General features: G+C 48.6%; 6 protein-coding genes, 1 long non-coding RNA gene and 1 pseudogene across 22 annotated transcripts; 4 read left to right on the forward strand and 4 right to left on the reverse strand.

The window, feature by feature from the left end:
• Positions 1–1032: 1032 nt before the first annotated feature.
• Trim26 (tripartite motif containing 26) lies at positions 1033–20522 on the reverse strand. 3 transcript variants are annotated; one of them, XM_021260179.2, is made up of 9 exons: positions 20376–20514; positions 13535–13698; positions 9309–9793; positions 9039–9134; positions 7774–8004; positions 4429–4451; positions 3865–3980; positions 3622–3654; positions 1033–3066 (listed from the first exon to the last, which is right to left on the reverse strand). In XM_021260179.2, the coding sequence occupies exons 2-9, from the start codon at positions 13569–13571 to the stop codon at positions 2363–2365; spliced, it is 1725 nt and encodes a 574-aa protein (XP_021115838.1). In that variant the 5' UTR covers positions 13572–13698; positions 20376–20514; the 3' UTR covers positions 1033–2362. The 3 variants fall into 3 exon arrangements, with proteins under 3 accessions (XP_021115838.1, XP_004847169.1, XP_004847170.1); XM_004847112.4 differs by lacking the exon at positions 13535–13698 and having other exon boundaries at positions 20376–20522; XM_004847113.4 differs by lacking the exons at positions 13535–13698; positions 20376–20514 and adding an exon at positions 10125–10227.
• An 11861-nt stretch (positions 20523–32383) lies between these two features.
• On the reverse strand, positions 32384–67138 carry LOC147828302 (uncharacterized). Of its 3 annotated transcripts, none has more exons than XM_087210393.1 (4): positions 66747–67138; positions 62738–62786; positions 43444–43484; positions 32384–40581 (listed from the first exon to the last, which is right to left on the reverse strand). In XM_087210393.1, the coding sequence occupies exons 1-4, from the start codon at positions 67021–67023 to the stop codon at positions 40574–40576; spliced, it is 375 nt and encodes a 124-aa protein (XP_087066519.1). In that variant the 5' UTR covers positions 67024–67138; the 3' UTR covers positions 32384–40573. The 3 variants fall into 3 exon arrangements, with proteins under 3 accessions (XP_087066519.1, XP_087066518.1, XP_087066517.1); XM_087210392.1 differs by having other exon boundaries at positions 32384–42121; XM_087210391.1 differs by having other exon boundaries at positions 32384–42286.
• Positions 67139–67170: 32 nt separating this feature from the next.
• Trim39 (tripartite motif containing 39) lies at positions 67171–82913 on the forward strand. 5 transcript variants are annotated; one of them, XR_015450975.1, is made up of 12 exons: positions 67171–67309; positions 69318–69777; positions 71056–71151; positions 75357–75587; positions 76721–76743; positions 77384–77499; positions 78217–81292; positions 81367–81467; positions 81543–81625; positions 81921–82019; positions 82488–82613; positions 82771–82913. XR_015450975.1 is itself a non-coding variant. In XM_087210384.1 (7 exons), the coding sequence occupies exons 2-7, from the start codon at positions 69325–69327 to the stop codon at positions 78223–78225; spliced, it is 954 nt and encodes a 317-aa protein (XP_087066510.1). In that variant the 5' UTR covers positions 67171–67309; positions 69318–69324; the 3' UTR covers positions 78226–78358. The 5 variants fall into 5 exon arrangements, 2 of the variants coding, with proteins under 2 accessions (XP_087066510.1, XP_021115840.1); XR_015450974.1 differs by having other exon boundaries at positions 81367–81625; XR_015450976.1 differs by lacking the exon at positions 81367–81467.
• Positions 81080–88297, forward strand: Rpp21 (ribonuclease P subunit p21). 4 transcript variants are annotated; one of them, XR_002395786.2, is made up of 7 exons: positions 81080–81292; positions 81367–81467; positions 81543–81625; positions 82488–82613; positions 85416–85585; positions 87184–87298; positions 87991–88291. XR_002395786.2 is itself a non-coding variant. In XM_087210390.1 (5 exons), exons 1-5 carry the CDS (start codon positions 81080–81082, stop codon positions 85472–85474), a joined length of 582 nt encoding a protein of 193 aa, XP_087066516.1. In that variant the 3' UTR covers positions 85475–87961. The 4 variants fall into 4 exon arrangements, 2 of the variants coding, with proteins under 2 accessions (XP_087066516.1, XP_004847160.1); XR_002395785.2 differs by having other exon boundaries at positions 85416–87298; positions 87991–88297; XM_087210390.1 differs by lacking the exon at positions 87991–88291 and having other exon boundaries at positions 85416–87961.
• A 14588-nt stretch (positions 88298–102885) lies between these two features.
• LOC101712245 (E3 ubiquitin-protein ligase ARIH2 pseudogene) lies at positions 102886–104602 on the reverse strand (annotated as a pseudogene).
• Positions 104603–109027: 4425 nt separating this feature from the next.
• On the forward strand, positions 109028–115408 carry LOC147828303 (uncharacterized). The gene is made up of 4 exons (XR_015450983.1): positions 109028–109138; positions 111069–111149; positions 111617–111867; positions 111985–115408. It is a non-coding gene; the product is annotated as an uncharacterized LOC147828303 (long non-coding RNA).
• A 2347-nt stretch (positions 115409–117755) lies between these two features.
• Gnl1 (G protein nucleolar 1) lies at positions 117756–125973 on the reverse strand. 3 transcript variants are annotated; one of them, XM_004847098.4, is made up of 12 exons: positions 125779–125973; positions 125236–125401; positions 124831–124967; positions 124577–124728; positions 124391–124462; positions 123289–123496; positions 123071–123169; positions 122628–122822; positions 119217–119470; positions 118974–119136; positions 118687–118827; positions 117756–118470 (listed from the first exon to the last, which is right to left on the reverse strand). In XM_004847098.4, the coding sequence occupies exons 1-12, from the start codon at positions 125849–125851 to the stop codon at positions 118220–118222; spliced, it is 1911 nt and encodes a 636-aa protein (XP_004847155.1). In that variant the 5' UTR covers positions 125852–125973; the 3' UTR covers positions 117756–118219. The 3 variants fall into 3 exon arrangements, with proteins under 3 accessions (XP_004847155.1, XP_004847156.1, XP_004847157.1); XM_004847099.4 differs by having other exon boundaries at positions 119217–119395; positions 125779–125939; XM_004847100.4 differs by lacking the exon at positions 122628–122822 and having other exon boundaries at positions 119217–119395; positions 125779–125939.
• Positions 125974–126099: 126 nt separating this feature from the next.
• Prr3 (proline rich 3) lies at positions 126100–132428 on the forward strand. Of its 3 annotated transcripts, none has more exons than XM_004847096.4 (4): positions 126100–126797; positions 127512–127574; positions 130758–131048; positions 131323–132428. In XM_004847096.4, the coding sequence occupies exons 1-4, from the start codon at positions 126512–126514 to the stop codon at positions 131427–131429; spliced, it is 747 nt and encodes a 248-aa protein (XP_004847153.1). In that variant the 5' UTR covers positions 126100–126511; the 3' UTR covers positions 131430–132428. The 3 variants fall into 3 exon arrangements, with proteins under 3 accessions (XP_004847153.1, XP_021115831.1, XP_012928407.1); XM_021260172.2 differs by having other exon boundaries at positions 126325–126797; positions 131306–132428; XM_013072953.3 differs by having other exon boundaries at positions 126325–126797; positions 130758–131498.
• The last annotated feature ends 6504 nt before the right edge of the window (positions 132429–138932 follow it).

Below are 138932 nucleotides of genomic sequence, written 5' to 3' on the forward strand. Positions count from 1 at the left end.
CCATATATTAAACCAGCTTTTCCACCTCCATCTCCTTAAACAATCCACCTGATCTTCACTGATGAGTGGTCCTACTTATACTACACTAATTTCCCGTGAAAATAAGAGTGGTTTTTGACTCTTCTATTCTGTTAGTCCACTTGTCTTTCCTGAACCGAGGTGCCTTGTTTTTTACTGTTGTGTCCCTGTAATCTACCTTAGCGTTGTCAAATAGTGCTACCTTCTTTGCTTCTTTCTTAAATTTACCTTAGCTATTTGTAGATCTTTATATTTCCATATAAATTTAGAATCAATTTGTTTCTTTAAAAAAGAAAAAAACCTGGAGCTCTTTTAACTTAAATTACATTGACACTGATGCAAATTTTATTGAATTTGGGAAGGATTGGGGGAAAGTGGAGAATTCTAACATTGTTATCCTTTCCATTAAAATGTCCCTCTTTATCTAGATTTATTTTATGTCTTTTGACTTTGGAATTTGAATATGGAAAATTTAAATTTTGAAAATACAGAAATTTCAAATTTTCTTTATAGAAAAATCTGGCAATATCTAATAACTATTTGGCCCAGTACTTCTCCTTTTATTTATTTTTAATTTTAAAAATTGGGGGGCCTGGGGATTTAGTTCAGTGGTTCTGCTCCCTGCCTTGCAAGGTCCCCAGTTTGATCCCTGGTACCCAAAACAAAACAAAAATGTGTACAATGAAACACACTGAAAATAGTTTGGTACACTATAGCTTCCATTACAGGATAATCAATAGTAGTATATTCATAAAATATACCACTATGCAACATTTGAAATGAATCACAGCTACATGTATCTGCATGTATAAATTTAAAAAGCATCCCATTGCACAACCAAAAAAATCAAGTTCCCCAGCTATTCCCCTTCTAGCTATCTTTCCCAAAGAGTTAGAGACATATTACAGTGACACATGCATAGCCATGTTTATAATAGCAGCACAATTCTCTGAAGTCACACTGAACTCGGATGATGTCCTAGTTGTGATTAAAAATATACATATTTGCAGATCATTCATTGAACAAGTCTTTATTGAGCACCTACTCTGTGCCCAGCACTGTGCTAGGTGCCATGGAGAATACAAGTTTTAAGAGACAGTGCCCGCCCTCCAGGAGCTTACAAAACTAGAGGCAGAAACAGGATGCAGGTGTGACCCAGGCAGCATGTGGCATGCACAATTCAGGTGACTCAGGGACAATGCGGTGGCCAACAGACCAAGGCCCACAGTGCTCGGGTACAGTCCCTCAGAGCAGGGCAGAAGAGTTCAAGCTCGGAAAGCAGGGGCCTGGGGAGCACCCGGAACACGTCAGGATGAAGCAGGACATCACTTGGGCTGAACTGCGGAGCTTGTGCTGAACTAGGGGTGCCGGCCGGGGTCCCTGAACGAAGGACTGGGCCTTGGGTGGGCTGAGCCTTCAGTTCCCCTCTGGAAGGCAAGCAGGTGAGAGGCGGACACCGCCTCCCTTCCCTCCCCCTGCCCAGCCCTGTCTGCTCCCCAAGGAAGTGAGCCTGAGGCTGAGTGCGGGCAGGACAAGCTCCACACCCTCTGAAGGAACCGGGCAGAGTCCCTGCAGCGAGGGAGCCTTGCTCTCCTGGTGTCTGCCCCGCTGTCTTCCGATGGTGGACCGCCAGCCAGGTGCCCGGGACTCTCTTAAGGACTGCCCTCCCGAGGACCAGCCCACGGGGTAACCGCTCACTGACCAGCGGCCACACGTGCTGAAGTCCTCCTGGCAAGGACACGGATGGCTCCAGGGGGTCCCCAGCTACAGAAACCAGGCTGGTGAGCCCAAGCCCCACCAGTGATTCCCAGGAGCGCTCCTGGCAGCTGAGCCCACAGCCCGAGTGGACTTTGATTCAGCGTATTTCCACTTTTTTTTTTCTTTGCATATTTCCACATTTTATGGACCTTTAATTCCAAGCTGGGACAGGAGTAGGTCTGCTTAAAACGCCAGGGAAGGTGGGCAGCAGAGAATCTGGGCAAGGGAAGCTATGGGGCTCAAGGACATCAAAATAGTCTCAGGTGCAATCCATGTCCTTCCCAAGACAGCCAGCGGGACAGGGTACAGAGCACTGGGCCAGGAGATGCTGCCTCGCCGCCGCCGCCCCCCACCCCCCCACCAGCAGAGCTGGGCCACAGGGACAAAGGGAAACCGCAGGAGGGAGGGGCGCCGGCTGGAGCAAGGCAGGCAGCGAGAATGCTGAGCGAGGTCTGGGGCCACGTGGCGGGGCAGCGGGTGGCAGTGGACAAGGGTCTGTCTGCTCCCTGCTCCACAGGCTCTGCCGGGCGCCCTTTCCCCGCCAGAGTCCTAGATTCCCAAGAAATGAAGCATCCATGGGTGGGGCTCAGGGTCTCAGCAGGAGGCGTGTTCCCGGCCACCTGAGCCACAGGAAGGGGACCAGGCGCCCTGTGAAGGCGGCAGTGAAGGTGTGGATGAGTTCCTGGGACTCTGCGTTGGTGAAAGTCACAGTGCCACCCTCGTAATCCAGGGCGATGCCCACTCTCCGGGGCCGCAGAGTAGGGAAGAGCTCCATCTCGGGGCTGCTGTTGGCCCAGATGCTGGAGGAAGAGAGGCGCAGTGCCCACACCCCGTCTTCCGGCCGCAGGGAGACCTCTCCCTTCCTCTTCACGGAGTCTCTGGCCACCCCCACCATGCAGCTTTCCAGAGCTTCCTCCTCCTCCTCCTCCTCCTCCTCCTCCCCCTCCTGCTCCTCCTCCCCCAGCGAGTCCTCATCCTCATCCGTTTCCCAGTCCTCATAGCCGTCCCTGTACCCAGGCTCCTCCTCCTCCTCCTCCTCCTCCTCCTCTTCCCCCTCTTCCTCCTCGTCCCCATCGCCCTCCCCTTCAGACCAGCCCTCCCTCTCCACCTCCACTTCCCAGTACACCTTGCCCCAGGTGAAACCCTTGCTGCCCAGCACGGCCGGTTCACAGTCGAACTGCTGAGGGCACAGGTAGGTGCTCTGGTACAGGCTGCTGTAGGCCACGCTCGTCCAGTCCTCTGACAGCTGCAGGTAGCCACTGGCGGACTGCGGGTCCAGGGTGACACTTACTGCAGGGACAAGGCAAGAGGCCAGCGTCACAGGCAGGCCAGGAAACGGCCACCAGTCCCCCCACGTGCTCGGCAGGGCTGGCACGCCACAGCCCGAGGGGCGCCGTTCACTTCCTGGTCCACAGAGCAGGGTCTCCTGGAGGCCGCAGCACGCAGCCTGGCAGCAAAGCACGGCCCACACAGCCCCTGGACGCAGGGAACCACGGCCATTTGCTCAGACAAGTTGGGGGGCAAGAAACCCCGCTGTGGACAGAACAGCTGCGCCCAGGCAGAAGGGCCCGAGCCTCGAGCAGAGGCCAGGCGAAGGCGAAGGAGTGGGAGACTGCGCAGGGCGGGGCTTCCAGTCTGCAGCTGGGAAATTCCCCTGCTGCCAGAGAAGAGCGGCTGGGGAGGGCCGGGACGTAGCTCAGTGGCTCCGCCGCCTGCCTCGCAAGTGCAAGGACCCGCGTTCGATCCCGGGTACCAAAAGAGAAGAGGACCAGGGGAGATGGGCGCTCAGCACTGCTACAGGGGAGTTTCCTCTGGAGTCAAATCGGGACGACCCCCGACACTCACCTGTCTTGTATTCCAAGTCCCTCAGCAGCTTTCCTGGGGAGAAGAGAGGACGCGATGACCTTCAAGCCCAGCAAATGGCGGCCCCTTTCATACTGGATGGCAGCATTTCCTGACAGGGCTCCATCCCCGAGACCCCAAGAAGGAAACTGACAACCACCGGGGAGCCTCTGGGAGTGGGGGCCAGGGAGCGTGACCGTGAGAAGCCGGGTGTCCTCCCGGGCCCGGTGCTGTCCCCAGCCTTACCCTGGAATTCCCTCAGGCCTCGCTGCAGAGAGAGGACTTTGTCTGAGAATTCTCCAGTCTTTCTTTTAACCATGTGAGGGATGGGTTTTCCAAGCCAGAACTTCTTCCGTGGGTACCTGAGAAGACGACGGAGACAGCAACTTGTTACGCGGCTCTTCCTGTTTTTCTCTCGATCTTTGAGACTATGACGGAGGAGGCAGGAAAGATTTGATTACCTCCCACCAAGAGGCAGAAAAACGGGCCCGCAGACACCACTGAGCCAGGCCTGAGGACCCCCAGACCCCTCACGTGAGCGCCTTTGTCTGCCCTGCCAGGTTTCTGCCCCACACCCCTGCCTCGGACAGGAAGTGGCCCCGACCTGGGGTCACACCGAGGACATGTGCGGGCCCAGCAGCCTCCAGTGCCCAAGACGTGCTCCTGCTCCCTGAAGCCACTGGGAGGAAGCAGGGGACGTGGGGACCTCTGGTACCGCACAGCACCTTGTTCATTCACACGATCATGGTCCAGGACGAGGGGAGGGGCCAGGGCCAAGGACTGGGTGCCCTGCGGAGAGGAAGCTCTTACCTGTTCACGTAGTCTCTGGTGTCCTGGAAGGAAGAGAGCACAGCATCAGCACGGACCGAATTAGGCTGCACTCACATGCACCCCACGCGGTCTGCAGGCAGGGACAGCAGCTAGCAGAGCACAGGGGCCCTTCCTCAGACAGCTGACATTCCACCTCGGCACTGGACAAAACAAGCAAGCAAGCAAATTCATCCCAACGACAGGAGCAGCTGGAGGAGGAAATGACAGGACCGGAACCTCCAAGCAGACAGCAGAGCTAAGGCTTAAAGGAGGAGAAAGTACTGGCCAGTGAGAGTGGCAGGAAGGAGTGTGAAAGGGCGTGAAGAAGGACACAGGCCTCACAAGGCTGGGTCGGATCGTACGGGGCAGGACTTTGAATTCTGCTCCATGCGCAGTAAAAAGCCACCAGAGGGCTTCAAGCAGGGAACAGACACATGGTCGTCTTTACACGCGGCCAAGGCAGTCAAGGACCCTCCAGACTCATCCTGTCCTACTTTCAAGGACAGAACCCCCAGAGTTAGCGCTGGGCACGTGGCTACCCTGGAACTACACCGCCCTGGGCTGGTCATCCAACTAAGTTCCAGCAAGTGGAGTGTGGAAGAAAGCAATGGCTATGATTTCTGGGTCTTATCAGAAAAGAAAAAAAGGAAAAGGAAGCAGAGAAGGGAAAGGGAAGGCAGAGAAGGAAAGGAAAAAGAGAAAAGAGAAAAGAACAAAGGGAAGGAAGGAAAAATGCCTTCTAGCTCTTCTTTTCTCCCCAGCTGAACTCTGGACACAGAGGTGATGAACCCAACTTTGAGCACACAGCTGAGGACAAAGCTGGTGACCAGCCAGATGGAAGTAACCCAGCTGCCTGGATGACCTCATGAAGCTCTCTAGACGCCCTCCCCCGAACTGCTGCTGAGACAGGGTCAGACTTGCTTTATGTGAGCTACCAGTCAGCAGCTAACTGAAACCCTACATGATCTGGCTGCCTTAGGAGAACCGGGAGGGAGGCCCGGCAGCTGCTGAGGACCAGGGAAGGCAAAGACAGCCGGAGCCAGGGTGGTGGCAGTGGAGGCAGGAGGGAAGCTGCGCATCCCGGGAATGTCCTAGACAGACTTAAGCAGTCACCCGAGGACAGCCACGGCTTGAACAGGAAGGGCTGCGTGCTAGCCACGTGAGGGCCACACAGGTGGAGAGGGCTCTTGTGAGATGCTGCTTAGACCCTCTTTCTAAGTCCCAAGGGAGCAGCAAACGCGGAAGAAATGACACAAACCCCTACCTGGGTACAGCTGACATTCTAGCAGAGGAAGTCACCGTAACAGATATCAAACCATGTTAGCAACAAGCGCTAGGGAGGAGAGAGCAGAGTGAAGCGGGTGGGGGGGCCGGCGGGGTTCCTGCTGAGGGTGGGATTTGGGAAACTACAGGAATCACCAAGCTGTGCCTGATAAGGCCTGTTCCTAAAGGCGCAGGAAGCCTGACTCAGGGCCTTCTCCACGCCAGAGCTTCAGCTACCTCTTGCCCCTTTGCCCAAGCCACTGCCCAGCCTGGCTGTGGGGTTTACAGACAATGTTCAATCCACTCCCACCAGCTGGGGTGGGTGGAGCAGGGCAGAGTGCACTGTGATCTGGGAGTTGCTACAACAGAGAAGAACGGAACAGGAGAGGAAGCCTCAGCAGAGGGTTCAAGGCTGCGAGCAGTGCGAGCGCAGGAGCCCTGGCAAGGGGAGGGCAGGAGGGCTGAGTCCAATCCCGCCCCCACTCTAGGACCTTTCTCACCCAGCAGCCCTGTGCGGCCGGCAATGGGGCGGAGCAGCGAGGCTGCCTGCTCTGCGGGAGGGCACCCGGGCCGGGCCGGGCCGGGCCGGGCCTGGCCGCCGTCACCCTGACCATCACCCTCAGGCAGCACTCCCACACTCGGCTCCGCTAGCAGCCCCTTTATCAAAGGTCGTTTCCTGACATTACCTTTTGATCCTCCAGCTCACCTTTGCTTCTCTCAGATTTCTGGACCCTATTTTGGGTCTTTCTTGCTGTTCTTTGACAGCCAAATATTTACAATAATTATGGAGTTAGTTGTGCAGTTGCTTTGCAGCTAAGCAAAACCCAAACAATCACACACAGCCGCCAGCGCCAGCGCCAGCGCCAGCACCAATGGCCAGCACCAATGGCCAGCACGGACGTTTCGCTCGCGTTCTGGTTTTATTGACACAGGTAAGTCCTGTCCTCTCTCCCTTCCCTCAGGCCTGTCCCACCTCCTCCCCCTGGGCAGACACGAAGGTCTCAGCCCCACCCGGGGCCCAGCCAGGTGCTTCTGCTTGGAGAAGAAAACCTGTGCCCCTAGAGGGCGTCAAAGGATGCGTCTCCCTGAAGGCAAAGGGAGCAGAGCGAGGGAGAGGCAGCAGGGCCAGACACATTTTGGACCAAATGAGAGAAAAGAACAGGAGCGGGGGCCTGCGAGTGGGACCCTCGGGCTCGGCTCGGTGCGGGCTCGGCTCTGTGGCCGCTCCAACCTCGCCATGCCCCCACACCGGACAGATCCTCCGCTCCTCCGCTCGCTCGCACGGGGACCTGTGCACGGTGGAGCGGCAGGCGCAGGCGCAGGCGCAGGTTCTCTGCACACAGTCCGCGTGCGTTGGTCCAGGCGACTCCCACCACCTCTCCTGCCCATCACTAAGCCCTGCCCTGGCCAGGGACCTGCTCTTCCCAGACAAGCCGTGCACCTGGTGAGAGAGACCATCAGCCGCTCTCCTGGTTGGTCGGGACGGAAAGCTGAGCTCCCACCCCTCCAAAGGCTGCTGAGCCTGGGTAAAGTGGCAACGCGCGCGCGGAGTTCGGGCCTGACGACTGCTCTGGCGGCACAGCCTCCTCCTCCAGGACGCAATCCAGGCACCTCCCTGCTCTGCCCAGTTGCCTGGGGACTGAGTCCGAGGCCTCAGAGAAAACCCCACCATCTCCGTCTCCCTTCACCTCGGGTCTTGGACAGTTCGGGCCACTCTCAGCCGTCACGGCCACCTTTCCTCATCCCTGGAACTACGTCCTATTCCACCACACGCGTCTGCCGTGGGCTGTCCCGGGAGGGCCAAGCCGGGAGTGATGGGGACAGAGGACAGTAATTCCCCTCCATCTCTACAGCACTTTTTAATTTTTTAAACACTTTGTATAGGCGATTTAATTTTTGAAATGACACGTTATTTCATCTTATGTTCGAGTAACCCTCGGTGAGGGTAAGAGTGCCCTGACATGCTTCAGATGACAAAACTGAGGCCCCATAGGGAGGCCTCTCACGAGGTCCCGGGACGGCCTCGAGGGCCGGGCGGTGTCGACCCTCGCCTCCCAGCTCCTCCCAAGCAAGGCCTCTCACCTGCATGAGCTCTGTGGCTGGCTGCTGGGCCTTGCCCTCCAGCTCAGAGATGAGCAGAGCCAGCCGTGCGAGCTCCCCGACGCCCCGGGTCTTGAACTTCTCCCTGCCCTCTGTGAGCAGGTGCTCCAGGGTGGCCAGCTGGTCCAGCAGGTGCTGCTCCCGCTTCTTCAGGAACTGGTGGCCCTGCTTGAATTCTGCCACGATGTCCTGCCTCTGCTCCTGCAGCTTTGTCTGAGGGGCCAGGAGGGGACAGGGAAGTGCTCTCTGGACTCAGCATTAGAGATGAAAGGGCTGGCTCTTTCAGAAATTCTATGGCTCGTGTGGTGGGAGAAGCCATCAGGTGTTCCAGGTCCACCCTCCTCGTCCCAGAGGCCCTGACTAGTGAATCAGCCCAGTTCACCTCCTCTTGAGATCAGAACCAAATGCCTGTCTGGTCAGCCAGTGTCTGTCTGAGGTAGACTAGAACGTCCAGGTGCTGGGAGGAGCCCTGTGCCCTTCCTGAGCCAACACGCCTTTTGCTCCTGGATAAAATCTCTGGGTGCTGCCTCTTCCAGGAAGCTCTACCCATTTCTTCTCGGCCTTTCGGCTCAGATCAAGAGCAGTACCTGCTCCTGTCAGGAAGCTTACTTGGTGAATGTCATCCCCGCACTAACCGATCCTGCCTTTGGTCCCTTAGGTTTATGTGTGAAACATCTATGTGCACCTGTTCGTCTCTGTCCTCGGGACTGCAGCCTGTCTCCTCAGTGAACCTGGAAGGAGTGTGTGCAGAGACGTGACCTTTCCTGCTCCATCTCCCCTCCAAGTCCAGGTAGCCATGCCATGGGGCCTGCAGGGCTCCTGGAACTCATGCTATTTACAGCATTACTCTCTCCGCAGCCAGCTCCCTCCTTTCAAATCCTCTGGCTGCCCTCCGCTCTCAGAAAACCACATCTTTCCCACTCTGAAAGGAAGCATGGAGCTGGGCCTTCCTCAGTTTCCTGGCAGAAAAGCCACAGCAGCCAGACACAGGCCCTGTGGCTGAAGTGAGTCAGAGAGGAAGGAAGTGACCCTGCTAACACACTCCCCGGCCAGCTGGGAAACAGGCCCAGAGCCTGAAGCACGCAGCCGGCTCATACACAGAGCTCTGGCTAAAGCCCAGGGTGCTGGCTGCCGGGCCAACAGCTCCCAGAGCTACTCCGGGGCACGAACGCCACCCCAGCGCCCACCGACCCCCAGCGCCCCTGCCCACACGGGTGAGCTGCTCACACCTCCTCTCGGCCACTTACCAGCGCAGCCAGGATGTCAGCTTCTCCCTTCGCCTGAAAGCCCTGAATTTTGTCTCTGTCTCTCCTTAGGGTACCCAAGTGGTTCAGCATTTTTTCCTGGGGAAGACAAGCAGCGCACAGATGCAAGCTCTGGACCAGGCAGCAGGGACGATGAAGGCCGAACCCCCAGCCAGAACTTCTGGTGGGTGCGCAGGCCTCCCTCACCGGGAGACGCCGGGCAGCACTCGAGGCGGGCAGAGGCGGGAGGCGGGAGGCGGGAGGCGGGCTTACCCTGTGCGGCTGGGCGGCCTTCTCCACCAGGACGGCCGTATGCGGCCGGTGCTCGCGAGACTCCCGGCACATCACGCACAGCAGCTTCCCGTCGTCCTCGCAGTAGTAGTGCAGCTTCTCCTGATGCCGCTCGCACAGCTGTGCATCCTGCTGCTCCCGGGCCACGTCACCCAGCTGCCTGGCCTTGTCCACCTTTAGCCTCTCAATGTTCTCCACCAGGCTGGCCAGCTGCCACACAGGCCGGATGTTCTCCTTCTTGAAAGGCTTCTTGCAGAGCGGGCAGACAGGGCGGCCCCCCGAGAGCGGGCGCACATCAGTGGTGCAGCTGCGGCAGAACACGTGGCCGCAGTCAATGGTCACGGGGTCCCGCAGGTAGTCGAGGCAGATGGAGCAGGTCACCTCTTCCTCCAGGCTCCGCAGTGGGGCTGATGTGGCCATCGTGCCTGAGTCAGCGGAGCCTCCGCTCACTGGAGGGGGTGCTCCTCCTTGGGGACCAGACATGGAGTCAAGGGTAGGCCCAGTGAAGGCGCAGGGGCAGCTGCGCACAGGGCTGCAGCTCCAGCACTCAACCGGCTGACCCACAGGGCAGCAGAGCAGAGGGGACCCTCCCAACCCAACCCAACACCCTCGAGCCCCAGATGAAACCCAAGGCACAGAGAGAGGGGCCCAGCAGTGAAAAGCAGGGCAGGCGGTCCTGCCTCAAGACTCCCCTCCCATCTGCTGGGAAGAGGCTCTGATGCACCCACTGTGACACAAGGGTCACTCGCTACTGGCTGGAGGACAGGTGTAACAAATGCATAACTTCACAATGCCTACTGTGTGCATGGAGCTCCCTCAGTTGTGCAGCGCACAAGCTGCAAACCCATCCACAGGGTCCTGACGATCAAGAGCCCCTTTGGTTTGCTCCTCTAGGTTTCAGCTGTGAAGGATGAAGACAGTGGTGGCAAACCTATGGCACGTGTGCCACAGCCAGCTGCATATTATCATAAAAAGCTCTAAAAGGTTTGCCATCACTGGACTAAGAGAACTGAGGTTCTCCGCCATAGTCCGGGAAGCACTGGGAGGTACCAGCAGTCTGAGTGCTATCTCCCTGCAGGAGTGGCACCCTCAGCTGTCCTGTGGTTTGGGCTCGGCTCACTTCCCCTAGGAACCTGGACCCCCACATAATAAACTCAGCTGTCAGCAGGTCACAGCCCGGCCATGCTGGATTCATGCTCAGCTGCGACCCAGCTGGGCTGGGCTGGCCTGGCTGTTCTGCTAACAAGGGAGGATTGCAAGTGCTGAGCTCTCCAGGGAAACAGCTGTGCAGGCTGTGCTGCAGAGGGGCAGCCCTTCCAGGGAGCACAGGTCAGTCCCAGAAAGGACTGTACTCCTGTTAACTTGTGCAGTCTGAGCCACTTCCGGGCTGAGTTACAAGGAGCAGCACATCTGACCCAAAAGCTGTGACAACAGCCAAGTCAACTCAGGGCTCTGAGCCTCAGTTTACCCACACATAAAATGGGGAGAATGATACCTACCTTCAAGGGTTCCTAAGGTGGTTACATGAATGAATTATGTTGAAAACTAAGCATAAGCCTGCTACACAGAAGGAAATCTAACAAAAACCCAGACTCGGTTCCTAAATCCAGCAAGTGTTCAAATCACAAAAAAGGTGAAATGGAAAGTGGCAGAGTAGGTGAGCAGAGCTGGTCATAGTGCCACAGGTGTGCCAGAGTCACAGTAAATGAGATCCTGGCTGGGACAGGAAGGGCACGTGCGCTGCTGCAGACCACAGAGGTAACAAGAGCAGTCGCCTGGAACATAGCCAGCAGGCCACACAGGTAGCTTCCCACAGGATAGGAAGAAGCAACTGGAACCACAGGCAAATCAATACCTCTACTGCTGTACACAACCAAAGTCCCTCCCAACCGGGTGCAGTGGCCTGCATCAGCAGCAATACTAATGGTATAAGACCTAAGGAAGAATATAATGTCCACTCCTTATAGTATATTAAGAGTGCTTTATCTGAGCTGGGTGTGATAATTACATCTGTAATCCTAGCACCTGGGAGGCTGAGGCAGGTGGATCCCCATGAATTCAAGTCTAGCCTGGGCTACAGAGAGAGTTCAAGGCTAGTCTGGAATATATAGTGAGACCCCGTCTCAAACAAAACAAAACAAAAGAAACCAAAAAGTGCTTTATCATGTGAAAGTACTACACATATGTAACAATTTATTATACCACTGGAATGATAATAAATTCCAAGCAGCAGCACACATGGATTTAAAGACATACGTGTATTTCAAGAAATGTAATGTGTATGGAAAAACATGTACCTACAAAGCTCAAATGAAAGGTGCAAATGAAGCTAAGATCAAGTCCCTAGAGTGTTTGTGAGGCAGGCAGAAATGACAGAAGTGGACTGGTCCATTTCCCTGGCTTTGCTTTTGAGGAAACAAGCCACAAGCCTCTCCTGAACCTTTTCAGTTGTAATATGATGCAAAGGGTTTGGAAAGAGGAAAAGGAAGTGGTACTGGGTGATCCTGTGGGCTCAGGAGCCCCTTTTCATACTACTTTGCTGAATGGCCTAGAAGTTTTAAAGCTGAGTTGCTTTACTGTTGGGGAACAGAAAGTTTTTTCTTTGGTGGGAATTAATTTTGCAATTTGCTGGAAGAATAAAAGGACTATGAAGAGCTTAGCTACAGTTCCCTTCCACATAAGATACACCACCTTTGAGCTGACCGTGACTTAGGCCCAGGCTCAAAAACAAAATAAAGAACAGAAGAAAAAAAAAGTCACCATTTTGCAAGTGACACAAGGATCACGCATTAAGTAAAAGGTTCAGGTGGATAGGATGTCCCTCTGGTGCCAAAGTACCACCCAGTGGGTTACTTCCCAATGCACCCTGACGAGGGGAAACCTACTTGGGCACTCTAACCAAGGGACCAAACCCGGCGTCTCTGCCTCATTCACAGAGCACAAACTGGCTATGCTTTCTGACGAGGGTCCGTATGAATTACAGCTTCACCAATGAAGTTTTCTTGCCAAAAATGTTTGACTTGAAGAAGATAATCAAACATTTAGATCTAACTTCCAGTTTACAGAAATATAAAATATGAGGGTTATCATCTTAAAGGAACGCTGTAGTTTGTTACCATAGAGAAACTGCTGATAGAAGAGTCAAATCACACAAGGAGGAAACAATAGGTAAATCCAGAATGAGGGAAATTCTACACAAAAACTGTCCTGGTTTTTTAAAAACTCAATGTCATAAAATTAAAATAAATACAAAAGATAAATTATGGCTGGATCCTGGCTTTAAAAAAAAAGCTATGAAAATTGTTTGGTGCCTATTAGGAGAAATTTTAAAAGAGTGGGTATTAGGTCACATTAAGAAATTATTTTCCTGGGACGGGGATTCAGCTCAGTGGCACCGCACCTGCCTCGCAAGCGCAAGTTCCTGAGTTTGATCCCCAGTACCAAAAAAAAAAGAAAGAAAAACAAATTGTTTTCCTAATAGTACTTAATGAGGTTATATATGAGAGAATGTCTGTATCTTTTTGGCAATGGATGATGCAGTATTTGGAGCTTTATGGCTACAATTTAATTTGAAACAGTTCAATAAAACAAAACTGTTTCCTGGGGAAAGGGACCACAGTTTTCTACCACATTTCTCAACAGGGTCTGCAACACTGAAAATGTTGCAATCCCTGCCACAAAAATCAAGTTCACAGGCTTAAACCCTTGTAGAAATCAATATGCACGAGAACAAAAGAAGAGATTCGGGGAACTGAAGACCGTATTACTTGCATAGAAGCATTTGACTCTGCTCTAAGGAGACAACAAAGCATAGCCCACTTCCATGCCCAAGCCAGCATCTGGTTAAACAGACTCCATCCGGGTTGCGGCACAGCCCGTTAAATGGAAGACAGCAAACCATGGCACTGCTGAATACACACAAACAAGACCCAAGGCACCGATCCACAGCAAGGACAATCGAGGTTCAAGTTCAGGCTCAGAACCCAATAGCCAGGTGACCAGCAACTTGGCAAGGGCATCTGCCACCCACACATCTCGCGCTACTCCCTGCTTACGATGCACATCTGAGGAAATGGGAGGCTCAGCAGGGCCAAGAAAGTTGCCCAGCAGCACAGGGTCTGAATGAAGTGCTGGTGCCACAGCCTCAGCTCGGCCTGGTCCACCCTTCTCCCTCCCTGAGCAACAGACAGCGAGGCCGAATGGCCTACCACCAGTGCCTCTGTCAGGACGCGAGCTCAGCTCCATGAGGTCATCTCCAGGGAAGGCTTTGGGAGAGTCGGTGCTGACACAGGCAGAGGGGTGTGCGCTCTGCTGACACTGACTGGACACACTCTAACCCAAAGCATTCCTGTAGGGCAGCAGCTCTTCCTCACTAGAAAGGAAACAGGAGAAACTCGACTGAGTATGCGACGTGAGCAAACCAGAAGAGCGGCTCGCTTTGCCATACCCACTTCTGTCAGATCCAATGCAAAACCGACCCTCTCCTAAAGCTCTCCCCTACCTACACGCCCCTCACCCCGATGGGTTTGTCTTTTTTTACCACTTATGGATTTGATGCAGTCTCTGATTTTCTGCACAGGTTTCCACAATAAGGGGTAAAACCATCACTCCCACCTTCACTCCTTCTGGCTCTGGGGCAGACAGAAACCTAGGTACAGCATCAGTGCCAGAAAAGTCCCGGGAGATGAAGTAGTCCACCCTCCCCCATCCCACCCCATCCCTTTTGCTCCAAGGAGAGTTCTGAACCCTGAGGAGAAACCGTTCATCCTGAATTAGTGCCTCGAACCTGAGGCCACACATCCCTGATCTGGGTGTGCAATTCTTCTGCCACTTAAGCCAACCAGGAGCTGGAGCTAGCTGCAATTCTGCGGAAGCAGGAAGATGCCCCGAGGATGAGGTCACAGTGACCTCACGGGCAGAGCCGGGGCACTCCCTACTTTCCGCTAAGTTCCACTTTCCCTGCAGTCCGCCCCTCCCCTCAAGTCAAGGGATCTCCTGAGGACCTACTCCATATTTGCCAGCAGACTGGCATGAGGTGACACTGTGCATTTCACTCCACGTGTAGATGCGGGCCACAGTTCTTGACTATGAGAATCACTGAGCTGCAAAACGCCTAGTGAGCATCCACACCTTGTGAGCAGGCATTGCACTCCGCACCTCCACCTTCCCTGGCTCAGTTCCGGGGGGGAAAGGGTTAGAGCTCTGGCCTTTTGCTTCTCAACAGCAGCCAACTTCTGACCCTGAGGGGCTACACTCCCACCATGTTCTTTTTGTTTGTTTGGTTGGTCTTCTGAGACGGGATCTCACTATATAGCTCAGGCCAGCCTTGAACTCACTATGTAGCCTGGGCTGACCTCAAACTTGCACCAATCCTCCTGCCTCAACCTCCTGAGAGCTGGGATTACAGGTGTGCACCTCCATGTTCTACGGCTTTTTCTGCCCCATGCCTAGCACTTTCTGCCGCCTCCTCCTCCTCCTCCTCCCTCCTCCTCCTCAGGCTCTTACAAGCCAGGAGAGGTACCCCGGAGACAACGAGTCCCAGGTGTTGACTCTGAGGCTGAGAGAATCGAGCGAAAGGGTCTGGGTTTGCACCCGGGCTTTTCAGCTACCAGTTTAAGGCTCCTAGGGTTATCTGAGGCTGCTTCTCAAGCATGCACCTGGGCCTCCAAACAAGAGCCCCTTTTCAGCCGAGCATGGTGATACAGGCTTCTAAACCCAGTATTTGTGAGGCTGAGGCAGGAGTTTGAGGCCAGCCTGCGCTACACAGGGAGACCCTGTCTCAAGAAACCAAAACACAAAAAAAGCCTCTTTTTCCTCTAATTCCAGATCATTTAGCTTAGGGCCATAAGCCCTTAGGAACCCTGTTTAAGGGCTCCAGGGCCCCAGATTAATAAGGCCCATTTCCTAACCTGAAATAAGTAAATTCTCCTACAAGGAAAACATTCAAGTGACACCACTAACCCCAAACCTGGAGAGGTCAGGAGTCAAGGCAAAAAGCAAGTGATGTAGATGTATAAATTAAAGGAATGGCTGTCCCTCCGCCCACCGTCAGGCCAAAGCCTGAGGCGATCCCAGTGACTGGACAGACAGTCCTTTCTGTGGGCACCTGGGGGCTTTCCTGTCTCCCATGGACCAAGCAACAATGCTCCTCTGAAGGTAAGACAGGCCATGTGCACCCCAGGGGTGGCTCTGGACATGCTCCAAGCAGTAGACATTCCCACAGGCTCAGAGGCTGGCACCAGCTGGGAGGCACATGAGACAAGGCTTTAAAGGGTCTTCCCCTGCAGGTGACCTGTCAGGCTCCCCTGCCTTGGGAAGAAACTGGGAGTTCTTTGTGTTTCTGCCTCGATAATGTCTAATGTTGAGTCACAAACCAACCTCTCTCTTGCCAGAAATAGGAAATACTCCCAAGAGTCATGTGGTGCTCTGCACCTGAGAATACAGGGAAGAGTCCTTCCGAGTCTAGCAGATGGTTTGCAGCCCAGATGACATGGAAGAATCACCCAGACCAACGGCATCAGAATCTTCACAGGTGGCCCAGGCTTCAGTATTTAACAACAGACCCCAAAGCCTCCCCAGGTGATTCTAATGTCAGGTCAGGGCTGGGAATCCCTAAATGAGCCCCCTTACTGCCAGGCTGGGGCCCAGGCAGGGTGCTCTGGCAGAGCTGTGGGAGGTGTCTCTCCTAGTCCAGGGCTCCTTCCACTGCTCTGCATGGCACTTTGGTGCCTAGAAAGTGAATCCTCGCTGAGTGCGATGGAGAGGAAGGCTCTCAAGCAGAGGGATCCAACTGCCAGCAAGGAACGGGTCAATGAGTTGAGAACTGACAACCGGCCACTGGGTGGGTGCAGCAGGCGAGAGGGATGGAGCAGACTATTTCGAGTCAGGCAGAGGGGAGTGGAGAAACACAGTGTGCAAGACTGTGGGCTACATTAAGAATTCCCCTTCACCCCAACAGCTGTAGGAAGCCGTGAGGGTAAGCAAGAGGAGCCACAATTCACTCAGCAGTCGGTACGCACAGCATGTGCTGGATGCCCAGCACGTTCCAGGTACTGAGGTTGTAAGGGGGAACAAAACTGGCAATGCCCCAGCCCTCCCGAAGCTCACAGCTAGCATCCTACTTGGAAAGTTCTTCAGAGGCTGCAGTCAGACCCAACAGCAAGCAAGGACCATGGAGCCTCAGGGTTTCTCCACTTACCTAACCCTGCTCACCTCTGCTCAGTGCTCCGGCCCCTCAGCCTCCCTCTGATTCTCTAACACACCCCACCAATACGTGCCTTTACCCCGTCTGGCTCTCCAGTTCCCCAGTTCCCTGGCTGGAGCCAACACCCTCCCTGCCTTTCCTCTGGGAGACCGAGGACCTAGGTCCGGACCTAGGTCCAGACCAGGGGCCCCAGCTCATTTCCTGCCACCCCACCTCCCACTCAACTTCGACCCACAGCCAAACTAAACCTCTCCCCAAGCCTTGGGGTGCTGGGGACACTGTGCTCTAAGCCTTGTGAAAATGCCACCCTCCCCAAGACACCAACCCTTCCCGCTTAGCAGAGGCCTTTTCAGCCGCAACCAAAAACAGCATTTTAAACGCAATATAGGTGCTCCCCAGAAGATCTGCAAGGTGCTAAATGACGCAGGAAAAAGACATTCTTTAGTTTTGGGGTTTTTTTGGTACCAGGGATCAAACTCAGGACCTTGCGCTTGAGAGGCAGGTGGCAGAAAAACTGAGCTAAATCCCCTGTCCTTTAGATAGTTTTATCTGGACATCCACTGCTGAGACTTTTCCCATATCCTCCAACTCTTCTAAAAACCCCACCTCTTACCCTGACTTTGTAGTTGTCTCTTGGCACCTTAGCCCCTGCCACTCATACCCTGACCTAAATAATCTCTTATGCTTTCTACGTTGTTTATTGGTAAATCTGCCATCTTCCATGGCATTTGTGAGCTGATTTTGTTCATTTTCTTTGGCGCTCTATGACTATGATGTCCTAGCACATGGGCACACAGACATATTCTTAGGTCCACTACAACAGGCCAAGATGTTTAGAAGGACTGTAGTAAGACACCCACCAGAAGGCTACACGCACTCATGCCCATGGCCCCACCAACACCTGCTACTGCTTTAAAATTCCTGCCCATAGGGCCAGGGATTTAGCTCAGTGGTTCCACCACCTGCCTGGATCCCTAGTACCAAAAAAAAAAGTTCCTGACGATCTGGTGGATAGGAAGTAGAATCTCGTGCGTGTGTGTGTGTGTGTGTGTGTGTGTGTGTGTAACACCAGAAAAAAAAACAAAAAAGAAAGGAAAAGAAATAGCATGAGAGGTCCAGCAATGAGCCAAAGAATCCTACAGCAGCAGAGGATCAACTGTAAGCATTGTAAATATTTATCCTTGGGGGAGGGGAGGGCCACCTCCTTCTACTCTTCCGGCTTTGAGTAACTTTACCCAATTCCTTTCTGGAGATCACAAGCTTAGGGTGGGGTTTTCGCTCCGTTCTGGGAGAAGCTCAAGAGCCAGTTAACTCACAGATTCCAACCCCCCCATCTTGCTTCAGGCAACAACAGGACTCCACTGTAGCCAATCTCTGGAAGACTTGGTTGAGGGGAACCCTTAAGGTCTCCCAGTAACCTGCAAGAGGTGAGGAAGTTACAGAGCAATCCCGCTACTCAGAGGTTTAGTCTCTCTGAGAATGAGCAACCCAGAGAGATGCATAGAAAGAAACCAGACCCTGCTGCATATTTTCAAATCCTGCGTCAGACTGTGCCTAAAGCTAGCCCTATCCTTAAACTGTCCAGTCCAAAGAGCCAATAAATGTTCTTTCTGCCCACCTGGGTTAGTGAGCTGGAGATAGTTTAATCCTTCATACCCTCAGAGAAGAAGGCATCTAAGCCAGTAGCTAGTTACTATTCTTCATCGCATTTGAGACACTCATCCCACCATATCTTTGCACCTCTGAAATGTGGTTGACAGCACAGCATAATTCAACTGGCAAAATATTTCTTTCCAGTGAAGGACACGTAAAATAAGTGATGGTGTCTGGGATTTGGTGAGAATGCTGACAGGGTTATCGCTCCAACACAAAGCCATCACCTCGTTATTCCTCCGCATCTAAACTCCCAAGTGAGGCCAAAACTGCCCAGCAAGGCACTAAGGCTCTGCATAGCCTGGCTCAAACCTACCCATGCAGCCCCAGATCCTGCCACATCTTGCCTAGTGCTCCAGCCGCTACTTTATAAGCAAGGCAACCCCTCCTTACCTCCCCTGCCCGTCAGGGCCAGCTCAGCTCAGAAGGCTTGCACAAGACTGTTCCCTCATCTGTGCGGCCCCTCCTGGGCCTCTCCCCAGTTAGCTTCAGAAGCCCTGCATACGCTGCAGTTCTACACCAGCACCGACACACAACCTTGTCACTGGGATTTTCACCTGTCTTAATACTTTTACCCATCTTTTCACTCAACAAGAGTGAGAACTGAGGTCATGCCTTCCTGATCTTTTTATCTCCAGTATCTGGCCTAAAGTAGGGGGGTCTGTAAATGTTTATGAAATTAATGTCACCCCGATTCCCGACCCCTCACCATAGTTTCCTTTCCCACTCTATAAATTTATTTCAACAATAGACTCAGAGGATTCTCCTTAGACACTACTGGTCACAAACATCACCCAGCCCTCCCCCAGCCTACACACACTTCAGGGAGAACAGGAGGCCAACATTCCACTTCTACTAAGGTGGCAAGGTCTAAATCAGCCTGAATGCCAGCCAAAATTAAGCCTTTAACAAATCCATTATCTTCCTATTTTCCATGTATTTTCTCTTCTGATCCTGGGGTGGGGCCTAAGACCAAAGTCCCCTTAAGAAACCTCAATTCCGAGGCTCTATCTGAGGTCTGCAGCCTGTCGTGGTGGCCACACCCAGTCTGAGTCCAGCCTGTACTTGCCTGGAGTGCTGACAGAGAGGACTCTGTATGCCCGCTGCGAACTGCATGCCATGAGTTCGCCACCACTGGCCCAGGGTAAGTCTTTAGGTCCTTGGGAACAGCCCCTCAAAGGGGACTGTGGGAACCAGTCTATCCGCTCTCTCACTCCCTGGCCATGAAGTGAGAGATTTTCTTTTGCCAAGTACATCCACAGGCCTAACCTCCCAAACTGTAAGGCAAAATAAACTCCTTTTCTTTATCAGTTGATTATCTCAAGTATTTGTTACTGTGACGGAAGGCTAACTCACCAGTACTCCTCCAAACTGTCAAGGTCATCAAAACAAAGTGTGAGAAAACGGCACAGCCAAGGGAAGCATAAGGAGACAACTAAAGTAATTTGGAAGAGAAACGTGCTCAGGTAAAAAGAAAATCTGAATGTACTGTAGACTTTAGCCAATAATAGTGCACTGTATCAATACTGGTTCATTAGAGGGGGAAAGGCCGAGGTATTTGGGAACTCTGAACTATCTCAATTTTCCTTTAATTCTAAAATTTCTAAAACACAGCATCTATTAAGCGATAAACTGCAATTCTGGAACCGCTGAAAAAGCCCTAGCTTTGGAAACGGTGATTTTTTGTTTGTTTGTTTAAGTCAGGGGAAAACGCCAGGGTTTTTTGACTTCAGAACACAGCTCTAAGCGGAGGCTCGCGCAGGCATCAACGACCGTCACTCCCCTCTGCGGCAGCACGCAAAGGCTGAGGTGTCAAACTCGACTCTCCTGGGAACTGAGGCGCTTTCCTACCACTTACTCCGCAATGTTAGATTTATGCACTTTTTTCTAAGGCCAAATAGGTGGCTGAACCAGTTTACTGTGACCAGAGATGGGAAGGGGAGGTGACGACCCCAGAGGGTGAGCCGGGCTGGCCGCTTCGCCGCCGCTCCGGGCCACGGGCGTCATCCGGGCTCCGAACCCCTGGGCTCGTCCCGGGCCGGACACGCGAAGCAAGCGCTACGCACGAGGCGGACGCAGGCCGAGCGGGGCGCGGCCTGGCCCGGTTCTGCCCCGGGCCGCACTCGGTCGCCCCAACCGCGGGCGCGCAGGAGTCCGCGGCTTTCCGCGCTTCTCTCGACGCCCCCACTCACCGTCCGAGCCCCGGCCCCGGATGGGCCAGGCCGCTCCTCCGGCCCCGCGCCTCGCCCGGAACCAGCGCGGCCGCGCGTCCCCGCCCCGCAATCTCCGGGCTCTTCGGTGTACTCGGACGAGATTTCTCCCGGACCAGCACCAGGATTGGCCCGTGCCGAACTCCACCGTCCAATGAAAACTTTGGTTTCGTTCACGTCACTGATCTCTAGGCAAATCCCCGGGCAGCTGCGGGGGATGGGGCAGCAGGAAACCGAAACCGAAGGAGGAGAGGCCGACCGGAGCCGGGCGGAGTTTGGGGCGTGTGGTGCCTCGTCGCGGGCTGTAAAGGAGCGAACTTCGGCAGCCTACTAAGGCCCCGGTGTGGGACTTGAGTGCAGGAAACCCCTGAGCCTTCCCAGACCCCCGCTTCCCGATTCCCTCGCCGGGATGGGGCGGGAGAGCACTCGCCAGGTGCTCCACGTTGGCTACGACTCCCTGCCCTCAGCCTCCCTGCTCTCAGCGTGGCCTAAATTCGCTTCCAGCCCTGGAGAGAATCTTAGCAAATAAACTAGGGGCCTGTTTACAAAATTTACCATTGCCAAAGCGACTGCAATGCACGAGGCGCTTTGGGTGAAATAGAAGAGGCGGCATTGTCCCCGTTTGACGGAAGAGGAAACTGAGGCTCGGGCGCGCGACCAGAACCAGGCCTTTCCTGTTGCTGATCTCAGCCCCTGCACCGGGTGGTCAGTGGCTCAGGTTTCCGCGGCCCCCAGTTCCCAGCTCCCAAGGGTCCTAGGCTGGGTGGAGTTGGGGTGCTGGGGTGGGGTGTTCAGTCCGGGTGAGCTCAGGGTCCTCAGCCTTCAAAGCCAGCCTCCGCCCGACCCTGCCGGGGTGGAGCGTTAGGAATAGATATCAAGTTCGGTGTGTGGGCGGAACGGATGGGCACCACTGTGGGGCCTGAGCTCCGGCTCAGCAGGCGCCTGAAGCTGCAGGCACTTGCCTCACTTGCAGGCCGTTCTATGCTCCTGCAGCCCCAGCGGCCCGGCCCTTTCGCTCACACGCTCCTTCGCCCCCTTTGGAAGTCCGTTACCCTCCAGCGTTTCAGACCCAGTTTAACCTGAGGAAAATCTAGAGTCTGCGCTCTAGACAAGCGATGGCACATAACCAGTGCGGGAAGCAGCCCCAAGGTACGGCGCCTTGGACCCTGAGGAAGCACCAGAAGCAGCAAGCCTTTCTGACCTTCTCTTGTTCCTTCTACCCTGAAGCAGGTCATAGAAACTGGGCCATAAAACCTAGGAAGGTCACTCTGACCTTCTCCCCTGAAGACTCTTACGGGACAGATGTCCTTCCATATCCAAAAGGAAAGGATCTCACAAACAGTGCCAAGAATTAAATCAATAGGCCTTGCTAAGTTCCTCCTAGTATATTACCATTTTTATATTACTTTTTGTCTTCTGATCATAGTTTTGCATGACAGCCCATCAAAACACGAATCTTCTGTTTCTTAAGGACTTCATTTCTGAAGGCTTTCTTGTCATAAAACTTGGGTTAAATACATTTTTGTGATTTTCTCATGCTATTATGTCTTTTGTTAAAGTAGTCTCAGCCATGAACTTTGTAATAGGTAAGAAAAGATAACTCTCTGCTACACATAGTATACACTTACTGAGTTAAAATATTGTATTTAGAAGCTCAAGGTTTTAAAGCTGGAGTGCTTGAAAGAGGCCATAATCAAAAATAACTTAAAACTGCAACGTTCCTATTGGCAAAGATGCAAAGAACCTGTTTAAATTTTGGGGGGGAAGGCTATCCTGGTTTAGGACCAGAATAAGTGAATGAGTATCTCTAAAGGAAAAGCTAAAAGTTACATGAACTAAATTGAATTTTAACATATTTCTGTTTTATAACAGACAAACTAGTATCTGTGCTACCAGGAACTGACTATCTTTGTGCTAAGATCAGGCTTCAGGCTAAAATATAACAGGTTTAAACAGCATTTTTAAAAGGAAAAATGTTATTTTGAATGCTAATAACATTAACTGTTAGATTTTTGAGCAGAAAGACATCAAGAGATGCCAGGCGTGGTGGCGCATGCCTGTAATCCCAGTCCTGGGAGGCTGAGGCAGGAGGCCGCTGCAAGTTTGAGCCCAGCCTGGGCTACATAGTGAGTTCAAGGCCAGCCTGGACTGCAAAAAAAAAAAATACTACAAACATACCTGAACTGAAAAAAAAAAAAAGAAAGAAAAGAAATTAAGAGATAGCAAATCTCTTGAATTGTCTTAAAATATTTTTTTTCAAATCTGATGGCTTTGGTAGAAACTGTCTCTTAGTTAAAAAGTTAGTGGAAATAGATTGTATAATAATGACAAATCCAACCTTTAACTTTAAAAATTCTAAGAGTTTTAAGATTTATATCATGATGGTACAATTAATTATCCCAGAATGTGAAATGAGGTACTATCATGACATATTTTTAAATTATAAAATTTCAAACCTCCACAAAAAGTAGAGAAAAAAATCATGAATCACTTCAACAATTATCAATATTTTTCTATTTGATTTTGCTATGTTGCTATTCCCTTCTTACATTTAAAAAAAATGAGTATTTTAAAGCAAACCCTAGACATATTTAGCTTCACATGTGAATACTTCTGTAGACTTTTCTGATAGAGGTTTTGCTTACATAAAAAATACCATTATTGGGCCGGGGATTTAGCTCAGTGGTTCTGCTGCCTGCCTCGCAAGCACAAGGTCCTGAGTTCAATCCCTGATACCAAAAAAACCCCCCACAAAAATACCATTATTGTTACCAGGTTCTGGGGTCTCCTTCTAGAGGTGCTTTCTAAGGTTCTCTCTGTCCTGAACAAAGAATCGGTTGAGTCTTGACATACATTAAAGTACTAAAGATAGGAAAACAAACGTACTCTGTAGAGTGAATGTGGGCCAATTAAAACTAGGAAAATAACGCCCTGAAAAGTGAGAGGTGAGCCACTGAAAGAGGTAACAGTGGAAAAGGCTGGAAAAGGCAATGGAACAGATTCTCCCTAAGAACCTCCAGAAGGAGAGCACAGCCCTGTTGACCCCTTGATTTTACCTCAATGAGACGAAGGTTAGAATCAACACAAGGTTTTGGGGGGGACACTAATATTCTGACCACAGCAGGGGTTATCTTCCAGTAGGTGCTGTGAGACTTTGATGGGGTAGGACACTACCCCATTTTATGCAGCCAGCCTCTTCTGAGTTATGGGACATATATTAAGATCAATTACTTCCATGGACCTACTGCCACATTTCCTTTGCTGCAAAACATGTCCATTGTAAAATGTAATTGTGTATGGAACATCATAGTGATAGATAAGGCATTCTGTGAGTGTACAAAGCTACAGTTTATGGAAGTGAATGAGTCATGGGAGGCAAATCTATACCAGAGTAGGTATCTGTGGCAGAAAAGATTAGCTCAGCAGTCTTGTGTTGCTCAGACTCAGTTCTATACCACCTTGACCAGCTCCTGGCAATTGAGATCATGAGATGTTTTGGCTGATATGAGTATTTTTATATGTTGGGGTATGTGGCCTAAAATTATCTGTATAATATTATAAAATTATTATAAGCTTAATATTGTATGCTATTTTAACATGTCAGATTGGAAAGGCCTCAAATGGCCTGACTGCAAGTTCTCCCTACCCTCGTCCTGTGTAGGGAACGGGAAAGGGGATATTACCAGAACCCCTGGAATGAGTCCTGGTCTCCTGTGAGCCACTACAACACAAAGTGAATTAAAGAATAAAGAGGAAACAAGACTTAGTGAAAAAGCTAGATTTTGGGCCTACTTGGTGCTACTCTAGGCAGTAAGGGCACCCAGAGCTTGCCACTATTTACTGGGTTCTCAGGGATTATCAGATGACTCAGAGGGCAGCAGTAGTCCTAAATTGACAAGGGTCTTATAATCAGAGGAAGTATCCGAGGATGACTCAGAAGGTGGTGGTAATCCTACGACAATGAGGATTTTATGTTGATGAGGAGCTTAGGTTGATGAGGACGGTGAGATGAGCAAAACCAACAGTAGGTGGGATGAGTTAGACTGATGAGGAATCTGTCCCTCAGGTGAAACCTTTCTTCTTCCTTCTCAAAGGCCCAGGATGTCTTCAGCTGATTTAATCTTGCCCTTGAACATCACAGCATCACAGGACTATCAGGACTATCGAGGCCTCAGATAGCCCTAATCACAATTTAATTGTGAAATGCTTTTTCCCCCAAAATTATGTAGAATGGCTCCTGACAATCCTGAAAATAAATGCCCCAGGCAAATAACCTTCTGTGTCAAAAGGGGCTGACACAATTCCTATTTATCCCTGAGTTGGTGGATTTCAGTTCCCAGCCAGCCTGAAGACTTATTTAAGTAAACAAATCACATCCTTCTTCAGAACCATGGGGGCCTTCATCATCTTGATATTACAAGATCTGCCTCCTGAAGCTGATGGCTGTCTACTGTTCCCAAACACAACGCCTGCAATCCCTGGATGGTATGCTGTGTCCCTTTTCTCAGGACTATGAGTATATGTGACTAATAAACTGCTCATGAATTCATATCTTCCACTCTGAGCATTGTATATTTGGCTACTCCTATAACCGTAGGGAGGGAATCTCTCACTTACCAACAGGTCAGCTAGAAAGTTATTAAAACATATATCTGGGTTTAGAGCTGCACTGTACCAGTTTGTCTAGACAGTTCATACTAACAACACATGTATTTTATAGTGAACACCTGTTTTCCCCCTGGAGGTGCACTGTATGCCTGTATGACTGACCTCCAATAAAAATACTGGACTCCTAGGCTCAGATGAGTTTCCTTAATTGGTAACACTTCACACATATTGTCACACATCATTGCCACAGGAGTTAAATTCCATGTGACTCTACTGGGAGAGGACTTTTCAAAACCTGCACATCCAGTTTCCTCCGGACTTAACCTAATATGCCTATTTCCTTTGCTGATTTTACTTGCATCATTTTGCTCATTATTAATATAATGTATGTCATGTAATAAAACATTATTGTGAGTGTAAATCTTGGTTTTTGTGAATCCTTCTAGTGAATCACCAAGGCTAAGAGTGTCTTCTGGACTTCTGTCACAGCACCTGTTCCTGGGAAGTACAGGTGACATTCTTCCATGAAGGAAAGAGCCTAATAGCATCAACACATTACCTGGCAATTAGGGGTCCCTCAGGCATGATTCTGTATTGGGAGTAGAGTTGACTTAGAGACTGAGAGCTCATCAGTTGGAAGTTTGGGAGTGTAGAAGTCCACTTTTTAGCTATGCATAACCTCTATCTTTGCCACCATGGCCATTTTGTACATGAGGCCATTGACCCAGCTTCAGGGTGGTTGACATCTTTAGGAAGATCACTGCAATTCATGCTGAGAAGTTCTTCCAGACTTTTCCCATCAAAGTTAAGCACTTCTTCCTCCCAGTGCTGAGTCTTAGTGACCAAGAGTTCATGCCCTCCCTCCAAAAGTTGCCCTCTGCTAAAGACAGCTGCCCTGTTCACAGTTGTGGCCCCTTCCCAAGAGCAGTCTGCCTGCCGTAATTAGACAGCATGGGATTATAAAGGTCTCGTTTTCTTGCTCTGGTGTGGGATGACTCAGTAGCATCATCTCACCTCTGTAGCTCCTCAAAATAGTTGAGGTTTTCATTTTGAGTGTGTCATTGCTCAACTTCTCCCTATGGCCAATCCTTTGTTTACTTCTTCAAGATTTAGATCCTCCCAAACAATTTCATTCACATTAATATCTGTCTCAGAGATTGCTACTCAGTAAACCCAATCTGGGACAGAGGCTACCAGAAAGTGCCCCTAAAAAGGGATTTGGGAGCTATATTAATTAATTTGCTGACTGTCCTCATTCCTGGTAATAGGAAGAACACCAACAACTCCTGCATAGGTAGGAATGTAATTGTTAAATTTTCCAGCACTGGTACTGAAATAAAGTGACAGTGGGAGGAAATGCACCAGTGGTTACAATGTATGCTTCATTTGAAAATACCAAGAAAAATATAAATTATTTTTTAAAATGGAATTGTATAGTTGTATTTGGAACACTCACTGCATTAAGGAAAGATGAAGAAAGGCTGAAGGTAATAAATCAGTGGTTAAAGACTAAGCATGAAAGACAGAGAACCTCCTCAGCAACATATAAAGAGACCCTTATATCTGCAGCAAGAAGGTAGAAAAAGCTGAGGGGACCCAGCTCAGGACTTAATTATAATATAAGCAGAGCTCTAGAGAAGGTTGAATTTTCAGCGTTACCAGATCTGTTTTGCCAAGGTCAGGGCTTTTGGGAAAAAAAAAAAGGAATCCTGAAGAATGGATGGAAAATGTGTGTCAATGTCCCCCTTTTTTTTTGGTACCGAGAGATCGAACCCAGGACCTTTCGCTTGTGAGGCAGGAGGCAGAACTGCTGAGCTAAATCCCCGGCCCCTAAATATCCTAACCATCCAGATTCTTCTAAACTCTCTAGGCCTACAGAAGTAACCTATTCCTCTCTGTTATGGAAGTTCTGCCTATAGCTTCCTCAATACTGGATGGAATGGTGATCCCCACCAAAATATATGTCCAAGTTCTAATCTCCAGAACCTTTGAATGTTACTTTATTTGGAAAAAAGATCTTTGAAGATGTAATTAACGATCTTGAGCTAAGATCATCCTTCCTTATCAAGGTGGACCCTAAATCCAATGACAAGTATCCCTTATGAGATATACAGAAAAGGAGGAGGCGAAGCAAAGACAGAGGCAAGAGTTACCAGATAAGGATTTTATAGAGCTAATGGGAGCTGGAATAGACAAGAAATAGCACATCCCCCAGAGCCTCTGGAGAGGGTGTAGCGCCAGGAAACTAATACATTTCTCCATTTTCAAAGATGATGTTATGGCTCCTGACTTGCCGCATAATATGTCCTTTTCTCAGGACATGAGCAGTGACATTATTAACTGGCTTTGCCTTATTGAATGACAAGCATTTCAAGGAACAGCTGACTTAGCTTATAGGCAGAAAGGCAGTTTCTACACATAACACTAGTTTTCCCAGTTCCTAGTGTCCTTTAGATCAAGGATTTTTATGATATATACATCTCTGTGTATCAATCTCTGGCAGCCTTCAATCACTCCTTAAGAATGCCAGTCCTCCTGTTTGAAGAATGTACTGTACTTCTCTCTCTGTTACAAATATAAGTATAGCAAGAGGAATGTCCAAAACAAAACCAAACATGCCTGAAAGAGTAACGGAGTGTTCAGAAACAAATCACAGTCTATCCTACATGTACCTGGTTTCAACTAAAGGCAATCACTGAAGGATGCACTGACCCCTGTTGTCAGCCACAACACACAACAGCCATGCATCATTACTGGCAAAGCCTGCATACTAAAATGTCTTACCACTGTAGCATCCCAAACCACAGTAGTGTCCATTGCAACCAAGGGACACGGGAAAGATGCAAAAAAAGAGAAAGAAGCAAAGAAATAAGGCAAAGAAAGAAAGGAAAGGAGAGAGAGAGAGAGAGAGAGAGAGGGAGGGAGGGAGGGAGGGAGGGAGGGAGGAAGGGGAAACAAGATCCAGTTTGAAGCTGCTCCCTTAGCTCAAATTCAGGACAACTTGAGTGCGTTTTTAAACAATGAACTACACCAGACACACCAGCATTGCTGTACCGCCACCAGTGTGCTCAAAACAAATTCACTCAAGAGGAGACATTGGACACATTGCTGCAAAGTGACTGTCAAACTATTTTTAGACAGGTGTTTGGACAGGTCAACTATTCGCAGCGCAGTCGTGCCCTCTGCTGGCCAAAGGAGGAACCGCGGCAGAAAGCTACACTGGTCCCAGTCCCGCTGAGAACCGTGGGAAGCTCGAAGCAGAGGGGACCGCCAGGGGAGCGCGTCTCGGCGCGCAGAGAGAAGGCGCCTAGCTGGGGGCGGGAAAGGAAGGTGAGGGCTTGCGCAACCCTGGGGCTGAGGGCACTATCAGACACTCCCGCCCTGAGTGCTGATTGGCAGGAACTGACCGCCCTCGTCACTCTCCCCGCCCACCCCGAATGCTGATTGGCAGGAACAGACAGCCTGCGCGCTGGCCCCGCCCACCCCTGAGGGAAGCGGTCCGGGCGCCCTCGGCTTGGGAATTCTGACGGGATCGGCCGGGCCCGCACCGACCGCCCTGAGGCCTGAGCCGCGCGGGTCGCCCCGTCTCTGACCAAGGCCTCCCGCCCCTTCCCGGCGCCGCGCTCGGCTGCACTCGGAGGCTCCGGGTCCGCAGCCCAGCGCGGGCGGGGAGGAGGCGCCGCTCGGCTCGGCTCCGCGCGTGGGCTCCGGGCTCCTGGCTCCGCGGTCACCTCAGGGCTGAGGGCGGGCGCCTCAGAGTCGGGGCCGCCGAAAACTGGCCGCGGCGTGGGGTCCAGGGCGTGCAGGCTTTTCCAGTCCGAAGAACCGGCGGAGCCGACTGGGAGCCGGACGCTGTGACGTTCACTGGGGAAAGTGAGAGGAAAGAAGGAGAAGTGAACGTTTTCTGAGGAAGATGCGAGCAAAAGAAGAAAGAAAGGGAGAGGAGACGAAGAAGAAATAAAGAAGATTTGTTCTGCACGCAGGGCAAGCCGTTGCAAGAACGAGGGGCAGTGGCAGCGCAGCAAGGCCGCCATCTTCAGCCCTGTGACGTCAGCCCTGGGCGTCCCTCGCAGGGCTCGGAAGCCGCTCTGCGGAGTGTGTCTTAGTCGTGATTTGCTGGCTCTCCAGGATTGACAGGTCACCTCTAGCTGCCCGGCCATGGTTGGCCAAGATTTGATAGCTCTCCGTGATTGACAGGTCAAGCCCAGTTGGACCACTGGTTTATCGCGCTCTAGTCTCCTGCCTCACTATGGACTCCCAAATATCAGTAATTAAAATAATAAAGGTATATTTACCACTCATATTTCACTCAAGTTGAACTGAAGCTTTATTTATTTATTTTTGAGACAAGGTCTCACTATGTAGTTCAGACTGGCCTTGCACTCACTACGTAGCTCAGGCTGGCCTCGAACTCCCAACGATCCTCCTGCGTCACCCTCCCTAGTGCTGGGATCATAGGCATGCACCACCACGCCCAGCTAGCTACAGCTTTATACTTTGTGCATACACTAAGATCTAGGGTGACAAAGCTAACAATCTGGCATCTTATTGGTTATCGTGGCAGAAGAGAAGATGGCTCTTGAGGCTTCTGCGTAGAAGCAATATACACTATATCTGCTCACATTTCGTTGGCCAAAGTAACTCATATGACCACATTCAAATACAAAAGAGATAGTGGGGAGCCAGAAATAGTTTGTGAACAAAAGTTACCAGAGTCATCATTAACCTCTATTTTATTTATCAGCCTTTATTCTAACACCTTGCTTTCTTAAACGTTATTGTCTTGTGCCTTCCAGAGTCTGTACCTTATAAAGAGTCCAAAATATTATAAGGCATATTTTGTTTCAGTAAGAAAATATTTTATTTCTTGACTTAGAATAAGTTGTGACAGAGTGACTGAACATATACTTTTTCTACATTTTGAATGCTAAAATATATCTATCATTTGACCATGTGTAAGTGTACAATTCAGAGGCATTAAATATATTCCCAATGTTATGTAACCATCACCACTATATGAACCCAAATCCTTTTAATCTTCCCCAACAAGACCTTTGCTTATGATAACTTTACCTTTTCCTGCTCCCAGATGCTGGTAATCTCCATTCTTTGTTTCTGTGAATATACCTATTTTAGGAAATGCACATAAGCAAAATCATATAATATTTGTCCGTTTGCATCTGATTTATCTCCCTGAGCATAATGTCTTTGAGGTTCATGATCTTGCAGCATATATTAACATTTCATTTTTTTCTGAGTTTTTATCATGAAAGTATGTCAAATGCCTTTCTTTTCTGCATCAACTAAGATTATCTTTTTTTTTTTGTTATGCTATTAATGTTTTTTGTTTGTTTGTTTTGAGACAGGGTCTCACTATGTAGTTCAGGGTGGCCTTGACCCACTAGGTAGCTCAAGCTGGCCTCAAACTGCCTTCTGAGTGCTGGGATTACAGGCATGCACCACACCCAGGTTTATTAATGTAAATTATTACATTGATTTTCTTATGTTGAATCATCTCTGAATTCTTGGTATAAATCTCACTTGGTAATGGTTCATAATCTTTCTTTTTTTTTTTTGTACTGGGGATCTAACTCGGGTCCTTCCATGGCAGAACCACTGAGCTAAATCCCCGGCCCCATAATCTTTCAATATGTTTTTGGATTTGATCGGCTAAATTTTGTCCAAGATTTTTGCATCTATATTCATAAAGAATATTGGTCTATAATTTTCTTTTCTTATGATGTCTTTAGCTAGCTTTGGTATCAGAGAAATGCTGAACTCATGAAATAAGTGAGTTAATGTTCTGTCATGATGGTTAATTTTATATGTCAACCTAAGGGAGTCATAAGGTGCCCAGATATTTGATAAAATATCCTAGGTGTTACAGTGAGGGTGTATTTGGATAAGATTAACATTTAATTTGGTAGCCTAGAAAAAGTTGATTGCCCTCCCTAATGTAGGCAGGCTTCATCCAAATAGGTAAAGGCTTGAGCAAAACAAAACCTATGATCATTTCTGCCTGCCTTTGAACTGAGACTGTGGCCTTTTCCTGCTTCTGAACTCCAACTAAAACATCAGTTCTTCCTCAGTCTTGAGCCTGGTAATCTTAGGACTGGAACTACGCACCACTGGAATTATATACTATCTCCTGGTTCTCAAGTCTTTGGACTTAAACTGGAACTAGACCATTAACTTTCCTGGGTTTTCAACTTGCCCACTTACTCTTCAGTTTCCAACTCATCCTATGGATCTTGGGATTTGTTGGCTTCCATAAGCATCTGAATCAATTCTTTATAATAAATCTGTGTGTGGAGATTATATATATATATATATATATCCACGTCCTATTAGTTTTGTCTGCAGAACCTTGACCAACATATCTCCTCTTTAACATTTATGAAAGAGTTTGAGAATTGGCATTAATTCTTCTTTAAATGTTTGGCAGAGTTGGGCATGATGGTACATGACTGTAATTCCAACAGTCTGAGAGGCTGAAGCAAGAGGATTGCAAGTTAGAGCCTAGGCTGGGCAACTTAGTGATTTAGCAAGACCCTGTCTCAAAAAAGAAATTTATAAAGGGCCGAGGATATAGCCCTGAAGGCCCTGTGGATCAAAGGATGTGTGGATTCAATGCCCAGTACTGCCAAAAAAAGTTTACCAGATTTCACTTGTGAAGATGTCTGTTCAGTACTTTTCTTTATTGATTGGCTTTTGATTATTGATTACATCTCTTGTGATACTATTATTGAAACTTTCTATTGGTTCTTGAGTCAGTTTCATAATGTGTTCCAAGGAATTTGTCCATCTATTTTAGGTTATCTAATTTGTTGGCATACAATTGTTAGTAGTATTCTCTCATAATCTTTTTTTTCAGTTTCTATAAGGTTGATAGTAAAGCCTCTAATTTCATTGTTGATTTGTGTCTTCTCTCTTTTTCTGTCGGCCCAGTTAAAGTTTTATCAATTTTCTTGATCTTTTCAAAGAACCGACTCAGTTTGGCCTTTCTCTATTAATTTCCCATTCTATATTTTATCTCTCTTCTAATCTTTATTTCCTTTCTTCTACCAGCTTTGGGTTATGTTCTTCTTTCTGTAGATCTTTAAGGTACAGAATTAGTTTCTTGCTTTGAGATTTTTCTTCTTTTTTAATGTAGGTATTTTCAGCTACACATTTCCCCATGTGCTGCTTTCATTGTACGTCATAGCTTTTGGTATGTTGTGTTTTTGTTTTCATTTGTCTTTAGTATTTTTAAATTTCCCTGTGATTTCTTCCTTTTTTGGTTGCAATTCTTTTTTTTTTTTTGGTACCAGAGATCAAACTCGGGACCTTGCGCTTGCAAGGCAGGCGCCAGAACCACCGAGCTAAATCCCCAGCCCCTGCAATTCTTGTTTAATTTCTCCATATTTGTAAATTTTCCTTCTGTTACTGACTTCTCACCTCATCCTGTTGTACACAGGGAAAAATTTTATGTGGTTATATTTTAATATTGCATCGTGGTTTGTGCCCTAGATATGACATCTGAATTTGCTTCAAAACAGCTGTGTGTGATAGTGGTGATAGAAGAGGGAGTGAATGAGTATATAGACGAAAACATGAAACAAAATCTCACTGTTGTTGAAACGGAGTTCTTGGAACTATATCTCATATTAATCTGCTTTCTTGTGGCTGGAACACAGTCCTAGACAACCACACTTTAAAGGAGCACCGTTTTAATTTGGCTCTTTCAAGGGAATTCAGTGTGTGGTCTGCTGGCTCCAAGTCAGAAGCATCGTGGTGCGAGACTGTGATAGAACAAGTGCTTGGTTCATGATGGCAGGGAAGCAGCGAAGGGCAACAGTGCCAGAGAGGAACTGACAAGGGACCATATTAGCACCCAAGGTCAGGCCTCCATGGCCCACCCAGACACATCCAGGAGGATGCTTTACTAACCTGCAAGGTTGACATATCAGGAATAACAGTCAAGTCACTTATGAATATATGCATATGGATTAGAGCAGGATTTCTCAAAGTCCACACTATTGATATTTTCTTATGTGGGCACTGTCCTATGCACACTGGGATACTCAGCAACATACTAGATCTTTGCTCCCTAGATGCCAGTAGCACTCTCTCCTATTGTGACAACCAAAAATCTCTAGACATTACCAAATGTTTGGAATAGGGGCAATGGTGAGGATTGCCTTAGGTATTCCAACACAACACTAGAGGCTTCAGTGGGGAAGATGACTTTGGGCTGGGATGTAACTGGTATAATAACTTTCTGGCTTAGAAGGAGTAAAGATTAAAAGAAGGAGAAGGAGGAGCAGGAGCAGGAGGAGGAGGAGGAGGAGGAGGAGGAGGAGGAGGAGGAAGGAGCAGCAGTAAAGATATACTTCTATGCAAAAGTTTTTCACTGGGGATTTAGCTCAGTGGCACCAAGCCTGCCCAGCAAGTGCAAGGTCCTGAGTTTGATTCCCAGTACCAGGGGAAAAAAAGAAAAAGAAAAAAGTGTTTTTCAGAACTACTATTACATCCTGGACATCTTTTGATCACGTTTGATGTTGGGAAGCTTCAGATTCCTAGGTTATGTTGACACTGCAATTTGCCCCCAGGCATGCCTAGTCTGAGGTTAAAAAATAACAGGGTGTCTGGCAGTGGGGTGCTGGTGTCTCTCATATCCCTCGAAGGTAATTGCGGGGCAAGACTGCTGAGATACCAATGGACATAGCTGCCTTCGAGTCAATGCTAACATATAACTCTGCCTTTCATCCCACTTAAGTCACCAGGCTTTTCAGATTCTTCATTTCTGTTTGAAAATGAGGCTTGTTTTCAGATACCTTCCTCAGTCTGTCATATGACAAGCTAATTTTCCAGCTCTTCTTACTTCATTTCCCTCTCCTCTCCTTCCCTCTTTGACGTTAATTAGGTTTTGCAATTCCACCAACCTGGGGGTTGGCTCCAATGCTTCACAGCCTCTCCAAAGTTGTTTAGCTGTTTAGTTGTTTAGTTGTTTATACTTAGGATTTTCAAAAGGATAGAGGCAAATAAATGATGAGAATGGCAGAAGTGCCTAACACCAGATAGGCCTTTGGGCCAGCTGGGAGACTAAAGTTCACTCCTTTGGTCCTTTTCCGAGGAAACCAGGCCTGTGGGGGATGGGGGAGCGAAGACTCCCGTTGCTGGGCAACCGCTGGGCTTCCTGGGGACTCCATCGGGCGCCATCTTGACCGGTTGGTCTTCTTCGGGTTGGGCTGCTCGCCTTATCCTGAACTGTCAAGTGGGAGTCCTAGCGCCTTGCCGCCCCGCTTCCCGGGATTGTTGAGTCCCGCAGGACGGTACCACAGACATAGCTGCGAAAGCACGTGTGGGGCACTAATTCCTCTGGGCCTTCGCCTTCCTCTTCCCAAGGCGACCTGGGCGAGGGGGGTGGGGGGCGGTCAGGAGGTTGACTTGCGGGTCTCCAGCACTGTCCTCGGCTGCCGGCAGGACGGTTCCTAGCCAGGCCAACGGTGACCAGAGGGGCTGAGGCTTACAGGTCAGGGTTGGCGCGGAGGCTTCTGGGGCAGCCAGGAGAAAGAGCAAAACAGGTCGGGGAGGCAACCAGAAACAAGTGTTGGATCTGACTCACTGGCGTGGAAGTAAAACCTGTATCATGGAGAACATTTTGCCTTCGCAGGGATTTTTATTTACCTGATTGCATTTAATCCTTTCTAAAGTCCTCTGGGATGTTCAGATTAATAATATGCCCCTTTGCCGGGGATTTAGCTCAGTGGTTTCGCCGCCTGCTGTGCAAGCGCAAGGACCCGAGTTCGATCCCCGGTACCAAAAATAATAATAATAATAATAATAATATGCCCCTTTAATGGAAGGGGAGAAGTGATTCACGGTTGGATTAAGGCCAATTAAGGTCCTAAGTAGGGCCCTACCAAGGAGCCTTCTGGGGCCCTCTCCATGGCTTAGCATAAAGCGCCTAAGAGTTCTTTGCAGGAAGCAGATGATTTCAGTGCTAGAGACAAAAACCCACTCCGGGCGACAAAAACAAAAGTGATATGTGACAACACGTTGAAACCACACTTTTAAAGTTTAATCGCTCACTATGCCAAATAAAATTTTTTTTTTTAAAGTATGTATTCATCCCTTTGTTCTTTTGGTACCGGGGATCGAAATCGGGACCTCGCGTTTGCAAGGCAGGAGCTGGAACCACTGAGCTAAATCCCCGGCCCTTCCATTCTTTTATGTGAATGTGCCATACCTGCTTGAAAGAGTTTGAGGCCAGTCTAGCCTACCTAATGAATTTCAGAGCATTCTGAACTACATAGCAACATCTTGTGTCAGGAAAAAAAGAAAAAATCTGAATTTTTCTCTCAGCATTTTACATTTTCCCACTGTTTTTTCAATTGTGATTTTTGATGAGAAATCTAATATCTGAATTGTTTTCCTTTCCTTGTCTTTGGTTTATTATGGCTTGATTTTGATGTATCTGTGGCAATTTTCGTCGGTTATCAGCTCTTTGCTAACCTTCTTGACACAAATCTGTGCCTTTTTCCACATTTGGGGAGTTTTCAGTCATTCTTCCTCCTTCCACCCCTCTTCCTCCTCTTTCGTGGTACTGGAGGTTGAAACCAAGGCCTTCATCCTAAGCTGCATTTCCAGCCCTTTTTAATATTTTATTTTGAGACAGGTTCTAAGTGGCCTAGGCTGGACTTGAATTTTCAATCCTCCTGCTCCAGCCTCCCAGACTGCTGGGATTAGTTTGTATGCCACCATGTCCAGCTCATTTTTAAAAACTTTTTACCATTTTTTTCCTCCTGGAATTCTGAGGACATGAATTTTAGACTTTTAAATATTGTTTCATAGATCATCGTTATGGTTTGTGTTTGGATGTCCCCCCCCCCCGCCCCAAAAAAGCTCATGCAGATGAAATGGGACTTTTTCAGAGATAGTTGAATCTGGAATATGTGATGCTGGGATTAAAGGCCTGTGATTACTAAATCACTACACGTGAGTGATTACTTGGGTAACACCATAATCCCAGTGGTCTGAATAAGATAAAAGGGGCAGAAAGATGCTGTTAAACTCTTGACTTTGCTGCCTCGTGTGCACCATGTTGTTTGAGCTCTGCCATGCCTATTTGTCATCCCTGCCTTAGAGTCAGCCAATAATGGACTGAAACCTCTACGAACTGTAAGCCTAATAAACCCCTTCCCCTTTGAGTGTGGGGAATTTTGTCTTAGCAACAAGAGAAAAGTAACTAACAGTCACTTTTTTTTCTATTGTTTAGATTGGATAACTTTTATTGCAGTAGCTTCAAGTTCACTCTTCTCTCACCTCCATTTTGCTTTTGAGACCATACAGTGAATTTTTTATTTCAGCTACTGCATTGATGACCAGATGCAGATGGCAGTACTAAAAGATAATGGAGTATGTAAACCGAATGTATTATAATAAAAATAGTATTGGGGGGGGTACCGGGGATCGAACTCAGGTCCTTGCGCTTGCACAGCAGGCGACAAAACCACTGAGCTAAATCCCCGGGCCCTATAATAAAAATAGTATTAATAGCATGGCTTTTAACAAAATATTTTAGTGCATGTTTCAAAAAAAGTTTGGAAAAAATTACTTCAAACCATATTTTCCAAGCACAATATCAATGATACTTATAATTGAATCTAGTGATTTCTAAAATGTAACTCTTCTCAGATGAGTTTGAAGATACAGCTCTAATTTTTTTTGTTGTTTTTTTTTGTTTTGTTTTTTGGTACCGGGGATGGAACTCTGGACCTTGCATTTGCCAGACAGGCGCAGGAACCACTGAGCTAAATCCCTAGCCCATTAGCTCTAAATCTTGTAATTCTCATTGAATTATTTAGAGCAAGTATTTTTCACTGAGTTAATCTAAGAACTGGACATAAAATCCTTTAGGCTTTATTGGGAATTCGTCTTTCCATTATCTTTCAGAATATCTGCACTTGATTACATCTGAGTGCCCTTTGAAATGCTTATATCACAGCAAGCTTCCTGATACTAACACCCATTTAGTTCTACAGGCTGGAACCTATGCTGACCAGTACTCTAGAAGGAATCTGGATTTTGAGAAAAATGGTTGCTAACAATCTGAACTTAGAAAGTTCTGATAGTTCTATCTTGATGTTTATTAAACTCAATTTCTATTTTTATCTTCATGTTTTCTTGGAAAGTGATTCCTCACTTTGAGAAGGACTCCACCTCTTGAGCAGAGTGGCCATGGCTACCGCCTCCCCTTTGAGAAACCTGCAGGAGGAGGTGCTGTGTTCCATTTGCCTTGACTATCTGAGAGCCAGTGACCAGTGACTGCTGCATCATTGAGGTCTGTGAATCTTCCAGGCAGCCATTATATTGTTCACTCTGCAAGACAATCTTTAAGAAAAAGAATATCCACCACATATGGCAGATGGCCAGCTTGGTGCAGAATATCTGGAGGGTGAAGGTAGATGAGAGACAACCTAGGGAGGAAAGGCCGCCTGAGCAAAGAGCAGAGAGGCTGTGTGTGTGGTATCTGGAGAAGCTGCATGATTACTGCAAGGATGACCACAGATCCTGTGTGACATGTTTGTTGGGAGCCCCAGGAGCACAGGCACCATGCTGCTGCTCTCCTGGAGAAGGCTGCCCAGTAAGAATCTTGTTGGACCAACTCCGTTCTTATGGCCAAAAACGTTTCACCATTCCTTTAAAATAAGGTGCAGTTTTCAAATGGCTTTACTGAGATATGACTGACACATGAAAAGCTGTACTTACCTAATGTGTACAAGTCAAGTTTGGGATAAGTATACACCTCAGAAGTTATCACCACCATCAGGGCCATACATATATCCATCACTCCTGAAAGGTTCCCTCCATCACTTTATTAGTGTTATGTGTGTGCTTAATAAGAACACTTATAAGATTTATCCATTTTGCAAATTTTAAGTTTACACTGCTGCTTTGTTAGCTTGGACATTATGCGATATAGACCTCTAGAAGTTAGTTATCTTGTGTAAGTAAAACTTTGTTCCCTTTGTTTTGTTTTTTGGTACCGGGGATCGAACTCGGGTCCTTGCACTTGTGCAGCAGGTAGCGAAACCACTGAGCTAAATCCCCCGGCCCTGCTTTGTTCCCTGTGATCATCACCTCCCCCATCCCAGATCCCAATCAGCCTCTGGCAATTACTATTCTGCTTATATGAGCTTGGCTGTTTTAGATTCTATATACAAATGCTATCATGTGATATTTATATTTCTGTATCTGGCTTACTTCCCTGAGCATATATTCCCCACATCCATCTATGTTGTCACAAATGGCAGGGTTATTTTTGTACCGGGGATTGAACTGGGGACCTTGTGCTTGCAGGGCAGGCGTCAGCACCACTGAGCTAAATCCCCAGCAAGGGTTATGTTTTTTTAAAGGCTGAATGTTAGTCCATTGTACATAGCACATTTTATTCAACCATCCATTCAACAATGGACAGTTCAGTTGATTCCATTATCTTGGTTATTGTGGAAAATGCTGCAAGGAACATAAAAGTGAAAATATCTTTTCAAGATCCTGATTTTATTTCCTTTGTATAAATATCCAGAAGTGAGATTGCCAGATGATGTGGCTGTTCAATTTTTTATATTTTTTAATTTTTAAAAATTTGAGGACCTTCCATACTTTTTAGTAATGGCTGTACCAATCTGTATTCTCACCAACAGTGTTCCAGGGTTTCCTTTTCTCCACATCCTCGCCAGCACTTTGTATCTTTTGTTATATTTTTTTAAATAGTAGTCACTCTAACACGTTTGAGGTGATGGTTCACCTTTGAACTTGCATAATAAAATTAGTTTGTTTCTGTCTTAGCCTGTTTTGTGTTGCTGCAATGAAACAGCATAGACTAAGTAATTTAAAATGAGCACAAAAGGGAGAAGAGGATAACAGAGTTAAGACGTGTTACGTACATGTGCCAGCTCCTTACAGTGAATAGAATCATTACATACTGCAAACATGCATTGGCAAAAATAAAAATTAAGTAATTAGGAATGTATTGGTTCATGATTCTGGAGACAGAAGTTCAAGATCACAGTGCTAGCATCAGGTGTGAGCCCTTTTGCTGTGTGAAAACATGGTGGAAGACATCACAGTGGGGCAGAGAAGAGACCAAATCAATCAATCCTAAAAGGAAGCCGCTCCAGTGAGGACAAACCCATTCCCATGATAATGGCATTAATCCACTCATAAGGTCAGAGCCTCTTAAAGCCTCTTAAACCCCTTTTGGGGGTTAAGTCTGCAACACATAAACTTACAGGACAGATTCAAACACAGTAATTTTTTACCTTTTTAAATAGCAAGTACATCCCATTGCCTTGACATTTTGGTTTTTGAGGCATTTGGATCAGGCCTCAATTATCAGTAGAGAATACAAGCCCTCTTAGTACCTAGCTTTAAATTGTGTGTTCTGTACCATGTAATCATTGTTCAAATATTTTTGAGGGTACTGTATTCTGTATAAAATCTGCATTAAGCTTTCGTTCAGAAGTTAATCTCAGGGAAAATATGTCCTCAGAGGTACCAGCTGCTGCTAAATAAAGTTATGTAATTCACTGCTTCCCTTTTCACCTTGCCTGACAGGAATCTTAAAACCAATGTAGCCATGTATAAATAATGTGGCATCGGCATATACTACAGTTTGAGTGTGGTTGAAGTTCACCCCCAAAGGCTCATGTGTTGGGAGCTTGGTCCTCACTGTAATGATGGGGGGGTGGGGGGTGGACCTTTCAGAGGGGCAGCTAGAGGCCGGTCTTCAGTAGTCTCTTCCCGCTGTCTGGCTTCCTGCCTGGCAACATGATCGCTCCATCTCACATGTGAGCTGCAGCCCCAATTCCCTCACCAGAGCCTAATGTCTGCTCACACCCTCGAAGCTCCAGAGCTATGAGCTGAAAACTTTTTCACTATAAAGTTGTCCAACCTCAGGTTTTTGTTACACTAATTGAAAATGAACTGAAGCAATATATATTTTTCCTTCACTGTGATATTTTTTCTATTTACATATTGATTTTAATTGTATTTTTTGATGGAAAAGGCAAAGTGAGTATCAGCAAAAGCTACACCATAAGACTTAGTAGTTGTTAGATAATAGGTTAGATAATAGGTTACTTTACTTTGAAGAAAATGCTCTCAGCCAGCAGCATGTTCACCGTGTTGCCTCATCACTAACTAGAATGGAAACTGTTCCACGTGCCTATTATTACAGTGCATACGGTCAAACAATCTGTTCTGTGAACCCACTTTGTATCATCCTCTTTTTATTGGCATCATTTTCACCATAACTTTAAGATTATTCATGTTTAGTTTGATAGGGTAAAATTCTAAACCATTTGAAGATTCTGAAGGGAGACAAAGAATTCAGCATTTTCAGTCTACTGAAGATGAGATTCAGGCTCTGCCGGTAAGTGAAATCTCCACAGAATATTTTTTGTACATGTGTGTGTGACAAGAGTTAGAAGACTTTTTGGAAAGAAGAGCCATCTTCCAGTAGCGTAAGTTGAAAGGTATTCCACAGAACAGGGAAGGCAGTTCTAGAAAAATGATTCTCACAGAACTTAGGATGCTATCAGGTGGAGGGAGAAAGTAAATGGAAGATTATAGAAGAGCGTTAGAGAACATTTAGACTCCATGCTTGTTTTTAAAACCCAGTTTCCTTTCATTCTTCCCATTCCTACATGATTTCCAGCTGCTATTCTAGCCTCAGGTTCCCCATATTCCACAGAGCACATTTCACCATTGGATCAGATTCCGTGCTTGGTACTGGTGGGTCCCTGTGCTCTGACCAACCACCATATCCAAGAGGATATGCCAATGGTCACAGGGATGATGACTTTTCTGGCAGTGGCTCTGAGGAAATGCATATTAAGTGTTTAACATGGACAGTTTCTACAGTCACAGCCCCATAGTAGACAACAGCTACCAACAGAGAATCAAAGTCAGGTGTTTTGAGAATACACAGTCCCATCTCCATAAACTTCCTGGACTAGTAGCATGTTCTGCACATACTGCAAAACTGACAGACACTGGAGAGAAAGAGTAATGAGACAGATCACCAAAGAGGTTTTCCTTACTAATTTTGTTAGATGTTTTGATGCTTTTAATTTTTTGTTGTTACAGACTAAAGAGAGGCCAATTAAAGACTGTTTCTAGGAATTGGATTTTTCTTTGTTTTCATAGTTTTCACTTATATTTTGATGCTTTTTTGTATGACCTTTAAGAGTTGTATCTTAGTTGTGTATTATAATCTTTTTTTTGTTTTTGGTACCGGGATCGAACTTGGGTCCTTGTGCTTGCACAGTGGGTGGCGGGACCACTGAGCTAAATCCACAGCCCTTATCTCTTAAGTAATACAAAATACCTTTTGTCTTAATACTTCTGCCTTGAATTCAATTAGTTTATATATCTCTTCACAGCTTTATCTTACTTTCAAATTGAAAGCTTTTCAACTAAGTTATTCCAAGCTTTTCCTTAAGTTTAATTTACTTGAGGTATACCCTCAAGTAATTTCTTTAGAAGCTGTAACACATGTAGGAGCATATTTTGAAGAACAGCCAAGGAAAAAAATGGTACTTTTTAAAAATGTCATTTATAAACGTCATTATAAACGTCATTATAAATGACATTAAAAATGTCATTTATAAACGATAATCATGGGTGGAGAACGTTTGGGGTATGGCCCTTTTTTTCACAACTCTAGGTACTTTACTCTGACTCAGATGCTGGAACTGACCACTTGGGAATGCCAGTCTATTTGGACCATGGTCGGTGTCTGCACACCGAGTATGTGGTGGACAGTGAGAGCACCCATCCTTCAGGAGTTCTCGCCATGATTCTACTCTAAGTATCCCGGAAGAAGGTCTGCATTGAAAAGCCTATCAGTGCTACAATCAAAAAGCGGGCAGAAGAATTTTCCAATAAAATTATTTCTTTAGAGAAAGGACTGAGAGGATTCCACAGTGAAGCAATGGGTGAAGGGAGGGGATTCTGAGCTTAGACATCTTCTTTCTTGTGTTTCCTTAGATTTTGATTCTGGTCTTGGCTTCTCAGAATTGCCCACTTTTGTGCAGGTCACTCATACCAGGCAGGGTCATGGAGGAGAAAATCTAAGTCCAAACCAAAGAATCTTTCCATGTGACAGTCTAAAAATGTTACCTAGACTGATAGGCTCATAGTTAATAGATACTAGCATTAAAAAAAAAAAAACACGGTTCATATCCAAAACTTAGGTGAAAAATATTGGAAGGCCAGGGAAAACAGGATGACAGTTTCTGCAAAAACATTAAAAACAGAATTATCGGGCCAGGGATTTAGCTCAGTGGTTCCACCGCCTGCCTTACAGGTACAATGATCCGAGTTTGATCTCTGGTACCAAAAAAACAACAACAAAAAAATAGAATTATCATATGGTCCACCAATCCAACTCCTGGTATATGGCCAAAAGAATTAAAAGCAGGATCTCAAATAGATAATTATGTATTCATATTCATTAGCGTTATTCACAGTAACCAAGAGGTGAAACAACCCAAGTGTCCATCCATGGCGGGATGGATTAAGAATATGTGTATAGCTGGGGATTTAGCTCAGTGGTTCCGCTGCCTGTTTACACACGCAGAAGGACCTGAGTTCGATCCCTGGTACAAAAAAAAAAAAAAGAATATGTGTACGTACATGCAATGAAATATTATTAAACCTAAAAAGGAAGGGAATTCAGAAACATGCTACAACATGGATGAACCTTGAGGCTATTTTGTTAAGACGAAGAATTCAGTCACAAAAAAACACACAAATACTGTATAATTCCACTGATGGGAGATATCTAAAATAGTCAAATTCACAGGAAGTAGAACGGGTCTCGAAAAAGAGGAAGATGAGACATTGTTATTTAATGGGTATAGGGTATCTGTTCTACAGTATGGGAAAGCTCTAGAAATTGGTTGGATAACAATATAAATACACTCAAAAGTAGTAAAGATGGTAAATTTTATGTCATGTGTCCTTTACCAGAATTTTAAAAATTTTAAATATACTGGGAGAATGAATCTCAGAATTACATTTGAGAGTGAAGAAAAATCATGTGATTTAAGTCCAGGCAGGAATTTAGGATTTCATTAAAGAATAAAAAATATGGCCCAGTTTATTCATTAATGAAGCGTCAGTTATGTTTGACAGATGTTGCTTGAGTGAATTACTTTAGACTGGACATGTATGAGTATTTCCGGCACCAATTTATCTGTCTTTCACTTGCATTTTTATGGTACTCTATCATCTTTTAAAATTGTAACATTAAGAGAGTTTGACTTAGGGGCCGGGGATTTAGCTCAGTGGTTCCGCTGCCTGCCTCAAAAGCAGAAGGACCCGAGTTCGATCCCCAGCAACAAAAAAAAAGAGAGTTTGACTTAAAAGATGTGGTGTCACAGTTGCTTACCTTTATTTTCTTCATTCATTTTAGGAAAACTGATGAGGGATCTGGAATATAAAACAGGTTAGTATTGTTACTTTTACTTTATTTTTCTTGGTACCAGGGGTTGAACTTGGGTCCTTGCACTTGCGCAGCAGGCGGCGAAACCACTGAGCTAAATCCCCGGCCCTATAAAACAGGTTAGTATCTGGAGAGGATGGTACACTGAGTTCTTCCTCAAACAAAGTAAACTATCCAGGGCCGGGGATTTGGCTCAGCGGTTCCTCCCCCTGCCTCGCAAGCACAAGGTTCCAAGTTCAATCCCCAGTACAAAAAACAAACAAACAAAGTAAACTATCCAGAATTGCAGTTTCTCATGAAGCTTTTTTTTTTTTTTAATGGATTGTCTCTTTAAATAGGAAGGTCTTTGCAATGGCTAATTTACCTAAATTTTTTATCTTGATCTTCAAATTTCAAAACCATGAACTTTTTTTTTTTTTTTTGGTACCAGGGATCGAACTCAGGTCCTTGCGCTTGCGCAGCAGGCAGCAAAACCACTGAGCTAAATCACCGGCCCTAATTTTATTATATTTTACCTAGAAGGTAGCAGTTTGTTCAAAGTAACAATAGCACCAATATATTTTATTAGAGTAATTTATATTTAAGTGAAATCAATAACAAAATGGTACAACAGATAACAAGGAGAATTTAGAAGTATTTTAGTATCAGATACCTAACTCATAAAACAGTAATATTATTTGGAAGTAGACTTTGATTTCCTGCAAATGTATATTATAAACTCTAGGGCAGCCACAAAACATCTTAAAAAGAAATATACTTGATATGCTAAGAAAGGGGGAAAAAAAGGTAATCATATTCCATTGAATATACAAGAAATAGAAACTGAAAGACAAAAACACGCACAAAGAACAGGAATAAACGGACAACAATAACACATGGTAGAGAAGAATCCCACTGTGTCAATGATCACGTGAACATCAAAGGTCTAAATTCATTAATTAAAAGACAGATTGTCAGGGTAAATCTAAATACATGTCCCGGCTATATCTCATTTACAAGAAAGTCTCTTTAAATACACAGACACCTTCAGATTAAAAGTGAGTGGATGGGGCTGAGTGTATAGCTCAGTGGTAGTGCACTTACCTGGCATGCATGAGGCCCTCAGACTCATTTCCCAGCACCAACAAAGAGGGGAAAGAAGGTGTATATGGATGTAGAAAGATATCCCATGTTACCACTAATAAAAAAAGAAAGCTAGGGCTAGGAATTTAGCTCAGTGGTTTCGCCGCCTGCTACGCAAGCGCAAAGACCCGAGTTCAATCCCTGGTACCAAAAAAAAAAAAAAAAAAAAAGAAAGCTAACATAACTATGTTAATTTCAGACAGAAAAAACTTAAGAGCAGAGATAAAGAGGAGAGGAGCACTTGACGATAATTGGATTAACTCTCTAAGAAGATATATATGGGGGGGGGTACCGGGGATTGAATCCGGGTCCTTGCGCTTGCGCAGCAGGCGGCAAAACCACTGAGCTAAATCCCCGGCCCTCTAAGAAGATATATTAATCCTGATGTATATTCATATGAGAGCAAAGCATCAAAGTACATGAGGCCAAAAATGATAAAACTTCAAGAGAAAATAGATGACTCTATTACTAAAGTTGGAGACTGAAGGTGAAGTCCCTCTGCAGAAAATTACTAAGGCAGACTCAGGCAGAAAAATTAAGCAAGCAGAAAATTATTAACATTGTAGGTGAAATGAAATTAACCAAATTGATATAATTGACATGAATAGACTATTTTATGCAACTGTAAAATATACATTCTCCTCAAATCCCCATGGAACATTCACCAAGATAGACCATACTCTAGGTCAGAAAACAGACTTTAACAAACTTAAAAGAATATAAATCATACAATGTTTGCAGAGCAAAATGAAATTAAACTAGAAATTGACAGCAAAGATAACCATAAAATCTTAAAATATTTGGAGATTTTAAAAAACCTCTAAATAACACATAGATCAAAGAAGAAATGTCAAGGAATATTTAAAAATACTTGAGCTAAATGAAAGTCAAAATTCAACTTAACACAATTTGTGCATTCTAGTAAAAACCATGATTAGAAAAAAATTTGTAATAGTGAATGTATATATTAAACAGAAAAAAGGTCTAAAATCTATCTTTTTTTTTTTGGTACCAGGGTCGGGCCCCTGCACTTGCGCAGCAGGCACCAAAACCACTGAGCTAAATCCCCAGCCCTAAAATCTATCTTTTTTTTCTTGGTACTGGGGATCGAACTCGGGTCCTTGTGCTTGCCAAGCAGGCGGCGAAACCACTGAGCTAAATCCCCAGCCCAAACCCTAAAATCTATCTTTTAAATTTGACTTTAGGAAACTACAAAAAGAGTAAGTTAAACCCAATGTCAATGAAAGAAAAGAATTAAAAATAGCAGAAGTCAATGAAAGAACAGAAAATCAACAGAAAACATCAGCATGACCAAAAACTAGCTCTGTAAGAAGACTGATAAAATTGATAAGCCTTTAGAAGGCAAATTACAAAAAAAAGAGGAGACATTTATCAATAATGTGAAAAACGCAAAAAGAATCATCGCTATAGAATGCATGGATTAAAAAAAAAAGATAAAGGAATTTTAGGAATAGTTCTGTACCACAAATTTGATTTTGCAGTTACTGGTAGTGGTGAACCTATGGTATGCATGCAGCAGCAGGCTGTTTATCATTGAAAGCTCTAAAAGGTTCGCCATCACTGACCTAGACAAAATGGAGCACTTCCTTGAAAGCTCCAATCTGCCAAACTTCCAAGAAAAAGCAGACAATCTTAATAGTACTCTACTTTTAAAAACTGAAGAATCTTCTAAAATATTAAGACCAGGCCCAGATGGCTTCACTAGTGAACTTTAGCAAACATGTCCTCCCTATTGCTTATAGCAAATGTGAGGGAAGAGAAAGAAATAGAATTTTTAAGCCAAAAGGAACAAGAACTTCAAGATTTGGAAAATTCTCAGCCAGTCTATACTGCAAAACAATGCAAAAGTCTATTCTGAAGAGAACACAAAGGGTGTGGCTGAGCAACAATTTGATAGTAATGGGTGCGACTAGCTATGCAAGAAAGCCAGGAAACCTTCAGAACTGCTCACTGCACAGACCAAGGTCCCTGCGCTGAACAAGCACTCTGCATTGAGACAAGCCTTCACTGGGCCAGATGGCGCATGCCTGTAGTCCCAGCACTTGGGAGGCTAAGCACGAGGAACACAGCAAGTCTGAGGCCAGCATGGGCTACACAGCGAGTCCAAGCCAGCCTGAACTAATAGCAAGACCCTGTCTCAAAAAAATAAAATAAAATAAAATAAAAAAGACAAGCCTTTGGAGTTAAAAAAAAAAAAAGGATGAGAACATAAAGTGTACTCTAAGTGAACAGTGTTTATAAAGGATATAGTAATATAGAGCAATTATTGAAGGCCATGACTTCCTCAAATGTGTCTATGGTGAGAACATCATTCTTAATAATCAACTGCATAGAAGCCCTTTAGTATTGAAAGAGTTGATCCTGGTAGCTGTTAAGGATATTTGTCACCAACTTTCAGGAAAGGCTGCAGTTCAAAAGGTAGCATATCTTCCTGTTTTGGCTAGCACCATAACTAGAAGAGCTGGTGAAATGCCAGAGGACAATGAGGAACAACTGTTAGACAGGATAAATGAGCCACCACGGTACAAAACGCAGGTTCACCTTTTGCGTTGTGTATCTGTGCTATCCAATATGGTAGCAACTATATGTGGGTACTGGGCAATCGGAATGTGGCTAGTGCACATAAGCAGTTGGATTTTAGATTTTATTGTTATTTTAAATAATAATGCAATGTGTAGCACCCAGTTACCCTTTCGCACAATGTATGTCTGGAGTGTTCTTAGTTTAAATCTCCCATTCAAAATGACACATTATGCGCTTTTCCTGAAGTACAGGATTTCTATATATGCTGAGAATAGGTCTGTACTGTATACTATAGACATTTGTAACATCATGGTGTTATCTTTTTTTGTACAGGGGATTGAACTCGGGTCTTTGCGCTTGCACAGCAGGCGGTGAAACCACTGAGCTAAATCCCCAGCATGTAACATCATGGTATTTCTGTGTGAACATATAATTATAGAAAACGTACCGTAAAATGGTATTATAAGATTAAAAATGGCACTCCTACATAGGGCACTTCCCATGAATGGAGCTTGTAGGAGTGGAAGTTGCTCTCGGTCATTCAGTGTATGAGTGGTAAGTGAACATGAAAGTCTACAGCACTGCTGTACATTACTATAGACTTTATAAACATTATTCACTTAGAGTACACTAAGTTTATAAAAACAATTTTCTGTTTGCAATTAACTTTAGCTTACTGTAACTTTTAAATTCATAAACTCTTAATTTTTAAACATTTTGACTTTTGTAATGACACTCATCTTAAACACATTTAGGCTTTATGCTTTTTTCAGGTACATTATAATCACTGAATATGTGGTCCATCATGGACTGAAACATCATGTAGTTTCATGACACTATATATTCCAGTGGCTGCCAATCTTTTTGATGCCAGGGACTGGTTGATGAAAGGCAATTTTTCCAAGGATTTGGGGGGGGGTTCCCAGATGATTCAATTGCACTACATTTATTGTGTACTTTATTTCTATTATTGCATTGTCATATATAATGAAATCATTCTATAACTCACCATAGTGCAGAATCAGTGAGAGCCCTGAGCTTGGTTTCCTCCAGTTAGATAGTCCCATCTGGGAGTGATGAGAGGCAGTGACACCCAAAGTGTGTTGCTTATGTCCAGTCTACTCCATAATCTCACTCTGTTTGCTGTCACTGCAGAAAATTCTATCTAACAAAGACAGGACGATGGAAATGGGAGCAGGCTATTTAGGGTTTTTGTGGCCATCTCAGGATATTCTCCCTTGACTTTTAACCAGAATAAATGGTGATCCGGAGTTGTCTCCAAACATACTTTGAAGGCCATCATCATTTGTGATCTCAAGCAGTGAATCCTCTTCTAGCACAGACAAAGTCAATTCACCTGGCTTATTCACAAATGGGTGGTGAATCCCTTCCTTCTGAGTTTGGGGGTCTTTTATGGTTGGGAAGTAATCCTCAAACTCTTTTGAAAGCTGAGATAGGCAATCATGCACAAACTGGAGAAAAGAAGGCCCTCGCTCAGTCTCTTTCAAGATCTCTGCTAATGTTTAAGACATGTCAAAAATTCCAGTGTTGGGGCCGGGGATTTAGCTCGGTGGTTCCAGCGCCTACCTCGAAAGCACAAGGTACCGAGTTCAATCCCTGGTACCAAAAAAAAAAAAAAAAAAAATTCCAGTGTTCACTCATTGCCCCCATAATTCCAGTCTGGTTTTGAATGAAGCCACTATATCTGCCAACTTGAACACAGTTGTCATTCTCCCGAGTTCACTGAGCAGGTTGATTATGTCACAGAAATTCACAAGTTTTATGACTCATTCTGTGTCACTGTAATGTGCTGCCAAGGGTGACTGTTTTTCTAAAAGAAATTTCTGAAGCAGCTCTTATAACTCAAAAACTCCAACCAATAATCTACCCCTACAGAGCCATCTCACCTTTGTGTATAAGAAAAGACTGTTATACTCTGCAGCCATCTTTTCAGAGATGTGTGAACATGTGAGTTAAGGGCATGTGTTTTGTGGTTGTTAATTTTAATCAGATCCTGCAAACACTGTTCATGTCAAGTGACATTTTGCAGCTAGCCAGCATTTCTATATGGACGATACAGTGCAGCGCCTCACATTTAGAAGTCACCTCTTTGACCTGAGTGGTGAAACCAGAAAGCCATCCAGTCAATGCAACCACCCATCTGTGCATATACTGACACAAATGACCATTTCAGTTTCCCTAATATGTAATCATTCTAAGACTTGAATAGATTTCTGTGGCCATCTGTTGGTTGGTAACAAAGGTATACATAACACAGCCTATGTACATCCTCCTGAAAAATATATCACACACAATCAGACATTGCTGCCTGTTGTCAGCACTGGTTGACTTGTCAATCTAGAGTCTGTATCATAGTGGTTCATTTATCCTAACAATTGTGCTGCTTCTTCTTTGGTGCCACCGACCAAAGCCTGAAATGTGAGCCAAAATAAACTGCTCCTCCTTAAAGTTGCAGGTATCAGGTATTTGTGTCTCAGAGGTGAGAAAAGTGACTAAGTCAAGTGATCCTCTTAGACTTAAGACATTCTCCTGCCTCAACCTCCTGAGTACCTGAGAATTGGGGTGCATGCCACCACACCCAACTGCATTTTTTCTTAGGATTAAAAGTAAAAAGGAAAGAAACTCTTTCAGGTTCTTCTGTACAACAAGGCAGGCCTACTCTCCGGAAGGATAAATGGCTGACTCACCCATCCACTCTGCTTTGCAGCCCAGACTAAGCTGAGGTTTCCATGGAATGCTGGGTAAAAATTCATTTGGAGTTTCTAGAGGACCTATAGGGGTGAATGTGGATGAAGACAAGAACTCATAAATCCGGGACCCGAGTCTAAAGGCTGATGAGGCAGAATCATTACAGGCCTGGCCTCCACCAGCGACTTCCTGGCTGTCAAATGATTGCTCCCTCATAGCTTGCAATCCACAAACTCAGTGACAAGCATTTGCTGTGGCCTTAGAATTCAGAGACACCAAGGAAAGTCTTCACCTGAGGAGCTCCCAGTCCAAATGGGAAGAAAATCATACGGCTGACTCTAATGTCCATAGATGGAGAGGGAGAAGCATCTTCCGGGAGCCTAGAGGAGGAAAAGAAGTGCTGACAAGGAGCAGTAACACCTGTCACCTGTTCTGTCACCTCATTCTGGCTGCTTTTGCTGAGCTCTAAGTTTCTGGTTAAGAAAATGAGTGAAGAGCTGTAGTTTCACCTATGTTCTTATTACTCCGTGTATCACTCAGTGTCTGGACAACTTTTGCGCTTCTCTTCTTCCTTTTCCCATTTTGTCCAGGCTCTAGGCTTGCTATTGCTCACCAGCCTGAACAGTAAGGAGCCAGAAGGAAAGGGAAGCATAAAATGCAAATCTATTCACTTACATGGGTCCCTGGGCCTTGGGTTAGAGTTAGGGCAAGAGGCAATAGTCCCTGAAATAAATGACTAGCAGTTGTTTGACTCTGACATCATGGAGAAATTTTCTCAGGCTTTGTTTTCTGCTCCAGTCCAAGTGACTTTGGAGGTCTGACTCCCTGAGTCTTTCAGGCTGCAACCAGGTCAGAACCAAAAGTCCTTCTCAAAGACCTGGAGCCTCTTACCCTGGGCTTCTTGATTCTACAACTTTTCAAGGAAGAGGACATTAACCCAGAAGTCTGAGTCTAGGCTGGTATCTATGTTTTGTGCTCCCTTTCCCACCTCAGAGTGTTCTGTCCATTCTCAGGATGGCCACTTGAGCCCTGTTTTAGTGGCCCCATGGGAGGTGATGTAAAATGTCTCAATTTCTGAGTTCTCAGACCCACCAAAAACCTTCATGACTCACCATCCAACTTCTGCCAGTGAGGTCACCTTGAGGTGCTGGGCCCTAGGCTTCTACCCTGCAGAGATCTCCCCGACCCAGGACATGGAGCTTATGGAGACCAGGCCTGGAAGAGATGGAACGTTCTGGAAGTGGGCAGCAGAATTACATGTGCCGAGTGGAGCATGAGGGGCGGCCTGCACTCTGCACCCTGAGATGAGGTGAGGGGGAGTGTGCATAGAACTTGTTCTCACACAATGCAAGATCCATTCTGGCCACCTCCAGGAGGGTTAGAGCACCTGACCTTCCTTTCTCTTCCCGTCCCAGAACTGTCTCTTCAATGTATCCATCATAGGAATCGTTGCTGGCCTGGTTCTCCTTGGGGCTGTGGTCACTGTTGTGATGTGGAGGAAGAAGCTTTCAGGTAGGGAAGTGATGAGGCATCAAGACTGAATTTTCTTCCAACTTGGAATTTCATGCACCAGGGAGAAATGTGCTCCTTATTAATGAACAGCAACACACACACACGCGCGCATACACGCTTATCCAGCCTGGAACCCCGTTTGCTGACACTTACACTTTTGCAAAGGATATGTAAAAATCAAGGACAAATGCATCATCGTGGGGACTGTGGCCACGCTACCTTATCCCCAGCAGCTGCAGGTCAGACTTCCAGGAAGGCAGTTGGTCCTCTTCCTGACCATGTACTTTCCTTATGTTTCTTGATGCTGCCTTGGATCTGCGGTCCTAGTCCAGGAAACTTCCCTGGGCCCTAGGACTGGCTGGTTCTTTTAAGTCCTCGTGGTCCTACATCCTCCCTGGCCTCACAGGATGTTTTCTTCTCACGGGTGGAAAAGAGTCACCACACTCAGGCTGGCTGTAAGTATGAAGGGTAATTGCTGAGGTCCTTGAAGCAGCACAGATAGCCGCTGGAGATGCTCCCTCAGCCTGTAGCTCCTCCTTTAGCCGTGTCTCTTGGAGGCTCTGACCAGATCCTGCTTTGTTCTACCCCAGACAGGGACAGGGATGCATCTCCCAAGCCACCAAACGGTAGCCCTGAGGGCCTGAAGTTGGAGGTGATGAAGAGAGGACAAAACTGGGATTCTCTGAATTTGGTATTTTGAGTGTGTATTTGGCCCTTTGGAGCGTCAGCATTTACAATAACTTATCTAAATCTATTTCTCTTTTTCAGTGTGAGACAGCTGTGTTGTGCGTGACTGTGGGATACATGATTTGTTCAGGTATCTCCCTTCCTACTGTGACTTCAGGAACTCCTGGCTTTTCTTTCTGCAACTGGTTTCTAACTATGTCTGTGTGTCCGTTCCTGTAAGCATAAGTCAACGAAACCAGATCTGGAGCCCCACACTGGCCTGTGTTCTTTTTCCCAAACAATCTTTTCATTCCAGCAGAGGCAGGACTGCAATGTCACCATCCCTGTCTTACTTCTGTGTTGCACAGAGCTGCAACTTTCTTCCGTACTGGAAATAAGAATCTGGATATGAAATTACCATGAAAATTTTTTTGACAAGATGGATTTGGTGGTTTAAAGGATGGGAAGATTCTTAAAACTTGAGAGAAAAAATAAAACCTGAGAATCTTGCAGAATCCATGCATTTACTGTATTGAGTCTACTGCAGGGGGAGGAACTGAGTGGATAGGGCTGAGGCAGTTGGTGCTCAGCTGTGGCCCTGGTAAGGTCACTCCTCAGTGGGGTCATCTTCCCAGCTCCTTAGTCCTGTCCTTTGAGCAGAACCTTTTCCCACTGGACCTCTGATCACACAGTCCAGCCACTGTCCCATGTCCAGGATGACAGGCAGTGAGGACACTGTATGGCCAGGCCAGCCTCACCCCCACCTTTAGTGTGTGTGAACCTGAAATTTGTGTAGAAAGTTTCCCTCCTCTTACCCCTGGTTACAAACACTGGTCTTACTCCCCTGGGGTCCCAGTCTGACAGCAGAGGTGTCTGGTCTGTCTCTGACCCACAAGGCCCGGGTGGCCCCTGCACAGAGGCAACTCTGTAGTCTCAAGAGGCAAAGCTTCAGACCTGCCCAGCTCTTGCGTCCTTCCAGAGCTGCTTTCCTGTCTCCCCCACCCCACCCCCAAACTTTTTTTTTTTAAACGATCTAGATTCTGGATTTAGCTTCAAGGAAGGATCTGGTAGTTTCTTGCCTCCGATAAATTCCTGTTGTAATTCTTCTGCTCTGCTCACCTACCCCTCTCCCTGCCTTTAGCTTTAGTGCTCAAATGCAGATTGATGGATTTATAAAGCAGAGTCTAATTTAGATCTTTATTTGATTTGAAAATAGGACCTGCTAAGTCTTGTTTCTTACTTTTCTCATTGCTGAGACAAAACACCCAACACCCCAAGTTAAAGGAAGAAAGGTTTATTTAGCTCACCGTTTGTAAAGGTTTCAGTCCATAAACAGCTGGCTCCAGTGCAGGGTGGCAGGCATCACAGAAGAGAAACAGTTCATGGTGGCAGAAGGTAGCAAAGCAACAAGGGGACCGCCACAGCCTCTTTGTGTCCCTCATATCTTATCCAGGCTACCCACCCTTAGGCCAGGCAGCACTCACATCCTGAATCCTAGTGAATCAATCCCAGCCACTTCTGAAAAGCCCCACCTATGACCCCATGAGGCTTTGAGGGGACAGTTAGACACAAGCCACAACATCCAAGATAACTTTTTGACAGAAATGTACTCGAATGTTGTGGAGTTCAGAAGGGTTGGTGTGGGAGGAAGGGAACACGTGAGAAAAGCCCAGGCAGCCCTGAACCCAGCGGGGGAGGACACTGTGCTGCAGCTTCCATAGAGCTGCACTTAGCCCAAGACTCTAGTCACAAAGACACTAGAATAGGATAGCTTTCAAAAATTGAGAAGTCAGTGTCTTCAAAGTTTCAAAGAACAGGCCAGGAGCTATGGATGTAGCTCAGTGGTGCAGTGTTTACCTAGCAGTGCAATATACTGACCACACATTGCAACAGTACAAGCATCTTGCTTTATTGCACTTTACTCACTTTACACTTCTTTCAAACTGAAAGTTTTTGACAGTCTTCTATTAGACAAGTCTATCAGGGCCATTTTTCCAATACCATGTGCACACTCATGTCTGTCACACTGTGGCAATTCTGGTACTACTCCAACTTTCTCATTATTATTTTATGTTATTATGACCTGTGATCAGTGATCCTTGCTCTTACTATAGTAATCATTGGGGGGGGTGTCATAGGCTGCATCCGTATTATGAAACTTGTATGTATATTCTGACTGCTCCACTAACCAGCCTTTTCCCATCTCTCCCTGTCCTCAGGTCTTACTACTGCAATGAACAACAACAACAAAACCTGAAATTAGGCCAGTTAATAACCCTGGGGTGGCCTTTAAACGTTCAAGTGAAAGGAAGAGTCACACACTTCTCACTTTACATCCAAAACTAGAAATTATGAAGTTTAGTGAGGAAGACATCTTAAAAGCTGAGACATGCCAAAAGCTAGGACTCTTTCACCAATTAGCCAAATTGTAAATTCACAGGAAAAGTTATTGGAGGAAATTTAAACTGCTACTCCAGTGAACACACAAGTGGTAAGAAAGGAAACAGCCTCACTGTTGATATGGAGTAAGTTTTTTATGGTCTGGATAGGACAAACCAGCCACACATTCCCTTAGGCTAAACTCTAATGCAGAATAACTTCAGTTCTGAAGGCTGTGAGAGGTCAGAAACCAGAAGGTTGGAGCTAGCAGGGGTTAGTCTGTGGGGTTTTAGGAGAGAAGATGCCTCCAGAATATGAAATTGGAAGGTGAGCCAGGAAAGTGCTGATATAGAAGCTGCAGCCCATTACGAGATGAAGGTAGCCACACTAAATGATGCAGACAAAACTGCTTACACTGAAAGAAGATGTCTCCCAGAGTTTTCAAAAATTGAGAAGTCAGTGTCTTCAAAGTTTCAAAGGCCAGGAGCTATGGACATAGCTCAGTGGTGCAGGGTTTACCTAGCATGTGCAAAGCCCTGGGTCCAATCCCATGTAACTTTAAAAGGGACAGGCTAACTTGTTAGGGCTAATGTAGCTGGTGACTGTAACCTGAAGCCCAGTGCTCATTCACCATTCTGTAAGTCCTAGAGCCCTTGAGAATTACACTAAAGCTACTTTCCTGTGCTTTAAATATAGAGCAAAACCTGAACATATGATTTACTGAGTACTTTTTTTTTTTTTAACTGAGTACTTTAAAGCCACTGTTGAGGCCTGCTACTCTTGTCACCCCTGCTGCAGGGTTGTCTCCAGCACCTGGTGATAACTACCGAAGACAAAGGAACAAGGACCACAGCCCACAGAGTTCTGGATGAATCCAGATGACTTGCAAATCAGGGAGTCCCAGGCTCCCCATGCACGGAGATCCCCTGGACGTCACTGTAACACTCAGACAGTAAGGAGTCAGGCAGGAAATTCTGCATTTGTCACAAGGTGGTGCTGATGCTGGTCTACAGATCACATTTCCAGTAGCAAGAACAGGGACCAGGTTTCCCAGGCTGTACATCAGTGTCTCCCCTAAGACCCATTCAATAAGCCATTCCTGAATTCTTGTGCCTAGTCCTTAGAGACTGGGGTCTGTGGAGAGGCCTGGGTGTTTTGTAACAAGCTCACCAGCAACTGTGACACTTAGCCAGACGGGAAACAGTCAGTGATCAGGGAGTACAAAGGGTAGGAAGGTCTGAAATCCACATTTAAATGTGTTTTTCCCCCTCAAAAACACAAATAAAGACAGGTTCCACTTTATAAGCCAATTCAAATTAGTAGTTGCTATAAGAAAATCTAAAGCTGCAGCTGGATTCAATAGGAATAAGGAAATAAATGGGTAATTTGGTCATCACCATGGCAAAGGAACTGGTGGCTCTTTAATCGAAATGATGAAAGACCTTATATTTGGATATATTTGAGTAGACAAAAAAGCAGTTACTAAAGGCCATTTAGCAGCAGTCACAGAGACTTATTTTTATCTTACATATATTTCTTTCTGTAATGTAGAAGATGGACTGAAGACTAGCAAGGCTAAAGGTAGGAAGAACCTTTAGGACAGGAGAAGCTAGGAGTTTATAAATAGGGTAGGCTATCTCCCCAGATGACTATGTATCACAATCTGCAGTTCTTCATTGACCAAAACCAGGAAAAATCAAAGCTGTCAAGGGTAGGTTAATCTGTTGCATAAAGGACCATAAATATGGGAGCAGCTAACCATCAAGTCCCCCATTCAGTGAGCAAGGAGTGGGAAATGAAGATCGATCGAGGGAGCAATTTTGAGAACTGATGGTTCGTCCCCTGTATCACTTCACTACCTCCTATCACAAATCTCCCATTCCTCTTCTCCCTAGAACAGTTCAAAGGCCTGACAGCGCTGCTCCATCCCACCACTGATTTTCACCAAAGAACATTAACTGAAATCAAAATAAGAACCTGTGTCCCAAACATGACATCACAATCCCAGGGCTACCAGAAATTATACCTTACAACTTCTCACCAGTTCAGAGATCACACCGTAAGACAGCGGCATAGCAGGCAAAGACTACCCTGAAACTGTGTCCTGGCTGACTCCCTTTGGGATTGGAAAACAAATGAGAGACGAAGGCTTCATTACAATGCTGTGTATTACCAAGGTGCACACCCTACCCCAGGTTTCGGAAAGTTAGCAAATCACATCTGAAAGCCTCTTCATTTAGAGACTGTCTAGTTCAAATGCAGCCACACGAGTTGTACAGAAGACTTGTCTAGTCAAAAACCAAAAATTTCAACAGTTAAAATAAGGTAGAGCCCTTGCAAGAGAACTGGCAGACTTGACCCAGGCAACGTCTAACTCCTGACAGTGAAGCTGCAGGCTACATAAATGGTAAAAATCACACTGTCAAAGACCTCCACACTGTCATCATGTCCTGGAATGTGAAGATACTCATCATTCAAACTCAGGAAATATCCTTTTCCATAAAATGAAGACCTTTATGGAGAAACCTCACAACTACCCATGGCTGAACACCAAAACATACTGGTTTGGACTTCTAGCTTCCACTGAGGATACAGAAAGCTATTATGAGCACTGCTACTGTTCGGACAAGGAAAAAAATAAATAATTGAGAAAACCATAACTTTTCTTAAATCTCAATGAAAGCTACCTAAGTAACCTAGAAAAAAAACAAAAACAGATAAGATCCCTACTCACTAGAGGCAGAGCACAATGGAAGATGGGGCCAGCAAACAAGTGGATCTGAATATACAGTAGCTGAAATTATGAACAGCTAAGGAACAGCATAGAACTGTAGAGCTCCTGGGAGCGACAGATGTAACAGTACTTCATACACACCAGAGGCTTTTTTCCACATACTTCAACTGTGCACTCAGGAAACAGACAGGGACAGAGCAGGAGAACAGGGATGATTTCCTCTGTCCTTCCATGAGACTTAGGACTGAAGAAGGGGACAGTGCCATCAGAGCAGAAAGGCAGAAAGTCCCACCACACTAATCATCTAAGCAACACAGGTTTTTCTATGAATTCTAACATTTAAGGAAGAAGTAATACCAATTCTATACAAGCTTTTCCAGAAAATAGAATGGAGAAATATTTCCCAACTAATTTTAAGAGGCCAGCATTATCCTAATGCAAAGCTAGACATTACAAGAAAACTCTCCATGAACATAGATGCAAAACTGCTCAACAAAAACCTTGCAAAATGCAGGGCAAGGTGGCACATGCCTGTAATCCCAGTACTCTGGAAGGCTGAGACAGGAGGGTGGAAAATTGGAAACTAGCCTAGGCAATGCAGCAACTTAGCAAGACCCTGTCTCAAAAAAAATAAAAAGGACTGAGGATGTAGCTCTGGGCAAAAGCCTTGGATTTAATCCCCAGTATGAGGGAAGTGGAGGTATGAATATAAACCCTAGCAAGTAGAGCCCAGCAATTATGAAAGGAAACGCATGACTAAGTAGGGGTTATCTTCCAAAATCAAAGCAGTTCAACCTCAGAAAATCAATACCACTGATAAAGAAAAAAACATGATTATATCAATTGATATGCATGAAAAGCATTTGACAAAATATTTACTCATGTTAGGGATGGGGATTTAGTTCAGTGGTTCCATCGCCTGCCTTGCAAGCGCAAGGACCCAAGTTCAATCCCCAGTACCAAAAAAAAAAAACCCAAAAAATATTTACTCATGCTAAAAATAGTCAGCAAACTAGAACAGAAAGGAACTTTCTAAACCTGATAAAAAAAATCTACAAAAAAAGGTACAGCTTACATCACCCTTAACACTGAAAGTCTAAAGCTTCCCACCACCAGGAACAGGGCAAGGACGTCTGCTCTTATCCCTCCAGTTCAACACTGTACTGGGGTACAGTTCAAAAAGCCAAGGAAAAAGAAACATAAGCCATCCAGATTGGAATGAGAAAATAAGACTTTTCTCTATTTGCAGAAAATATAATTCCCTTCAGAGAAAATCTCAAAGAACCTACTAAAAAAGCTACTGGAATATGTGAGTATCACATTACAAAACTAAGGCCAATGAGTAAAATTCAATGGCATTTCTATATTCTGGCAAAGAGCAATTAGAAAAAAATTTTAAAGAATCACTTAGAATAACACAATAAGCATGTTAGTTTTTCACAAAATATCTATGAATAAATAAAATATGTGCAGGATCTGTAGACTGAAACTATTAAAAAACAGATGGGAGAAAAAAATCAAGGAAAGCTCAAATAGTGATGTACACTACGGTCATACATTGTTATGGTGCAATTTTGCTTAGCTGACAATTCTCTTCAAATTGACTTACAGATTCTCAGCAGAATTTTCTGTAGCCACCTTTAGATCCCAGCAGGACTTTTTATTTTTTCACGTTTTCCATTTTATTCCAACTCATTCATATATACATATACATACATACATACATATATATATATATATATATATTTTTTTTTTTTTTTTTTTTTTTTTGGAGATAGGGTCTTGTTATGTAGTTTAGGCTGGCCTTGAACTCACTATGTATCCCAGGCTGACCTCCTCCTGCCTTAGCTTCTCAAGTGCTAAGATTACAGGCACATGCCCCCATGCCCCGCTTTGCCTCAGTTTTTTATTAGTATGTTCTCAATACACAATAAATACATTCATCGTGGGAGAACTGATACACATACATATTGCAACTGGATCCTTTTTTACTCCATCCTCTCCCTCCTGTCTCCCATATTCGCACAGCTCCTTCTCCTCCTTTCAAAGAACCAACTCTGATTCACTGATCCTTCATATTTAGTGTCAACTTCATTAATTTCTGCTCTGATCTTTATAATTTCTTTCATTCCATTAGTTTCAGATTTGGATTGTTCCTGTCTCTCTAGGACCCTGAGATGCATCATTAGGTTATTTATTTGGAATCACTCTATTCTTTTATGTCCAGCAGGATTATTTATTTATTTATTCGTACCAGGGATCGAACTCCAGTCCTTGCTTTTGCGCAGCAGGCGGCGAAACCACTGAGCTAAATCCCTAGCCCCCCAGCGGGATTTTTAAAAGAAATTATGAAGCTGATTCTACAGTTTGTACACCTGAATGATGGGACTTCCGGGAAGAAGGCAAAGTGGTGAGCAGCAGAGAAAGAGCTTCTCCGAGATTTGGTGTCCTTACACTGGAATGCAACAGCAAGAGGCGAAGGAGGGAAGTGGGTCCCCAAGACCCAGGAAGGATCTGAAGTGAGAACTGAAGTCTACAGGGGGAGTGAAGAGAGATTTTAATGAAGAGGAGGGAGGTCCCAAGCAGCACTCTCCCAGAGTCCAGACCTTCCTTGAGGGAACAGCGGGCCAAAACTGCAGAGGCACAGTGACTACTGAAGACCCCAGAGGCCTCCACGGAGAAACACACGGTAGAACAGAGCACTGGATGCACCAGACTGCAGCAGCTGGTGAGTTATCTGGGTTCAGACCTCACCCAGGAGAGGGTGACTGGCTGGCAGCCATCTTGGAGAGGGCCCTACTAAGCTTGGAACTCAGAACAGCTGCAGGCAGACTCCATCTAGTGGCTTCTGGTGCCTTGGGGCAGGTGCCGAGTTCAAGTCAGCAGGAGGTCAGGGAGCAGAGTTCAAGTCAGAAGGAGACACATACTGTTGTAGACTCAAAGAATCCAGTTCCAGCCTCATAGCCAGAAACCAGCCTGGACTTCAGAGGAACTAAAGGGGCAGGCTGGTTAGGATTATCCACTACAATTGAATGATTATGGGGAAAGGATAGTCTGTTATAACATGGTCCTAGAACAACTGTAGCTCTGCAAAATTTTAAAAAATAATAAAAAATAAAGAATTATTGCACCTCAGTTGTGCACTCCCCCAGTATTTCACAACTTAAACAGGCAACTTGTAATTCACTATAGATCTCACCATGAAGTTAAAACAGAAGATTCTTGGGCCGGGGATTTAGCTCAGTGGTGCTGGTGCCTGCCTCGCAAGCACAAGGTCCCGAGTTTGATCCCCAGTACCGAAAAACAAAAACAAAAAACCCCCAGAAGATTTGTACTCTGTACTGGGGGTTGAACCTAGGGTCCACATTGAGCCACACACATTCTTAACCTTTTGTATTTTGAGACAAGGTTTCACTAAAGCACTAAATTGACCAGGCTAGGGCTGAACTTGCAACCTTCCTGCCTCAGTCTCTCAAAGTGCTGGAACTACAGGCATCCACTGCCCTCCCTAGCTAACTTTTTCTTTTTTAAACAGAACCTGCACAATCTGCCAGAAGTATCAATCTCTGGTTTTGGAGACAAAACTAATCGTAGGCTTTTCTGACTTCGCCAGGTATCTTATACCCACCATGTAGATGGAAGCAGATTGTAACAAATCATCACCAGAGGAAGGAAGAGCCAAGCTAGGTGACAAGTATGAGGATGGCTTCACCAGAGTGAGGTGCTGGGACAAGCTGTCCCACTGGCCGAAGAAAGCAGTATCAAAATTCCGTGTTCACTTTAGATGACTGAATACAATGAAGCAGTCCAGCACGGAAGCACAGAAAAACTCCAAAGGAGAATTCCTCCAAATCCATCAGCTTGGGCCGGAAACCATCCTGTTAAACAAACCGTTTTGGTTTTCATTCACAATTTGTCTGGTGCTCCTTTACATTCAAGCCTCATTTTCTGGCAGAAAGGCAGATGCAGTCTAAATGCAAATTATTATCATGCATTTTGGGTGCTGCAGTTTTCCCACACAGAATATACACAAATATACAAACAGATAGGTTATCTTAGTAAATGATAGTAAACTATTCGAGTAAATCAACCTCTACATAATAAACCTGGCATTAACTGAGCCATTTCTTTACAGGAAAAATCACTTTTATGACATTCTAGTATTATGGCTTCCATATATTTTGTTTTTTGTTTTGGTACTGGAGATCAAACTCGGGACCTTGCGTTTGCAAGGCAGGTGCCAGAACCACTGAATTATGGCTTACATATGAAAAATGGGGTTTGCAAAAAGCAAGTTGGTTAAAGTCGCATGACTGCTAAATAGTAGAACTTCTAGATCTGAACTACTAATGGTCAGACTTTGAATCATGTATTTCTCGTTATACAATGGGGCATCGCATATAACATTATTTAGCCATATCACTAGGCAGGTTGTCCGTTATTTTCTCCTGTTCCACTTGACCGTCCTACTCACCCCATCCTTTTCCCACTAGCTAAGGCCCCTCCCTGCCTATCAGCTGGCCCCACATCTTCTCACAATCACCTCCTGGGAGGAGGGAAGACGGCAGGACAGAGGGCATCCTGTCCTCACCTTCAACACCTCCTGCCAAGCCTGGGCCCCGTCGAGTACCTCAGTCACAGCCATACCGAGTTTCCAGCTGCTGCTTAACACACTTAGGCCTGTATTCCCTGGACTTCTCACGAGGAATTCTGATTTTTAATTTGTCTAATTTAGGCATTCCTTCACTTTACATTGAGCATCTCTGGTACCCCTGTCTCTGGTCTCTTCTATTTTACTAACCACTTGGACATCTTTTCTAAGTAAAGCATTCTAAATTCCCTTTTCATCATCCCACTCCCTACTTAAGATCACCAGAAGCTCCCTATTACCAATTCACCTGAAAAATCCCCAGTGTTATTCTGAAGAGTCCACTCAATGTTCTTTTCAACACTACTATAACAGTAAGTTTGGCCTAAAGCCTGTACTAAAAAACAGTAAAATCTTAGTGGTTCCTAAGGCAACCAGTTGTTTTAGTAGTTATGTGCTCAAAAGAGGAAAAAAATGTTTTTAATCTGTTAAAGGAACTTTTTATGAACCTATTTAGGTATATACTAGAAAGTACAGAAATCAAAATAAATGCTTATAAAGTAAAACTTTGCTACCAGAGCCCCAATACACAGAAGTAGATTATGAAGCACCCACAGAACTCCTGACACTATATCCTCCATTTCTTTTCAAGACACACAAGTTACAGATTTGGAACTCCAAATTTTCTTTGAAGAAATTGACAGCATTATTCTGAGACAAAATAAAAATCCTCCATTATATCCTATTTTTTAAAATAACTAAATGTAAGAAAAATTTTTAAAATTGTGAGAAAATAATAAAGAAAATATTTTAAATTTGAAAAAAAAGGAAAGTAGACTCTAGGGGTCAGACAGATAACTTAATGAGGACATATGTATGTAGAAGGGGGTCCAGGGATTTAGCTCAGTGGTGCCACCGCCTGCCTCAAAAGCGCAAGGTCCTGAGTTCAATCCCCAGTACCAATAAATAAATAAATAAAATAATACCTATCTCTGCTAGGGAAGTGGGAAGAAGACATGTTCCATACACTGCTGTCTGGAAATACAAAGGTTAACAGTCAATTAGAAACACATATGCTCTCTCCAACCCAGGAAACATTCTCTCAAAAAGATAAATCCAGGGGCGGGGATTTAGCTCAGTGGTGCCACCGCCTGCCTTGCAAGCCCAAGGACCCAAGTTCAATCCCCGGTAAAAAAAAAGAAAAATTAACCAGCTTAAAGTATAAAAAGCAAACTAAAGACTATCTTTTCTACAAACCTGAAATTTTTCCCAATAAATTAAAAATTGGATGCTTTGCCTTTTCCTACATAAGAATCTTAGAAATCTGGACAAGTGGAACACCCCCTACTGCCATCTCACCTACATGACCTCAACAAGGTTTCTACTACACAGCTCATAATCCTCTTTCTCTATATAACTTAGTGGTTTCTAGATCTTTCCTGTTCTCCTTTCCTGACATAAGAACTCTTTTTTTTTGAGACAAAGTCTCCCTGCGTAGTTCAAGCACACCTTGAACTCACTATGTAGTTCAGGTTGGACTAGAACTCTGAACAATCCTCCTGCCTCTGCCTTCCAAGTAATGGGATTACAGGTGTGCACCACCACATCCAGCTAAGAACAATATTTTATTTTTTTAACAATATTTTAAATCTGTATTTAGTTTTTTAAACATTACTTTTTATTACATTACTATAATTCATTTTTTCACATTCTTACACTGGAATCTCTTAGTATAAATGAAGACTCAGTGTTATTCCATCTTTCCTGAACTACAGTCCCTTTTTAAACAAGAAATATCCTTATTTAGAGAACATACTCATATCCCTGTATGTACCCAACTCATGGTTCTGCAAATGTTGAGGAATGAAGTCACAAACCAAGAGGTATGGGGAGTTTTATGGAAATTATAAGGCGACTAGCTTTTGGGTTTCCAGGAGCCGTCCTGCGGTGGCCACATGGCTCCTGGATCCAGAGCTAATTATAGATAAGCAGAACACAGGAATTGTTAAGCTGTTCTGCGCCCTCCTACCACAGGTGGCTCTGTGGATTTAAAATGACCAGCTGGGACTCAGGCTTCTAACCCACCTCTTTAACATGTAGGGTTTAAAAGAAATGGGGATTTTAGAGAGAGAGAGAAAAAAAAAACAATAGTCATTTGTATTTTAATAATTTCCTCAGAATGCAGGAGCTTAGTAAGGAGTGGCTGCATCTCCCCTTTAGTAAGAGGCCATGGGCTGCCTTCCTGGTTGCCTGAGGAAGTTCACCGCACTTAAATTCCTCAAAACTCAGTTTAGTAGGGAGGGGCTGCATTCTATATTGTCTGAGAGGACTTTTCTTGTTCCAAAGTCCAAGCTCACTGTTCTTATTTTAATTCTTATCAATATGACTGGTCACCCAGCTCTATCTCAGACCCTTCCCTTAGCTAGCTACCTTATTCATAAGCTAACTGAATAAACTATTTTCTACACTTACATCCTAGCACATTCATAAATCCAGCACATCAAGTTTCAAAGAACAAAATAAATTTGTGTTACAGTCTCAAAATCTCTTTATTTTCTGTATTAAACACAAAAATCATAGATCACAGCACTGTGTTTACCCTGGGGGGGACTGTTTTGCTTTTAGTGGTACTGGGGGTTGAGCCCTGGGCCTTCACACAGAGCTCCATCTCCAGACACTTACACCCCTATACTTTAAATTTTGAGACAGGTTCTTGCTAAGGCCCGAAAGCTGAGCTGAACTTGTGATCCCCCTGCCCCAGCCTCCCCTAGTGCTAGGATTACCCTCTTTCCCAACTGCTTTTCTTTGAAACATACTGGGTACTTCACTATTGTTCAGAGGTCAGCAAACTATGGTCTACTCTCTACATTTGCTATGGCCTGAAAGCTAAGCATAGTTTTTTACTTTTTTTTTTTTAATGACTGGGGAGGATCCAAGGGAGAATATTTTATTACACACAAAAATTATATGAAATTAAATTTCAGCACCATAAATAAAGTTTTATTCAAACACAGCCATACTCATTCATTTTTATTATTTAATGATGTTTTCACACTATAAAGACTGGGTTGAAAATGGGCTGCAAAGCCAAAAAGACATCTCCTCTAGCTCTTCATAGGAAAAAATTGCCACTCCCTGCTCTACGTCTTACTGTAGAAAACAGCTGATTTAGTTAGCTTATGAGTGAGGCAGCTAGCTAGCTAGGGGAAGGGCCTCAGAGTTGGGCGACCAGCCATATTGATAATTAATATAATAACAGACAGTGAACTAGGACTTAAAACCACAGGTTAAATTTCCTCTGGGAAGAAGCTCCTACTAAAGGCCCCCAACCTCTGAGGAAATTAAAATACAAATAACCAGCGTTTTTTCTAAACTTCCAGTTTCCTTTAAACTCTACATGTTGAAGAATTTGGCTAAACAGCCTGAGTTCCAATTGGGCATTTTAAGTCTACAGAGGCACCTGTGGTAGGAGGCCCCTGAACAACTGAGCAATTCCTGTGTTCTGCTTATCTATAAACAGCTCTGGATGGAGGGGCCATGAGGCCTCTGGACCCCTCCAAGAAGTCCAGGAGCTGTTCTCCTCATTTAAAACAAAAACTCTAAGGAACGGGGATTTAGCTCAGTGGTTTTGCTGCCTGCTGCGCAAGCACAAGGACCCAAGTTCAATATACGGTACCAAAAAATAAAATAAAAACTCTTAACATCCTCCTTTTGGTTCACGACTTCATTCCTCGATGTTGCGAGACCACGAGCTCAGCACATGTGGCAACATTACTATATGCTCTCCATAATTTTGTAGTTTTACCTGAACATTCTCCCCCTTTTCCTTCCACAGTAAGTACAAAGTCTCCTTAATAATGCATTAATCTGGGCCAGGGATTTAGCTCAGTGGTTCCACCACCTGCCTCACAAGCGCAAGGTCCTGAGTTCGATCCCCGGTACCGAAACAAAAACAAAACAATGCATTTCCTCCTGGTAATTTCTTTAATTACCTTCTTGATCATCTATAAACATAATCCCATAAAGCAGCGTTTAAGACATCTTAAATGATACAAAATTAACAAATCAATAGCAGAAGCAAATCTCACCAGCATCACTCTCTTCCACAGCCCAGTTAGTGGCTTTAAAACTACCTTACCTTAGAATTGAGGTGTTTCTGAACTACGTAGCAAAGCTGCTGCCAAAATCTCTACCGGCCAAAGAGCAACAAGTGGAAACAAAGTTAACATTGTAAGTTTAGTTTTCTCAAATTTAATCTTCCAGTTTATTGGCGGCCAAGAAAAAGTGACCAAAAAGCAAGGGAACCGTAAAAACCGTCAGTAAACAAATCTGTTATAATTAACAAGTTTGATCCTAAATCTTTGTATCTCGGATGTCTGATCCTGTTTTATGCAAGCAAATACCTCCTGGCTCCCGGGACCAAAGGTTAAATGCTGCACACGGTTTGTAAACAGAATCACAAAACGTACACAAGAACAAATCCAACCACCTCCTCTTCAAGTGCACACTGAAATGTGCTCATCTCGTTCACGGCTGCTGCACGCCAAGTGCTGAGGTGGGTACGGTGAGGCAAGCTACTTCTGCAACCAGCAAACCTCGCCAAAACTCCTCCTGAGCCACACCAGCAGCCTTCACCACCTTCTTCAAAAACCTCAGACCTGCGAACCTTCCAGCAGCAGGAGAGCAAGGCAGGGTGAAGGGTCGCTAGAATGCAAAAGGGTGGGGTCCCCGCCCCTCTGCACCCCAAGTGCCCCTGCTCCTGCGAAAAAACTCAGGTGGCAGACCCCAGAGAGTAAAGCAAGGACCTCGGTTCTCTCCCAGGTAGCAGTGGCTACAGCGCGCCCGGGGCCGTCGGACGCGCGACCCCAAGGTCAGCAGAGTCGCGCACCAGTTCCAGAGGCTCGCGGGCGGCGGGGGAGGAGAGTGAGGTCCGTACGGCTCACCCAGCAGGCTCAGGACGACGAGCGCTGGAAGCCAGCCGCGAGGAAAACCTACCTAGTCCTTGGAAATTAAAAGGCCGAACCGCAACGAGTCGGAAGTGACGTGCCAGCTGATGCCCCTGGTCCGCCACGTAATTGGCCGCCGCCTCAAATAGCCACCCTCGCCCGGACCGACCTGAAGACAGGGAAAGTGGCTGAAAGCCCACAGCCCGCCACTGCGCGGCCCCGGCGCCGCCAGCTCCCGGGGGCCTCGGAGCCCGGCCCTCGCCGCGACCCTCAGCCTCGCGGCCCGGCGCCCCGCGAAAAGCGGGCTCTGGCGCTGCCGCGCGCATGCGCGGCCCGCGGTCCCCGGAGGAGTCCTCGAGTCACCTGGACGCCGGCGCCTCGGCCGCCTGCCACCGCGGGCCCTTCCTCGGGCTCGGCTCCGGCCGCTCTCAGCCCTCGCCTCCTCCGCGGCCCCCGCCAGCCCCCGCCGACGCCCGGCTCCCTCAGACTCGGCGCGCGACGCGGCTTCCGCTTCCGGCGAGCATTGTGTGTCGCGCCGCGGGGCGGGGGCGCGGGGCGGAGGCAGGAGGAGGAGGCAGCGCTCCGGCGGCTCCCGCACCCGCGGCCGGGAAGGTAGGTGCCGCCCCGCCGCCTGCCCCGCGGCCGGCTCCGCACGCCGTGTCCCCGCGCCCGCGACTGCGTCAGCGGCCCCCGCACGTAACCACGGCGCCTCCGCCCGCCGGGCCCGCGCGGACGTTTGCCGCCCCGGCGACGTCAGCGCGTCCGGCGTTGCTTGGCTACCCCGCCGGTCCGGTCCCGCGCCGCGAGTTGCACGGGTGAGACCGACGCCCGCATGACGGGCTCGGCCGCCTCCTGCCTTGTCCCCTCGCCTGGACACCGTCCCTCCCTCCAGCCGCCGCGACGCGTCCACGATCCCCTCGCATCCCCCTGCCTCAGCTGTGGCGGGAGAAGACGGACTCGGGTGGGACAGTTGCGGACCACGCTCAGGAGAGGGCCGCAAGGTGGAACCTGAACAGTGATAGAAACAAAATGAGGACGTCCCCGAAGTTCGCCCTTCTACTGAGACGGGAACCGAGGGAGAGGAAGGACGACCCAGAGACACCCCAGGCCTAAACTCGGCTGCCTTCCCCATTTCTCAACCCCCAAGTCCGCTCCCTTCTTCACTAAAGCTCCCCATCTCTCTCTCACCACCTCCTTGCCAGTCCAGTCCCTCCTGGTCCCTAAGTGTGCACACTATTGAGATCATCCGGGCGAGAAGGCCACCAAAGTCTAGAAGACTGGCAAAGGCGCAGAATCGCCAGTCAGAGCTGGATTCTAATGGGTAGAGGCAAATTAGCCGACCGAACTTCTCTCCTGATACTGAGGGGAAAAACTCAGGCCAAAATGATTTCCCACTTCCTACTCCAAATTAAACACTTTCATATGTGCCATCAATGTACAGGAGTAATCATCGTTAACCCAACTCATTGTGTGGCCAGTTCTCCATCAGTACCAACCTTCCTTTGGTCCAGTCCCCTTGGCAGGGGAGTGGAAGGGAGTATGGGCATAGAGAAATCGACTTATTCATGGATAAAAGTTTTGATGCTTTCAGGATGGAGTGGGGAGACCAACCTTCTCTTTTATAAATCAGTCCGATATATGTCAAAGTTTAAGGCTTCACCTGAGGGAGATTTGAGTGCCTGTTTTAATTCCGAACCACTCCCGAGTCTGTTAGTTGGTATGTCCAAAGGAATTAGTTTTCAATGTCTATTTTGAAAGACTAGTCACTGCTTAATATTTACAATAAAAGACTTGTCCACACACTCTTCAAAAGTTCATTGCCGGGGGCAGGGGATGTAGCTCAGTGGTTGTGTTGCCTGCCTGGCAGGTGTGAGCCCCTGAGTTTGATTCTCGGTACCGAAAAAGAATCATTGTCCATAAAGTAGGCTCAGTAGTGTGCTCTTTAGAATCGCTGTGTGTTTGTCAGTGTTCAGCAATTCCAGATGTACACCAGAAGAAATGAGACATGTGAAACATTTCAGATTTTCCTGAAAAGAGATTGTTACCGCTGCTTAACTCATTGAATTTATTTACCCTTTGAAAAAAAGGAATAGCAGAGAATCAAGTTTAGGTTCTAATGGACTGTTATAATTAATCTCTTCTGTGACATTAAACTTTAAAATACATCCAACTTAAGAAATCTTCACACTTTGCTTTACATGGTACTTCTCACTTCCTACACTCCATTTATTATTTTTAAAAATATCAAAGTAGGATACAGTGGTTTAGAACTACTGGATCTAAGACAGAAGTTAAATGAGCTTGGGCCAGGGTAAGTATCTAGGCTAGCGTTAAAGGAAGCCTGTGTTTCTAATAAGAGCGAGCAGAAGTAAAACAAAGATTGAAGGCTGTGTGTCAGTTTACTGAAGAGAACAAAGGGGGTTGATGGTAGGAAGTCACAAATTTGGAAAATGGAGACAGATAAGAATCTAGTAGGAGAAAAGATGGAAAATAGCAAGTTGGGCTAGATGTGGAGTTAATCTCTAACATGGGAGCAAATGTCAGGCCAAAGACACAAAAGAAAAAAAAAATTCAACCTTCAACTAATATTTCTTTCTCTGTCTCCTTCTCCACCCTCAAGTTAAATAATGGAAGAGACAAGTCTGTTAGAGGCGGGGGCCTCTGCGGCCTCCACAGCTGCGGCTCTGGAGAACTTACAAGTGGAGGCCAGCTGCTCCGTGTGCCTGGAGTATCTGAAGGAGCCGGTCATCATTGAGTGTGGACATAACTTCTGCAAAGCTTGCATCACTCGCTGGTGGGAGGACCTAGAGAGGGACTTCCCCTGTCCTGTCTGTCGGAAGACATCCCGCTATCGCAGTCTCCGGCCCAATAGGCAACTGGGCAGTATGGTAGAAATTGCCAAGCAACTCCAGGCTGTCAAGAGGAAGATTCGGGATGAGAGCCTCTGCCCCCAGCACCAGGAGGCTCTCGGCCTCTTCTGCTATGAGGACCAGGAAGCTGTGTGTTTGATATGTGCCATTTCCCACACCCACCGGGCCCACACTGTCGTGCCACTGGATGATGCGACACAGGAATACAAGGTGGGCAGCCAGACAGATGATGCCAATGTGGGGAAGGAGGGAGGAGCAGCAGAGTTTGGCACGCTTCCTGGGTTAAGTTCCCAAGGGCAAGACCGTCTGGTCCTCACTCTAGTTCCAGAGCTGCATATACGGGATACGCAGTACAGCTGATCAGTTTTCCTCTACATAGAGAACAGTGAGGGGAGCACACCAGAATTTTTGCAACACATTTAAATCTTATAGGTGAATATTGGTATGTGTGGTCTTGGAATATATCATATGTTTCATGAATGAATGAATCCATATGGAGAAGATCAAACTTAGGAAGAACTGAAAAGATTTGGGGTTTTTCATTTGATCTCCCTGCTAGAGATACTCCTTGTTTTCCCACTGGTACTATGTTGGAGCAGGTGACATCACTTCAGACTGTTCCCGCTAGACCAAGCTGGATCGGTTTGTCGCTTGCATCTTCCTCAAATAATAGGTAATGTGGCATCTGCCTTAACTTACCACTGGGACACAGTGTAAATGCCTGAGTAATAGAAACTGGAGATTTTGGTGTCTTAGCACTGTGTCGTTTATTTTGTTTAACTGTGTTAACAAAATCTTGAGGTCAATTTATGGTGTAAAGAATCAAGTTTTAATTTTATTTATAAGTGGTGGGAGTTGAATGTGAGGTCAGGTTTAAAGAAGGGAATAATATAAGGGTACAAAAAGTAGCTTTGGGCTGGAGATGTGGCTCAGAGGAAGAGCACATGCTTCACATGAACAAGTATATGGGTTCAATCCCTAGCACCACCACCAAAAAATGGTTGTGGGGAGCTTTGACAGTTGTCCATAAGAAATGAGTAAAGTTGAGGGCCGGGGATTTAGCTCAGTGGTTTTGCCGCCAGCTGCACAAGCACAAGGACCCGAGTTCGGTCCCTGGTACCAAAAAAAAAAAAAAAGAAATGAGCAAAGTTGGGAAAGGACACAGAATTGGTAGCAGCACAAAAACTATCAGATTCAAGAGGAGGAAAGTCGCTAAGCAGGGGGGCTGGTGGTGGAGAGGAGGAAGTCCACATCTCAGATTACTGGCATGGAAGGGGTTGGGTCACGAGGCAGTGAGCTGGGTAGGATGGAAACCAATGGTTCAAAACAGTGAAGTTGGAGCCGAAGTTCAGTGGTAGAGCACCTGCCTGGCATGCCTGGGTTTAATCCCCAGCACCACAAAATGATAATAAAACAAAAGGTCAACCTCTAAGCAACAAATTTACCACCCAGCCCACATGTCACCTCTCCACTTCCCTGCTACCTCAGGAGAAACTGCAGAAGTGCCTGGAGCCGCTGGAGCAGAAGCTTCAGGAAATCACCCGTTGCAAGTCCTCGGAAGAGAAGAAGCCTGGGGAGCTCAAGGTAAAGGCAGGTGATCCCATTCAGTCTGCTCTGCAGGGTGTTTGCCTGTGAGGGAATCAACCCCACTTTATTTTATCCGCCAATTTAATGAATACAGTTCTGGTTTATTAGAAAAATAGCGTTCTTTCAAAAGTGATGACATTGTATTAGGCTTGGTTGTCATTAAATTCTGTACCTAAATTACTTGTCATGAATTAAGGATTGTGGATAAGAACGTTAAGGGAACAGATAAAATATTTTACATCTGGTGAGTTGAGGGAGCTCTTGCCCCTTGGTCTCTGCTAGAATGCAAAGATAGTCCAAAGACGGTGCACACCTGTAATCCTGGCACTCGGGAGACTTAGGCAGAAGGATTGCCACAAGTTCAAGGCCAGCATGGGCTACATAGTGAGTTCAAGGCCAGCCTGAACTACATAGCAAGACCCTGTTTCAAAAAAATAAAAATAAGGATAGAAGTTTCTTAGAGGGATTAAGAAGAGAATTATCTAGAAAGTTCACAAAGAAGAATCAGGTTGGGGACTCACCAAGAGCTTAGAGAACTGCCCAGTAATGTTAGGGCCACATTCCCATCCCTGTCCTCCACCTATAGAATCTATTTTTCACCTGGGATCCATCCTGAGATAAAGGTTCCTTCTTGTGCAATCTTTCCTGGCCCTTTAGAAATTAACTTTCTTAAATTTCATTAAATTTTACATCCTTTTCATAACATTACCTTATTTGTAGCATGGTATTTGAGTATTACATTATTTTTTCTATTTGACAGTGAAAATCATTAGTAGTGGTAGTAGCAAAAATAATAACTAGTATTGAGTTCTGTGCATTAATTTATGGGGTGTCCATGACATTCCAAATTGTCAAGGTTGTACTAAGTCTTAGGGTTCTGCCCAGGTTGGAGGTCTAAGAGTTCAGGCCAGACTTGGGACAAGTGGGCCATAGAGAAGCTGCAAGACAAGGAGAAGACCCTGAGGCCACCTCTGATGCGGGTAGACTTAGATTCTCTGTAAGGTAGGTATTACCGCCCCACACAAAGAAACAGGACTTGGCTAAGTGTCTGGCCAAAGACCCATACACCCAGAAAGTGGCAAAACCAAGGGCACCAGTTCCTCATGCGTCAGCAGATATCTGTTCAGCTCCAGGAGTAGGCCGAACTCTGCACTTGACACTGGAGAACCATAGCGAGCATAGATACAGTCCCTGTCCTCTTTGAGTTTAAAGTCAGATGGAGAAAATAGGTAAGGACATGGCACAAAAAGCACAGCTGCAAATTCATGGACAGCACAGAAACCTGACCTTGTTAAAGGCCTCCAGAAGTAGTGAGTGTTGGGAGTTGGCACTCAAGAAATTAGACATGAAAAATAAATTAAATATGGTTTTAAAGTAGAAATACTAATATTTATTAAAATAAAAGGCAATATTTCAACAGAAAGCAAGTACAGTATTATCATTTTAGTGCTTTATTTTACCAAAGCAAACATTTGAATTTTAAAATGTGACCTAACTTTCAGCACAAAGATAAGGTTTTCTATTTTTTTTATTTATTTATTTTTGTTACCAGGGATCAAACTCAGGACCTTACGCTTAGGAGGCTGGAGCAGTGCCACTGAGCTAAATCCCCGGCCTGAGATAAGCTTTTTTAAACAAAAGTTCATTGTCCTTTTGGAGGGCACCTGAGAAATTAAAAGCATGTAAAAATGGAGCTTATTTCCAGTCATTGATTTTCCTTTTTCTATTGATCGCTTTCTAGAAGGTAAAGTGTAGAAAGGGAAGCTGGGCATGGTGGCACCCACCTATAATCCTAGCACTCAGGAGACGGAGGCAGGAGGACCACTGAGTTTGAGGCCAGCCTGAACTACTAGGGAGACCTTATCTCAAAAAAAAAAAAAAAGACGAAACAAAAGTATAGAAAGGGAGGGGCAGGGATTTAGCTCAGTGGTTTCACTGCCTGCTGTGCAAGCGCAAGGACCGGAGTTCGATCCCCTGGACCGAAAAAAAAAAAAAAAAGAAAGGGAGATAAAATCTTCTAAAAGCTTACCAGCTATCATTTTTTTATTATAAGTTATTTCAGTTGTCTCTGAAACTGTGACACAAAACATTCCTTTTGTAACCATTTGATTTCTTCTTTGTCCCTCGCCCTGATCCTACCTCCGGAATCAGATTCAGCGCCCCCTTTAAAAACAGCTTGCAGGGGCTGGAGGTGCAGCTCAGTATCAGAGCACTTGCATAGTATGACTTTTCAGCCCTAGCACAGAAAAAAATAAAAATTGTAATTAACTATGCCAAAGTGAAAATTATGGATAAAATAACCTACATAATTTTAAAGAGTCTAGCATGACCACCAGATATTACCATAGAAGTAATTTATACCAAAATTTGATGTAAAAGTATTGGGCCATTACTGCCCCAAAAGACTACAGTGTAGTTATAGGCTTATCCCTACCTAAATGTGACATAATCAACAATGCAATAGATAAAGTGTTCAGACAAAGGTTGATGTGTCATAGTGTGACTCACACAGCGCAAGCAGCTTAGTTCTTAGTGACATGATTTTTCAAAATAATAACTTCCTGTAAAGTTTTAAGAAAACACAGTTTTAATTCTTTTTTTTTTTTTTTTTTTTTTTTTGGTACAGGGGATCAAACTTGGGTCCTTGAGCTTCCACAGCAGGCGGCACAACCACTGAGCTAAATCCCTGGCCCAAGAAAACACAATTTTAATGAGTTTTATTTAGCCTTTCTAGGAGTTTTTATAAATCTATAAATCATGTAAGAATTCCTCTGTCCTTATATACAAAGTTGCCTTGAAGTCCAGACTTATATTTTTAATATCTATCAGAATATGATGCAGGACAGTTCGTCATGCAGGATTGTCTCACTTTACAAGTGCTGGCACCCCTGACGTAGCAGACAGAAAGTACCCTGATGTCTCATCTGTCTTCAGAGGTACAGACCCTAATTTAGAACCACTCCACTGCTGCAGCCTGCCCTGAAATCGCAAGGTCCTGAGTTTGATCCTCAGTACCAGAAAACAAACAAAAGAAAGAACCACTCTCCACAAATGTAGAGTGAAGAAAGAGAAGAGAGTGTGGGTTTGTAAGAAGGAGGCTTATTGTTTCCCATTTGGCACTGTTATGAGTCCTCAAGCACCTATGCACGGGCCAGGGATGTAGCTCAGTGGTGCCACGCCTGCCTGGCAAGCACAGAGTCCTGAGTTTGATCCCTAGTACTAGAAAAAGAGAGAGTTGAGGAAATACCTGTACATCACCCATAAACACGCTGGTGCACACACACACACACACATACAGGTTGTATTTCACGTCAGGGCAAATGTGTGCACCTGGAAACTAGCTTGAAATCCAGAGATGCTGGGCTTGATCAAGGGTAAGCATATTAAAGGTGTTGGTGCACATCTGTAATCCCAGCACTTGGGAGGCTGAGACAGGAAGTTAACAAATTCAGGCCCAGCCTGAGCGACTTAGACCCTGTCTCAAAATTTTAAAAAACTATTAAAAAGGGCTGAGGGTGCAGCTCATTGCAAAAGCCCTGGGTTCAATCCCCAGTCCACCACCAAACACAAAGCACATTAGAGGTTTAAGTCCATGTGCTGGCATAGGCAAAGTGTGTTTCAAATTTCAAACAGCTAATTTATTAACAAACTTTCAGAACTTGTTACTGGAATGGGAACTGCCAATTCTTTGAAGTGACTTGAAACTATTTAACAGATTTGGCCCTTCAATCTACATACATTGTAACAACCCGTTACACTCTTACTGATTCTGATAGGACTCTAGCTCTCTGGTTTTTATCAGTTTCTATTCTTATGCAAATGACACTCTTGTCTTTAACTTTTCTAGTATTTGTACTTTTTCTTAACAGATTGCATAAGTTACACTGTGGGGTTGGGAATAGCAGAAATACCTCTGTAATAGTAGCTGTCATATTAGTGAGTTCTTATTTCTTCAATATATTGTATTAAACCTTTTGAGAACTTAATTTCCTGAAGAAAAAGGCTGATTTTTTTTTTCCATGTTCTTTCTCCCCAGGCTGTCCCGGGCTGATGGGGGTGGTGGCGTCTTCACGGAGAGGCTTGGGAGAGGCTTCCAGTGGGGAAGAGCGAGGGGCCTGGCGGACTGTGCCCAGGGGCGTGGAAGTCTGTGGGCCTCGCATGGCCTCCCTGCCGACCTAACCCAAGCCCTCCTCTTTCCTCAGAGGCTTGTGGAAAGTCGCCGGCAGCAGATTTTAAAGGAGTTTGAAGAGCTTCATAGACGGCTGGATGAAGAGCAGCAGATTTTGCTCTCACGACTGGAGGAGGAGGAGCAGGACATCCTACAGCGACTCCGAGAAAATGCCGCTCACCTCGGGGACAAGCGCCGGGACCTGGCCCACCTCGCTGCCGAGGTGGAGGGCAAGTGCCTTCAGTCGGGCTTCGAGATGCTTAAGGTTCGCCCTTGGCCCCTGCATAGCCCCTCGGGTCGCGCATGCGCAGTGTAGCTTTGCCCAGGGCGGCCGCTCAGCCTCCCGCTTTGCTTCCCGGAGTACAGCTCTTCCAGACAGACGCAGAGGATCTTTTTCTACAGAAAGGTTTCTCTGGTTTCTCCCATGCCCTTCTAATCATTTTTGTGTTACTGTCTTGTCAACAATTATGTTGTACCAAAGGAATTTGTACCAAAAGAAAAATGGACTCCTTTGAGAGAAGTCGTCTGATCTGCTTAGTGTAAGCTGCATTCTAATTGTGTAAATGCAGTTACCATTACTTTTCAGTTCTAGAGCTTGATTTTTCTAGTGCTAAAAAAGAGGACTTTAAAGGACATTTGCAGTTATGTGTAAATAACACTGTGTTTGTTCATCAGTGATGCCGCTAGGGTGTGGGGTTCTCCCAAGCAGATTCCTGATGTTAGCAAGCCGCAGAGAACAGTCTCTTAGCGCAGAGACCAGAGCACCAGCAGTGGAGCCAGAGAGGCTTCATTGTGCATTCGCATGTCATGTATTGCTTGGTGTTTATTCCTTTGTCCTTTTGTGTCTGTGTGTTCTGCTGTTCACATTAAACTGGGAAATCCGCGCAGGGCAGAGATTTGTCTTCTTTGTCTTCTGAACCCCAAGTATTCCCAAACCAGGATTGGCACACATTTATGTTTACTAACCAGTGCCCCACAGGGGCTACCAAACCACAGTGGGAAAGTTCGGTTTGTTCCTGTACTGCCAGTCTAGCATTATCCGTGCTGATCCTCGAGGAGACTGGGATGTGTGGTTGGTACTTGGGGGCAGAGCGAAGAGCAGACACAATTCCTGTCCCTTGCGAGAAGGTCCTGGTACCCTTAAGAAGCACAGACAAACATACAAGGAACCGTTGGGACAAGATATAAATCACAAAGCTTCGTGAGGGCTGACAGTGGAAAGTGAGGGTTAGGTTAAAAGAAATGCACTCAGGTCCCTCTGGATCTCCTGTCGCACTGTGACTCCGTTTGCCCTGTGCCTATTTTATAGACCTAGAACTTTTGGGAGGAAGGGGAACCTTTTGCCTTCAGGACCCTTGAATACCAGGACCAATCTTTCTTTTTTTCTCATTCCTCTAGGATGTCAAAAGTACCCTGGAAAAGTAAGTGATTCTTGTATCTCTTTGAGTAAATTAGGCCTTGGCTTAGAGGCTAGGGAATCCAGTCCTGAGTTGGTGGGAGTTAGGATTGCGAAGTCAGCCAGTGTCTTGGTAGGTTATAGAAAAAGGCCCTTTGCGCCCGGGTTCAGCTCAGTGGTTCCACCGCCTGCCTCGCAAGTGCAAGGACCTGAGTTCAATCCCTGGTACCACAAAAGAAAAAGAAAAAGGCCCTTTTACCCCTGAAGCCAGATAGAGAACAAATCATTAGGAGTAATCATTCCTTATGTTTTTCCCCTCAAACATCAAGACTTGGTTGGGAAGGAGAATGATGTAGTAAAACCAGAGTCTGTTTGTCCCTGTGGATAAACTGTATCCTAACAAGATAGAGAGGCAGGGGTTGAGAGGGGGATTATCCATTTGCATGGAAGATAAGAATCCCCCCAGAAAGTCCTGAGGCTCATTTTCAAGATAGAGGTCTGCCTAGCCCTGTAACTTTCACAGACAATGAAAGAAAGCAATTCTCCTGGGAGGAAGTGGGAAGTGGACAGTTTCGGTTTCTCCCTAAAGATCAACCATCTGAATACTCACTTGGCTGGACTCCCCTGACCCTGCCCTTTCTTCCCCACCTCCTTATCCCTCCTAGATGTGAGAAGGTGAAGACCATGGAGGTGACGTCAGTGTCCATAGAGCTGGAAAAGAACTTCAGCAGTTTCCCCCGACAGTACTTTGCCCTAAGGAAAATTCTTAAACAGCTAATTGGTGAGTTGTTCCCAGAAGAAAACTAGTAGAAGGAATCAGCAAGGAGAAGAAACCCCTTAGATCTACCCGACATAGGTTCCGGCTGTTTTGTGCCCACATCCACTGCTGCCCCTGCCTGCCTTCAGTCTCATCCTGAGCCCCAGAGCTCAGAATGCGACGAGGCCTCACATGTTCCCTCCTCTTGGGTCCACACTCTCCTAAATCTGCACACAGAAAGGGAAAGTGATTTACCCGAGTCGTCCTGTGGACTGACTGTAGAAGCTACCTTCTCAGCTGGGACCAGCTTGAGGGAGAAAGGGAGTTTCACTAACATTTATAAAGGGAAAATACTCATACTCCAGGGTGATTCCAAGGAGACTGGCACGTCCTCGCCCTGGCCCGAGACCTTAATGCTGATTTGCTCCAGATCCTTCTACTTTTATTTTTTCCAGCCCTCAGACAATGCCTTATACTTCTCCATCCAATGACGTAAATGGTAGTGTCAGATGGGGAGGAGGTAGAAGCAGAAACAGGACTACCAGCCCTGCAGAGTCCAGAGATCGTTGTTTATTGTAGGGTCAGTGGGAAGCATAGCCATCATTGCTCCCCTTAACCAACCCACCCCTGTGTTCTGGGACCTTGAAGAAACCAGGCTCTGAAGGCAAGCTGGAAAGGTGAGGCAGGGGCTTTAGCTATTCCCGTCCTCATCTAGCTCCCCACTCTGGCTTCTCCCGCCAGCGGATGTGACCCTGGACCCTGAGACCGCCCATCCTAACCTAGTCCTGTCAGAGGATCGTAAGAGTGTCAAGTTTGTGGAGACCAGACTCCGAGATCTTCCCGACACGCCACGCCGTTTCACCTTCTACCCTTGTGTCCTAGCTACTGAAGGCTTCACCTCAGGCCGACACTACTGGGAGGTGGAAGTGGGTGACAAGACCCACTGGGCAGTGGGTGTGTGCCGGGACTCTGTGAGTCGGAAGGGTGAACTGACTCCACTTCCTGAGACTGGCTACTGGCGGGTGCGGCTGTGGAACGGGGACAAATACGCAGCCACCACAACACCTTTCACCCCTTTGCACATCAAGGTGAAGCCCAAGCGAGTGGGCATATTTCTAGACTATGAGGCTGGCACACTGTCTTTCTATAACGTCACAGACCGCTCACACATCTACACATTCACTGATACTTTCACTGAGAAACTTTGGCCCCTCTTCTATCCAGGTATCAGGGCGGGTCGGAAGAATGCTGCGCCACTGACCATCAGGCCGCCCACAGACTGGGAGTGACAGGGTGGGACGTGGGATCCACTGGGGTAAGGCAGCGTCAAGAGCTGTGGGCTGTGTCCTGCTGGAACGTCTGGGGTCCGCCTGGCTCCAGTCCTGAGTCCTCTTGGAGAAACGCTCTGCTCTCTAGGATGCTTTCTGTGGAGAAGTACGTAGGACTGGGCTGCATGACAGAGCACCGCTGTATCTCCCTCCTTGCTGTCAGAGTGGGGAGCTGGTCCCCAGAGGAGGATCTCTCCACTGCCCATCAGGTTTTCTAATTGCACAAGGACAGGTTGGGAAGGCAGGAGAAGCTTTTCCAGAAACAGAAAGTCTATGGGAGGGTCTCATTTTGCTGAGACCAGAGGAGGAAGCAAGCCTCATTAGGGGCTTCTTTGACCCAGAATGATTTTGTCTCTTGAGGAAAACTGCAGGGGTCTCAGCACCTCAAGATGGAAAAAGGATAAATGAAAGTTGCTGTCCTGGGTCTAGAAGTTGACTTTGTGCATCATGAAGGTTAGAAGATTAGGGAAGAGAGCTAAAGGAACAGATTTATAGAAACTGATGAAGGGAAGGAGGTTTCTTTAGCCTTCTGTTCCCAGGGTAAGTTGCTGTAATGAGTAGAATTGGCCGGAGGTAAGAATGTGGGGAAAGGGGAGAGTAGAAGTGAAGAACCAGGCCTTAGCCTTTAGCGGAGCTGGCTCATCCTCTGCCTCCTCACAGCTGTCTCCAAGAGACAGCTTTGCTCCTCTCAGAGGTGAGGTGGGAGAGACCCTGCAAGACACACCCACTACCCACTGATCTCCCAAGGGAGCTTAAAAAGAGTCAGGTATCAGAGGAAAGAGAAAGGTTTATCTACCTGAAGTTCTGGCCTTAAAAATTGTTACCCAGTCACTGCTGTCAATTGTCAGCTTTGTCACCTGGCTCAGGTGTCCATTTCAGAGGGGAAGAAAGGTATGGAGTCTTTCTCACCCGAGGACAGGGTAGAAGAGGGTGATGCATGTTGGGAAGGGCCAGACAGGCAACTTACTTTTGCCTGTGTTTCTGACCTGGAACTAATGTTCACAACAGCCTTTCACGTGTGTATCACCATCCTTCACTCTTTGCTATCTCCCCTTTCAGAGAATGTATGTCATTTTAACTTTAGGCCAAAACAAACTGTAAAGTACATATGTTGTCAAGGTAAAGCAATGCATGCCAAACCAAACTAAAACAACCTGGATTGTCTGCTGCTTGGGTAAGCTTCACCGAAGACGGACAGGAAACTGCAGTGAACTGCAGGCATTTTGGTTCCTCCTACCACCTCAACAGGACTGTGTCCTCTCCTCCTCTAACCTTTGTGCCTTGACTGTGGTTCTTTGTGGCAGGAGACTTTGGCTGGTAAAAGTAATATGCAGCAAAGGATCCACTGAAGTGACCTCTGTGTCGTGTGGTAATTTGTTGATGATCGTCCTTATGTTGATGTATGGAATCACTGGGTGTAAAAATACATGTTCCTGGGTCTCGCCTCTACTTGATCCAGATCTGGGTTGACCAGCAAGTCCTAGTTGAGTGTGAGGACCTTTGTGAAACTTGACCTGGAGGTTTCTGCTCATTTCCTTCCTTAGAGCTTAAGGCCTGGTTCTCTGCCCAGCCTGGCAGGGTTCTGAGTGGGGAGGTCACTCCCTCTTTGGACTTAAACTGCCCTGTCTGTCTCAGGGTTTAGTCATATTCTACCCCTCCAGCTTGCATCCCTCTGCTTCCGACCTCAGAGACTGCTAGTCATTAACAGAATTAGACAACTTGCTAGACAGAAGAAACGGGAAAACGAGATAGAAGGAGCAAGTGTGGTGTGGACATTTGTGCAGTGGGCTGCAGTAGGGAGCAGGGGTTGCTGCTGATGGGTTTCAGTGCTGTACCTAAGACTAGGAGTTGGAAGCTGTTCACTTAGCAGAGTGAGGGCTTTCCTGCTGTGTATTCAGCACTGTAACAGTGTCTCTGGTAAGTGGAAAAGTGGGAGTGAGCTGCACTTTGTGACTGACAAGCCTCCCTCTACCACTCTCAAGGTTTTTCACCCTCAGGAGCAGCAGTGCTTTTGTGTTTTGTTTCTTTTATTGTATACCGACTGTTCTTTCGGTCTGTAAATCTTGAGGCACCTGCCTTTGGTGTCAGGAGAACAGGGCGGAAGGTCTACCTGATTGTCAAGTAACCCGCTCCCCAACCGATCTGATTAAAGAAAGCAGACTTTTCCTGAGGATATTTAGCCGTTTTAAGATCCATTCCTCCACTAGCCTCTCGCTTTTATATAGTTTATATGATCATGGATTTGAGGGCTGTAGGAAGAAATCCAAAACTCATAAATGTGCCCTGGAGAGGAGTTTACAAGCAGGCGTGGGCGAGGCCAAGGGCCCAGGCACTACACTTCCCAGGGGCTCTTTGCGGGCCCAGATACTACACTTCCCAGGAGGCCTTTGCGGGCCGGGGGCGTGGCCTTCGAGGGCAGGGCCGGCGGCGCCATGGCAGGCCAGGTGAAGGACCGTGAGGCTTTCCAGAGGCTCAGCTTCTTGTACCAGGTGAGCTCGTGGGCGCGACTCGGGGAAGGGAGACTGGTGCAGCCGGCCCCTGAGTGACCGCTTCCCACCCCCAGGCCGCCCACTGTGTCCTCGCCCAGGACCCCGAGAACCAGGCGCTGGCGAGGTTTTACTGCCACACGGAGAAGACCATAGCAAAGCGACTCGTGCTGCGACAGTGAGGCTGGCGGGGCGGGGCTCGGCTCGGCTCGGCTCCGCTCCGCTCCGACTGCCCTGACCCCTCTCTCCCCAGGGACCCCTCGGTGAAGAGGACGTTGTGTCGCGGCTGCTCCTCCCTTCTTATCCCGGGCCTCACCTGCACCCAGCGCCAGAGACGTGAGTACCCCGCGGAGGAGTAGGTGCGGGGGTGGGAGGCAGCGACGCCCCCCGGGCCAGGTGCTGGAGGCTTTGGCTTTGCAGGGGCCGGCGTTTCCAGGTCTGCTTTAAGCACTGCACAAACTCAGGTGTGGGTTTGGCCTTTGCTCCTTCTCTGGGCGATAGGAAAATGATGTTGCTGTAAGCAGGAACCTCTCCCGTGCAAAGACAGTGTGGTATCGCATAGGGTGTGGTGCCCAACGCCATTCATTCATTCATTCATTCACGCAAGAAATATCTTCTACAATGTGTCAAGTGCTAGATTCGTCATTCTTACTGAAAGTACACCCAAGAGGACAGACTAAGATAAAAACAGAATGGCGGAGAAAAACGGTTTAACCGTGGAAGTGGGATGGTGAGTTTCTCGAGAGAGTGGTGGTGAGGTTCATGATAAACAAGGGGAGTGAGCAAAGGGATTCTGGGCGTAGCCAAGCCTTGCCAGCCGAGCACTTGTGCTGTCCAGGAAATGAGAGCTCAGCAGGCTGGAATTGGAGGTGGCCAGGAGGTGGAAATGAGGCTGCAGAGGGAGCAGGCCAGATCTTAGGAAGTCTTATTGAGGAGTCTGAACTTGATCTTTGAACTCAGGAGCTCACGCTTGCAAAGCAGCCAAGGTGCCACTGAGCTAAATCCCTAGCACGGACTTCATTTTTAAAGAGTTCCCGAGAATTGATGGAGTTTATCCAGGGGCCAGACACCATGAAATTTGGCTTCAAAGTGGGTGCAGGGGGATATTGTTACTGAGAAACAGAGCAAAGCCTAGTGCAAAAAACTTTTTCTTCTCATAAGCCTGACATTCTTTCCATTTCTCCCACTTTTACCCCAGGCCGCCGGGGCCAGCGCTGGACAGTACAGACCTGCCTGACATGCCAGCGCAGCCAGCGCTTCCTCAATGATCCTAGGCATCTGCTCTGGGGGGACCGACCTGAGGCGCAGCTGGGGAGCCAAGCAGGTGAGAGATTGTGGAGAACATGGAGGCTACACCAGGGGACAGGGATAGTGGGGGACAGAGAGCCGAAGGGGACACATAGGCAGGCTTTGGTGGGTATGAAGGGTGCCACAGTCTTAGAAAACTAATTCTGTTCATCTAATTCTGCTCATCTAACCAGATTCCAAACCACAGCCTCTGCCAAACACAGCCCCCCTCATTCCAGCCCACCTTCCTAAGGAGAGAGTGCAGCCGCAGACTCCCGTCACCGGCAGTGAATTTATCCTGTCTTCCAGATAAATAAAATTTAACTGTTTCACTTTGCTGGATGTTGTTCTGGGGGTATTCCACTCTTAATTCCATTTTCCTCTGTTTCTGTGGAATGCTGTCTAACATCTCATTACCAGACAGTTCTATTAAGCAGCTCCCACAAGTAAGGCCACGGCTCCAGTGCCTGGTCACTCCTGCTTCCTCAAAGCAATGCTGTGTTTGGAACTTGAGCTCCAGAGTGTCCTGCAAGTTCTTGAGTCATGTAGGGGCATCACATGTTTAGGTAGCTCAGACTGTTGGCCAAAGGGCAAACAGAACATGGACGCTACTGCTGCTGTGTTTAGACAAGGCAGGAAGGGTGAGGAGGCAGGAGTTTTCACATCTTCTAACAGATTCAATAAGGCAAGAAAAAAATGAAAGGCATCCAGATTGGAAAAGAATGAGTACAATTGTTTTTGTTAAGGAAATTATCCTCTGTGTTGATAATCTTATGACATTTTAAAAAGCTTCTACAACTATTAAGTGGATTTAGTAAGAATGCAAAGGACGCAAGATACAAAAAATATACAAAAGTCAGTTGTATTTTAAATATTAAAATTGGGGCCGGGGATTTAGCTCAGGGGATTTAGTTCAGTGGTTCCATCACCTGCCTCGCAAGCACAAGGTCCCGAGTTTGATCTCTGGTACCAAAAAATAAATAAATACTAAAATTGTTATTTGTGTACACAATTGGAAATTTATATTAAAATCAGTGCTATTTAGCCAGGCATGGTGGCACATGCCTATAATCCCAGAACTCAAGAGGCTGAGGCAGGAGGATCATTGTGAGTTCAAGACCAGCCTATAAATTAATAAAAAAATAAATAAAAAGACCAACCTAGGCTACATAGTGAGTTCAAGGCCAGTCTGAACCACATAGCAAGACCCTGTTTCAACAACCTCACCCCCACCCCCAAAAAAAATCAATGCTATTTACAAAAGTAACCCAAAATACTAAGGGTAAGTCTCACAAAACAATAAAAGGTCTATATGTTAAAAATGGGAAAATACTTCTCTGAGACCCAAATACATTGATACTTCAATTGTCAAACAGCTCCAAGCTTGAACTTTCCACTGTAACAGCAAAGGTTAAAAAAAAAAAATCTGCTCCATGTTTGTAAACTGTGATGGTTGAACTGAAAATCTGACTTGGCTGACAGTAAGTCTGTCACGCATCTCGCCTCACCGCCGACACAAAGGGTTGACACTTCCATGTAAGCACCCCTCTTGCCTGGTCGATGTAGAGCACTTGTGAGAGAGGAGACCACCCCTCCGCATGGAATTGGCCAGCGATGGGTTCATTGTGTTAGTAGACAACTATGGGTTAACTAGGTAACTGTGCTCTCTGTAGAATGCACCTGAGTGGCCATGACAACTTCTATAATCTGTCACCAAAGAGCGTAACAGACTCAGAAGGTCCTGCCAGAACTCTGCTCCCCCTCCTTACTGCTCTGCTTTGTGTAAATCCTGCCTGCTATGTTCCCAGGGAAACGCCAGTGGAGTTAAGCTTTGTAGATGTAAAAAGAGCGATATACAGAAGTGCAAACTTCTATTCGAGACTGACAGAAGTCACTCTCTGAGCCCCTGGCATGTTTAAAAGCCGCTTTTTGCTCTTGTCTTCATGTTAAAGAGTTATCTGTGCCAGGTCTTCACTGTTTCCTGCTTCACTTGTATTAGTGCAGTCAAACATTCCTTGTAGTGCTTTTTTTTTTTTTTTTTTTTTTGGCGCTTTAGCATAAAATATTATAACTATGGCTCCAAAGAAAATTAATGATACCAGCAGTAAAGCTAAGAGGAAAACTGTGAGGACCACAATAGAGTTAAAGAAATCATTGTGAAATTTGCTGAAGTCCAGGGAAATGAATTTATAAGTGTAATTTTGGGGACTCAGAACCAATTATTTGGTTTTCCATTATTTCTTAGGGAAAAATACATTCAATTCTCGAACATTTCACAAATTTGGAATGAATTGAGTTTGACAACCAAGGTATCACTGTAAATGGAGAGATATGTCATGTTCATGAATTGGAGAACAAAATATTTTAAGATGTCTGGTGGCCCAATACAGAGCCAATCCAATACCAGTAAAAATCCTAAGCTTTTTTAGGGTGATTCTGAAAGTCATATACAAATAGTCAAAACAATTGGAGGACTTAAAAGACTTGAATTCGAGACCAATAAAGGTGATAGCAGACAGTATGGTTGTGATACAAAAATAGAGCAATGGAACACAATAGAGCCAGAAATAGATTCACTCAAGTATAGATAACTGAATTTTGGCAAAGGCAATTAAAGGGGTCTTTTCAATACATGGTGGAAAAACAATTAAAAGTAAGCTTCAATCTCACCATCTCCCCTGTGCTCTTCATCAACCTGATCCCTAAGTCTTGGCCCTTCTCCATCCCCTGCCTCTTTTCTGGCTTCCCTCCCAGCCCCATCAGCCTGGAGATGGGTCTGGGTTCTGGTCCAGCTCTAGGAAGGAAAGTCAACCTGGGTCTCCGCTCCTCCCTCCCCCAGGCTCCCACAGCAAAAAGATTTCAGAACCACTGTGTCCCAGCAGTGGATGCCCAAGGTAGAACAGAGGCCGGAGTTTAGTGTCCTGAACAAGCAATGCACCAGACCCATCAAGAGCAGCGTGTGAGGATTTACCCGAGGCACCTGAGGACCCCTCCACACCTATAATGCAGGTGAGGCTGATGAGTGGTGAGGGCACAGCCAGCAAGAATTGCCAGGGACGGTGACATCCACCTGTTGTGCCAAGCGAGCCGATAAATCACCAAACACTGGGACCAACAACAAAGTTAAACTGAAAGGCGTTTATTCACGCGCGTGGACTCCACTCCCTAAGCGAAGTGAAGCCCTGAGTCCAGGAACAGCACAGTTTATATAGGGCGTTATAGCAGCATAGCTTTTATAGGTGTTATTTTAAGAAGAGAAGTCCAAGGGGAGGTTAATTCACAGCTCAGCTATCTTGCTGTCTTGTCAGATTAGGGCAATTTACGGTAAAGGGAGGCACCAGGCACTATCTCTTTCCGAGAAGCGATGAAGCAAGTTTACAGAAGCAGAACAAGCAGTTGGAGGGGCATGAGGGGAGTTCATTTGCCGGCCAAGATGGTGTTTCTTGGGTTTATCCTGGTCTCACACCCCCAGACACACCCTGGTGAACCCACAGTATTTTGATTTTGTTCCAGGTTTATTTTCAAGCCAAGCTGTAAGTGAGCACCTCTGACCAATCGCAGAGTTTCTGCCTGACATGGGAGGGGTGTGGCAGTGTAAATAGGGCTGACCAGATGCCACCCTGCTGTCACAGGCCCTGGGGACCTGACTGGTGCTTCTCTGGCTACAGGCAGTTGGCACAGTGGTGCTGTTCACATCACAGAGACGCGGGACTGCGGTCCTGTGCCCTGGCTGCCGCTGGCACCGTGATAAGCATTCTGTGAGCGATGTGTCCCGAAGGCCTCCCTGGGAGTCTGTGGAGGGGCTCTGCAGACACTTGGCCTGGGAAGGGACAGCTGAGACAAGGCTGGAAAGGATGGCTCTCTGGGAAGCCACTGGCCAGCAGCACGGGAACCAAGCAGTGCAGGAGAGATTGTTTCTCAAGCCCCATCCTCCTGCCCACCCACACAGCCTTTCAGGACCTGACTCTGGGTCGGGACCAGAAGCCTCCTTTTCTCTCTTCAGATGGAGCTTCACGCCGTGGCCCAGTTCACTTGTCGCAGGGCCTGAGCAGGAGTAGATCCTAGCAGACTTCCTTGCATCCAGCTGATGCATGAGTTTTGTGCGCCTTCTCCCCAAGCAAATTGACCTCAGTTCATGGGCAGTCACATGATTTCTGCACAAATGGTGTGTGGGAGGCCAACCAAACTCCCTAAATTATCTCTGACCCTTTCCCTCAGACGACCCCCTCCCCCGCCAAAAAATCACGTGACCAATGACCCCACCTCCAGTGAGGTCACCCTGAGGTGCTGGGGCCTGGGCTTCTACCCTGCCAAGATCTCCGTGACCTGGCAGCGGGATGGGGAGGACCTGACCCAGGACATGGAGCTGGTGGGGACCAGGCCTGCAGGGGACGGGACCTTCCAGATGTGGGCGGCTGTGGTGGTGCCCTCCGAAGAGGAGCAGCATTACACGTGCCGAGTGCAGCACAAGGGGCTGCCTGAGCCCCGCACCCTGACGTGGGGTAGGGGATGGCGCACAGGGCCTCTTTTCAGGGAACGGAGGACGCCCTCAGCAGGGTCGGAGCTCCGCGCTGGGGCAGGGCCTTTCACCTTCTCTCCCTCCTCAGAGTGGCCTCCTCGGCTCACCGTGCCCCCCCCCAAGCCAGCACCTGCCAACTCTGCGGTTCTGACAGCGGCTCTTGCGATCTGCGTGGAGTAGTCTTCATCTGCATCAGAGCGCAGGTAGTGAGCGGAGCCGGGGTTCCTTGTTCTCACTTGAGGGGGTCTCATCCCAGAGGGGCAAGTTTCAGCTTCTACCCTCTCGCTCCTGGGGCCAGTGTGGGGCTCCCTGTGGTGCAGCAAAGTCTGGGGGACCGGGCTGCGAGGAGGGCGGGCTGAGATCTGCAGGCGAAGCAGGGCGGGTGCCAGGGACTTACAGGCAGGAGGGCTCACAGAGGTGGCCTGGGGCCAGGAGCTCGGGGCCCAGCTGGCTCTGGACTCCCGAGGGCAGAGCCTCTGCCACACCTCCAGCAAGCAGGCACCAGCTCACGCGTCACTCCTGAGCCTGGGGCACGGAGCTCCTGAGTCAGGTCTCCTGCTCCTGAGGGCCCTGCAGCAGGGCATACGAGCCCCAAAGGGTCCACGGGCCAGAGAGTGGGCTACTTCTCATGGGACGAGGTTCTCAAGTACTTCTCCCTCAAGGCCTAAATTCCTCATACAATTTTTGTTTTGTTTTGTTTTCTTGAGAGACGGTCTCACTATGCAGTTCAGGCTGGCCTTGAACTCACTATGTAGCCAGGCTGGCCTTGAACGCAAGGTGATCTGTTGGGAGCAATGCTACATAATTTTAGGGAAAAATCATTTGATTAAGCCTGGTTCTCCCGCCTACAGGCCAGCTATGGCACTCCAAGACCTAATTCCATTTTATCCTCCAGTCACAACTGAGACTTCAGTGATCCCCTGATGCTGTGATTCTCCAGGAGAAGACCACACCTGAGGGAGACGCCAGGGAGGACTCAAATCTTCATCTGCTCAGTTCCTCATCGATCTAGGAATTCCGCTCCCCCCCCCCCCCAGCTTTTTGTTACACCTTGTTTATCCCAATGTGAAGTACTGAACTCTGCATTTTCACTTGTTACATTTGTTTCTCCCCATGTACTGAATAAAAGGTGCTGCAAGCTAGGACTTCTTGTCTTTGCCGCCCAGAGCAGCACTGATCAGACCCAAAGCTCAGCTTCTTCTCAGTCTCATTTGCCTACCTTTCCTGTGATTCGCCTTGTGCTGCCGTGGCTCACAGGAGACCAGGACTCACTGCAGAGGTTCTGGTAACGCCCCCTTCCCCTGTTCCCTACATTTGGCCCCCAATTTGGATGTGAATCAGATCCAGGGGTGAACTCACCTGCGAGACAAACTTGGAGTAAGAGAGACAGCACACGGATCTCCCAGGACGATTTCCGGACTCGGACGAGGGACCCTGGTAGTAAGAGTGTCCAGCTGGGGGTAATTTTCTATCTTTGCTGAGTTACAACTATGGGTCAGTCTTTGTCATCGGAGCAGCGTAACTTTGCCAAATTACTTAAGTCGCTGTTAAAGCAAGCTATGTACCCAGTACCTAAGGATGCTGTGATAGATTTGTTAAAAGACATACAAATGTACGTCCCATCTTTTCCCCAGGAAGGGACAACTAACTTAATAGCATGGGAACGTGTAGGTACCGTTCTCCGTGAGGCTCGGCGAAGGGGTGATCGTCTCTCCCCTGAACGTTCCCCACTTGGCCCTCAGTCCGCTCTGCTCTCAGATTCTCTCAGTCAGTTCAGGAGACCTCGGCTACCCCTCCCCCACCAACCCTTCTGTCCAGGCTTCCGCTTGTTCGGCTTCGTCTCCGGTTTGCTTTCATCTCACTGCGGCTTCTGCTCCACCCCCACAGCTCACTGAGGAAGACCCTAACTCTCTAGCCCCTCAGCCATCTCGCAGAGGTCCAGCTGCCCCTCTTGTGAAGCCCACTTCTGGGGCCACTCCCTCCCTATCGCGGTGCCCTGCAAAAGGCTGTGACATCAGGCAAGGCAGTGGGACACCCTTTGTGCTGTCCTGTCTCAATCTTGCCTGATCCTGACAACTCAGAGGTGGACATGTGTGTTCATGCCTCGTTTGATTTTAACATCCTAAAGGACCTCAGGCAGAGCGTGCTAACTAATGGTGTCCAAAGCCCCTGTACAGTGGGCTTGTTGGACAGTGTACTCCAGACTTAATTCTCTGGTTCCTCATGATGTTTTTCACCTTGTGAAAACATGCCTGTCCCCCGGTCAGTATCTCCACTTTGAGGTGGAAATGCACTCTTTAATCAGAGAAGAGGCTCATAAAAATGCTCAGGGAGATGCTCAGTCGAGAGAAGTTACTATCAATATGTTATCGGGCATGGGTGACTTTTCGGATTTAAGCAGGCAGGCCTGTTGCCCAGCGTTACTCTTCCACCAGCTAGAGGACCTCCTGCGGAGGGCTTGGGCTTCTGTGCCAGTTGAGGGTGCACCGACACAATCTTGTACTCACATCATGCAAGGGCCAGTGGAAACTTACACAGAATTTGTAGTGAGATTACAACAAAGTATTAGGAGACAGATTTCTAATTCCCAGGCAGCAGACATGCTGATTTTACAGCTAGCCTGTGAAAATGCTAGTATGGATTGCAAATAGGCAATAAATCCTGTTCACTCCTCTAAAGATCTTGGAGCATATACTAAGGCATGCCAGAATATTGGGTCTCCTTTATACAGTTTGGCTCTGATGGCTCAAGCCAACTCCCAAGATTGCTTGGTTTTTTTTTTTTTTTTTTTTTTGGTTCCGAGGATGAAACTCAGGTCCTTGTACTTGTGCAGCAGGCAGCAAAACCACTGAGCTAAATCCCCGGCCCAACTCCCAAGATTTACATGGCACACACAGTGATTTAAAATGTTTTAATTGTGGAAAATTGGGGCATCTCAGAAAAAACTGCAAAATGAAAGGGGCTTTACAAGCTGACCCAGAGCCACTGAGTCAGGCATCCAGAGAAAACAAGGTACCGCCTGGCCTCTGCCCTCCATGCTGAAAAGGCACTCACTGGGCTAAAGATTGCTCCTCCAAATAGGACAGGGATGGTGCACTGCTGCCGGGAAACGGAAATCGAGCCCTTCCCTGGCTCCGGAAACAATAGGGGATCAGGGCCAGAGGGCTCCAGTCCCCCTGAGTCAGCAGTACCCGGCTCAGACCTGTGCACAAGTACAGAATCAGGCGGCATGGGTGTCCGGAGGGACATTTCTTCCCTCTCAGGGGAACACTGGGGAGCTCAGGAATAGATCTTCCTGCTGCTCAGAGAGTTCACCTGCTGGGAGGGGAGACTCCGGCATCTGTCCCCACAGGAGCTCATGGACCCCCACCCCCCGGAACCATTGGCTTGAGACTTGGAAAATTCTCTCTAATATGAAAGGCATTACTATTATTCCAGCTATTGTTGACTCTGATTGTACCCCTGAATTGTGTGTCCCTGTTAGCTCCACAGGACTTTGGGTAATAGAACAAGGAGATTATATTGCACAATTGTTGCTCTTGCCTAAACCACAATTAAATAATGTTAGCTTTAAAAATTCCCAAGAGGATCCTCAGCCAGAAATTCCTCATGAAGAGATTTATTTCACCCAAGAGATTTCCAAAAACCGGCCCATGTGCAAAATTAAATTGAATGGCAAGTTCTTTACAGGCCTGATAGACATGGGCGCAGACGTGTCCGCGATGAACACATGTGTTTGGCTGTCATCTTGGGGGAAAAAAACCAACTAAAACATCTCTGGGCCTTGGTCCCCCCAACAAGTTTTGCAGAGCTCCATTCCCCTGCCTCAGGAAGGGCCTGATGGTCAGTTGAGACATACTTATCCTTACATAGCTCCCATGCCTGTAAATTTATGGGGCAGAGATTTGTTGGAAGAATGGAGAGTCATAGTGACTACTTTGCCCCCTGAAACTTCACCGGGCCAACAGATGATGTCTAAAATGGGATATGCACTGGGAAAAGGATTAGGCAAGCAACTTCAGGGAACAACACAGCCTAGAGAACAGAAACAAAAAAATAATCTCTTTGGAATTGGATATGATCAAAATTTTTAGCGGGGCCTATTGAAGAAGTTTCTCTGCCCAAGGCAGCCTTACCTTTACAGTGGAAATCAAATGATCCCATTTGGGTTAATCAATGGTCCCTACCACAGGAGACACTAACTATTCTACAACAACTCATATTAGAATAAGTTAACAAGGGGCATTTAGAACCATCTGTGAGCCCTTGGAACGCACCTTATTTTGTTATTCCTAAAAGGTCAGGGAAATGGCGTTTGCTTCAGGACCTACATGCAATGGAAGCCTCATTCCAATGGGGGCACTGCACCCTGGCTTACCAAACCCAGTGGCAATCCCCCAGAAGTGGCCGCTTAGAATTATAGATTTAAAAGACTGCTTCTCTAACATTCCTTTGTGGCCAAGTGACCGACCTCGATTTGCCTTTTTGGTACCTAGTACAAATTTTAAAGAACCGATGAAGCTCTTTCAGTGGACTGCGTTGCCTCAAGGAATGGCAACAGCCCCACACTGTGTCAGCTTTTTGTAGCACAGGCTCTTCAAGCTACTCATAAATTATTCCCTACTGTATATTTAACACATTACATGGATGACATACTAATCTCTGCAAATACACAACAGCTACTTTTACAGGCCTTTGCTGTTGCAAAGAAGGATTTAGTGCGTTTTGGATTGTGCATAGCACCCAAAAAGGTTCAACTATCTGAGCCTTATACTTACCTGGGTACCCTCTTACCAGAGCAATCGGTTAAGCCACAAAAGATACAGTTTAGGACAAATTAAAAATGTTGAATGATTTTCAAAAATTATTAGGTGATATTAATTGGATTAGGCCTAAGATAGGGATAGCAACTTTTCAATTACAGAATTTGAACGAAATATTACAGGGAGATTCTGATCTTAATTCCCCTCAAAAATTAACTCCAGAGGCACAAAAGGAGTTACAATTAATAGAACAAAACATACATAACCATCAGGTTTTTCATATCAACTCTAATTATCCAGTTTATTTGTTTGTGCTTAACACCCCCCCACTCACCCACAGGCTTAATAGGGCAATGGTATGAGAAATGGATCTTTCCCATGGAATGGTTGTTCTTATCTAACCAGTTAGTGAAATCTCTACAATTATATCTAGAACAAATTGCAAAAATAGTTTCCTTGGGACGTAATCATACCCGACAGTTATTTGGTGCTGACCCTCATTTCATCATTATCCCAATTGATAGGGATCAAATGCAGATGCTGCTACAGACTGCTTTATATTGGCAAGTAGCCTTTGCAGATTTCACTGGACGCATAATCATTACCCTAGTGACCCTCTGTTTCAGCTTTTTTTCGTGACATCGGTTTATTCTCCCCAAGATTACTCAATTTCAGCCATTACAAGGTGCCTCAGCCTATTTCACTGATGGCTCCTCTAAGGGCCAAGCAGCAATTTGGAGCTCTTCCTTTAGTTATGTGTTGCCTACACCTGGTCTCTCTGCTCAGAGGTCAGAGTTGCTAGCCATTTTATTTGTGATTGAAAACTTTCCCTCCCAAACTCTTAATATTTTGAGTGATTTGGGCTGCAGATTTAGCTCAGTGGTTCCGGCACCTGCCTCTAAAAGTGCAAGGACCCAAGTTCAATCCCCAGTCCCAAAAAACATATATTTTGGGTGATTCCTTTTATGCAGTTTGTTTGACTCAAAGATTGGAAGGAGCTATGGTGTGCTCTACCTTAAAACCCAAATTACTAAACTTGTTTTTAAGATTACAAAAGGCCATACGTCAAAGAACTGCTCCCTTTTATATTGGACATATTCGATCACATACGAACCTTCCTGGGCCACTTTCCTATGGCAATGCACAAGCAGATCAGCTTATAGGATTCCTTGCTGCTTTTGATCAGGCTAAGGAATCACATAGTTATTTCCATCAGAACTCCAAGACACTACAACATGATTTTCAGCTATCTCAAGCTCAGGCACGACAGATAACTATGGCTTGTCCTAGTTGCCAGCAGATTCCACGGCCCATTCCCCCTGAGGGAACTAACCCTCGAGGCCTAGCTGCCAATATGATTTGGCAGATGGATGTGACATGTGTTCCCTTTTGGAAAGTCCCGATTTGTACATGTCTCTATAGATACATTTTCACACATGATACATGCCACGTGTCACTCTGGTGAGAAAGGTCACCATGTTCAACAACACTGCTTGTCTGCCTTTGCTGCCATGGGAGTGCCCAAAAATATTAAAACTGACAATGGTCCATCATATGTTAATAAATTTACCCAAAAATTCTTTCTTACTTGGCATGTTAAGCATAGTACTGGTATCCCGTATAGTCCACAAGGACAAGCCATAGTAGAAAGGGCCCATGCCACCCTCAAACATCAATTGCTTAAACAATCACAAGGAAATCAGCTGCCTCCACAAGCTCATTTAGATCTAGCTGTTTTTGTACTCAATTTTTTGAATCCTGTAGCAGGTTCCACACAACCACCTGCTATGCTCCATTGGCAAAGAGATAGCATGGCTAAGACTCAAACCACAATCTCCAAACAGGTCAGTGGAATGGCCCCGCTGCCTTAATAACTTGGGGGAGAGGTTTTGCCTGTGTCCTGACAGATAATGATGAAAACTTGTGGCTGCCCTCCCGGAATGTGAGACGGTGGGTCACGCTGGTGGAACCGCCAACATCTTGGAGAATGGGTGATAGCACCCTGGCTGAGAGCAATGAGCCAGCTGCACCTCAGGGACCCACCTCACCAGCAAGGACCAACAAATCTACGGCAAGGTCCAGGACTGAGATGATGCCCCCAGAGGAAGAATAATTGTAGATTTATGGTAAAAAATTTAAAAAGGGGGGGACAACCTGAAAATGTTTTTATATTTACAGGTATAAAAGCGCTTGCATTCCTTCCAATTCTAATTTCAAGAGATCTCTGTTAATTGACTACTAAAGTTTTTGACCAGTCTTATATACAATTATAAAGCTAAAAATCATAAAAGGGATATTATAATTCAATTTGGCCAAATATTCTTGAGTGCACTCTAATTTTATAAATTGTCTTATATGTCTGTCTGTCGTCTGTTTGTCCGTCTGTACAGTTGAGTTCAAGTTTTTTTCTTTTCTCTTTTCCTTTTCCCCTTTTGAAAAAAAATTTTTTTCTTAAAAGATATTCACCTATTATTAAGTTGGCTTACAGATAAATATTATTAAATTAAAGACATGCCCTCCTTCCCAGGTTGCCAATTGATCAAAGTGCCACCAAGATTTATTTTATAAAAGTAACGTATATTGTCACCTACTTGCAATAATCAAATTGCAATAAGCTGTTGTAAAATAAGAAGATATATATATATATTCTTATCATATGTCAAAGTAAATAGAGACCAAAAAAAAAAAAAAGTAGAGACCATGGGTACTCCCTTTGGTGAATAAAGAAATGGCCACCCAGAAAATAATTACTCTGGTCTTAATTCACTAAAGGGACCCCTAGTAATTTTCATAATCTTATGGGAGACACATTACAAAAAATATTGTCTCAATGTTATTATAGGGGCCAGGGATTTAGCTCAGTGGTTTGACCGCCTGCTGCGCAAGCGCAAGGACTGAGTTCGATCTCCAGTACCAAAAAAAAAAATGTTTTTATTAACTGATTACATTGGTTATCATTGAAGTTTAAATTCTAAATGTTATTATAAATGGATTACATTGGTTATCATTGACGTTTAAGTGCTAAATATGTTATTATAAAATGTTTATATTGGTTAAGTTCTAAAAATGTTATTGTGACATGTCTACATTGGTCATCTTCAAAAGATTAATTCCTGTGGCATAAACAAAAGAGTGGTATTAGAAAGATGGTTTTGGTACCAAACTACATTGAAGAACATAAGGTTTTATGTAACTGTGATATTGATTACTGCTCCTTTTCTGGTGTACAAAGGTATTCATGCCCTCTGATTGTATGGGTCTTCCAACATACTGTTTACAGTAATAACCTTTTGATTCAGGTATTTGCCCTTCTCTTACGCTCCAGCACCTATGATAACAGGCACACTTGTAGGCTGATTTATTTTCCTTAGATGACGTCCTATAAAAAGATAGCTACTTAGGGATTCAACCACAAGAACAACCATGATTGGCAATAATAACAGTTTAACTATATCTGTATTCCAAAATGCTTAGTATCCTGGTAAAATTATAATAGTTGATTTCACTACTCCTCTTACAACACTATTGTTATTCTTCTTCTCTTCTGGGCGTTCAACAACCAAAGTTTACAAACTAGAACTAAAAAGGTATCTGGGCTAAGATGACAGCCAATATTTTGGCCCTGGCCCTCCAAGGTCAAGTACAACAAAAAGATCCAGGACATGAGGGAACCGTCTCCAAGGTCCTACATCCTTGGTGAGTTGCCCAACCTCCTGAGCAGGGAGGTTGCTGAACACCAAAATGGTAAGATCCAACAAAAAGTGTGCCAAGGAATGTCACCTGGAGGAAAAAAATCTCCCATGCTTTCACAGAAGGCAACACGGTCGAGCAAGGCCGTGACATCCTGATGGCTGACACTTGACAGAGGAGCTGATGCTCTGCATGGTTCCAAGACAGTGCCTGTGGAGACTTAATTGACCTTGTTAGATAGCAAGAGATTGACTTTAATATAGGTCTCACCGTAAGTTGGTCTTGAACACCCAGTAGATAACTAAAGACAATAGTTATTTGAGTTCAACAAGTTTTAAGGTTTTTAAGCCAACATTGTTTAAAAAAAATTATTTGATTTTTCATTCTTTCACAGCCCCAGTTAATAAAAATTATGCTTATTATAGACAGCTAAGCCAGTCAAACACACTATAGATCCTCACAGTACATAGGGACAAGCCATTGTTGGGTGTGCTTACTTTCCTAAAAACACCTTCACAAAAAACAAAAAGAAAGGGAGATATGTTGGGAGCAATGCTAGATAATTTTAGGGAAAAATCATTTGGTTAGCCTAGTTCTTCCGCCTACAGGCCAGCCAGCTATGGCATTTCCAGACATGATTCCACCTTGGCTTCCAGTCACAGCTGAGACTTCAGGGATCCCAGGATGCTGTGATTCTCCAGGGCAAGACCACACCTGAGGGAGACACCCTGGGAGGAACCAAATCTTCATCTGCATAGTTCCTCATTGAGCTAGGAATTCTGCTCCCCCCAGCCTTTTGTTACACCTTGTTTATCCTAATGTGAGGTACTGAACTCTGCATTTCATTTGTTACATTTGTTTCTCCCGATGTGCTGTAAGCTAGGGGTCTTTGCCTTTGCCGCCCAGAGCAGCACTGGTCAGACCCAAAGCTCAGCTTCTTCTCAGTCTCATTTTTCTACCTTTCCTGTCATTCGCCGTGTGCTGCCGTGGCTCACAGGAGACCAGGACTCACTGCAGAGGTTCTGGTTACGTCCCCTTCCCCTGTTCCCTACAGTGATCCTCCGGCCTCAGGCTGCCAGGCACCGCGCGATTCCAGGTGTGCCCCACCACGCCCGTGTCTTATAAGATTTTAATGCAAATACGCCAGTCTCCGATCTGAACCGGCAGATCTGGGGACACGTGTAATGGGTGCCTTTGTCTGTGTGTATGTGTGTGTATTGTGTGCGAACAAGCGCACGTGGTGGGTTTGTGTGTACAAGCATGCGTGTGTCTGTCCACACTTGTGTACCCGTGCGTTTTGCCTAGCACCCCGGATGCTGCCCTCACTGCTTGCTCCCCGCCTCGCAGGTCTCAGGGAAGGGAACTGCGCTCCGCCTGCAGCCAGGAGAGGGTCGGGCTCTGCACACGGGCGACTCTCACTTCACAGGATTCCGCACCCCTAAAATGCTGTGGGTTGTGTGACCGAACTTCTGAGACCCCACAGGGGCCGGACAGCTCTCCTCCCACCCTGCAGAGGAGGAGGCCGAGGGCCCGAGAAGGCGGGCGACTCCGCAGACTCGCTCGCTGCCTCTGGGCCTGCTGCCCCTGCCCGCCTGCCGCGCCCCGCGCCCTCCCTCTCTGCCTGCTCCGCCTGCGCCCCGCCCGGGCCTCACTGCACGTGCGTGCAAGAGCCCGGTAGCACCTGCAGGTAAGGTGGGTCGGGAGGCGGGGTCCGGAACCCCCTCCTCCCGCCCTGCCCGCCACTGCCTGCGCTCGGAGGGTGTGAGAGGCCATCGAGGAAGAAGGTGATTCCACGTTTTAGCTGGGAAAGAAAAGCCAAGATGTGTGTTCCTGTATGGGAAAGACAAAGGAAGAGGAGCAACAGTAGTTTCCAAATGGCCCTACGCTTGCTTTAACTCAGCCAGCCACGTCTCAGACCCTTGTAACAAGTTACCACAAATTTAGCACCTTCGAAAAACACACGTGCAGCCTCTCACGTTTGCTCTGGGTCAGGAAGGCAGCTATAGCTCTGCAGTCCTGGGCACCGGAGTTTCCCGCATGGCTTACTCTTGGCCTGAAGGCTGAAAAGATCTGAGTCCCCGCTCAGGTGGGTGTTAGATGGGCAGCCTCACTTTCCTGCTGGGTGCTGGCAGCCTTCCCCATGTTTACAGTGAGAATGTGGAGGAAAAACAGCAGAAGTACTTGAAAAACTTGCATTTTGGCCAAAAAAGAAGCATGTACAATGTTGGAGCCAAAGAAGTTGTGATTGCTGAAGAAATCTGTGTCATTAAAAAGAAGCCAAGTACTTTGCATCAGAACAATAGGAAGGGTGCTCAGAGGGCATCTCAGAAATTAGTCAGTCTCCATTCATCACAGGTGCAAGTGTGTAAAGGTACAAAGTCGCTTGAAAGACTGCTTTGGGAGACTGAGGCAGGAGGATCACTGCAAGTTCAAGGCCAGCCTAGATTACATGTGAAACCTTGTCTCAAAAAAAAAAAAAAAAAGAGAGAGAGAGACTTTGTATTGAAAAGGAGTCCTGTTCACTCAAGGCCACCTACAGGAATGTTTCTAAATGTTCAGCCATCCAAGCACTCAGAAGCTGTTGCAGCTGTGGTCTAAGGGGGCCCAGCTACTGCTCAAGATGGTGGCAGACTTTGGCATCATCCATATGATGTGTGCAGGCACGAGGCCCGAAGAATCCAGGAAGTGTGAGAGTCATGGAGGATTCCATCCAGGTTTCAAAGGAAGGCCTGGGAGGCCAGCAATGTGTGACACCATTGAAGTCCATGCTGGGAGATCCTAGGAGGACAATGCATAAAGTTCTGAGAGTGAAACCAGAACTCCAGAGGAGACTTCAGTAAGTTAGAGATGCCTGGAAAATAGAACATTCACGAAGGAAAGCTGGAGCCCACGAGGCCATGTTGGCCAGAACTAGCAGGGCCATGGAGGTGGGACTGGCCAAGCCCTTTGGGGCCAACATCACACCGGTTTTTGCCCTAGATGCCAGACACACAGCTATGGTATTTAGTGTTTGCCCTGCTGGGTTTCACTCTTGCTTTGGCCCAATTCTTTTCTATTTCCTGACACTTCACTTTTTTTTATTTTTGAGACGGGGTCTTGCTGTGCAGTTTAGGCTGAACTTGAGCTCACTATGTAGCCAAGGCTGGCCTCAAACGTGCAGTGATCCTCCTGCTTCAGCCTCCCGAGTGCTGGGATCACAGGCGTGCTCCACCATGCCCAGCCAACCTCACTTTTTTTTTTCAGTGCCAGGGATCGAACTCAGGACCTTGTGCTTGCAAGGCAGGTGCGGCACCACTGAGCTACATCCCCGGTGCAACCTCACTTTTTTATTCTGTTCCATTGTATCTTGGGAATATGTAATTTATTTTTGATAAGCTATCAATAAAATACAATGTCAGATATGTAATGAGTACTTAGAATAGACATCAAGATTTTCACATCAGCTGTTTACTTGCTTACAAAACCTAAAATAAAAGATAACATCAGAAATAAAAACTTAGGGCCAAGGGCCGGGGATTTAGCTCAGTGGTACCGCACCTGCCTCATAAATGCAAGGTCCTGAGTTCAATCCCTGGTACCAAAATAAAAATAAAAACTTATGTGAACTATAACAAACATAAACAAGTCTGCCAGAGAAATCATCTTTGCTTCTACTGTCACACTCAAGGCAGTCCTCACACACGAAAAATGCATGTTCCATACACAAGTACCACATGGATAGCACGTATGTTTTGTTTTCCTGTCCTTTCTTGTAGGGCATGGTTGACATCTGTTTGGTTTTCCTGTTGTTGTAGGTCTTTGTGTGCTGTCCCTGCCTGTGCACCTGTCAGGTCACCAGTGGGCTCCACAATTTTTTTTTTTTTGGCACTGAGGATCGAACTCCAGTCCTTGTACTTGCGCAGCAGGCAGTGAAACCACTGAGCTAAATCCCCAGCCACACCACAATGTTTTTGTGTAGTTTCCTAGACAGAAATATTTTGTTTTTCCTCTGCTGTAAATGAGCTCTTATGAATTCCAGTCCCAATCCTCTGAGAAAATTTCTCTGTGGTATTTTGCACTTGTTATATTCTTTGTAAACTATCATACTATTTATGCTACACAACTTTAGGATTGAGAAAAACACAACCACTGGACAACACTTTGTGTTTTGAGTGACATCATGTGCTACGTAACTCATCCACAACATTTACTCTACCTTTGGTTCTTTTTTTTTTTTTAAGCCTTTGGTTCTGTGGTAGAAAGTTTCCATCTTGGGTTTACATTTTGTCAAGTTTTCCCTATCAATATTTTCATCATGGTGCAATGTTGGTATCAGCAGTACCAGTTGGTTTTTCTTTGCCATATACAAGACCAATATAAATCTTCTGAAATCCAAAGATTATACTATACAGTTCTCTGTTTTGAAATTGCAGTGTTTCATTTGGGATTTCTGCTTCGTTCTTATGTACAGTTCTTATGCTGGTCAACTTCTGCTCTGTTAGCAAATGTAACATCAATTGGAAACTGGCAAACCAATTCTCAAATGTCACATTCTGATTAATTTGGAAGATTGGAGCAACAAGTCTGTTCACAACATCATTTGGTTTATTACTATGTGAGTAAGGACCTAATGATTGAGTTCCAGGATAAATGTCTAAATTGAAAGCATGAGTCTTCACACCTACAAGGGCATACATTTTATACCACATTTTGACCCATTGCTTCTCCGTTCCTACGATTACCATGAGAAATTTCAGCTAAGTACAGCAGACCTATGAATGTTTTCAGTTCAGCTAGTGAGGTGTCATAATAAATATATTTTTGAATATGGCTATTGGTGCATAAAGAATGTTTTACTTATATTTCAGCATTTGTGTATTTCACAACATCTTATAGCATTTTGCCTGTTACAATTTCCAACACTGAATGGCAGTGCTGGCATTCCGGCCAATAGGTTTCACCCCTGCCAAGATCCTCATTATTATTTTTGGACCTAATTCTAACATTAGATCATTCCATTTGGTTGCCTGACCATTTTGCAACATTTTGACTAGTCAAATATGCACCCACATTGCTGTTTTCTTCGACTGAATCAAGGAGGTCTGCATTCCCTGTGTCTGTATCAGTTGATTGTTTTTTTTTTTTTTTGGTACCAGGGATCGAACTTGGGTCCTTGCACTTGCTCATCAGGTGGTGAAACCACTGAGCTAAATCCCCGGCCCTGTATCAGCTGATCGTTGCTCCACGTCACTGTCACAGGAACTTTGGCTCACATGGCTAACGTCCATTATCACCTTCACTTTTGACCTCCAAAACTTGCAAATCTGGTTTTTCATCTGTCATCATATTGAATTGGGCTACTTCTACCAGAAAAATCAAAAGAAAACTTGTTAAAATAAATCCTAAATGCACAGAAATTTAGCAATGAGCATGGCACAGGTAAAACTCACCTGTTGCTGTTTAGGAGCTCCTGTACACACCTTGCCAAGTGGGTGAATGCACAGATGAGCTTTCGCTTTCCCCAGGTGCAGCTACTGTGAGTCACCCACATTCCATTATTGTAAAATACGTGTTTTTATAACAAAAGAGTGGTGTGGGTGTATTTTACCTCCCTGTGCTGCCCAGGTAAACATACACAAAACCTGTTGGAGCATTATGTGGGTAAAAATCCCAGTTCGAGGGGCTGGGGATGTAGCTCAGTGATTTCGCTGCCTGCTGCACAAGCACAAGGACCCGAGTTCGATCCCCGGTACCAAAAACAAAATCCCAGTTTGACACTTTTGCACACATGCACACACCTTGCCATTCATTGCACCAAGACAGTAACCACAAAGACGGCTTCCTGTATCCCCCAGGCACAGCTACTGAGATGCACAGCCCGCTACTATTGTGCTAAAGTACAGATGTATAGTAGAAAAGTATGGGATAGGCTGTTGTAACCCAGTGTTATGTTCTGTGGGTCCCAAAAGCTGACAGCCAGGCGTGGTGGCGCACGCCTGTGATCCCAGCACTTGGGAGGCTGAGCCAGGAAGATCGCTGCAAGTTCAAGGCCAGTCTTAACTTCACAGTGAGACCCTGTCTCAAAAAAAACCAAAACCCAACAGGCTGTGGCTGCTGGGACACAGTTCAAGTTACCCAAGGCTATCCATATCCTCATTCCATGGGTCAATTTGTGCTTTCCTTCCAGACCCATCGAACCCAAAATTCCTTAAGGATTACTGTAGTCCATCAATTGGCTCAGTTTAGAAAGTAAAGAGCAAAAACTTGATCTTAACATAAAGGAACAGATTGAGAGAAGTCAAAAAATACTTAAACTCTTACCTGTTAAAAAAAAAAACTGGCCCATACCTTCCACTTATAAAATGGGCTGTTACCTTCTGGGTGCCAGGGCACCTTTTCCATAGGCTTCCACTCTATTTCTCAGTGTGGGCTCTAACAACTTTGCCTTTTACTAAATCCCTTTATCCCTCTGGTGATGGGATTCAGGGCCTTGCAGCTTGCTCTCCTGCCAGGGTGGGCTTCGGTTCCTTGGCTCTGGTTTGGGGACCTCTGAGGACCCTGTCCTGTGACCTCAGTTGCCTACTGCACCGCCCCTGGAGGCCCCAAAGCACATGTCCCATTGCTTATCCACATCCTGCCCATTGCAAGTGAGTCCCCGGCCCCAGCTTATGCTCCACAGGTGGGCTTTTAAAGGGCATGTGCCTTGACCCACACAACACCGGGTCTGCAGCTGGGGAGAGCGGTGGGAGATGAAGAAGAAATGAAAAAACCATGACTATTCTTGAAGTTTGGGACCAGGTGGACCCATAGCTTGTTAGGAGCTAATGGGCGCCTGGAGCACCACGTACTCTTTATAGCAGAAGGCAAACAAGAAGAGAAGGTGGGGCAAATAGTGCTATCGGCCTAGGTGGACGAAGCGTCGTTGTTTTGTAATTATGGCCTGTGCAGGAAGGGAACAGGGAAGGATACAATGTAACTGTCTCCCGGGGCTGTGCCATCGGGGTCTAGAGTATGAGTCAAACAGACATTGTCTCCAATTTATGGAGGAGAAAGGGAGTAGGAAGGAGGTGAAGAACCATCTTCAGGCTCAGCATGAATACCAGGAGGTGAGGTCATTTAGCAGCATTTTTTGTTTATTTGTTTGTTTTGGTACTGGAGATCGAACTCAGGACCTTGTGCTCATGAGGCAGGTGCAGTGTCACTGAGCTAAATCCCCAGCCCTAGGAGCATTTAAAAAAAAATTTAAAAAAACACTCCAATGCCAGTTTAGTTTTTAAAAGGGCATTGTGTTATCCTATGGTTTGCCTTTAAAAAAAAGTTATACAACCTTTGAAAATTACATAAGTTATAATGAGCTAATTTTGCTAATAGCCATTCAGAAAAAAAGTTCCCTCCCTCCCAACAACCATCCAGGAAGAATTAAAAGTCCTGAAGAGAGGTCAATTCAACATGGACTCTACCCTGGTAGAAACAGAAAGCAAAAGATGAGAAGAGAACAGAAATCAGCTGAGAGGTGTGCTGCCAGTGTCTCTCAGGAGCGGGGTCCTGTCGGCAACCTGGGTCGTAAAAGGCAGAGCCTGCAGCAGGCAGTGGCAGCCGGGAGACCTTGTAGCCACAGCTTCACCCCAGCACATCCGTGTTCCGACTTAAGTGTCATGGAAATCCTTTAGCAGGCTTCTCCTTCGCGGCTCTCCTAGATGCATCTGGTCCTCCAAGTCCCCTCTGTGTAGCTGTCCGCACGCCCCACTTTCCATGAGAAGTTTTCAATCTCAGCCTCTCGCTGAGCCTGCTGGTATTCAAACAGCTTCTTCCTGGGCAGACTCCAAGCGGTAGGCATAGGGGCAGGTGCGCTGCAGGGGTATCGACACTTGGCCCAGAGCTTGGCAGCATCTGTTGGTCCTGCCAGTTGATCCCAGTCCCACAGTTGTTCATGACCCTCTCCGGAATCTCACGAATCCGCTGTATATCTGGGCCTCTACTGCAAACTTGTGTTGTGATTTTCTCACCTCTCAAAATAGAACAGGTACTTTTTGAGGGCCTCCCTGGCCTGGGCTCGCTGGCTTTGGCGGACAGTGTCAGGGTTCTCCTTGTACCGAATGCACTCACCACTCGCTGCCGTGTGTCTCCCAATCTCCTAGACACATCCAGCAGAAGTCGTGCCCACATTTGGAGCCCTGCGTGTGCCTGCGGCCTCCATTCCTCTCACTGCAGATGCTGCACTGGGACAGCCTTCGGTGCGAGCAGTGACGTAGTTGGCCGTGCCAGAGTCACCTGCACACTTCGTGAGCCATTTCCGGAGCGTGGCCAGTCTGTGGGCCGTGAACATCTGAGGACTCTCAAAGCGACCTCGCTGCACTGACTGCAGTGCACTCGGTGAGCTCCGGGCTCCTGTACCTGAACAACCACGGGCCGTCTGTGCCTGGACACAGCTGGAGCTGGTAATGCTCTCCACTTAGTCCTGAAGAGGCAGCGCCTGTATTTGTCTCTCAGTTCTTCACTGGGAAGCAACGGAAACACAAAGTCCTCTGGTGTATGGAGTGGACAGTCCTGAGCCATGCAAGAGCCTCCCATGCCCACGCCGTCCTTGACAAGTACTGAGCAGTGCTGCTCTGGGCAGTGGCAGCAAAACTGGTGCTGAGGCCAGGGGGGGGTAAGTTTTCCTTCCGCACAAACTGCACACACTGCACAGCGGTGAAATGGGCTGTGGGAACATGTCCTGATGGACTGGGCCGAACTCGAGCTCCAACAAGCAGCTGAGCAGGATTGGTCTTCTATCTGCCTGACACCTCTGATTCTTGCCAGCGGAAACTTACCAACATAAGTTGGCAACCGAATGAGACACCTTTAGGACAGAGGCTAAGCTGGTCATGTGTTCACTGAGGGCACCCTCGGACCCCTTATAGGCCCAGCAGGTGCACCGGTGCTCCTCCAGATGAAAGGCATCAGCCGCTGGCCACCCCACATTGCAGTCCTCTGTGTGCCCAGGGCCCTCAGCCCTTCCTCTTCCTCCTCACAGTTTGGGTCGTAGTCCTCTTCACTGCTGCCAGACCTCTGGCTGTTCATGTCCACTGACATCTTTGCATCCAGGCAAGTTGCAAATCAGGAAAGCAGTTGCCTTTTCTCCCCTCAAACTTCACCACTTTCTCAAATGCATTAGTGTTATTGTATTCTGTAATTTTTTAAGGTCTTTCAGGTAGACATCACCCAAATATTCTGTCATATGATTTCCATTGGGAACCGCGACCCTGGGACTGCAGAGCCCCGGCAGACCAGAGCGAGTCAAGCCGGGCCAGTGAGGTCTGATGGGGACACTGCGCGACAGCAGAGCCAGCCGGCCAACACTGGTCGGGCCGAGCTGCTTCCCCTGGTGGAGCCGTCCCCGAAGCTCCCCGGGAGCATCCTGGAATCTGCTGACCTCAAGGGTGACTCTGAGGAGGACATGTGCCTCAATGTCAGTAAACCAGGGCTGTTGGGTCTCTTCACTTCCTGGAGCCGATGGGAGGGAGCCAGCGCCCTGCAACCCGGAGCCGGTGTGAGGCCCTGCAGTGCCTGGTGGAACGACTCAACATGGGGCCGGGTGTGGGGGCGCACACCTGTAATCCCAGCACTCGGGAGGCTGAGGCAGGAGGATCACTAGGAGTTCCAAGCCAGCCTGGGCTACATAGTGAGATTCTGTCTCAAAAAGGAAAAGGTAAAACACGGCCACTGGAGAGGATTGTGGTTTCTCAGGGGGTTGCAGAGCTCTCGAAGCCCTGCAGGTTGCTGCTCCAGCCTGAAGCAGTGCTGGCCAGGAGCCAGAGCCCTGGGTTCACTGCAGGGAAGCCCTTTGGCCGCTGCCCGCAAGCATGGCGTGAGGAAGGCCCTCGATTCTCAGGTATCTCAGACCTTCCCTGCAGCCTGGTCCTATGGCCAAAGCTCTACAAAAGTTTGAGATTCTTTTTTTTTTTTTGGTACAGGGATCGAACTCGGGTCCTTGCGCTTGCGCAGCAGGTGGCAAAACCACTGAGCTAAATCCCCGGCCCAAAAGTTTAAGATTCTTTTACTCAAGGAAAGTGAGTGAAACAGTAGAGTATTCCTCATCCTAACGCCAGCTTTATTTAGTGAATGTTTACATTTTAGGAAGGGAAACATTTTTGTCTACTAAAAAATGGAATGTTCGTGATTTGTCATTCCTAAGATTTTTATATTATAATAAAATTTATCTCTTAGGAAAAACAAAATAAAAGAATTTCCTGGCCACATTCTATGATTTTACTTTAGGTTGCTAAAAGTCTTATTGTAGTATTTTTTAAAATAAATCTGTTAAAACATTAATCTTGAATCTGACAAACTTGGCTTTTCTCCTCTTAACAAGTCAGTGCTCTGACCTGGCTGTTAGTGCTGAATGTATATTAATTAGGGTTATGTTGTTGTTGTTTTAACAAATTAATAAACTCCAAATTTTCAATGGCTTGGCACAGTAGGAGTTTTGTGGGGACTTCGGTGGGGTTTTTGTTTAGTTGGTTGGTTGATTTGGGGAGGAGTTTTGTTTTATTTGTCTTTCCCTTTATTTAGTTTTGCTAATAGGTTACCTGCCGTGGCTGAACTGAGCGGTGAGGGAAGCAGGGAGCCATGGTGGGGCTCGGCAGCCAGGCTTGTACCATCCTCATGCTGTGGCTCTCTAGGTTACTGCCATCTTCATTCAGAGGAGCCTGGGTCTTCTCCTACTGATGTATTAAACCTCTCAACAGATATTATAGATAATAACACTTTCTATATTGAAAAAAATTTGCTACACCGAAATTTCAAATAGCGATGGTTAAGTCTATCCGCCTTTTCCTTTGCTGCTCCTGGTCTGCTGGGGCAGAGCACCGTGACTCAAGCCAGAGCAGGCGGTTATACGGAGCAGCCGCTCCCCTTAGCTGGCTGCACCATACCCACGGCTGGAAGGAAGCCTGCGTGACTCCCAGGAGCGCGTAGGATGGCGCGTGGGTCCGCACGGCTTCCGCACCAAGATCTGACCTGTGAAGCGGCGGGGCCCTGGTGAGACCACGCAGCTGAGCGCCCGGGCTCCCCCACATTCCATCCCAGAGCTGCCCTCCCTTAACTGTTTTCAGCACCTGCCTAGTTAACCATAGCTTTGCTCAGTTCCGCAAGTCTGTCTGATCCTCCTTTCTACAAGCCCTGCCTGTGTCAGCTGGTATCGCCCGATGCCAGAGTCCCGTGCGCCTTTCTCTCCCGCGCCTGTATCGTCCACAAACACAGACGGCCCTGGTGGCTTGGGGTCCTGGCCGCGTGCTCGGCGTAGCCCATCCCACCTCTGCACTTCCCGTTTAAGTCTTGTTTCCGTGTCTTTCTTTCCTTCACCTCGCGTTGTGTTGCCCTGCAGGAGACTGGGGCTCGAGGCTGGGGACCCCATAGTTTGGGGTTGTTAGAACGGCCTTTGCTATCCTAGTATTGTCAAATACTTACATTTTCTTCTCTAGGTGTACGGAGAAGACGGCAGAGACGCAGGGGAAGGGAAATGTGGAAGGAAGAGAAGAGCCCAGAAGACAGGAGAGGGACGTGAGGGGTGAGTCTCAGCACTCAGAGCCCTTGCGTACGAACAGCCACAGCTCAAAGCCCAGGGTTTAGTGTGCTCTGACAGTCGGTAGGAGCCTGATTCTTCATAGCTGACTGCACGGTAGCCATAAGCTGAGGCAACTCTGGAAAAGGTCACGGCTCACAGCGTGGCTGGGAGAGGGAGCTGGGTGCAGAACCACAGGCGCCAGCCGCATCTCAGTTCCACTGTCTTCTTGCATTTACTCTGGAGGGCCATCAGCAAGACAGGGGGACAGGACAACCCCTGCTTGCCTGGTCCCCACCCCACAGCCGCAGTTCCCAGCCACCCACCGACCAAAGTACAGGGCGGGAGCTTGAGGTTTCTCAGAGGCAGCGGTGAGACTCCGGTGACAGGGACCGACCTCTTGAGAGTCAGACTGGCTGTGGGGGTCACAGCTTCCGGGAGGAGATGGCTCCGTCGCCCTTCTCCGGCTTGGCCCCCCGACGCCATCCCAAGTCCAGGACGAATCCAGCACAGGATGTGACCCTGACATGTCCCGAGCCTCAGCTTCCACCTGCCTGGGCTGAGGGTGACTCTTCCCGCCAGGGCTCATCCATGTCCAGCCCCCCCCCCCCCAGTTGATCTAAAACGCCCTGTAACTCCCCTGAAGCCCTGCTGGGAGTGGTCCAAGGACAGAGCAAGACACTCCGCACTCATTCTTTTTGCATCTGGGAAACACTGGTGAAACAAAAACAGCCAAAAATTGCCAGCCTTGCCAGGCACAGAGACACACACATGTAATCCCAGCCACTCAGGAAGCTGAGGCAGGAGGATCACAAGTAAAAGGCACCCTGGGCAATTTAGCAAGACCTATCTCAAAATAAAAACTAAAAAGGGCTAGAGCTGGGTGTGGTGGCACACGCCTGTAATCCCAGCAGTCGGGATGCTGAGGCAGGAGGATCATCGTGAGTTCGAGGGTCAGCCTGAACTACAAAGGGAGACCCTTCCTCAAAAAAAAAAAAATCTAAACTAAAAGGGGCGGAGGACATAGCTGAGTGTGAGGCCCTGTGTTCAGGACAAAAAAAAAAAAAAATCTTCGTGGACTATTGAACTATGTAGAGACGCATACTATAGGCTTAGTTTCCTTTTGTTACTATGAAAAATTAACACAAACTTAGTGCTAAGCAACACAAATTTATTCTCTCTTAAATTCTGGAAGTTTAAAACGGCTCCATAGGGGCCAGGGAGGTAACTCAGTGGTGCCACGGCTGCCTGGCAAGCACAAGGTCCTGAGTTCCGATTCCCAGTACCAGGAAAAAAATATAAATAAATAAAACGGCTCCATAGGATTTTTTCTCGTGGAGGTCCCCTAGCCAGCGCTTCCCTGAGGTTGGAGGGAGAGTGCAAGCAAAATGCGCGAGGGAAAGCCGGCGTGGTGGCACACACTCAAGAGGCTGAGGCAGGAGGATGACTGCGTGAGTTCGAGGCCAGCTTGGACTAGAGAGAGACCCTGTCTCAGTCAATCATCAATATTGTTAAAAACCCACTTGAGGTTCTGCTGGTAACTGGGAGGCAAGCCGAGGGGCTTGTGACAGCTTTATCTACCACACGGGCCAGCAGCGCCTGGGCGGCGTGCTAGCCTGTTTGCGGAGACGTTGAGGTATCAAGAAAACATGAATTTTACGCTTTCACAAGACGCTGAACTCTGGGGAGAGCCAGGCCGAGTGTGCGAGCCCGAGAGCACGGGCCCCGCTGTGGCAGAGGTCGGCAGAGCGCAGGCCTGAGCGCTGGGAGGTTTCCGGTTCCGACCTTTTCCCCGAGTGGGTGGAGTGAAAACAGGGAAGAGAGAAGAGAGCGCAGGTGGTTTCTCTTTTGCAAAGGTCACTGCAGCTGCTGTGCTCACGGTGGAACTAAGGACACAGGGCCAAGGGGGAGCAGGGAGCAGCATGCCGGGAGCACCGGGGGGGGGGGGGGCACGCGGGGAGCAGAGGGCAGCACGCGGGGAGCACGCAGGGTGCACGCGGCGGGCACTTGGTGCAGTCCAGATGTGGGAGCTTCGCCTGTACAGGCGAGCAGTGGAAACGGAGGAGGTTAGTGGGTTTGCGTGAACTGTGAATGTGAACTTTATACCCTAAAAAGCAAACTTGGACAGGGAGAGAGAGGAGAGTTACAGAGGACCCCCAAAATGTCAAACTAGCTGAAGAGAAGTATGGAATTGCCGTGAGCAGAAATGGGGAAGGTCCTCAGCATTTAAAACGCCAGCTTTTCTATATACCAGTAATGAACACGGTGTGAAAAAAATCAGAAAAACACCCCCCTATAGCTTTTTTTAAAAAACTAGGAACTGACCTAAACTAAGAGGTTAGAAACCTCTACAGTGAGTTACAGCATGGCGAAGAAAGAAATTTAAGACACTGCAAGCTGGAAAGAACCCAGATGTCTGGAATGGTACTGAAAGCCATTTGCAGAGGCAGGGCAATCCCCATCAAAATCCCCAACTAGAAAAACATTCCTACAATGTATATGGAAACAAAAGCCTGAGAATACCTTCAAAACAATTGTAAGAAAAGGAGCCTTTTGGAAGGCACCACAATACCTGATTTCAAATTAGACTACAAAGCCAGGTGTAGTGGCTCAGGCCTATAATCCCAGCACTCGGGAGGCTGAGACAGGAGCATCAACTTGAGTTCAAGGCCAGCCTGGGCTACGTAGTGAGACCCTGTCTCCAAAAATAATTCTCAGTGGATCAGAGCCCTAAGTACTTTAAAACTGCTAGAAGAAAACAGGGGAACATTTGAAGTCATAGGTGTAGACACAATTTCCTAAATAGGACTCCAACAGCACAGGAAATAATAGCAAGAATTAACAAGTGGATTACATCAAATTAAAAAGCTTCTGCACAGCAAGGGAAACGATATAGTGCAGAGACAGCCTAGAGAATGGAAGAAAACCTTTGCCAGTCTCCCAAAAAATTATGCACCAAAAAAACCAAATAGCCCAATCAACAAACAGGCAAATGAACAGACACTTCTCAAAAGAAGAGGTACACATGACCAATATATACACAGAAAAAAGCCCAAAACCTTTAGAGAAAGACAAGTCAAAACTACACTGAGATTCCATCTCACCCCAATCAGAAGGGCTATCATCAAGAATGCAAAAAACAAACCAGGCCAGATGGTGCACACCAGAAATCCCAGCACTCAAGAGGATTGTCAGTTCAACCCCAGTCTGCACAACGCAGCGACTTAACGAGATCCGGTCTCGATAAAGGGCGGGGATGAAGCTCAGTGTGAGGGCCCTGAGTTCAGTTCCCAAAACTACACACATACACACACACACAATGCTGACGATGTGAGGAAAGAGGAACAATGATCGTGGGAATATAAGGTAGTATAGCAACTATAGAAACAGTACAGAGGTCCCTCAAAAAAACTAAAGATAGACATAAAAACTGAAAATAGAACATGACCCAACTATATCACTTCTTGGTATATAAAGGAATTAAAGCCAGCATACTATAGAAATTCCTGCATATTCGTGTTTATTATGGCACAATTCCTCATAGCCAATACATGAAACCAGCCCAAATACCCATCAATACATGAACAATGACAGTGTGGCATATATACACAGTGGAGTATGACTGCCGTAAAGAAGAATGAAATCGTGTCATTCGCGGGGAAATGGATAAAACTGGAGACCCTCGTGTGGAGTGAAGAAAGCCAGACTCAGAAAGACAAGTGTCACATGTTCTCCTTAACACGGGAACTTTAAATAAAAGATGACATTAGGCCCGGGATTTAGCTCAGTGGTTCCACCGCCTGCCTCGCAAGTGCAAGGACCCAAGTTCGATCTCCCGTACCAAAAAAAAGAAAGGATGACATGAAAGCAGAAGGGAGACTATTATTAGACAAGAAGAAGGAGGGTTAAGGGAGCTCAGTGGGGAAATGAATATGATCAAAACATATGCATGCATGAAAATACCATATTGAAACCAATATTCTGTAAAATTAACAGGCACTAACAAAAATGATCTGGAAAACAGGAGCTGTTTGAGGACGGGGCCCCACAGGCACTCTGATCCTGTCAGAGGCACCGGTGAGCTGCTGGCGTGGGAGGGCACAGGTGCGTTTACAGTGTAGGGGAAGGGTCTGGGCTGGACACAGCCTTGGGAGGTGACCCCACGCGACGTACCTAACACCTGGGGGACCAGTGAGGCCGCCACCGGCCACAAGAGGAGGGAGGCCGGGGTGCAGCTCCGTGGGACAGCGTTTCTAGCACTTTGGAGCCCCGGGTTCAGTCCCCGGCCCTGCAGAAATGAAAGACGGGAAAGGGAGCAGGGAGTGAACCCTGGACCTCCACGGCAGAGCAGCTGCACAGTTGCCCAGCAGCCGGACCGACCGCCCTGTCTCCTGAGCCGCGGCGGAGGCTGCCCCCTGGTGGACGTCTGGGTGAATCAGAAAAATCCTTGTTTCCGGGCTATCCCACAGCTCCACGTAAAGCTGTTCCTTCAAACTTGTCAGCAGTCTCACAATCTTCTTCTTTCCAAACCCCCTGACGACCAGCGAACGTTTTCATCACTGTGACTGAATCAGTGCAAATCTACACACAGTCGTCTCTGCTTCCACTCGAGGTGGACAGCCAGGTAAACCACCCGAAGTCCTGCCCACTGAGGCGATCGCCCTAACCAGTGTCTCGGGACCACGGCTGTCCAGGGCCGCCCGCTGTGGCTGAGGTCAGAGCATCAGCAGAAGAAACCCTCAGACACCAGTGTGAGGCGAATTCTGAACAAGATTCTGGTCACCGCCAGAGCCCAGTAAGTTCCCACTTAGACAGCAAGTGGACCAGGACACCCTGCGGGTTCCTGGATGATGCCCCAGCCCCGAGGCAGCATCTGAAAACCCCCACCGTATTTTTATTTCTCACTTCACAGTTACCCTGGCAAGAGACAGAATGCCCCAGGGGAAACCTCGAAGTCGGTCACCGTGCAGCCCCACGCCGCTGAAGGTTTCTGCCTCACAGGGACTCGGCCTCCTGTCGACCCCAGCCCTGGCAACGAGTTGGGCTGATTCACGGAATGAGCTGAGAGGCTCCGAGTTCTCCATACGGTGACAAGCCGGTGTGATGTCATCCAACCTAGAACATTTCCACCTGTGCGTCACCAAGCAGGTCCTGGGCACACTCCCCATCTGACTCGTCCCTCTCCTGGGACCCCAGGACCAGCGTGGCCCTCACCACCCTGGCCTGAGCTCATTACGTGGACCGAATCCCTCGTTCACGGACAGCTAAGTGCTGTGCCCTGGCTTCTGCCACCCTGAGACCCCAGTAGGTGGCCATTCACTCGGGGACCCAGCTGCACCTCTTCAGGCCTTGGTGGAGAAAGTGAACTTGGGTGAGACTCGGTGGGCAGCTGAGCAGACTGCGCGTGCTGGGTGATTTCAGACAGCGCCTTCTTTCCCGAGCTTTCTGATAAGCTACAGAAGTTCTGGCATTTCTGCCTCACTAACTTCGGGCCACTGCCAAGGCCGGGCATGAGCTAACCAGCTGCAGGCAACGCGCTGTGCTCCGTAGCTAAGATGGGGGCATCGATGACACTCGCTGTGCCCCTTGCAGGTCCCCCACCCCGCTCCCCAGACCCCTGCTCAAGCGCAGGCCTGCCTCCCGGCCCCGGGCTGTGTTCGCCTCCCTGTGCCCCAGAGGCAGTGCGAGGAGAATCCCTCCTCTCTGGAAAGGTGTTTACACAGGTACTGTGCAGAAGGCGAGTTCCTAGGAAAGGAGAGGAGGGAGGGCCGGGAAGGCTTTCTCCACCAGTCCTCCCTTCGGCAGACCCACGTGGCAGGGCTTCCCATCTGATGGCACCGGAGCCACCACTGCTGTCCTGGGGCCTGGCTTGGTTCTCAGCTGATTCTGCCCCGCAGCTCCAGGAGGCCTAAAAGGTCCGCGAGTCCGCGCAGACGCTGTTCCCTTGTGCCACACTCGGCCATCACGCTGCCGCCAGCGAAGCCCACTGGGTCTCTCAGCGTCGGGCACTAAATCCGAGCCATGCCTGGGACGCCCTGGAGGCCTCCACACTGTGCCCTGTGCACCATGGCTCAGCAGTGTCTGTCCCGCTGCAGCCAGCAGAAATGCTCACTTCGCCCTTCTCCAGTGTGTTAGGGGCCAACCCCGGACGGCCGATAAGGGCCTGGCCCAGGACCTGGTGCAGTGTCACACAGGTCAGGGCATCAGCAGGAGGCAAATGCCAGCCACTTGCCAGCAGGGAGACCCAGGAGAAGCTACGAGTGACAACCACGCCAGTGCTGCCCTGGCCCAGTCTCCGAGCCATGCCTGCCATCACCAGGCTCGAGCAGAAGCCCAGGACCCTGGCACAGTCTGCAGAGTCCTGTCCTCCAGAAAGGGGGCCCATGAAGAAGGGCTTGGGAGGAAACAGCGACGCAGCAGGAGACAGGCTCGCGTGGCTTCTCAGACTTTCCGCGGAAGAAATATGGATGCGCATAGAAAGCCCCCGACCTACTGTTCCTTACTTCAGTTCCCAGCTCCTCAGAGACACTGCATCTTCTCTGCCTAGTCACAGTAATTCATTTAGGAAGAAAAGATTTAACACAGTTTATTCACAGATTTATATCGTCAAAGACATGCGCTTTAATGTGGTGAATTACAGTTCCAACTTAAAATGTTCAGAAAATTTTGTAAAACTTTGGCCTGCAAACATCAGCTCTCTCCCAGGCTACACAGTTAAAAATCTAAACATGTACGTTTTTCTCAAATACTCACAATAAAATAGGCTGTTATTTTAGATGTCAATACTTTCATTTCCAAGGGATCAGCAAAAAGTATCTTTCACATTTTACATTTTATGTAAGTTGCTAAAACACTTTTTTTGTGAGACAAGAGTCTCACCATGTAATCCACAATTGGACTGAACTTGCTGCAGAGCCCAGGCTGGCCTCAAATTCAAGATCCTCCTGCCTCAGCCTCCTGAGCACTGGGGTTATAGGTGTGTACCAGTGCACACAGCTCAAGTAAATTACTAAAACATTTTTAAGTAAAATACCTGAAGCTTCACTGATAACAACTACAATTTGACTGCCTTAACCTATAAATTTTCAAAACAGGTCTTTCAGTAGACAAATAATTTTGTAGTATTATGTTGTATTTATTGATTTTTTTCTCAATTATTTTGAACTATAGATAGTGCTAAAATTCTGCTGGTAGGGACTTCTACTTAGAGGTAGGACGATGGTTATGGCTATGACAACTCTTACAGAAAAGCTATATTGACTGCAAAAACGTTTATCTGGGGCTGGAAGGCAGTTCCTCGGCAGAGCACTTGCCTGGCCTGCACAAGGCCCTGGGCTCAATCCCAAGCACCAGATAAAATCATAGCAACACCACGGAGGGGCACAGAGCTAACAGACGAAATGAACCACAACTCTGAGGGAAGCACTCTCCTTGGTGAGCTCTGGTAGCTGCCTCTGCTCTCCAGAGGCACTGCTGATGCTAAGAGCAGGTGAGGGACTGCAGCTGGCCTCGAATATCATTTAAAGAATTGAAACAAGTTAAAAGACTGAGAAACGAGAGCTCCAAAGCGTACAGCATCCTGTAAGACATCTATCCTCGCCTCTTCAAAAAGTCAATTCTAGGGCCAGGGATTTAGCTCAGTGGTTCCGCTGCCTGCCTCGCAAGTGCAAGGACACAAGTTTGGTCCCCAGTACCAAAAAAAAAAAGTCAATTCTAAGAAGAAAAAGGACTGGATTGTTTCAGACTACAGAGATGGAGAGCCAGGAGCAGTGGGGCACAACTGTAATCCCAGCCACTCAGGAGGCTGAGGCGGGGGGGTCACAAGCTCTTGACCACCTGGGCAATCTAGCAAGATCCTATCTCACAAAGGGTGAAGGATGTGGCCCAGTGCCAGGCACTGGATTCAAACCCCAGCAAGAAAGGAAGGGAAAAAAGAAAGAGAAGGAGAGAGGAAAGGAGGAGAAGGGAAGGAAAGGAAAAAGGAAGGGAGAGAGAAAAAAGAAGAAGAAAAAAGAAGACAGGAGGGACATTTACTGTTTCAAATGCAATGTGTAGAATTTTACTGGAGCCAGTGTTTTAAATGTTCTACCTGAAAACGTGTTGTATCCCATAAAAATATACAATTTTATTTGCTAATTATATCTAAATAAAATGGGAAAAGCTTAAAACTTAATAAATAAAACTGGGGAAATAAATAGTAATGCTGCTGGGGATGTAGCTCAGTGGTTCTGCCACCTGCCTCGCAAGCGCAAGAACCAGAGTTCGATCCCCGGTACCGAAAAAAGAAAAGAAATATGTCCAAACTGCTGCTTCTCTATCAAGTTTGACTTTAACATTTTATTGACACATCTGGAGCTGTAGACACTAAAACAACGACGCGAGAACAGCGACGCGCCGACAGCCCCGGGAGCGCCTGCAGTGCCGCGCCTCGCCGCCAGGTGGCGCCGAAGCCCGCCCGCAGCTTCAGTGACCGGGTCCACGCGGCGATGTTACCGTCGCTGTGCCGGTCCGCGGCTGCTCCCAGGCGGTGGCACCGCCTCTCCACCCTCGGCCCGCGTGCACGAGGCTGCAGCGCCCTTGTCCCGGCCCCTGGGTCCTGCGCAGCCGCTCCCGCTGTCCCCGAGGCTGCTGCCCCGCGCCTCGCCTCTGGCGGCCCCGCGCCCAGACGCCGCCTCCCTCCCTCCCGCTCAGGCCACCTCCGAGGCAGCCTGGAAAGCTGCCTTCGCCGGGCGGGCAGCGCACGCCTGATCTTAGCACTCAGGAGGCTGCGGCAGGAAGATCACGAGGGCGGGCCCAACCTGGGGTTACTCGGTGATTTTGTGAGACCCCGTCTCAAAATTAAAAATACAAAACGAAGAGAGTGGGGAACGCCGAGGATGTAGCCCAGCGTGAAGTGCTGGCTTCAGTCCCCGGCACCACAAAACAAAAAACAAAAAACAAAAACGCCAGCCCTACTTTCTTGCCATCCGCCACTCGCTCGATCCTACGCCCCCTTCTCCCCAACCCGGTTTCCATTCTGCGCCCACGCAGCTCTAAGGCACAAGTGACTCCCAGGCTCAGGGCTCGTTTCTGCGCTCGCCCCGCGCCCCGCGCCGATGAGGTCCCCAGGAGCCGGGCTCCCCCCTCTGCCGTCCTCGCCTGGCCGGGCCGACTCCCCAGCTTCTCCGCCGCCTCGGTACTTGCTGCAAACTCAGCCTGCGCCGGCGGCCTTGCCTCAGCCGTCCTACCACCCCACAGCGCTCGGCCGCTGCACACCGCTTCTTTAAACTTCCTCAGGAGCTGTGGGGTCCACGCGGGCTCTAGCCCTCCGTGGTGCTGGTTCCGCACCTCCCCTGGTCCCACAGATCAGTCAGGGCCGCAGGGAGTCCCTCAGCACTTCACTCACACTGCCCTAGCGCCCGGCGGCTCCACTCCTGCAGGAAAAAGTCTACGCTGTATTTTCTGCCAGAACTCAGCATTTCTGGCACGTGCTGTTTTCAGTCAAATTCTGTTGACTATCAAAGATTACTAAGAAAGGAAGAACCTGGCATGCGGACACGCCTGCAACCCCAGAACTCAGGAAGGTTGAAGCAGGAGAACTGCCAAGTTTGAGCCCAGCCTGGGGAACTTTTGAGACCCTGCCTCAAAATACAAAGGGGAGAGGATCCTGGAGGCGTAGCTCAGTGCAAAGGCCCTATGTTTAATCCCATGCTGAGAGAAAAAGAAATAAGGAAGCAACAAGTCCAGATACTAGAAGTGCCCTGGACCACACAGGGACTTGTTCTATAACCAAGACTCAACCCAATCCGGAAAGGCAAGCTTGGGAGGAAGCTGATGTCCACGTGTTTCCAGGCATCAGAAGCCAGACTTCTCTCCAGCTGGAGACAGCGGAGCCCTGGGCCTCCACGCGCCAGCACCGCCCCGGACTTGGCCCTCGGGAGGGCAGGACCAGGTGCTTTGGGGCCGGCTGCCTCCTTCCTCCCAGGCCCAGTCCAGGCAGCCTCTTCCTAGGAGTCCTGGGGCCACGGCACTCCACGCCACGCCACACCACGCCAGGCCTTCAGCTGGAGACACCCCTTGCTCCAGCCACAGCCTGACTCCAGCTCCGGCCCACTGTCTCCCAGACCCCCTGATGAAACCCGAGACCTAGCAGAGGGCGCGGAACGGAGAGGCCCCGGCAAATCCGAAAGGAGCTGGGCACCTCTCCCCCGGGGGACCATGAGCCCGCGCTCCCGTCCTCGCTCCAGCACAGGCTGGCGGCCTCCCAGAACATTCTGGGCCCTCGCTGGGACCCCAACGCCACAGTCTCCTTCCTCCTTTGCCCCCTGGCGACCCGGACCTGAACGGGAGCTTCCGGGGAAGGGTGGCCTGCTGCTGCCACTTCCTCACTGGCCAGCGTGCACGGCTCACCTCACATCCGAGGGCAGTCAGCAAGGCAAGGTGCACGCTGCTTGGCTGCGCGAAGCCCACGAGGGCCACGCTTGCTTCATGGGAGAAATCCAAGCGCTTCAGGGGAGAAGTCCGGCGACAATGGCCCAGGATGCTGGCCGCCGTGGGATCAGGGCTCAGGAAGTAGCGCACACGCAGCACCTAGCTCCTACCCTCTCGGGCCGGACGGTTCTGCTCAATTCAGGAATGTGCGCGCGGGCGAACTGTCTGTAGTGATTCTCTACTCACACACATTAATCAACACTTTCAGCAGCATTGTCTGCAACTAAAAATTTTTATCAACAGGAAGTCCTAGGCTTATACTTCATGAGCTCCCAGGATGCGGAGAACAGTACAGGGCTTCCCCAGTCCAAAGCCCGGGTGCCTGATGGCATCCGGACCACGCCGGGCGCATCCTCACTCGCTCGACGCTCGGCGCTCGGCACAGGTCCAGATGCTCGGCAGACTCAGCATTTGCCCACTTGAGGAACTCCTGTAAGAACCTCAGCCGGAGGCCTCAGCCAGAGCGGCTCACCTCCCTCCTGGTTCAACCCAGGCCCGTCCTGTTCCTAAGGTGCAGGGCGGGAGAGGGCAGGGGCTGAGGACCCACCCAGAACTTTCCTTGGAGAGCACACAACAGCAGAAGGCAGGGAGGGGAGGCCTCCCCAGCGCGCTGGCCCAGGCTGAGGCAGGAGCATCTCTCTTCCTGGGGCGGGGTTCCGATGGGAGGTGGAGGGGCCTCAGCACTGGTCCTCGCCCAGCACAGCGTAGGGGTTGCGGGCAGCCAGGCCGCAGCCCGGGCCGGAGGTCGGGGTGTCCTCATCCCCTTCCCCCTCCTCGTCCGCATCGCGGTCCTCCTCTCCCTCCTCCTCACAGGAGCTGCTCAGCTCCTCCTCTTCCTCCTCCTCCTCCTCCTCCTCCTCGCCTGCCGGCCCCACTCTGCCCTGCAGAACCACCAGCTCTGCGGTCTCGGGATGAGACTCCCAGGTGCCTGGGAACCAAAGAGAAGGGAAAAGCGCTGAGCTCGGGGCTGAAGCCAGGGGACACGGGGCGCGGCCGGGACGCAGCAGAGGGCAGCAGTCTTCTGTCACTCGCCTCCCGCCACCCCGCTTCGGATCAGAGCCGCCTCCAAGGAGCAGCGGCAGTGCCACTGGGCACTGTCCAGACCTGCGTGTGCATGCACGCACGCTCGCAGCAGGCCACAGACCTTTCTGCTCACTGTAGCCCGGGGGGTGGAAGCACAGGCTGAGGCGGCCGTCCACCGCCAGCCACAGCAGGCTGTTGGCCGCTCGGTACACATCGTTACGCGCCGTCCTGGCGGTCTTGTAGCCGCGCTTCTCGGCCCAGGCTGGAGGGAGAAAGGAGCCCAGGAGGATGCCTGGATGCCACCCCACCCACTCCCGTCCCAGGCCCTCCGGTCCCCCGAAGTGGACAGCGGCTGTGCGGATGGAGTGAGGAGCAGAGAGGTCGGCGCAAGCCAAGCCCACGCCGTACCTTCGCAGATGTCCCAGGCGCACCAGGGGTGTTCGGAGGACGGGTCCTCAGCCTCCGGGTGGCGCAGGTGCAGCAGCGTCTGCACAGGGATGCGCGAGGCCAGGTAGCCCACCGCAGTGTAGGGCTCCTGGATCTGCGAGAGGGGGTAGATCCCGGCCAGGACCTGCAGGGACTGCGCTCAGCACCGTACCGCACCGAACCGCACCATGCCGCCCCCCGCCGCCCCGCCCGCGTGCACGCCACCTGCAGCTGTCTGGGCAGCAGAGAGGGGAAGGTCAGGCCAGGGCAGTCACAGAGCTTCACCGTGGGGGTGAGGAAGTAGGTCTGAAAGTAGCGGGTGTGGCCCGGAGTCCTGGAGACGCTCACGACCTTCCGGCCCACGAGCCCATTGATGAGCGAGGACTTGCCCACGTTGGGGAAACCTGAAGGAGGCTGGGCGTGAGCGCAGGCCCAGCTCCGCTGCGGCAGGACCTGGGGTGCGGCTGGGCTGACAGGAACTGAGGTTCAGAAAGGAGGAGGAGCTGAGCACTGCAACCGAGTCCCAGCCTCTGAGCTGGGACTTCACCAGCTTCTGAGCCAAGCCGCGCTGTACAGGAGACTCTCCTACCTGCAGCGGGCGGCTGGAATGCTAAGCTCCCAGGCACAAGGGCAAGGCTGCCGCAGGTGCTGGCAGCGCAGCAGGGGCCTGGGGCGGGGGGACGCGCAACCCCAAGAGTGGCGCACTCGGCCCTCTGCACAGCCACCGCCAGCGCCTTTCCAGCCAGGTCCAGGACCTGCATGGGGGCGGCCATTTGCCGGCCCCTCCGGGCCTGCGCCTCACCCTCCAAGGCCTTCATCCACAGCTGCTGCCTCCTCCCGGGCCACAGCTGGGCCCGAAATCCCGACTCCAAACCCCACTCTGTCCGCTTCTCCGTCATGACCCACTTCGGGAACAGTGCAACTGCAATGCACAACCTCCACTCCCTTCTTGTTTTCTGAGACGGGGTCTCACCGAGTAGCCTGACTGGCCTGGAACACACTACGCAGCCCAGGATGGCCTCAAATCTGTGCTCCTCCTGCCTCAGCCTTCCAAGTGCTGGGATCACAGGTGCGCGGCCCTGTGCCCTCTGGGTTCTGCCACTTCCCTGACCTGCTCTACAGCCAGTCCCAGCTGCGGATCTTGAACGCTCTGACGGGACCCCAGCCCTATACCACGCAACTCAGCCACGGAGCCAACCGTGGTCCTTCTCACACGAGTCTCCTTCCAGGACAGAGGGGCAGGGAAGAGCTCTCCCTTGCCAAGCCCGCCAGCCCTCTCCTGTCATAGAAAATTCCTTAAAAGACAGGCGACCAGGCAAGCACACGTGCACTGGGCCGGATTAACCCCCACAGCGTGGGAAAGGACTCAGTCACTTCTGCTGTGGGAAGCCCCTCGGGCCCAGAGCGGGACTCCTCCAAGAGGCCCTCGCTCCCCTGCACACCGGAGCCTCCTTCTGACGGAGGGAGCCCAGCCCTCACCTTCCCGGTTCCCGGCCGTGCATCCCGCACAGTGCAGTCTACTTTGCAGCCTTCGGACTTCAGGACAGTGGCAGTGAGCAGCAGGGTGGGTCCGGCCCCTCCAAGGGGCTGCAGCTGTCTGCAGGGCCTCCCGGCTGGCTCTCTCCTCCCTCCGCTCCTCCACTCCTCCGAGACTCACCTTTCTCTCCGCCCGCCTGCCGTGCCAGGTGGGTTCTCTTGCCCCACCTGGGTCCTGGCTCCTCGGAACACTCCTCATTTCACTTCTGCACGCCTGCTTGGCTCTCCTGCCTCTCACCCCCTTCGCTGGCTCCTCCTCCTCTGCCCAAGCTCTGCATGCTGAGCGCAGTCACCGGCCTCCTCTTCCCACCTGCATCTCACAGCGCCACAGCCTTACCCACCACCTAGACCCCTGAGGGTCCCGCTGACGCCCCTCCCTCGCGTGAATCTGCAGCCCTCCACTCTCCCGCAGCTCGAGTCCCACCCCCATGGCGGACTCCACAGCCCTGCGGGCGATGCTGTCTCTGCTCCCTGCAGCCCTCAGGCCTGCTCCTCTCCTCTCAGCTGCCCAGGACACCCCCACCCCCTTCTCTGGCAGCCCACAGGGGTCTCATCCCCCCACCTTCCAAACACGGCCTGACCCTGGGCCCCCTCCCCTCCCCTCCCCTCCAAGTAGCCTCTGACTGCTCCTGCTTCCTTTCTGGTCCACCTCCTACCACTCACCCTGCACGGAGGTGGCAGAACAACCCTCTGAAAGGGGAACTCCGAACTCACCGCCAGCCTCCGGGAGGCCAAGAGTAAAACCCAAGATGGTGGCCGTGGTCACAGAGCTGCGCGCTGTGGGCCCTGGGCCTTCCTGGGCTCCTCCCACGTCCTCCCGGGCTCTGTACTCTCAGCCCTGGCAGTCGCGCTGCTCCCCGACGACCAGGCCCCGGGCCCCAGAGTTTGCACGGCCCATGCAGTGGACGGTGACTCAGACCACGGCCCTACTCACTCACAGGAACAAGGGCTCCTCCCACTGCACAGACAAGGGTCTGTGCCATCTCCCCGCGCCCGGCACCTGGCTGGCACTCAGGAAATGCCTGCTGACTGCAGAAAGAATGGCAGCGGAGGGAGACCCACACCGGCTGCCCGGGCGCGGTGCTCTCCGCTCGGACCTGGCCAAGAAGTCAGGGTGGAGGCCCCACTGAGAGACAGCCAGGGCCGGCAGTCAGCGGGGAACAGCCAAGCTGAGGGCGGAGGAGCAGGCACTCGGCAGCCAGGCAGGAAGAAAACTCAGGGCCACTGCACAGAGCCAGCTACCCTGGGCACACGCCAGGTTTCCTCGGCCAGGGCCCTTTTCAGTTCCAACAGCACCTCAGAGACCACAGCTGTGCTGAGGACCCTTCTCACCTCGAACATCAAACTGAAAAGGGGCCCTGGAGCCTCACTGTGCATCCTGCGTTCCACAGGAATCGACTCAGCTGGGCAAAGTCGTACATGTCTGTAATCCCAGCACTTGGGAGGCTGAGGCAGGAGAATTACTCTAAGTCTGAGCCCAGTCTGGGCTACATAGTTAATTCAAAACCAGCCGGGAGGGCTGGGGATTCAGCTCAGTGGTTCCGTCGCTTGCCTAGCAAGTGCAAGGACCCGAGTTCGATCCCTGGTACCAAAACAACAAAACAAAAGAAAACAAAAAAAACACCAGCTGGGAAAGTGGCTCAGGCCTGTCGTCCCAGCACTTGGGAAGCAAGGCAGGACTGCCAAGACTTCAAGGTCAGCCTGGGCTACATAGTGAGGTCAAGACCAGCCTGAATTACAGAGTGAAAACCTGTCTCCAAACAAAACAAAAGACTCACAAGGAAGTTAATGCTTGCTTCAGCCCTGCTCTGACTTAATGATCCCTGCACCCAGGACTAAACTGCAACAGAGATGTTGAGGTTTGCAGCCCCTTGGAACAGCGCCTGGCTCGGTAGGGGCCATGTGAATGCTGCCGTTTACCCTCAGCCCATCACTGCTCCCCTCTGTCGGGCGCAGTCAGCCCTCTAACACTACTCCCTCACTGCACACCCACTTTCTGGGCTGGGCCTCGTGGTCAGTCACACACAGCAGAGCAGAGGGGACGGGACTCCTCTCCTGCACCCCATCGCTGCCTCCTCACTGAGCCCGCCGCGCCCTTACCCACACAGCCAATGGTCACCACCCCGTCCTTGTAGCGCTCCCGGGCTGGGCCACTCGGCTCTAGGGTGGAGTCCGTCTGCTGCTCCACCAGGACAGCCGGTCCGTCCTCCTCGTCCTCCTCCTCCCCAGAGCCACTGCCCCGGGTGGCCCCGGCCACATCCCGGGCGATCTTCTCCCGCCAGCTGCTCAGGTCCACTGCTCAGAGAGAAGAGCAAGGAGGCCCCCGCCACTGCAGATGACTTCGGTCACCACCCGCCCCACCCTGGACTGCCTGAGCCTCTGCCAGGCGCTGGGAAGACAGGCAGTGAGCGGCCGGGGCACGGCTCTGCCCCAGCGTCATCTGCTCCTGACTCTGCCCCAGGCCCAGGGAGCTGACTGCAGAGCTGAGCAAAGCGACTCCAGGGCTGCCCACTGCCCACGCTCCGGGAACCCCAGCCACTCACCTTTCCCCGCAGTGATGGCCTCACAGGCTCGCAGCAGCTGCTCCGGCCCCAGGGCCCGAGTCCATCCTGTGCCCCGCCGCCGCCGACTCCTCTTCAAGACTGGGATCAGAGGGCACAGAGTGTCAGCGCCCGGCACAGCTCCACCTCTCCCCACCAGGGCCCCATAGGGGCCCTGCTCCCCGCTCCCTGCCCACCTGGCCCTCCTCATCAACACTCACCACTCCCAGCGTCACGTGAAGCACAGGGGTCCCGAGGAAAAGAGGTGAACAGGACAATGTGGAGCTGGGGAAAGTGCTGGTGGAAATAATGCTTCCAGGCGACGGTGAGGGCAGGTGGGGCCAGGTCCACCTTGTTCAGGACCAGCACCAGGGCCAGCCCGAGCTCCCCAGTCACGTACTCATAAAGCGCTGGTGGGAAATTCACGACCTGCCACAGGGTTGGGAAGGCGTGGAACAAGGAGACGTCAGCAGAGCACTCTGCCTCCAACTCCACACTCACGGGCACAGCTCAGAGACAGCAGTGGGCTCTGGACTGAACACAGTAAAGCAGCCCAACTGAGCAAGAAAGGTAAAGCAAGGGCAAGTAAGACCTGTGCACGTCCCAGAGGGGTTCCCACAGGTCAGAATGAGAAATCAAATGAACCAAGGATGAGGAAACATCGACGCCCAGCAAGAACTGAGTTCAGGAATGAAGTGGGGATTGGATAAATAAAATTACTGTTTGCAGGTGTGCATAACAATACAAGTGCATACACATGCACATGAGCACGTGTGCGCGACTGTGAAGAGCGTGCGTGAACCCACCTGGGTGTGAGTATATGTGTGCATACGTGTGTTCGCAGGCATGTTTGTGTACACTCACTGGGGACCGCCAACCTGAATGTTCCAACTTCCCTTGCTCCACTGCAGGACTCGAAAGGCAGCCCAGCAGCAGCCCGGGCTTCACAGGACCCCAGCACTCTAGTGGGGTCTGCAGCAGCCCAGGGCCATGCCAGAGAAATGAGGTGGGCAGGAAAGGGCGTATCTGGGCTGAGCAGGGCAAGCCCCCAGCTTCCATCCCAGAATCCAGGGAGTGCCACAGGCCTGGGATTGTCTATGGCCCAGGCTGGGAGTGGGACCTGCAGGCTTTCATCAAGGACTGTAAGGAGGAGAGGCAGCTGGCCAGGGGACAGGTCACAGGCAACGATGACAGATGAGTAAAGGACAGTGCCTGATGCAGACAGCAACGTAGAATAAAGAAAGCAGAACAGAAAGAAAGAAGGGCACCTCTCTGCCTTCCCACTCCCGCCCCCTCCTCTCTGCACTCCTCCCTGGTACTCACAGGATGTCGGATGTCAGTGACGAGCAGGACAACGTCGGACATCTCCAGCACACGCCACAGCTGCCTCCATGTCTAGAAAAATAAGATCGGCGGGAGAGACCTGAGCCCCGAGTCACTCTTCAGCCTGACTCAGGCCCATGTGCATGTGGATCACAAGAGCCCACCCCGTCCCCACTCCACTGTCACCTCCAGATTGTGCTCAAAGTGGCTGAGCTTCTCCGAAGTGTAAGCCCCGTGGATTTTCCCAAGATACTCCTGGAAGCTCCGGTCCTCCTGGCTCATCAGCTGCTCTTTGGACATCTCGTAGTTCCAAGGCGGACGGCGAGGAAAGTCCAGGACTGAGGAGTCAGAGAAGGTGACAGTTTCAGCGACCAAGCATGCATCCCAGAGCCCTCCTCCTGGGTCAGCTCTCACCCTTCAGACACCTCTCCCAGGTGCACCTGAGCCGGGCTGATAGACCTCCTGGATGTCCAGCTCCAGCACCTCCGCACTGACAGGCTTCAACACTTGGTCCCGGGCCGCCTTCTTCCTCCTCTCCACCTCCTCCCGGCTGTCCCGTTCAAAATGCAGCCGGTACCTACGGTGACAGGAGGCATGCATCCGGCGGAAGCCTGTGCCATACTGGGGCAGACAACCTCCCAAAGCTTTCTCTGCGAGTCCTTCCAGCCCGCCTCGTCGGCCAAACTCCCTCCAGGCCTTTGGAAGATCAGCCGTGGCCCAGGGGACCACAACGTCTGGGCCGCGCCATTTCCACTCCGAAGCGTCCACCCGCGGCAACCAGCTCTGTCCCACCGCTCCAGGTAGGCGAGGACGGCCTGGCCGTGAGAGCCCTCCGCTTCTCTCACCGATGTGGGTCGTAGCCTCGCGGCCCCAGCCCCTGCGAAGGCTGCTGGTTGAGCCTCCGGATGTGATGGGTCACAGACTCCCCGTCCGAGGTGTCGGTCTGCTCCTCCCGCCGCTCCCGGCTCCCGCTGCGGCTGTTGGAACTGGAGCGCAGCCCATCTTGAAGCCCTGCGGGGAGGGGCCGGTGACGCCAGTGCGGCCGGCTCTCGGGGCCAGCAGACGCCTCCCGGGCAGGCCGGCTCCCCTTCGGGGTCCCCCAAGTTTCCCCGGACTCCGCCCTCCCCAAGTCCCTCCTCAGGACCCTCCCGGATGTGCGTGGGGGGCAGCGACTCCGGTGCCAGGCGACGACGCCCGCCGGAGCTGGAGGGTTCCCGTCCCCTCGCCCGTCCTCTTCCGCCCCGGCAGCGGGAATCCCCTCGGCGGCGGCCCCCCCCGCATGGGCACGGGCCCCCGCCGCAGCCCCGACGCGGCGGGCACACCCTCGGTGCGCGGAGCCCGGCCCGCCCCTCCTCCGCCCGCTCCACCCGCTCCGCTCCCGCGCTGACCCCGCTTCCGCTCCCGCTTGTCCTGCAGCTGCTTCTTCTTCTGCTTCACGCTGAAGGGCTTCTTCCTCGGCATGGCCCGGACCAGTCGCCTGGCCCGCCCTGCGCCGAGCTTCCGCCGCCCAACCGACTCCGCTGGCGGCGCCCGCCGCCGGCCCCGGACCCTGGAGGAGGCGGGGCCGCGTGACGTCAGGCGGGCGCGCGGCCGGTGCGGGGCGGCGGGGGGCGCGCGTGGGAGGCTCGGGCCGCTCCGTCACTGGCGCTACCAAGCGGCGGCCGCCGGCGGGGGACGCGCGGCCTCACCCGAGCGCGCCGAGAGGCCTGGGCGCACCTGAGGCGCGGCCCGCCCACCGGGGCCGGGGCCGTGGACTCGCGGGACCCGCGGCGCGGGCGGAGGCCTCCGGGGCGCCGACCCGCTGGGACCCGGGTTCCTGGCGGGGACGACGACGAGAAGCGGGCGGACGGAGCGCTGTGCGAGCGCAGGCGAGAGAAGAAACGCGAGTGGGACGAGGGCTCCTGGAGCGAGGTCAAAGGGCACGAAGTTGTGCCTGCAGCCGTTACCATAGCAACCGGGGACCGGAGGTGGCGATCTTGGGACGCGACGGCTCGTCACAGGTCCGAAAGCCTATCGCTCTGGCACACTGCGGAGCTGGCCGTGGTGCTTTCCCGCGTGGAGAGGGAATTGTTTTTAACGACGTATGGAGACTCAGCCAAGGGCAGGGGCAAGGTCGCCACCATGCCGGCCAGACACGGACGGAGGCCGTTTGCGCCGGACCCGGCCGCCGCCGCGACTCCGCAGCCCCGGAAGTGGGGTGGCGGGAGCCTCGGCCTCACGGCCCACCGCCCCCGGAAGCGGAACCAGCGTCCCCTTCCTCACTGCCCTCCAGATCCCGCCGCAGCCATTGCTGCAGCCACGATGCCGAAACGAAAGAAGCAGAGTCAGCAGCAGCCGCCGCCGCCACAGCAGCCCCCCGTGCCCGATCGGGAAAAGACTGGAGACGAGGAAGACGAGAGTCCCATCGGTGAGGGCCCGGGAGGGGTGTGCGCACGCTCGGCGGCCGGCCCGGCCGGGGGCTGGGGGCGGACCAGGTGCGGGGGAGGGGCCGGCGGAAGGAGGAAGGGCCCCGGGGCGGGCACGGGAGGCCTGCTCGGGATGGACTCTCGAATGAGTTCTCTTACTTGCACCCTCAACCTCGGTCCGGCCCCAAACCTTTCTAGACGAGGAGAAGAGAAAGAGCTCGTATGCGCAGCCGCAGAATGGCAGGGAAGGGGGCAGTAGAGCTATTACAGATTTCGATGGTTGAGATGACAATTGGTGACCACTCTGTCACTGGGAAGGTGGAAGTGCAGACTTCTCTAAACTACTCCCCCAAGGAGAGGAGAGGAGAGGAGGAAAGAAGTGTCTGATTGGCCAGCAGTTAAGGTGAGAGATTGGATTGTTTCTGGCATCACCTGGGGTGTTACGGGTAGTGGCATTGTAAGGGAAAGCTGTCGGTGCCCTTCTTGCTGTCAGTACCTTTCCTGCGTTACCATGTCTCTACTTTTCGCTAAGCTTCAAACAGCTTTGCAGAGGAAAGGGCAGGTAGATGGGTTGAGAACTTGTAATACTGCTGAGACTACAACTGGCTTTCTTTACTAGTTGGATTATATATAAGTAACAGAATAAAGACAACTAAGAATGGGATCGTCAGTGCTTTAGTCCATTCTTAACACCATGTTTTCGTGTCTGTTCTTAGGACCACCCAGCCTCCTGGGCCCTCCCCCCATGGCCAATGGAAAGCCTGGTAACCCCAAGTCAGGTGAGAAGGAAAGGGGCCCAGATCCTTATTTTAGGTCCTGGAGGAGGAAGCAAAGGAGCGAGTAAAGTCCATCAATGATTTAAAAGATGGGGGATTCTCTATCTAAATGGATGAAGAGAAGTTGTACAGTCATGGGTTTGAAAACTCTATATTGTAAAACCATTGCTTCTTCCCAAACTGAACTGTTGAGCTAGTGCATTCCTAGTCAGAATCCTTGTGATGTTTTTGTGGAAGAAAACATTCTACATTTTTATGAAAAGGACCTACATGAGAGACTGCCAAGACATTGTTAAAGTAGGAAGGCATACATGAATATAAAGACTCGTAGTAAAGCTACACTGATTATGACAGTCTGGATTTTCACACAGTAATAAACTCATACATCATCAGTTCAGTAGCTCAAAGTGTCCAGTAAGAAGCCCACAGATGCACAGACACTTCGTTTATGTGAAAATAGAACTGAAGAAGTAGTCTTTCCACTAAGTTGCTGGATTAATTAGACATTCATGAAATTTGACCTCTTATTCACACCAGATGGAAATGTCACTTTAACTGGTCTATAGATCCAAGTGTAAAAGAACTATTTTTCTAGGAAGTAAATGTATTTTCATGGTGTTAGTACTCTAAAAGTTCCTGAAGAAATATACATATGCTATAAAGAGAAGAGTGATTAACGTACTGTATCAGATGTTACCAATTTCTGTCAAACAGATGACACCATTAAAAAATTAACAGGAAGCCAGGGATTACACACACTTGTAATCCCAGCACTCTGGACACTGAAGCAGGAGGATTATAAGTTTCACTCAAGTCTGGAGAACTTAGGAATCACTAAGTTAGTGAGACCTTGTCTCAGAATAAAAAATAGACAGGGGCCGGGGATTTAACTCAGTGGCACTGTGCGTGCCTGCCTCGAAGGCCAAGGTCATGAGATCAAGTCCTGGTGCCAAAAAGAAAATAGATGGTCTGAGGATGTAACTTGGTGTAAGACCCTGGGTTCAATCTCCCGTTCTGAGGGAGAAAAAGTAAGAAATATAACCAAGACCCATATCTAAAATATGTAAACAAGTCCTCCAGACAACCCATTAGAACAATTGGCAAAAGACTAGAACAACTTACAAAAGAAGTATCTAAATGGGCTGAAAACACTTCAACAAGTACTCAACATTAATTATCAAATAAGTGCAAGATAAAAACATTACTTTAAAATTGGAACTCCTGTGCCCTGTTGATGGGATTATTACATGAGATAATCACTATGGTAAATAGTCCAGAGTTTCCTCAAAAAATTAAGAGCCAAGTGCGGCAGTGCACACCTATAATCCCAGCACTTAGGAGGCTGAGGCAGGAGTACTGAGGTGAGTTTGAGGCTAGCCTGCACTACAAAGCAAGACCCTATCTCAAAAAACCAAAAATTAAAATTAAAACTAGAACCACCATTTGACCCAGCTGTCTGACTTACAGGTATATATTCAGAAGAATTGAAAGCATGGTCTTGAAGACATTTTTTTTGTAGGGTACTGAGGGTAGAACCCAGGGCCTTCACACTGAGCTATATCCTCAGGCCTTTGTATTTTTTTTTATTTTGAGACCAGGTCTTAAAGTCGCCTAGGCTGGGCTCAAACTTGGACCCCTCCAGCCTCAGCCTTTCAGAGTGCTGGAAGTACAGGTGTGTGCCAGCCACCGTGCCCAGCTTGAAGAGAGATTTGTATGCTCATGTTCTTAGGCGCACTGTCCTCAATACCCCAAAAGTAGGAGCAACCCAGATATCCATTGACAGGATAAATAAACGAAATATGCACATTCAGTGAAATCTTGTCCAGCCTAACAAAGGAAGGAAGTGCTGTCACATACTCAAACAGGGATGGACCTTGAGGACGGTATACGAAGTGAAACAAACTGGTCCATAAAAGACAAATGCCGTAAAGTGCCTAGAGTGAAACTCAGAAGGCTGGGTGGAAGGGTGTGGAGGAAAGGAGTCGTGCAGTGGATAGAGTTTCAGTTTTGTAACTTCTAAGGATCTGTTTCACAACATATCAATATACTTAAAACTCCTGAACTGTAAACTTAAGAAGAGTTAGGATTGGCCAGTGACAGTGGTGTACACCTATGAGCCCAGCGCCAGAGGCTGAGGCAGGAGGACTGCCACAAGTTCAGTGCCAACCCAAACTGCATAGTGAGGCCTTGTCCTGAAAAGGTCAAGATGGTAAATTTTTATGTTCTATTATTTTTATTACAATAAAAAACTTACCACTTCTTACACAAGAGAATGGCAGAATGAAAAAGACTGACAGCCACTCTGGTTTTTTGAGACAGGGTTTCACTATGTAGTTCAGGCTGGCCTTGAACTCTTGGTGGTTCTCCTGCCTCAGCCTCCCAAGTGCTGGGATTATAGGTATGCACCACCACACCTGAGTTTGACAACCACTTTGAAACAAAGTTTGATGTTACCTATTAAACTTGAATGAACATACACACACTCTGACCCAGCAATTCCTTTACTTCATATGTACTGAAATATATGCACATGTATAACATAGAAATTGAAACATTCATAGCATTTCCTGTGGCCCTAAACTGGAAGCTGTCCATGTGCCGTGGGATGATGTTGAGTGAAAGGAGCCAGACACAAAGAAACGGACTGATTCCATTTACACAAAGTTCAAAACAGGCAAAGACGAACCTGTGATGTTAGTCAGGATGTTGGTTACCTTTGGAGCAGGGAGTTGAGGGGCATGGGAGTGAGTCTTAAATTGTTACAAAGGCTCTAGCTCTTCACCTGGCTGTGTTTGTTTTGTAATAATTGATCTGTACACTTAAAATAGGCACTGTACATCTTTATGTGCTGCACTGTAATTAAAAAGGAGGAGAGCCCGGTGTAGTGCACATCTGTGAGCCCAGCAGTCTTAAGAGATTGAGACAGGAGGATCTCAGGTTCAAGCCCAGCCTGGGGAGCTTAGCAAGACCCTGTCTCAAAAAATAATAAGGGAAGGACCGGAGATTTAGCTCAGTGGTTTCGCTGCCTGCTGTGCAAGCGCAAGGACCTGAGTTCAATCCCCGGTACCAAAGAAAATAATAATAATAATAATAGTAAGGGAGGGAATGCAGCCAGTGCAGAGGCTGAGATCAAGGCTTGTGTGTGGGGATGGAGCTGCCTGTCTTCACCTTTCTCTGTCTCTCCAGCCCTCCACAGAGGCCCTCCAGGATCCAGGGGACCAACGATCCCACCACTGCTGAGCCTTCCCCCCCCTCCCAGGGGAAGAGGCCCATTTCGGGGAGGTCTCGGCCCCAGGACTAGTCCTTATGGTCGTGGTTGGTGGGGGGTCAGTGCAGAACCTCCCTTCCCAGGGCCAGGCCACAGGGGTCCCTTCTGGGAAAGCTTTCACAAAGAGCAGAGAAACCCGAGAAGGCTCAAAAGCTGGTCTCTTGTCAAGAACACCTGCCCGCCTAAGGACGGCCCCCAGGCCATGGAAGGTGAGGTCCACTTTGTTTGCTGTGTAGCCTTCCTGCCGCCTGCCTCCCCACCCCAAGCTGGGGATCAATCCTGGCCCTTGGCATACCGCTTAGGCTACACCCTGCAACCCCTGGGCTGTCTTGAGGGCCCCGGTTCCATCCTTAGCACCACTGCCCCTCCCCACAAAATGAAACTGGAAATGGTAGGGGCTAGCGAACCTGCTTTGTCTTTGCTCTTCATTACCATTGTCGTCTTAATCAGACTTTAAACTGCCCAGTTTTCACTCATCTACAGACAAATCCAGCCGCCCTGTCTGTCGACACTTTTCCAAAAAGGGCCACTGCCGATACGAGGACCTCTGTGCCTTCTACCATCCGGGCGCTGACGGACCTCCTGTGTGAGACTGTGTCTTCCCCTCCGGCCCATGGCTCTGTGACGCCAGCTGTGAGGCTGTCCCGCCCCACGCCCCGGTGTGGGGTCCAGAGTTGCGCTTGGTCACTGGTGCGTGGTGGGTGCTGTCTTCTGACCCCGCCTCCAGGGCTCGCCTTGGGGACCCCCACACGCCCCCTCGACTGCCTCCCAGATCCCCCTCCGCCAAGTGACTGCTGAACAGGAAGCCCTGGTGCTGTTTCTTGTGCATCTGTCCACTGTCGCCCTCCATTCCCAAGAGCTGCTTGTCCAGCGTCCTCTGCCTGTGACACCAGGGTTTCAGCTGCTCGGGAAGTGCCGGGGCGTCTGGCCCGCCTCTGGCTGGTGGCTGGTACCGGGCTGCTCCCCGCCTCTGGACTCTAGTTCTCTGGGTAGCATGATCCCCACCGCTCGGGTCTGTGCTCACTGTGCTTCATGAAGCTGTGCGTCCCCTCGTAGCCTCTCAGTGTTCATGACTTCCCAACACTAGACTTAAGTTTTTCTGCCAAAATGCGGGAGGCTCCTGGTGCCCTCGACGGCCCCACCTCCCGACTCGGGAGGACTGTGAAGCTCGCGGGCCACCTCCCTGTCCCCCCTCTTCCTTATGTTGGTTACACCTGGCCTGACACTGGCCAGTGATGTCTTGTAGGCCTCGGCCTGGCCTCTCTGCCCGCCCCTCTCCAGCCTGCTTTCGCAAGGCTGTCGTCGTGAGGACAGCAGCTATGCACCTGAATTCTGTGAATCTCGCCCGGCCTGTCTCTGGGTGGACACTGGCCAGCGCTCTCACCCTTGACCCTCTTTCCTCACACCCCTGGCACAGTTGTTTTCTGTGAAAACGGCCGGGAATGGGTTTGGTTCTAAGCTAGCCCTGAGGAGATGGGTCGGGAGTCTTGTGGACCAGAGGGAGGGATGGGAGCTGCTGGAGAACTGAGAATGAGTTTTTTTTTCTTTTTAACATTTTTTTATATTAGTAATAAACACAGTGGAAACTAGCATTTTCTTTACTCTGCGTTCCAGTCATCCCTGGAGGCCCAGATGAGGCTACGCTCGGCAGACGGCTCACTCCTCGTTTAGTTCAGATGGTGGTCATGGGACATGGCGACACCTGAGTCTCTGCCAGCCTGTGGACCAGCGCTCCCCTCAGCCAGCAGGCCAGGTTTCCTGGTGTTCAGGCCCGAGGTGTTACAGAAAGGGAAAGCCTGGCCCCTGTGCAGTAGTTTTAAGTGTTTTACCTCTGTTTATCCCTTTGGTGTTTATTGCACTAGTTCCAATGAAGCAGTCTTTCAACAAAAATATGTACAGTTCCAACAGGCCAGGCCCTGTAGCAGACACTCAGGGTAACAGCCAGAATCGGCGAGTCAGTTCAGGACATCAAGATAGCTGTGGTAGGCTTCCAGACCACTTCCGAAATGGCAGGAATGACGGGCTGTGTGTTCGAAGTTAGGCAGAGTATTTTGAGGGAGATGAATGGCAATGTCTCTTTTAGGGTAGTAAGTTTTTTAAAACATTAACCTTGTATTTTGCTCACACCTTATACAGAAGGTAGGTAGGCATACACTCTTCTCTGTGTACATGGTTTTTTCTGTTTCTGAGACAGTCTCACTATGTGGTTCAGGCTGGCCTTAAATTCACAGCAATCTGCCTCAGCCTCCCAAATGCTGAAATTAGAGTCCTGTGCCACCGCGCCCAGTTTAAATATACGGTTTTTTTCTTTTTTGGTACCGGGGATCGAACTCGGGACCTTGTACTTGTGAGCCAGGTGGTGGAACCACTGAGCTAAATCCCTGGCCCCTAAATATACAAGTTTTGATACTAAGATTAAAACTAGGAACAAGTCTGAGTTATTTGGATATGGGCAGTGGTTGAAGGCATGTCTGTGGATATAATTCTTTTTTTTTTTTTTTTTGGTATCAGGGATCGAACTCGGGACCTTGCACATGCGAGGCAGGCAGTGGAACCACTGAGCTAAATCCCCGACCCAAGGTTTTAAACTAGAAGTTTATTTCTCACAGATCAAGACAGTCTGAGCTGGGGTGTGTGCCTGTCCTCTGGGAGGCTGAGGCAGGAGCATCTTAGGTTGCAGCCCAGCCTTGGGAACTCAGTGACTTAATGAGAACCTGTCTCAGAAATTTTTAAAGCTCTGGGGGTGTGGCTCAGTATGAAGGCCCTGGGTTCGATCCTTAACACCACGAAAGAAAGTCCAGGACGAGTGAGGACTGTGGCACCCCAGGGCCACCCACTCAGGATCCAAAGCCCAGCTTCAGCTCTGTAGTCGACAGCCACACGCTTTTCCCAGTCCACATAAAGCTCCAGCTTTCTCAGCTCTTCAGACTCAAAGGACAAGACCAATTGTCTTCGAAGGACTTTCCTTGGAGTTAGCATGCAGCTCTAGTCCGTACTCCGCCTGCTCTTAATTGCCCTGTGGCCAGTACTTCTCTCTTGCAAAAGTGTTTTGTTCATCAACCAAATGCTGAGCACACAGTCAGGCTGTCAGCTGGTAAAGTGTTAGGCTACGGGCACAGCCTCTGCCTGCCACTCACTAACTGCTAACATCAGGGACAGTGTGATTCCCAAGACTGCCAGGCACACACCTTGGGTCCAGATGGCACTTACTAGCTCCGCAAAGGTATTTCATTAAAGTTAGGAACTACAAGATGAGGGCTTATGTTAGGGTAATTCAAAGATTAGAAAATTGTTCTGAGTTGGATGCTGTCAAGAGCTAGGGGCAACGAACGTAGTGGTGCACACTTGTACCCCACACTGAGAGGCTGAGGCAGGAGGGTCACAAATTCAAGACCAGCCTGGGCACACCAGCAACTTAGCAAAACCCTAACTCAAAAGAAATTTTAATTTAAAAGATCTGGTGGGGGGCCAGGGATTTAGCTCTGGCTCTGCCACCTGCCTCCAAAGTGCAAGGTCCCAAATTTGATTCTCCATACCACAAAAAAAGATTTGGGGATGTAGCTCAGTTGGAAGGCCCCGAGTTCAGTCAGTTCCAAAAGAAAAAAATCATGAAACAATGGATTTAAACATTCTTGAGATACTCTGCAGTCCACGGCAAAGGCTGAATTTGCCCCTCCAGCCCCTTAAAAAGCACTAATCCCCCTCATGAAGATGGACCCTTGTGATACGATCCCTGCCCAAAGGCCCTACCTCCTGGAACTATTGCCCCAGGAAATTAATCTCAGTGAGGACTTTAGAGGGAAGCAACTATTTGTGATCACATTAGGTTTGTTTTGATTTTGTATTTTGAGTCAGGGCCCATTGTGTAGCCCATAAACTCGCTCTGTAGCTCAGGCTGGCCTGACTCACAGCCATCCCCTGCCTCAGCCTCCCGAGAGCTGGAACCACATGTACCATCACACCCAGTGAAAGCACAGTAGATATCTGCACTGCTGCATTCCCCAGTACCACAAAAAAGAAGAGTAGACCAGGGATTTAGCTCAGTGGTTCCACTGCCTGCCTTGCAAGCGGAAGGATCCAAGTTCAATCCCCGGTACCAAAAAAAAAAAAAGGAGGCAGGGACACTATGAACAATTAACAAAATAGGAACAACTGTGAACAAAATCAGACAGGAAATAGAGGACACTGGGCTGAGGATGTAGCTCAGCAGGGCAGCGCCTGACTGGCAAGCTCAAGGCCCTGAGTTTGATTCCTGGTATTAAAAAAGAACAAAAAAGACCACAAAGAAATAGAGAATATTACAATTGACCTTACAGAAATGAAGAGAAGTCTAAGAGAATGCTACACTTGTGTGCTGAGAAGCCAGGTAACTTGCTTGAAACGAACAAGTAGCTTTGAAGACAGGAACCCTGAGACCAAGAACAGCCCTGCTGTGGTCGGAACATGTCAAGTGTGTCCCCGGGGCTTGTGTGTTGCACACCTGGTGCTCGAGAGGTGGTGTTAAGGGAGGGTGGGGGCTGCCTCTAGGGGCATCACCCCCAAAGAGACAGAGGAGATTTGCAAGAGACCCGAGTAGGCTCTGTGATTGGCCTGTGTTCACAACAAGCCAGCAGGACGATGTGATCCCCAGGAGAGGGTGACAGCTTCCAGTCCCGGTTAGCTGACGGGAAGGGCGGGTCCTTACTTCCCAGAATCCACATAGGAACCTTGTAAACCGAGGGCGGTGATGGCCAGGGGACTGAAGCACCCAAGCACTCTGATCCCAAGGCATCACATGTGCATGTTTCAATTTACTTTGGTGGGAAATTTGTAAAAACAATTAGTTGGGAACAGGTAACACAGGTGGGGTCTTCTCTACCCCACTCCTGTGCTCACCTCCAGGCTTCCAGCCGCCCTGGTACAATTCCTGCCACCACTGTCCACCCAAGCACTGGAACCGGCCTGGCCGTCCAGGGCCTCCCCTACCTGGGACTGATTCTCAGTCCTACTCCTGCTGCCTAATTGACATTTTAAATGAATCACAGGCATGTTTCCACTGGTGCTGGGAAAGCACCCAATTCAGAACACAGAAAACAGTATTTTGCCAGGCTTTTCAAAACCTTCCATCTGCAGTGTTTGTGTCTGACATGGGCAGCATGTTCACCTTCATGATGTTTGCTTTCTCCCCTTGGCACACATGCCCCCGGCTTCCACGCTGCAGGTCACCCTTGAACTATTCCCTGGTGTTTTCAGTGCAAAGCCTGAGAGACAGGTCCAGGGTCCTAACCCACTGCAGGCCTGGTCCCTCAGGCCCTGGGCTGCTGGGGACCCAGGTTTTCTGCGAGCCTGGGACTCTGTCTCTGTGGGACTGCGGCTCCGGCAGAGCCCTAGCGGCCAGGGCACTAACCCCTGAGCATGACAAGACCACAGAAAGGGCCCTTCTGATAGCACCTCTCCTCCAGAACAGGGATACCCCCCCTTTCCTGAGCTCGCCTTTCAATGCCGAGGCTGAGTGCTTTGGGGCCTGGGAAGAACTTCCGAGGAAGCTCGGGCGAGAACAGCATACTGCAACCTGGGGAAGACAGGCCAGGACAGCAGAGCCGGATGCTAGGTGCCAGGGACCCAGGACCTCCATGGTTTTCATTCCTTACTGTTTCAGCTGTATGTTTCTTTAGTATTTATAAAATATTCAGAAGCAGGGAATGGTGGTTCATGCTTGCAATCCCAGCAGTCAGGGAGACTGAGGCAGGAGGATGTTCTATGATGCCAACGCACTGTGTACAGTATGAAATATTTTGAAAATAGAATCAAAAAGGTAAAATAATAAGATACTTTAAGTAACAGTTTTTATGAGAAAGAATATTTTACACTCAAAAAACTATTATTTATAATATTGTCAAGTGAGAGCAATGGGACTATGCTTAGTTATTTTTGAAAATTAAACATTACCAGGCCGGGAATTAGCTCAGTGGTTTGGGCACCTGCCTTGAAAACGCAAGGTCCTGAGTTCGATACCCAGTATCAAAAAAAAACAATTACCAATTTGTGATACAGACATTTGATGATCTGGTTCTAAGATGAGTCCCTTTGAACTCTGTGTTAAGGGTGGTCACAGTGCAGAGAGGTTCACACACACCCATCACAGTTCACGCAGAAACTTGGAAAAGGAATGCGTCTTGTGGCTGTAGAGATACTTGGCTCTGGGAAGGGAGCACCTGTCCCACACTGGTACTGACCTCACCCCACCAGCTTGGCCTCCCGCACGTCCCCAGCAGGGCCTGTTCCCTGCCAGAGCTGGGGCCCCTCAGGGCTTGGCCAGCACCTGGGTGGACGGGGTCGCTGTGCTGGGCGCCCCCTTCCCACTGCAGGAGAGGCACTTTGGGCTCCGCCATGCTGTCCCGGGCTGTGCTGTGCTCTCTTCCCAAGTCCTCCCCGTGGAGAACGTCTCTGGGGAGAGCTCTGGGCTGTTCCCAGGCTGTAAGCCTGGCACAAGTGTCTCCCCTCCCACCAGACACAGTGGTGAGTGCCGATCAGCACTTGTCTGGAAGCAGTGGCCACGGGCTTGGGGGGCAGAGTGGGGCAGTGACCCTTGCCCTGCAGAATGCTGGGCCGAGCTCCAGCCCCTCTCCTGAGATGCTGCTTAGCTCGAGGCTGGGCTCCACTCCTGCCTGGATGACCCCGCCTTGCTCTGCTGGCGCCAAAGCACGAGTTGCAGCATCCTGGGCATCAGAGTAGGGGCTTCTCGGCAGGTCTTTCCATGGATGCCTTTTGTCTACCACAGACCCGCCCCAAACTTACTTATGTGACCCGCCACCCCTTCTCCAAGGAAGAAGTCACCCTGAGGTGCTGGGGCCTGGGCTTCTACCCTGCCAAGATCTCCGTGACCTGGCAGCGGGATGGGGAGGACCTGACCCAGGACATGGAGCTGGTGGGGACCAGGCCTGCAGGGGACGGGACCTTCCAGATGTGGGCGGCTGTGGTGGTGCCCTCCGAAGAGGAGCAGCATTACACGTGCCGAGTGCAGCACGAGGGGCTGCCTGAGCCCCGCACCCTGACGTGGGGTAGGGGACGGCGCACAGGGCCTCTTTTCAGGGAACGGAGGACGCCCTCAGCAGGGTCGGAGCTCCGCGCTGGGGCAGGGCCTTTCACCTTCTCTCCCTCCTCAGAGTGGCCTCCTCGGCTCACCGTGCCCCCCCCAAGCCAGCACCTGCCAACTCTGCGGTTCTGACAGCGGCTCTTGCGATCTGCGTGGAGTAGTCTTCATCTGCATCAGAGCACAGGTAGTGAGCGGAGCCGGGGTTCCTTGTTCTCACTTGAGGGGGTCTCATCCCAGAGGGGCAAGTTTCGGCTTCTACCCTCTCGCTCCTGGGGCCAGTGTGGGGCGCCCTGTGGTGCAGCAAAGTCTGGGGGACCGGGCTGCGAGGAGGGCGGGCTGAGATCTGCAGGCGACGCAGGGCGGGTGCCAGGGACTCGCAGGCGACACTAGGGGCTGCTGAGCCGGGTCGCTCGCTGCCTCTGGGCCTGCGGCCTCGCCTGCTGCCCCTGCCCGTGCCTGCCGCGCCCAGAGCCCTCCCTCTCTGTCCTCTCCGCCCGCGCCCCGCCCAGGCCTCACTGCACTTGCGTGTGAAGCGCACGAGCTGCGGGTGTGCGGCGGCGGAGGGGCGGGAGAGGAGACCGGCTCGGGACCCCGCGGGGCAGCTGTCCAGGGTGCTGCCGGGTGGGGCGCTGCGCTGCGCTGCGCGGGGTACCCACGGCGGTGTCGCCCCACTCCCACAGCTTCGCGGGGCTCGGCCTCCCGTGGGCAGGAGAAGCTTCCGATCTTTCGCCTTCCGGTCCTCCCGGTAGCACCTGCAGGTCACGCGGGTCGGGAGGCGGGGTCCGGAACCGCCTCCTCCCGCCCTGCCCGCCGCTGCCTGGGCTCGGAGGGTGTGAGAGGCCAGCGAGGAAGAAGGTGATTCCACGTTTTAGCTGGGAAAGAAAAGCCAAGATGTGTCTCCAGGAATTGGAAAGGTGCCAGCGTGGTGGTGCACGCCTGCAGTCCCAGTACTCAGGAGGATGAGGCAGGAGGATCTCAGGGAGTTTAAGGCCAGGGTAGGCTGCGTAGTGAGACATTG

Source organism: Heterocephalus glaber, unplaced genomic scaffold (assembly GCF_053883595.1).
Source record: "Heterocephalus glaber isolate CG9 unplaced genomic scaffold, H.glaber_assembly_v1.0 deba00001141, whole genome shotgun sequence".
NCBI classification, from domain to species: domain Eukaryota; kingdom Metazoa; phylum Chordata; class Mammalia; order Rodentia; family Bathyergidae; genus Heterocephalus; species Heterocephalus glaber.

What these genes read in the sequence shown, in the direction of transcription:
- Trim26 (XM_021260179.2), bottom strand. Translation starts at nt 13,571, where the DNA reads ATGGAGCTGAGCTCGCGTCCTGACAGAGGCACTGGTG. An exon ending in TCCTGACAGAGGCACTGGTG is followed by an intron (nt 9,794 to 13,534) that starts GTAGGCCATTCG and finishes CTGGTCCCCAAG; the next exon opens with GAGGAGCACCCCCTCCAGTG. An exon ending in CTGACATCCTGGCTGCGCTG is followed by an intron (nt 8,005 to 9,038) that starts GTAAGTGGCCGA and finishes CTGGCCCCTCAG; the next exon opens with ACAAAGCTGCAGGAGCAGAG.
- LOC147828302 (XM_087210391.1), bottom strand. Translation starts at nt 67,023, where the DNA reads ATGCGCGCGGCAGCGCCAGAGCCCGCTTTTCGCGGGGCGCCGGGCCGC. An exon ending in TTTTAATTTCCAAGGACTAG is followed by an intron (nt 62,787 to 66,746) that starts GTAGGTTTTCCT and finishes TTGTATTTCCAG; the next exon opens with ACAGCAGTGTATGGAACATG. An exon ending in CACTTCCCTAGCAGAGATAG is followed by an intron (nt 43,485 to 62,737) that starts GTATTATTTTAT and finishes TTTATATTCCAG; the next exon opens with ATCCCTCATCAGTTTTCCTA.
- Trim39 (XM_021260181.2), top strand. Translation starts at nt 69,325, where the DNA reads ATGGAAGAGACAAGTCTGTTAGAGGCGGGGGCCTCTGCGGCCTCCACA. An exon ending in CGGGCTTCGAGATGCTTAAG is followed by an intron (nt 75,588 to 76,720) that starts GTTCGCCCTTGG and finishes TCATTCCTCTAG; the next exon opens with GATGTCAAAAGTACCCTGGA. An exon ending in AATTCTTAAACAGCTAATTG is followed by an intron (nt 77,500 to 78,216) that starts GTGAGTTGTTCC and finishes TTCTCCCGCCAG; the next exon opens with CGGATGTGACCCTGGACCCT.
- Rpp21 (XM_004847103.4), top strand. Translation starts at nt 81,080, where the DNA reads ATGTGCCCTGGAGAGGAGTTTACAAGCAGGCGTGGGCGAGGCCAAGGG. An exon ending in GGCTCAGCTTCTTGTACCAG is followed by an intron (nt 81,293 to 81,366) that starts GTGAGCTCGTGG and finishes TCCCACCCCCAG; the next exon opens with GCCGCCCACTGTGTCCTCGC. An exon ending in AAGCGACTCGTGCTGCGACA is followed by an intron (nt 81,468 to 81,542) that starts GTGAGGCTGGCG and finishes CTCTCTCCCCAG; the next exon opens with GGACCCCTCGGTGAAGAGGA.
- Gnl1 (XM_004847098.4), bottom strand. Translation starts at nt 125,851, where the DNA reads ATGCCGAGGAAGAAGCCCTTCAGCGTGAAGCAGAAGAAGAAGCAGCTG. An exon ending in GGTGACCATTGGCTGTGTGG is followed by an intron (nt 119,471 to 122,627) that starts GTAAGGGCGCGG and finishes TCTGAACCTCAG; the next exon opens with TTCCTGTCAGCCCAGCCGCA. An exon ending in GGGCTACAGTGAGCAGAAAG is followed by an intron (nt 118,471 to 118,686) that starts GTCTGTGGCCTG and finishes TTTGGTTCCCAG; the next exon opens with GCACCTGGGAGTCTCATCCC.
- Prr3 (XM_021260172.2), top strand. Translation starts at nt 126,512, where the DNA reads ATGCCGGCCAGACACGGACGGAGGCCGTTTGCGCCGGACCCGGCCGCC. An exon ending in GCCTGGTAACCCCAAGTCAG is followed by an intron (nt 127,575 to 130,757) that starts GTGAGAAGGAAA and finishes CTGTCTCTCCAG; the next exon opens with CCCTCCACAGAGGCCCTCCA. An exon ending in CGGCCCCCAGGCCATGGAAG is followed by an intron (nt 131,049 to 131,305) that starts GTGAGGTCCACT and finishes TAAACTGCCCAG; the next exon opens with TTTTCACTCATCTACAGACA.